Below are 128476 nucleotides of genomic sequence, written 5' to 3'. Positions count from 1 at the left end.
TTTGTAGTGCCTACTAGGTACCAGGGACTTGCTAGTCATTGGAATCATACTCAACAAAAAGACTGTTTCAGAGTTCATTTACAGTCTAGTGTGGGGAAAAAGGCGATGAGGAAACCATCCAAATCCAAAAATAGAAGCAGGAAGTATAGGATGTATGAAACCTCAGGAATGACAGCAATGAGAAAGCTCACAAAAGATGTCCAAGGCATAGGGTATCTAAGCTGTCAGCTGAAAGTTCAGGAAGAGCAAGTAAATAGGTAACGAGGGTGGAGGGTGGAGAGAGTTGAGAACTTACTCAATCTGTTAGGCTGAGGTCAGCCTGAACTGAGAGAGTGGTTGAGAAGTTGACTTCTCATGCACTCACACCTCTACCGGTTTAACTAAACAAGCAAGCCAGTGATGCGCAAGTGAATGAAAAGCATTTCAAGGCATTCTCCAAAGTTCTACTAATTCTTGTATCATTGACAATGCAGAATAAAGAGCGAATTCAGCTCTGCTCATTTGCTGGATGTGGGAGGAGAAATCATAGCTTTCCTTTTCACAAGACTACTAGAAAAAACCAGATCGCCGGCTGACATCAATGAGTGTGCTTCTCTGTTGTTTTTTGTTTTTGATATTCAGCATCTATTCACCTTTTTTGTGTGTGTGTGTGTGTGACAGAATTTAATTTGAGGAGGTGTAAAACACCTTGAGAAGATAAACACCTTCCTAGGAAAACAGGTCCACCCCAAGTTTTTCAGTGATGCTCAGAGCCTCATGGTTGCCACAGACCCATGCTCAAGAACATGTTTCCTGAAGGCCCCACTCTAGATCACAAATCCTCTGCCAGCACAGGATCAGTGTGCCAACTCTGAGCCAGCACATAGTGGGTGCCCTTTATCTGTTGCCTAATGGCACAGGGGTAGTGTTAGCTGGACAGTCTTGAAATGAGATTGTCTGGGTTCACAACCCTTCTTGACTAACTTAACTTTGGCCAAAACTGCTTACCTTTCCAAGTCTCTGGTTCCTCATTTGTGATACGGAAACAATAAACTGTTTACATGACAGCAATTGCTGTAGGGCATTGTACACAAAGTATTTGACATGCGATGAGGTTAGCAATTATTGCTGAAGGAGGAAAAAGAAGCCTCTCCCATCTTTTCCCTTCAACACCGCACTTCACCACTCAGCAGATGAACAACAGACGTTGATGGATGGGTCATTGCTGGGGAATCTGTTGAAGACCCTGGACCTATTAGTTTCTCTATTCCTGGTGGATGATCAGTCTGTTGTCACCGGGTTTTCTGAAAGCATTGCTTGAATGCCACTTTCATACCAGGCATTGATCTGATGTTAGGGGCTCAGTGGTGGACAAAGATGGGCATTGGTCCTGTTCCCATGGAGCCAACCTTCTAATGGGAGGTGTAAGGAGAGGAAGAAGCCCCATTTCTAAGAGGTTGTACCAGGGCTGTTCTTTACAGGGTCTTACAGACAGCCCAAGACACAGGGAGATATACAGGATCAGATACTCAGCTCACAGCTACCAAGGGGTGCAGAACGGGGATCTGAACCTGACTCAGTGTTTTGGGAGAGGAGACAGAGGCTGGCAGGACCAGTGTTTTGGGAGAGGAGACAGAGGCTGGCAGGAACCACAGTGAAGTGGAAAGAGCAGAAATTAAAAAAAAAAAAATGTATATATGTATATATAAAATATCAAATAGTATATAGTATAGCTACTTTTAAAGCCATCAGAGATTAAAAGAAAGGCTAGAAGAAAAGATACCAAAATGTTAAAGGTAGTTGGGTTAGGGTTTTGGAACGGGGGTGGGGACATTTTTCTTCTTTTCTCTTTCCAATTTGTAAAATGTGATTGTATTCCTTGAATGATTTAAAAATCGCTAATGAAGGAAAGAAGAGAGCTCAAAACCCACGTGCTAGGACCCACACTTCCATATGCCAGCTATGTGGCTCAGAGGTAGTCATTCCTCTCGTGCCCTAGAGTTTTTCAAGATCCTGGCAGTCCAAGAGGATGTACCAAGTGGCACTCACACTAGCATTGCCCAAGAATGCAGGTTTTTCCACATTCACACAGTTACACTCTCGGACTTGGCTTTGTCTTCATTTCTGGTTTTGAATCAGCAGTGATTTGGGACCACTTCAGCTTTTAATTTCTCCTTCTGTTAAATGTAATGAACCTTGGAAAATGGAATCTAAAAGGACCCTGCAGCCTTTTACTCCTGCAAAGTCATTTCCTTTGTGAACCTTCTCATTTGGTATTTCTCTTTCTGCAAGTGAGGTGTTCAGCTACAAGTGTCAGACATTCTAGTATGCCCTTGGGGATAAAGATTACAAATGCAAAAGAAAGTGACCACCCTCCCAGTACACCATCTAACTGTGTTCTGATTTGGGGCAAGTTGCACTTTTGAATTTCATTTTTTTCCTTTGTAAAATGGACACAGTGTAATGCCTACTTGTCAGGTTAAAGTAGGGATTGGGGCGCCTGGGTGGCTCAGTCAGTTGAGTGTGCAACTTAGGCTCAGGTCACGATCTCATGGTTGGTGGGTTTGAACCCCACATTGGGCTCTCAGCCATCAGCACAGAGCCTGCTTTGGATCCTCTGTCTCCCTCTTGCTCTCTGCCCCTCCCCCCCTCAAAAATAAATAAGCGTTACAAAAAAATTTTTTTTTAATTTTTTATGTTTATTTATTTTTGAGAGAGAGACACAGACAGACAGAGAGACAGAGTATAAGTTGGGGAGGGGCAGAGAGAGAGGGAGACACAGAATCCAAAGCAGGCTCCAGGTTCCGAGCTGTCAGCAGCCTGACACGGGCCTTGAACCCACAAACTGTGAGATCATGACCTGAGCCAAAGTCAGTCGCTTAACCGACTGAGCCACCCAGGTGCCCCAAGAAAAACTTTTTTAAAAAAGTAGGGATTACCTGAGATAACAGACATACCTAAGACAGGCTGGGCACTTGACACATGGTAATGTTGTTATTGTGGACTTATTTGCACATAGTTACAATGCACTGAGGCTCGAAAAATGGTGTATTTTGACATTCATTCATTCAATCAATATTAGGGACCTTGTGCCAGGCACCATGATAGCTTGCTGAAGGGACAGAAATAGACTGGCCTTGAGGAATCCCTGTGTAGAGTAGTAAGAACACAGCCTTTCCCGTGAGGGAGACCTGAGTGGGCCCTTCCCCTTGGGCAAGTAATCAAAGCTTCTCTGGAGGACAAGTTCCTCTTCTGTAAAATGGGCTTAAAAATATCCATGGGTATCACTGAATTATTTTGAGAGTTGAATCAGGTGACATATACAGAGAACTTAGCTGAATGTCTGGCATCTAGCAAGAATCCAACAAATAAGTACAGTGGTCCCCCTTAACCACGGGGCATGTTCCAAGACCCCCAGGGGATGACGTTAGCACTGAACCCTATATTCATTCTATGTTTGTGCCTATACATACACACCTATGAAAACGTTCAATTTGCAAATTAGGCACAGTAAGAGATTAACAACAATAATTAATGATAAAATAGAACAATTATAACAATGTACTGTAATAAAAGGCATGTGAATGTGATCTCTCTCTCAAAATGTGTTATTGTATTGTACTCACCTTTCTTCTTAGGTTGATGCCTGCGAGATCAGAGATGCAGGGGGGTGAATGGTGCAGGCATGTGAATAGCGCCAGCCCGTTATTGACCTTCTGGCGATTTTTCAGAAGGAGCATCTGCCTCGGAACACGGTCACCACTGGTAATTGAACCTGGGGAAGGTGAAGCCGTGGAGAAGTTGGGGGGACGGCATGAATAGTGTTTAGATGGCTGCGTGCAGACAGGAGAGATCCCAATGAATCAGAGTAGATTCTAGGAGGGCTTTGGAAAGAAAGCGACACTAGATCAGGCTGTTGAAGGACAAACAGAAGGTGGGGGAAGGCATTCAAACAGATCTGTAGGGATCACTGCAGAGTGGATCCTGGGATGTCTGGGGGCACTAGGCCCTTTGACCCCGGAAACCTACTTTTTAAATTTGCTGACACAAGAATATTTATTCCAAAATTTTATGTCATAACAAAGGAGCAGAAAACCTAAGTGCCCACTGATATGGGTCTAGTTAAACAGACTTTAGTAAGCTATACAATGGAATCCTAGAAGTCACTTAATAGAATTAGGTACAGCAATGTGTGCTGATAGAGAATATCTTCAACATATATCACTACGTGAAGAAAGCCTGGTGCACAACAGGACATACGATAAGCTATGATTTTTACGAAACTGTGACAGTTTGCTTCTCTGTATCTACATATCTGTATGAATGCTGCTTGCTCCTTACTATAGTAAGAGGCAAGTCCAGGGAAGCAGAAAGAATGATTTTCTGCACATATCACTTTGTTCTATTTGACTTGCGCTTCATGTATATTTATTATCAAAAATAAACACCCTTTCGAAAGGGGCTGTTTTGCGGCAGCTCTTCAAGATTTTACAAGCCTGAATAATAGTGGACTGCTCGGTTCAGCAAGGAATGGGTGCCAAGCTTTGTTACACATGAAGTGATTTTTTTTTTTATGAGTAGATTTATTGAAGATTGAACTTACATTGTAGAACAGGAACTATTATCCCACCAATACTTTTTTTTTCAATATATGAAGTTTATTGTCAAATTGGTTTCTTTTTTTTTTTTTTTAATTTTTTTTTTTTCAACGTTTATTTATTTTTGGGACAGAGAGAGACAGAGCATGAACGGGCGAGGGGCAGAGAGAGAGGGAGACACAGAATCGGAAACAGGCTCCAGGCTCTGAGCCATCAGCCCAGAGCCCGACGCAGGGCTCGAACTCACGGACCGCAAGATCGTGACCTGGCTGAAGTCGGACGCTTAACCGACTGTGCCACCCAGGCGCCCCATGTCAAATTGGTTTCCATACAACACCCAGTGCTCATCACATGAAGTGATTTTGACCTTGCACCGTCTTTATATATATAAAAGGACATTTGTACTTAGGACAAGAGTGTCGAGGAAGCAAGATGATGAGCAGAGAAGAGGACGCTCAGCAAAACCAACACTTCTCATCCCATTTCCACATAATTTTGTTTAGATCTGGGATTGTGAGAACAGCTCTATGAATGCAGTTTAGAAAGGGTAGAATAATGGGTGCCACGAATAAAATTTTGGTTGGTCATTCATTTATTTATTCATTCAACAAGCCCTTGTGGATGCCACTTTGAGTCCTGGGACACTAAGGTAATAAGCTTCAATTCCTGCCAACCTAGCCCGGAGCAAACTCCGAGTCCCGTTGGGAGGGGACAGCTAGAAAAAATTTTCAGAGGATGTGTTCCAGGGCTGGGCTGTCCAGACCAGAGCTTTGGAGAACAGTACTGGCCCGGGAGATCTATGGGTATCTGTGTTATTCTGTTAGGAAAGTGTTCCATTTGGAGATAGAACCCAGTTTGGCAGCTACATGGGATTTGGATAGGCTACCTGAGGACGTCACATGAAGGAGATCAGTAGGAGTTAGGACGGGAGGCAATGGCAACTTTGAAGGCTCCGGGGAAGAGCTTGGGCTGGTTGGGGACAGAGAGAAGGCCGGCAGTTCTGGAGTGCCTTGGGGTTGGGGACAGACGTGCCCGTGAAGGCTGGGGGAGTAGCCACGGGCTTATGCACTTCTTGCTAGGTCGAGAACGAGTGGAGAGGTGAGGTCATCAGGATGATGCTTCAAAAGTTACTTCTTTACAAAGGTTGGCTAAAAGGAAGCCACCCCCCTGTCTGGTGGAAAGGATAGTAGAGGAGGTGGGGAGGGCAGATTTGGGGAGATCGGCTGGGCGCTCTTCCTAGGTGAGAAAGAAGGTAGACTTTCTCTTAGACTAAGCCAGTGGTAGTGGAAATAACAAAGTGGATACTTAACGAATAATGTGTAGGCAGAAGGAACCAACTTCTAGGTGGGTATGTGGGATGAGGGGAAGGAGCGCAGAAGATTTGAGCCATGGAGTGGGGATGTGGATTCTTTTTGCCAGATTTCAAAAGACCAGAAAAGGAAGGGCACCGGGCTGGCTCGGTCAGTAGAGCATGCAACTTTTGATCTCAGGATCATGAGTTCAAGACCCACATTGGACATGGAGCTTATCTAAACAACAACAACAACTAGAAAAGGAGACGGGAACTGGTTTGAAGGAGGAAGGTGAACAGCTCAGTTTTGGAAGGAGCGACTTGTGAGTGGAGATGTTCCCTCCTCTAGCAACATTTTGGCCTCCTAAGGACCTCCCCAGACCTGGGCTCTCCTCTTCAGTGTTTCAAACCCTCCTTCTGCCCTGACTTCAGTTTCTGCGGGCCTTTGGAGAGATGGCCCATTATTAAAATCCCATCTTTGCTTCCCTCCTTGCTTTTCTCTTACTCCATTGTACTTACCTGGGGTGATCGGCTGATGGGTGTCCCCCTTGCCCCACATTTCAATGCTGAAGGTGACTGGATTTGGAGATGGGGCCTTGAAAGAGGTAATTTTAGTCAAAATGAGGTCATTAAGGTGGGCCCTAATCTGATAAAACCGGTGCCCTAAGAAGAAGAAGAAATTGGAATGGAGATACGGGGACACACAGAGGGAAGACCGTGTGAGCACACAGCAAGAGGGCAGCCGTGTACAAGCCAGGGAGAGAGGACTCAGAGGAAATCAGCCCCATGGATACCTTGATGTGAGGCTCCACAACCGTGAGACAATAAGTGTCTGCTGTTTAAGCCACAACAGGCTTTGTGGCTTGTGTGTTTGCGCCGGCAAACCCACAAACCCCAGCCTCATCACACCTCCCTCTCTGCCTACCTTCTGCCCTTTCTACTAGGCAGCGGGGAGCAGCTAGACAAAAAGAACACCCCCTCACTGACTGGCCTTTCTTTAAATTCCTGACCGCCTAACGACACCCCGAGACCGTCTCTCATTTCCTTATTCCATCCACCCACTCTGCTCGTCTCCTGCGTTCTGCCAGCTCTCACCCACTCATTTCACTGAGAAGCGCCCACGAGGGTGTCCACGTGTCCCTGCCGGCCAGTCCACTAAGTCGTGTTCTCTACCTTCCTTCTGTGAGGCAGGTGGACTCCCGTGCCTCAGTTTCCTACCACCTCCGCATGAGCTTTGCAAATTTTACGCTTTTTCCAGCAATTCTCCCCTCTTCTGCATTATCAGCTGTTGCCTGTCTCTTGGGTCACCCAGTCATCCCACAGACATAAGGTTGTAGGTCTCTCCTCAGAGACAACATTTTGTCCTCCTGCTACGGCCTCATTTCTCTATCCGTTTGACAGAAAGTCTTCAGGACGAGCCATCGAGCTCACTGACACGTCTTCCTCTCACACACTCCCATGAACCTACTCTCATCGGGCTCTGTCCCTCCACCTTCCTCTGCAACGGCTCTTGTCGAGCGCACCAGTAGCTCTCCGTCTGGTCTCAGGCTGTTGTCTCAGGGGTCGCCCTCGCCAGCATCCTTTGCCTGAGCCCTCCTCATCTTCCTGACCTTCACTACTCATTGAGTCTCTGAAACTTCTGTTTATCCCTTTGGCTTTAAAAACTGTCTGTAGGGGGGTACCTGGGTGGCTCAGTCGGTTGAGTGTCCGACTTCGGCTCAGGTCATGATCTCGCGGTCCATGAGTTCGAGCCCCGGTCATGATCTCGAGGTCCATGAGTTCGAGCCCCGCGTCGGGCTCTGTGCTGACAGCTCAGAGCCTGGAGCCTGCTTTGAATTCTGTGTCTCCCTCTCTCTCTGAACCTTCCCCGTTCATGCTCTGTCTCTCTCTGTCTCAAAAATAAGTAAACGTTAAGCAAACTTAAATAAATAAATAAATAAATAAATAAATAAATAAATAAAAACTGTCTGTAGGGGGCGCTTCCTGGGTGGCTCAGTCGGTTGAGCCTCCGACTCTTGATTTCCGGCCAGTCATGATCTCACAGCTTTGTGAGATCCAGCCCCGAGTGGGGCTCTGTGCTGACAACGTGGAGCCTGCTTCGGATTCTCTCTCTTCCCCTCTCTATACCCCTCCCCTGCTCGTGCTCTCTCTCTCTCTCTCTCTCTCTCTCTCAAAATAAATAAATAAACTTAAAAAAATAAAAATAAATAAAAACTATCTGTATGGTAAAGCCTCCCATATTTATGTTTCCAGTACTGACCCCTTGAATTCCAGATATTTTTACCCAAATAGCTACCTGATGTCCCCTACTCGGGGTCTACTGAACATCTCAAACTTACCTCCCAAACCAAATTTTTGGTTGGAACCTTTTTTCCCCAAACCAAATCTACCTCACCCCCAGTTTTTCCATCACTATAAATGGCAGTGCTGTCCTTCCTTTGGTGAGTTACTCAGACCCAAATTCCTGGAGTGCTCTTTGACTCCTTTTTCTTGCAACCCCCCTCCCCCATCTGACTCCACAGCAAATCCTTTGTTGCTGCTACTTTCAAAACGTATCCAGGATCCGACTGATTATTTTCTTGACTCTTTTGTTACTACTGTCCTGGTCAAAGTCATCATAACCGGTCTCCACCTTTCCATCCTTCCTTACTTTCCTACAATTTATTCTCAGCGCAGAAGCCAGATTGAGCATTTAAATTTTTTTTTTTTTTTTTTCAACGTTTATTTATTTTTGGGACAGAGAGAGACAGAGCATGAACGGGGGAGGGGCAGAGAGAGAGGGAGACACAGAATCGGAAACAGGCTCCAGGCTCTGAGCCATCAGCCCAGAGCCCGACGCGGGGCTCTAACTCACGGACCGCGAGATCGTGACCTGGCTGAAGTCGGACGCTTAACCGACTGCGCCACCCAGGCGCCCCCAGATTGAGCATTTAAAACGTCAAGCCAGGGGCGCCTGGGGGGCTCAGTCGGTTAAGCTTCAGACTTTGACTCAGGTCACAATCTCATGGTTTGTGAGTTCAAGCCCACGTCGGGCTCTGTGCTGACAGCTCAGAGCCTGGAGCCTGCTTCGGATTCTGTCTCTCTCTCTCTCTCTCTCTCTCTCTGCCCTTCCCTGCTTGTGCTCTGTCTCTCTCAGAAATAAATGAACATTAAAACAAAATTTTAAATGTCATGGCTGATCAAGTCACCCAATGACCTTGAATGTGTTCAAAATAAAATTCACAGTCCAAAAAGTCCTTATCCTGTCCCACAGGGCTATTAGTGATCTGGTACCCTGCTACCCTCTGAACTTGTCTCCTGTTCTGTCTCCCTTAACCCTGCATTCCAGCTCCAATGGCCTCCTTGCTGCTGCTGCAACAGGTCAAGGGCTTTTTTTTTTCCCTCAGAGTTTTTGCACCTCACCCTCTGGAGAACTTTTGCCCCAGGAAGTCCTGTGGCTTGATTTTTCACTTTCCTTAGGTCTCTGCTGAATGTCACAGATGGTCTTACTAGTAAGGAACCTTGAGAGAGGACAGGCAGGGCATATCCGAGACTAGTCACTCGATTATTTATTGAACCACCACTTGGAGTGCTTACGGCATGCCAGATACTTTTCCAAGCACATCCCATGGGTTATAGAAGCAGGTTGTAATAGCTAACATTTATTGAACACTCAGCCTGTGCCAGGCATGGTGCTAAGCACATTGTAAATGTGAACTCTCTTAACCCTCACCGTACCCTATGAAGTAGACGCTGCCATGATCCCAGTCTTAAATCTGAAGCACAGAGAGATCAAATAATGTGCCCAGTATCACTCCAGTAGTGGGTAGAGGTGCTGAGTTTGAACCCAGGTTTCATTACTGATGCCACTTGAGTTAAGGGATGAGGCTTGAGTGGAGCTTTTGAAGAGGGCTGAGCAGGCATTTGTCAAACTTGTCAAGTAGAGGTAGGGCACCCTCCCTCTCCTTCTCCCCCCAGCCCACAGAGAGCATTGCTTATGGGCAGGTGCAGAGGTAGGCAGCCGGCCTTCACACTTTCCAGGAGAGGGTGTGGCTAAATTGTAAAGTGCAAGGTTGAACAAGGCAGCTGGTGGAGAAGCATAAGGATATATTGTGTTTTTCCGGGGCCTGCAGAGAAAGCTTAAGGAGGCCGCTTCTTCCTGCAACTGCAAAGCGTGGTCCTTGTCTGCTCAGGAGTCTGGAAGTGAGCGGCGGCGGTAGTCGTAGAGGCCTTTCAAGTCCTTGAAATCCTTATTGGTCCTGCCGGCCAAGGGACTTTGGAGGAGGGGGTGGGGGTGGGAAAGGAAGCCGTGCGAGATAAAGGGGAGGTGCATTTTCAGAACCGGGCTAGCTCCGTCCTCGCTTTCGGACCGGCCGCGGGTGGTCTCTCCTGCAACTTCGCGAGCGGACCCCACGGCGGACCCCATGGCCGACCACAGGTTCAGGCCCGTGTCCGGGGAGAAACCCTGCTGCGACATTTCCAAGAAAGCCCAGATCTGTCTCTGCGTGGTTTTCGGTCTCCTGGTGGTGGTGATCATCGCGGTGGTGGTGGGGATCGTGATGTGGCGCCAGCCGCCCCAGCACCGGGAGTGGAAGGGGGCGGGCACCACCGCCCATTTTTACGAGATAATCCTCGGACGGTGCTACACCTACACCCAAATCGTGCGACCCGAGCTGGGGTGAGTCGGTGTCCGGTGGCGCGCGGCGGGGCACCGCGCGCGAAAACAAAGCATCTTCTATTCCGGGTCAGCGGAGAGCCCGCCGGCCAGTGCCGGCTGGGGAGCGCTGGCCTTGACGTTCCGCGCCGCTCGCGGGAGCGCCTGGCGTTGGCACCTGCGCGCGCGGGCGGGCGGGGAGCGCGCGGTTCGGCGGCCGAACCCTGGGCGCAGACGCCCGCCTTCTGGGCTAGGTGCGCGGCGCCGGCGGGGCCCAGCTCCGCGCTCGCCGCCGCGCTGCAGGCGCGCAACTGGTGGGCGCGGAGGATCGCGGGCACTCTCTGCTTTGCAGGGGACTTCTGTGCGCGGGCTCTGGCCCCGGACAGTTACCGGTGACACCTGCCTGGTTAGGAGGCTTCTGGAGCCTGCAGGGGTGTGTGTGTGTGTGTGTGTGTGTGTGTGTGTGGCGGGGGGAGCGGGAGGGGAGGGGGGAGGATGGCATCAGAGGGGCCAGACCACTACAGTGAGTTTTATTCACGAATATAAAACAGCACTTATTGCGCCCCCAGGGATAAATGGGACAGAGAGCTCAGTGACAAAATTAAACCAAAACACTAACTTTGGAACGTGAGATAAAACTTACACTGTCAGGTGCATCGGTTCGACGCATCGGTACCCACCCTGAAAACACCACCCACTTCAGTCTGCGGAACCTTTCCAGAGGGTTCCTCTTTCCTCCTCCCACCTAATCACTCCCAGAGGGAACCGCTTTCTTGACTTTCATTCCCAGGGTTTGGTTTCACCCACAGAACTGATTTTTGAAGTTGTGCATGAAGTAGAACCAGCCGGAAGTAAAAAGCTACTTCTCAGGCTGCCGAAGGCGGGCACCGGGAGCCACAATTTCTGTTGGGAGTGTGGGATCGCGCAATGAATTCCGCCTGCGAACCACCGGCAGCCCCGGGAGCCGAGCGGTAAAATCCGCACCCCAACCCCCACCCCGCCAGCCTCCCCGCGCGCTTTCCGCCCCTCGATTCTTGCACATTTTTTCCAGGCCAACGATTGCCGATTGCCGGGGTCGGTCCCGTGAGTGTTTTGCTTCCCAGTAATTAAATAGTTAATTGAGAAATCAGAAGTTGAAGCGTTTCCCTTAGGCTACACTTAAAGTGTTGATAAAATCAAGCGCTATCTATTCTGACTTGGTAATGATCGACGCGGACGTTTAAGTTTCATCTTCATGTAACAGTTTTAAGATTTCTGTTGTTGTTCAATGTAAATTCACGCTATTGGTTAGATTATCACCACCGGGTAGCAAGCCCGAGGCTCCGTAGGGACCACGTGACTTTTTTAATGTTTGTCAGGGCGCCGGGTCAATATTAAACACACACACGCAGACACTATGTAAATGGGTTAATAATTCATACGGTACCACGTGCTTGTCACTTAAGAAATATGAAATCACCGAGTCCCGTAACAACTAACTGTGTGAGGCACTTGACTGCGCCCCCATTTTAGAAACGAAAAAATTGAAATAGAGAGTTTGAGTCAATTGCCCAAAATTTGGATCCAGAAACTGAGCTCACCCCCTGTGCTGTGTTGCCTATGTATGTCCTGTACGTAGAGTGACCACAGAATTTACTATGTCTGGGACATTTTGAAGACAAAGGGGATGCTGTTACTAATTATGCTGAGTCCATAGACTTATACCAGAACGTATGGTCCCTTTATCCTCGGAGAGTTTAAGGACACAACTTCGGGAATCACACTGGCTGGGGTTTAAATCTCGGCTCTGTCAGTCACAGTGTAGTTTTGCACAAGATACTTTCTCTGGGCTGCAATGATCTCAGAATGGAGAATGGAATGATGTGGAAATTCTTCCACATGTGGAAATTCTGAGGATTAGGAGGAATAATCCTGATACATACAAAGTGTTAATGCTATTGTTTTTGGAAAGGCAGTATCACAGTCACCTTTTAACAATAATAAATAGAGATCAAGGCCAACATGAAAATGGATACCTAGTATTAAAGCTATTTAAATTACAATTCAGTGTATCTGTACCTCCATGTTGTTTCCTTTTTTTTTTTAAGTTCATTTATTTTGACAGAAAGAGAGTACAAGCAGGGAAGGGGCAGAGAGAGAAGGAGAGACAGAATCCCAAGCAGATTTCGCACTGTCAGCACAGAGCCGGGTGGCAGGCTTGAACTCCCAAACCCCAAACCCTGGGATGAGATCAAGAGTTGGAAGCTTAACCACTGAACCACCAGGTGCCCCAAATTTATGTTGTTTCTAATTTTTTGTTTTACTGTTATTTTTTAAAAAATTAAACACATGGCCCTGGAGATCTTTCCGTGTTAGCACAGGTAGATTTACCTCATTATTAAAAAAAACAAAATTTTTTTTTTAGTGTTTATTTTGTTTTTGAGAGAGAGAGAGAGCATGCATAGGGGAAGGGCAGAGAGAGAGGGAGACACAGAATCTGAAGTAGGCTCTGAGCCATCAGCAGAGAGATCATTACCTAAGCTGAAGTAGGACACTTAACCCACTGAGCCACCCAGGTGCCCCTGATTTATCTCATTCTATGGGTAGAGGTAACTATTTCGGTCCACAAAAATTCGTTTCCAATTTTCTTTTTTTAATCTTAAAAATATTTTTATTTATTTTTGAGAGAGAGAGAGACAGAGAGAGAACGAGAACGAGTGGGGGAGGGGCAGAGAGAGAGGGAGACACAGAATCTGAAGCAGGCTCCGGGCTCTGAGCTGTCAGCACAGAGCCCGATGCAGGGCTCGACCCCAAGAACCGTGAGATCATGATCTAAGCCAAAGTCAGACACTTAACCAACTGAGCCTTCCAGGCACCCCAAAGAAATTGAATTTTTAATTTAAAAACTACCAAGAAAGAAATCTCCAAGCCCAAGTGGTTTTAGTGTAGAATTCTTCCAGATATTTAAAGAAGAATGAAAACCTATCCTACACAATTTCTTTCAGACATAGAAGAGGAAGAAATAATTCCCAATTTTTTTTATAAAGCTAGTATTGCCCAAACCAGACAAAAACATAAAAATAAAAAATGAGAAAAGAAAGAAAAGAAAACCTCAGATCAATATTCTTCATAAATACAGACACAAAAATTCTGTTTTTTAAAAAAATTTTTTGACATTTATTTATTTTTGAGAGACAGAGAGAGTCAGAGTGCAAGCAGGGGAGGGGCAGACAGGGAGGGAGACACAGAATCCAAAGCAGGTTCTAGGCTCTGAGCTGTCAGCACAGAGCCCGATGCAGGGCTTGAACTCACAAACTGTGAGATCATGACTTGAGCTGAAGTCTGATGCTTAACCAGTTGCCCCTATTTATTTCTTCTTACGGGCATTCTTTATATATTGTAGATCATGTATGTAGTATTTTCTTTCTCTCTGCTTGTTGTCCTTGGAACACTTATAACTTCTGTTGCTCCCCTGACTCTTGAGACTTTAACTTCAAGGTTATGACTCTGGTCACTAATCTTCTTTCTATGTTGTTGAAAGTCTGGCATGCTATTTCCCGTGTAGTCATACTTCTCAGCATCAGAAATCTTTACCCTGATGAATTCTGAGATCATTCCTGAGATCCTCTTTTCCTATCCACTCCTTGCTGGGTCACTGTTTCCTGCTTTGGTCTTTTATACTGGGCCAGAACTTCACTTTATGTCAATTATTCAACCTTGTAATTCCATTTTGACCTGGTATTTCTAGTTCTTCTTACCTCTGTAGGTCTTTATTATAACTACGTGTTAATATACACAAATTTGACATGTTACGTGATCCCAGGCAAAACAAAACCAGTATCAAAAACAATGTATATGACAATCGTAACTATATAAAACTGAATGTAAATGGAAGAAAGGCAGTGAAATACGGTACTGCTGGGCTAAGGGAATTGTTAACGGCTGATTCTTATTATTCCGCCACTGATTTTAGGCCTTTAGTAAGTTTCTTGTAGATTTCTTTCCTTATTATTCTTCAGTTTCAAATGGTCTGCAATTGGCATCTTGCTTATCTGTGACTACATAATAAACGACTCCAAAACTTAGTGATCTAAAGCATAAAGCATTTCATTATTTTACATGACTCTTGGATCAACTGGGCTTAACTACGTGTTTCTTCTGCTCCTTGTGATGTTGGCTGGGACTGGAGTAATTTGGGGGCTCAACTAAGTTGACATATCCAAGATACAGGGGACATCACTCACATGAGGGACACCATGGAGGGGTCTGCTGAAAGGCTGGCATTACCGGGGATGCTGGAAAGGTGGACCATCACAATGTCTCTCTGCTGTCTCAGAGTCTGGGAGTCCCAGCCCTGATGTTTTGACCCTGTGAACATGTTTTACTGGCAGCCCCTGGAAGTGATTACTGCCTCATCACCATTTCTTGGTTTGATATTCTTTTACCGGGAAAGACTAGGAATGAAAAGCAGCTTTATTTTCCAACCCAGCAAATCCTGACTTGGAAATGTTTGCCCTTGATTCTGTCTAAAAATGAATCTGTACCTTATCGTGTGCGGTGAGAAGAAATGAGGCGCACCTCTGACATTCTGCCTGGAAATCTCCTTAGGCAAATTCCTAAGTTCCTCAAGTATTTCTATTACTGCGGACGACAGTGTTACCACAACCATCTAACATGGGTCAACTTTTTCTTAGGCTCCGGTGACAGTTTCCTTCCTGTGTGTCCAGCCTTTAGGAACAGTCCCCTTAAGGTCTTTCTGTCTTTCTTTTTTCTTTTTAAAGTTTTATTTACTTAAGCAATCTCCACACCCAAGGTGAGGCTTAAACTCAGAACCCTGAGATCAACAGCCCTACACTCCTCTGAGCCAGCCGGGTGCCCCTCCCTGAGGTCTGTCTTACCCCAGCCTGCCACTCACTCCCAATGCTGGTGCCACGCTGCCTCTCCAGGGAGAGGAAGAGAGTGAGAGAGAGGTGAGGAGGGGCAGGGATGGGGGGAGAGGAGATGTTTATTTTAAGGCATTAGCTCCCACGATTGTGGCAACTGACAAGTCCAAAATCTGAAGGGGGTGCAGACAGGCTAGAGACCTAGGGAAGAGTTGATGTTGCAGCTTGGGTCCGAAGGTTTATTTGCTGGCAGAATTCTCTTTTTCTTGGGGGAGGTCAGTCTTTTTCTTAAGGCTTCAGCTAATTGAATGGGGCCCATCCACATTATGGAGGGCAATCAGCTTTACTTAGAGTCCATCCATTTAAGTGTGACATCCACATGTGTGTGACCAAATATCTCGGTCAAGTGTACACAGAGAATGAGCCATCATGCTCATGTGTCAGGGTTCTGTTACAAAGCACCTCACTTCCGGGTTCCACTTTCTGTTTTGGTTACCTATTGCCGATAAACTACCCTAAACTGTAATGACATAAAATGACAATCACTTACTATCTTTCATGATGCTGCGTGTTGGCTAGCATCAGTTGGATGATCTGCTTCAATGAAGTCATCTGGGGGGTTGAGTCGACTGGAATGCCCCAGACATTGTACTTGTGTGGTGGTGCTGTGGTGCATGGGCAGAGCGGGGATGGCCAGGGCTCTTTTTCTCTGTGTCATTTCAGGGCGTCTCCTCCTCACAGCCCCCCGCACATGACCTCACCATGGTGCAGCTACGTGTCTTCAGAGTTCCTCAGCTCTTTCCAGGGGAGCCTGGGTCTAGACCCCTAACTAGCACAGCGTCTCTTCCACTACATTCTTCGGGTTAAAACGGTCACCAGGGCAATGAGAAAGAATAAAATACGGCCCTTTGTAGCAACGTGGGTGGAACTGGAGGGTGTTATGCTAAGTGAAATAAGTCATACAGAGAAAGACAGATACCATATGGTTTCACTCTTATGTGGATCCTGAGAAACTTGGCAGAAACCCATGGGGGGGAGGGGAAGGAAAAAAAAAAAGAGGTTAGAGTGGGAGAGAGCCAAAGCATGAGACTCTTGAAAACTGAGAACAAACTGAGGGTTGATGGGGGGTGGGAGGGAGGGGAGGGTGGGTGATAGGTATTGAAGAGGGCATCTTTTGGGATGAGCACTGGGTGTTGTATGGAAACCAATTTGACAATAAATTTCATATATTAAAAAAAAAATAAAAAAATAAAATGGTCACCAGGCCTGTCCAGGTTCAAGAGGAGAGAAAACAAGCTCTACTCTGTGATGAGAAGAGTAACAAAAATTTTGTGGACAGCTTTAGTCCTTCCTGTATCTTTATGTTAGCTTTTAAATTTTTTAAAACACTTTAAAAATTTATTTATTTATTTATGTATTTATTTATGTATTTATTTATTCATTTATTTATTTTTGAGAGAGAGCAAGAGGGAGAGAGAGAGAAAGACCTCAAGTGTGGGAGGGGCAAAGGGAGAGGGAGGGACAGAATCCCAAGCATGGAGCCCAACGTAGCCTGGTCCCAGGACCATGAGATCATGACCCGAGCAGAAATCAAGAGTCAGATGCTTAACCAATGGAGCTACCCAGGGATCCCTTTATGTTAGTTTTAAAATTTTTATTTCTTTCTTGTCTTTTTTGTTCTTCTGTGACATCGATTGCTCTTTATACATTATTACCTTTTATTAACTAGATTTAACAATGATAAAAAATGATACATGCCTCCTGGAATATAAGCTCATTGAATCTAGGGGCTTTTTGTTGAGTGGTATATATTTATGACCTAAAATAGTGCCTGCAATACAGTAAGCAAAAATAGTTAGTTGAATTAAATGAACAGTATACAAGCCAGTATATTATGAATAATAAAAACAAACAGAGCTATCATAAATATACCTCCTCAACAAACTTCCATACCATTGCTCCCAAATCCCCATCAATCTCTATTTTGGGCTAATAGAGCATTGATGTTTCTTTTATATAATAGCTTCTCAGTATTTCTTTGTAGGTCTTTGGACTTTATCTTCTTTATATGTTCCTTTTCCTTCATTTTCCTTTTCCAAAATCTCTTACCCCCATACAAGTCACTTTCTGTCAGTCTTTTAGTGTGGGTAGGCAAGTATTGAAACTTGTCCCTGCTTGTCAAGATGGAACTTCCTTAAGTTAAACCAGGGGCAGAACATTCCTGAACAGGTGACCCCTGGTTCTGCTGTCTCAAGGTCACACCCAGGAGCTGCATTATGACCTAAGATGGCCCTGGGCACGAGACCTAAGAGACGTGTGGCCAAGACTCACCAGAGTGTTATCAGGTGCTTAGTGTTGACAATTTGGAAATATTGGTACTGTGGGAGACTGTCACCTGTCCGGGCAATAGTCAGGAGCCAGGGAATGTGGGTGGAGGGTGGAGCAGAGTCTGCAGGTGGAAATGGAGAGCCAGCACCCAGGGAGAGATGGGCCTCCAGGGAGGTAGCCAGAGGTGTAGTTCAGTTCCAGGAATCTTACTGCCTTGGAGAAAACCAGCCCTCCCCATGAATTTAAGGCATTGATGATAGCTGCTGGCTGTTCAGGAACAGGAGAGGGCCTTCTTCTGATAGTTCCCTTCTTCCCTGCCCCATACAAGCTGGGGTTCCTGAGGGAAGATACTGTTTTACTCACCCCTGCATCCTCTTTTGTCCAGCACATTGCTTGTCACATTATAGTCCCTTGGTAGATGCCTGCTAAGGTGAACTCAGTGAAGTCCTCATCATGCTTGTTGAAACATAGACATACACAGTATTTAGAGACTTAATCAGAGAACATTCTTCACCCATCTTAACTTGCTTTCTGATGATCACAGAAAGATCATCTGCCCTGTGCCTGCATTGACTATTATTTCTGATTCCTTTTTCTTCATTTCACAATTTCTTTTTGTTTCTCCTTCCTCTTCAAAATTTCTAGCAAGATTTCTCAGGGACCAATTCTTCATTTTCACTTCCCCATGACTCCCATTTGAATGACTACAGCATTTTATTAACTTCTACTCAGTGAAATTTATGAGTCCACAATGTACAGAATACAAATTCCTACAAACACATAATAAAGACGCACGGTGCGCCTGATGCTGGGGCTCCTGCGGGGGGAAGTGGGGTTCAGAGAGGAAGAAAACACCAGTCCTGCTGTCCAGGGTCCTGAGGGGAGGTCTGGGAGGACTGAGGGGAGGTCTGGGAGGACTGGCCTGGAGACAGTGCTGCAGGGCAGTGTGATCTGTAATGGCACATGGGTGTGTACGTGGATGAGAGCGGCTCCTTGGAGGGAGGGGTGGTTTCTGTGCTCTAAGCCCTTTGCTAGATTCTGTAGGGGTAAGAGGTACTCAAGTACCTGTCAAACAAGAAAATATGTGAATTGCTCTGAGCCAAGTGCCTGCACCATGCCACAGAGTTTCAGAAATGAGCACCATCCACCTGGTGGACCAGAGTTGGGAAAGACTTCATGAAAAAAGTCACGTATGAGGTCTTACTTTTACCATAGAATTTCAGCAAAGGGTGTTCTGAAGAGTGTGTGTTAACCTGTTGACTGAACCTGGGAGACAGATAAGATGGTACTCTTGGAGGAAGACTGGCCAATGGATGGACCAAAACTCTTTAAAGGCTGTAGGACCTTGGCAGGACCCCACTGGTGAGAGGGTGTGAACCCCATGTTGGCCCACCCACAACCTGGACCCTCTCAGTGTGTGAGAGAATGAGCGTGAGTGTATTTGCACAGGACAGAATTCTAGCATGTTTTCCCTGTGGGTGATGGGATGACCACCAGCTCAGCGTCTGTATTCCCAGCTAGACCCTGAACATCATTAGAGCAGAATGAAGTTCATGGCCTCACATTCACCTGTGTGTCCTCAATGCTTAGTTCTATCATGATTATCAGGCTTCCTTTAACTCCATTTTTCATTCTGGGGCTCTGAAACAGAGACCAGTAGCCAGAGTCTTAGATGCACCTGACTGAACATGGAGGGCAAAATAGGGAAAGTGAAATTGGTTTCCAAAGTGTAGGCCTGGGTGCTGCCGTGATTACAAATGTGGAAGTTGGGCCACAGAGCTGAGTTATCTCTGGAAGGAAGGGTGGAGTACACATGCAAACAAAGTGTGTTTAGAACTTTCAGACTTGAGCTGCTACCAGGACACCTGAGAAAATGTAGCTCTGGGGTAGAATCTTCCAGAAGGGGAGCCTGCTTGAAAGTCTTGGGAACACATCAGATGGCTGAGTAAGGAAGGATAGAGGTAAGGGAAGAGGGAAAAGGAGAGACATTACTTCTGTGATTTGCTTCAGAAGTTCCTAGAAAGGTCACGAGTGCTCACTGCTGACATCCAGTCCGTGCTTCTTGTTCTGGTGTTATTATTAACAGCTGAGGGAAGTGGCAGTATTCCTGCTGGAGAAAACTTGTTCTGTATCGCAGTGGACACTCATGACTTGTCTGCGTCCTCCTTTTGTCTTTGGAAAGAAAGCCCTTGAAAAACAGTTGCAGAAGTCCATTTAGAAATTTTGAACAGAGAAAGATTGGGAGTCAATGTTTATGGGCTGTCTACAATGTACTCAGAAATTTATATATATATTTTAATTTATCTTATTTTTTTTATTTTTATGTATTTATTTTATTATTTTTTGCTTCTATTTTTTAATTTAAATTTTCTTGAAATTTAAATTAAAAAATTTTTTATTTATTTTTGAGAGGGAGAGAGCAAGCGTGGGAGAGGGGCCAGAAACAGGGAGAGGAAGACACAGAATCTGAAGCAGGCTCCAGGCTCTGAGCTGTCAGCACAGAGCCTGATGCAGGGCTCGAACTCATGAACTGTGAGATCATGACCTGAGCCAAAGTTGTATGCTTAACCAACTGAGCCATCTGAGAGCCCCTAGAATATTATTTTTTAAGTTATTTATTTATTTATTTATTTATTTATTTATTTATTTATTTTTGAGAGAAAGCATGAGTGAGGGAGGAGCAGAGAGAGAGAGAGAATCCTAAGCAGGCTCCACACTGTCATTATGGAGCCCAATTTGGGGATTGAACCCACGAACTGTGAGATCATGACTTGAGTTGAAGTTAGACACTTAACCGACTGAGTCACCCACATGCCTCTATTTAAATTTTAGTTAATTAACATACAGTGCAATATTGGTTTCAGGACTAGACTTCAGTGATGAATCACTTACATACAACATCCAGTGCTCATCACAACAAATGCCTTCCTTAGAGCTTATCACCCATCTAGCCCATCTGCCACCCATCTCCCTCTGTCACCCATAGTTTGTTCTCTACCATTAAGGATCTCTTGTGCTTTGTTTCCCGCTCTTCTCTTCCACCCACTTCTCATATATTTGTCTGTTTTATTTCTTAAATTCCAAGTATGAGTGAAATCATATGGTACTTGTCTTTCTCCAATTGACTTATTGTGCTTAGCATAATACATTCTAGCTCCCTCCACATCATTGCAAATGGCAAGATTTCATTCTTTTTGATGGCTGAGTAATATTCCGTTATGTATATATTCATATATATATGTATAAAACATATTCTTTTTTAAAAAAATAATTCATTGTCAAGTTAGCTAACTTACAGTGTATACAGTATAGTCTTGGCATTAGGAGTAGATTCCCATGATTCATCCCTTACATACAACACCTAGTGCTCATCCAAACAAGTGCCCTCCTCAATGCCCATCTCCCATTTTCCCTGCCTTCCCAACCCCCACCCCCATCAACCCTCAGTTTGTTCTCTGTATTTAAGAGTTATGGTTTGCTTCCCTCTCTGTAACTTATTTTTCCTTCCCTTCCCCTATGGTCTTCTGTTAAGTTTCTCAAATTTCACATATGAGTGAAAACATATGATATCTGTCTTTCTCTGACTGACTTATTTCACTTAGCATAATACCCTCCAGTTTCATCCACGTTGTTGCAAATGGCGAGATTTCATTCTTTTTCATCACTGAGTAGTATTCCATTGTATATATATACCACTTCTTTATCCGTGCATCAGTTGATGAACATCTGGGCTCTTTCCATAATTTGGCTATTGTTGATAGTGCTGTTATAAACATTTGGGTACAAATGGGGTACAGCACTCCTGTATCCTTTGGATAAATTCCTAGTGGTGGTATTGCTAGCTTGTAGGGTAATTCTATTTTTAATTTTTTGAGGAACCTCCACATTGTTTTCCAGAGTGGCTGCACCAGATTGCATTCCCACCAACAGTGCAAGAGGGTTCCCCTTTCTCCACATCCTCGCCAGCATCTGTTGTTTCCTGAATTGTTAATTTTAGCCATTCTGACAGGTGTGAGTTGGTATTTCAGTGTGGTTTTGATTTGTATTTCCCTGATGCTGAGTGATGTTGAGCATCTTTTCATGTGCCTGTTGACTATCTGCATGTCTTCTTTGGAAAAGTGTCTGCTCATGTCTTCTGCCCATTTCTTCACTGGTTTGTTTGTTTTTCAGGTGTTGAGTTTAGTAAATTCCTTATAGATTTTGGATACTAATCCTTTATCTGATATGTCATTGTAAATATCTTTTCCCATTCCGTTGGTTGTCTTTTAGTTTTGTTCATTGTTTCCTTTGCTGTACAGAAGCTTTTTATTTTGATGAGGTCCCAGTAGTTCATTTTTGCTTTTGTTTCCCTTGCCTTCAGAGACATGTTAAATGAGAAGTTGCTTCGGCCAAGGTCAAACAAATTGTTGCCTGTTTTCTGCTCTAGGATTTTGATGGTTTCCTCTCTCACATTTAGGTCTTTTCATCCACTTTGAATTTCTTTTTGTGTATGGTGTAAGAATGTGGTCCAGTTTCATTCTTCTGCATGTCGCTGTCCAGTTCTCCCAGCACCATTTGCTAAAGAGACTGTCTTTTTTCCATTGGCTACTCTTTCCTGCTTTGTCGAAGATTAGTTGACTATACATTTGTGGGTCCAATTCTGGGTTCTGTATTCTATTCCGTTGGTCTATGTATCTGTTTTTGTGCCAATACCATACTGTCTTGATGATTACAGCTTTGTAATACAGCTTGAAGTCTGGGATTGTGATGCCTCCAGCTTTCTTTTTCAGCATTACTTTGGCTATTCAGGGTTTTTTTTGTGGTTCCATACAAATTTTAGGATTGTTTGTTCTAGCTCTGTGAAGAATGCTGGTGCTATTTTCATTGGGATTGCATTAAATGTGTAGATTGCTTTCAGTAGTATCGACATTTTAACAATATTTGTTCTTCCTATCCAGGAGTGTGGAATGTTTTTCCATTTTTTTGTGTCTTCTTCAATTTCTTTCATAAGCTTCCTATAGTTTTCAGCATACAGGTCTTCTACTTCTTTGGTTAGGTTTATTTCTAGGTATTTTATGGTTCTTGGTACAATTGTAAATAGGATCAATTCCTTGGTATCTCTTTCTGTTACTCCATTATTGGTGTATAGAAATGCAACTGATTTCTGGACATTGATTTTATATCCTGCGACTTTGCTGAATTCATGTATCATTCTAGAAGCGTTTTGGTGAAGTCTTTTGGGTTTTTCATGTAGAGTATCATGTCATCTGTGAAAAGTGAAAGTTTGACTTCTTTGCCAATTTCAATGCCTTTTATTTCATTTTGTTGTCTGATTGCTGAGGCTAGAGCTTCCAACACTATGTTAACAACAGTGGTGAGAGTGGACATCCCCGTCTTGTTCCTTATCTCAGGGGGAAAGCTCTCAGTTTTTCCACATTGAGGGTAATATTAGCTGTGGGCTGTTCATATATGGCTTTTATGATGTTAAGATATAGTGCTTCTCTCCTGGCTTTCTTGAGGGTTTTTATTAAGAAAGGATGCTGTACTTTGTCAAGTGATTTTTCTGTGTCTATTGATAGCATCATATGGTTCTTACTCTTTATTCTATTAATGTGATGTATCGCATTGATTGATTTGTGAATATTGAACCAGCCTTGCATCTCAGGAGTGGATCCCACTTGATCATGGTGAATAATTTTTTTTATATACTGTTGAACTCGATTTGCTGGTATCTTGTTGAGAATTCGTTAGGGATATTGGTCTGTAATTCTCCTTTTTAGTGAGGTCTTTGGTTTGGGAATGAAGGTAATGCTGGCTTCATAAAATGAGTCTGGAAGCCTTCCTTCAGTTTCTATTTTTTGGAATAGCTTGAGAAGAATAGGTATTAACTGTGCTTTAAATGTCTGGTAAATTCCCCTGAGAAACCATCTGGCTTAGGACTCTTATTTGTTGGGAGATTTTTGATAACTCATTCAATTTCTTTGCTGGTTATGGGTCAGCTCAAATTTTCTATTTCTTCCTGTTTGAGTTTTGGTAGTGTGTGTGTGTGTCTAGGAATTTGTCCATTTCTTCCAGATTGTCCAGTTTGTTGACATATAATTTTTCACAGTATTCTTTAATAATTGTTCATATTTCTGTGGTGCTGGTTTTGATCTCTCCTCTTTCATTCATGATTTTATCTATTTGGGTCCTCCCTTCTTTTTGAGAAGTCTGGCTAGGAGTTTATCAATTTTGTTTATTCTTTCAAAAAATCAGCTCTTAGATTCATTGATTTGTTCTACTGTTTTTTTTTTTTTTTGTATTCTATATTGTTTATTTCTGTTCTAATCTTTACTATTTCTCTTCTTCTGCTGGCTTTGGGCTTTCTTTGCTGCTGTGTTTCTAGTTCTTTTAGGTATGTGGTAGGGTTCTGTATTTGGGATCTTTCTTGTGTCATGAGATAGGCCTGGATTGCAATGTATTTTCCTCTTAGAACTGCCTTTGATGCATCCCGAAAGGTTTGGACTGTTGTGTTTTCATTTTCATTTGATTCCACATATTATTGAATTTCTTCTTTAATTTCTTGGTTGACTCATTCATTCTTTAGTAAGATGTTCTTTAACCTCCATGTATATGGAGGCTTTGTAAATTTTTTCTTGTGGTTGATTTCAAGTTTCATAACGTTGTGATCTGAAAATATTAATGGTATTTGTTGAGGGCTGTTTTGTGACCAAGTATGTGGTCTATTTTGGAGAATGTTCCATGTGCACTTGAGAAGAATGTGTATTCTGCTACTTTTGGATGAAAAATTCTGAATATATCTGTTAAGTCTATCTGGTCCAGTATGTCATTCAAGGCCACTGTTTCCTTATTGATTTTCTGCCTATGTGATCTGTCCATTGCTATAAGTGGAGTATTAAAGTCACCTACAATTACCGTATTTTTATCAGCGAGATTGTTTATGTTTATGATTAATTGATTTATGTATTTGGGTGATTTCATGTTGGGGGTGTAAACATTTACAATTGTTAGCTCTTCTTGATGGATAGACACTATAATTATTATATAATGCCCTTCTTCATCTCTTGTTACAGTCTTTGGTTTAAAATCTAGTTTGTCTGATATAAATATGGCTACTCCAGCTTCTTTTGACATCCAGTAGCATGATAGATGGTCTCCATCCCCTCACTTTCAATCTGCAGGTGTCCTCATGTCTAAAATGAGTCTCTTGTAGGCAGCATATAGATGGATCTTGTTTTCTTTTCTTTTCTTTCTTTCTTTCTTTTTTTTTTTTTTTTTTATCATTCTGATACCCTAGTCTTTTGATTGGAGCATTTAGTCCATTTACATTCAGAATGATTATTGAAAGATATGGATTTAGTATCATTGTGTTCTCTGTAGGTTTCATGCTTGTGGTGATGCTTCTGGTCCTTTGTAGTCTTTTCTGCTTCCCACTCACAGAGTTCCCCTTAGGATCTCCTACGGGGCTGATTTAGTGGTCATAACCTCCTTTAGTTTTTGTTTGTCTGGGAAAGACTTTATCTTTCCTTTTATTCTGAATGACAGCCTTGCTGGATAAAGGATTCTTGGCTGCATATTTTTCCTATTAAGCACATTGGATATTTCCTGCCACTCCCTTCTGGCCCACCAAATTTCAGTGGATGATAGGTCTGCTGTAAATCTTGTGTGTCTATGCTTGTAGGTTAAAGCCCGTTTGTCCCTAGCTGCTTTCAGCATTCTTTCTTTATCTTATGTTTTGACAGTTTCACTACAATATGTCCTTGTGTTGACCTGTTTTTGTTGATTTTGTAGGGTGTTTTCTGTGCCTCCTGGACTTGGATGTCTGCTTTCTTCCCCAGATTAGGGAAATTGTCAGCTATAATTTGTTCAAATAAGCCTTCTGCCCCTTTCTTTCCCTTTTCTTCTTCTGGAACTCCTATGATATGGATATTATTTCACTTCATTGAGTCACTTAGGTTTCTAATTCTCCCCTAGTGGTCTAGTAATTTCCAATCCATCTTTTTTTTCAGCTTCATAATTTTTCATAATTTTATCTTCTCTTTCACCTATTCTCTCTTCTGCTTCTTCCATCCTTGCTGTCACTGCATCTAGTTTATTTTGCATCTCATTTACAGCATTTCTTAATTCATCGTGACTATTTCTTAGGTCCTTAATCTCTACAGCGATAGAGTCTCTGCTGTCTTCTATGCTTTTTTCAAGCCCAGCTATTAGTCTTGTGACTATTATTCTAAATCCTTGATCAGATAAATTGTTCATATCTGTGTTGAGCAATTCTCTGGCTGTTATTTCTTCCTGGAATTTCTTTTGGGAATTCTTCCACTTCATCACTTTGGCTAGTTTTCTGTCTTCTATGTGTTTTAATAGCTTGTTATATGTCCTGCACCTGCAAATACTACTATATTAAAAAGGGGTCATACACTGTCCAGAGCCTGGCACTTTAGGAAATGTTTTTAGAGTGTGTTGTGTGCACTCTGTTGCATTTTTTGTTGGTTTATCTCACTGCTCGTAGTGGTGGATTGGTCCAGGTGTGTTTTGACTTGTTCATTAAAGTAACCCTGGAAAAAAGGAAAAAAGGAGGGGAAGGAAGAAGCCTTATCTTATACAAAGAGAGAAATGACAGGGGCAGAAAAAAAAAAAAAGATCAGGCAGAGAATCAAAGAAACTATAGGGCTTAATCCAGAGAGAGAGAAAGAGAGGAAAATAAAGAAGAAGGAGATACAGAAAAGGTGTAAAGAGGATAGAATAAAAGTGCCTGATTAAACAAAGAAACACCGGAACAGAGAAAGAAAGACAGAAGACGAAACAATAACAACAAAAAAACAGACAGACCTACAAAACCACAGGACAGTTGTCTGTTGGTGCCTTGGAACTGGTGGCTGTGCTGGTCTGGAGGAGGGGCCCTCTGGTTCCGTCAGTGTCAATCTCACTCTGGTCGATAAGCAGTTAGCAGACCTGCAGGGGCAGGGTTTGGTGTAAGTGGTCCCACCTCCACTGGAGGCTGTTGTCCTGCTCCCTGAAGTCCCACCTTGTTGGTGATGGGAAGAAAAATGGTGACAGTCTCTCCTCCCTGGACTGAGTGTCTCAAACCATGCTGCTCAGGCAGCCTTCACAGAGTAGCCCAGGCAGGCTGGCTCACCCTGCTCCACAGTCTCCTGCAGCTCCTAGGTGCTTTGCTTGGATTCAGACCCCTATGTCTTAAGGTATCCTCCCCAGCCCGTGTCTAGGGTAGTGCCACTCTGCCCAGCTGACAAAGGGCCTCTGGCTGGTGCCTGCGGGGTCTTTTGTCCATGTGTGGGCAATAAACCCTCTTCCCACAATACTCAAGGGAGGGACTGCTCTCTCCCAGTGTGTCCTTGAGATCACTGCAGAGCCTGTGGCCGGCTCCCCTCCCACTCAGGTGCACACACACAGCCAGCTCTGGTCTGGAACAAGTTGTGCACCCCTGAAAACCCTGACCTTTAGCTCCTAAGCCTGTTTGCAAGGTAGAAACTGGCTCTGTCCGTATTTTTCGTCCCCCCATCCGTGGTCCAGAGAGGTTTTCTCTTGTCCAAATACAATCCCACACTTACACAGCCTCTCTTTCTCTTCCATTTTTCTCTCCACTAAAGGGGATACTCCCCTCCATGCCTATGCTGCTCCTTTTATCTCTCCCGATACACAAACACACAACTCTGTCCTGCCAACCTGTGTCTGTACGTCTGTGGGGATGTTTCTGTCACTCTGGAGCCTGGATTCCTGGTGTTCCAACTGTTCTGGCCTCAATACTGCTGTGTTTGAGGGATGAGGGAAATTGCAATCTTCCTACTTCTCCGCCAGCTTGACTCACTGCTTATACCACATCTTTATCCATTCATCAGTCGATGAACATTTGGGCTCTCTCCCTAGTTTGGCTCTTGTTGATAAAGCCGCTATAAACATCGAGGTGCATGTGCTCCTTCGAATCTGTATTTTTGTATCCTTTGGGTAAATACCTAATAGTGCAATTGCTGGGTCATATTGTAGTTCTATTTTTAGTTTCTTGAGGAATTTCCATACTGTTCTCCAGAATAGCTGCACCAGTTCACATTCCCTGGGTCTTTTGTCCTTGTGGGGGCAATACACCCTCTTCCCACGATACTCAAGGAAGGGACTGCTCTCTCCCAGGGTGCCCCTGAGATCACTGCAGAGCCTGTGGCGGCCCCCCTCCCGCTCAGGTGCGAAAGTTGGTTCTTTTTAAACTTTATCAGAATCGTGTCAGAAAAGTCTCGGGATGCACATCCTGTGGTTGGGGAAATGGAGCCTGAGAAAGGTTAAATAATTTGGCTTACTCTACAGTCAGAACAGGCTGGGTAGTTTGTGGGTCCCAGTGCAAAATGAAAACGCAAGGCTCATTGTTCAAAAAGCCAGAGAAAGCTCTTACTTTCTTCTGAGGTCTTGTCACATGGGTCATATGGTTTTTACTTGCTATTTAATGTTGAGATCCTTGGACACTGGGATTCTTGCAGGGACAAAGCTGACCCTCCTAGGTACCTGGGGCCACACTCTACAATTCACCTGATCCTTAGCCTCCTGCACTCATGCTCCTGCGGGGGGTGGAGGGTGGCAGCTGGAGAACCTTCCCTCCCTTGGGAGGTGAGAAAACAGTAAGAGGTCTGAACAAAGCTTCAAGCCCCTGGTTCAGGCTTCAGTTGCCCATTGGCCTTCTCCTACAAGACACAAAGCAATGACAAAATTATGGAGAATTTCTAGACAGCAACTGCAGAGCATTAAACTCCAAGTGTGGGAACTTTCTGAATCCAGGGCCCCATGTGATTGCTTTGGTCAGATGCCCACGAAGTCGGTTTTGTAGTTAGTACATGGCAGGGTGGGGATTGAAAGTTGTCTTCTTTCCATACTTGGGATCATCAGACCCACCAGACTGATGGAAAAACTGAGACATGGAATGATTCTTCTAAGGACCAGGGCTGGTAAGTGGGAGAGCTGGTTTTTGAACTAACTGCACAGCCTGCAGCCATTGTATCCTACAACTTGCAAAAGACTGTGTTCTCAGCACATCTCAGGGCCTGAGGCAGCCCATTCCTAACATAGGAGCATTTGTGTAGTCTCCCGATGGAGGCATCTGTTATTTTGTCTGTCTCAAAGGTGAGTCATGAGGCCGCAGTGTGAGGTCCTTGGACTCCCCCTTTTAGGGAAGCAAGGTCCCAGAGCCCAGAGCATTGTCGTACTGTACTTACGGATATCTGCAGGTAAAGCAGCAGAATGCCGTGTCCTGCCTGGTGGCCAGAACATTTTCTTTGTGGCTTATCTCTCCTCTTGAACCACCACCTCTTAGAGCTGGGTCAGGAAAGATGGTAGTGTATGCTCTGCTCTCCTAATCCTGTGCCTGTGGAAGACACTGCTGAGTGATCCCGGCACACCGGGTGAGCCTGGCCCAGCGTCAAAACTGTCTACACAGCGTGCCACATAGATGCCTACAGTTGGCTGGAGTTGGCCGGAAAGATACATTCCAAGAGATCTATTCATCATTCTGTGTCAGAATTGTGTTGCTTGTCAGCCTAAGTAGGTCAGTGTAAAGTCTTATTTATCCCACCTGGAAAAAGCCACCATCATCCCATCTGTTTTCAGTCCTAGGTGCTTAAGTTCAAGAGTGACTAACAAGTTAGTTGATCCTGAAGTGGGGGCAGCAGGAGAAGAAGCTGGATAAAGAAGTTTGAGGGCCTGGGGCTGCTTGGCTTGAAGAAATCTGATGTGACAGAGTATGGGTGACCTGGGGATCTCTTTTGGTTGAAGAATAGTCTCAATGCCAAGGGATCAGGCGTGTGTTGTGTTGCTCTCTCTGTAAGGCAGAATCAGAGCCTCAAATAGCAAAAAGTCAAGAATAACAGCCAACATTTGCACAGCTCCTCACGACTGGAATTCATGTGTCAGGGTAGAAGTTTCAGCAAGTTAAGAGCACGCCTTTCATTAATAGAAGCAATGCATGCCAAAGATTTATTTACTCATTTATGAAGAAATCAGTAAAATGATAACGTCAGTTCAAAGAACACCTTGGGGGCACTAAATATTTATACATATTTGAAGTAGAATATTAGATAGGTTAGGCACAAAACTGGTTAATGCTCTACAAGTTAATTAAAAGCCATAACCTTTGGGATGTATCTTTTCTATCAGACAAAAATTATTTGCATCTTTAACCAACAGGATGTATATTGTTACCATCTAACTTCATAAGCTTTGATAGTGAATAAAAATAACAAAGATACATTCTGCTAGATAATTAAATAACTGTCGGGGAAAACCTATCAAACAATGCCCTGTTGACATTGAAAGGACATCCTGCCCACTCCAAATTGTAAATATTTTCATAACACATTTATCCCAAAAGTATTTCTCAAGCTCCTGTTATGTTCCAGAAACTCTTCTCAATCCTGGGGAGACAGTAGTGAATAAAACAGACTACGCCCTTGCTCACACGGGTCTTTTATTCTAGTGGGATTGGGGTCCAGACAGTGAATAAAGCAGGAAAATATACCGTGTGGCAGATGATGGAAAATGCTATAATGTGGGCTCGGGGGTGGTGTTAGGTACAATAATAAAATAAGAAAAGCTTCACTAAAAGCTGACATTTTAGCAAAGACATGAATAAAGAGGGAGAGCAAACCCAGAAATGTCTGGGGGAGAGCCTTCTAGGCAAAAGGAAGAGGTGCAGAGGCAAGGCGAAACAGCACAAGCCCCAGTAGGATTGGAAGTTTTTGTTATAGAAATGTTCAAAAAAAAGGTAAAACTAGAAAGAACAGTAGTTAACCCCATTTACCTCATACCCATCCTTAATGATTATCAACATTTTGCTGTCTTATTTCTTCAATCTCCTCACTTTTCTTTCCCTCTAAAGTACTTGAAAGCAAATTCCAGACTTCATGTCATTTTGTGTATAAATACTTCAGTCTATATCGCTAACAAAAAAATAACATTTAAAAAACATAGCTGAAATGCTATTGTCATACTTGACAAAACTTGATTTTCATAGTTAAAAAAAGGTTTTTCTTTTTCCACGTACCCAATTTATGTATGGTGCAATTAAATTATATAATCAAAACAAGTAAAAACATATTTACAAGTTTGTGGGTTTATTTTTATTTTTATTTTTATTTTTTAAGTAGGCTTCATGCCCAAGGTGGGGCTCAAACCTACAACCCTGAGGTCAAGAGTTGCACGCTCTACTGACTGAGCCAGGCAGGTGCTGTAAGGCCAAGTTTTCTTTAGCACGAAGATGTTAAGAACAAAACGGGAAGCTGGATGAGATAAAATCAAGAATTGATTTCATGCGTGCACACGCGTGTGTGTGTGTATGTGTGTTTTGCGTGTGTATGTGTGTGTGTTTCAAAGACTCAGGGGTTTGGTAGGGGAAGAATAATTTTTTTCATGGATTTTTGTAATTGACCTCAGTGGGGAATAAGGCATCATCTTTTTCAACAAAATATCACCAGTAAATATCTACTCTGAAAGGATGGGATGATGAGAATCTTGTTTTGAAGACAAAAAAGAAAGTGAAAACTGACATCAGAAATTTCAAGAATAAATGGACTTTCTTTGTCCTTGCAATGACTTATTTTTTCCTAATTACAAAAATAAAACAAGCCTATTAGAGCATATTCAGAAAAATACATAAATACAGAGAAGAATACAAAATCACTTGACCCCCAAAATGGAATTCTAAATAGTGATGAATGCCACAGTTACCAAAAAAATAAAAAATAAATAAATAAAAAATAAATAAAAAGGAAAGTGTCGAGCTGCTTAAATGGATGGTTTCAGAATAAGCAGTTTTACAGAGCTAATTTAAATACCTTCTATAATATGACATTTACAAAAATTGCTAAGGTCCAGTTTTCCACTTCCTAGTAGGATGTATTAAACATGATGCATCCACGTGGTAGAAAGTTATCTACATCTTTGGTCTTTGGATGCTTTGAATCAGTAAAGTCTGACTTGAAGGGACATTAGAAATTCCCCAAGGCATATATTTCTTTGGTCTCCATCCATGTTTGCCTTGATTCTGTTCAAATGTTACTTTTATTATGACTATCAAGCAAATATTATAGTTATTGTGGTGTTGGGACCTCACAGTTTATTTTTGTTTATTCTTTTTTAAAGTTTATTGATTTATTTTGAGAGAGCGAGTGTATGAGCGGTGGAGAGGCAGAGAGAGAAGGAGAGAGAGAGAATCCCAAACAGGCTCCATACTGTCAGCACAGAGCCCAACACCGGGCTGGATCTCATGACCGTGAGATCATGACCTGAGCCGAGATCAAGAATCTGACGCTTAAGGAACTGAGTCACCCAGGAGCCCCTCATAATTTAAATATTATAAAATTCATAATAAAATTTCCCTCCTCATTATTGCATCTCCTGGGAGTAAGAACTTATTGATGAATGAACTTATCCAGAGCAGTGTCAAAGTTGGCAGTAACCAAATCTCCTTGGGAATTCTTCAAGAGCAAAGAAAGACTAAAAACATACAGAAACTGAGAGATGTAAAATTTCAAAGAAGGTGTGAGACTTAGATCAAAGATGGTCGATTACATTTCATGTTTTAGCACTTCTAGATGCAATTTTTTCAAAAGGACTGTTGAACTGCCGGATAGGAACACATCCATTTACCACGACCAATAGCCTCCTTTGTATTTACCTGGCTAGTTGACGTCATCTTCCCTCTCAAGGGACATCTTTTGCTTTCTTCAATATTCCTTATTCTCACGTCAGTATCTCCTCTCGATTTGTCTTTTTTTTTAGGCTTAAAGAAATAATGTGTGACCGGGAAAATCAAAATACACCTCCCTTCAATTTCCCTTCTTTCTCAGAGGCAAATACTGCTGTGTGTCTCTCTTGCATCTTTTTAGAAATGCTCTCTGGATATATAAGCATTTTTCCCATATTCTCTCCCCCGCCCCACACATTGTCCCCTCTGTGCCTCACTCTTCTGTTTTCATTTTACAGTTGTATCTTGATTATTAGTGTAGTTCTGTCTCATTCTAATGGTTACATCATATTCCAGTGTATGGATTTACCATATTTTAGATTTGTACTGATGGGCAATTGAGGTTTTTAAAAAAAAACTTTTGTAATATCTTACAAACAGTGCTGCAGTAAATTCTTGTGTGAGATAGAATCTTGAAAGAGGAATCACTAAATTCAAGGCTACACCATTTTTAATTTTGAAAATAGCCAAATTTCTATGAGGCAAATCACCTCCTGAGGCAATAAAAGTTTCTGTTTTGCCATACCTGTACAATATAGGGTGTTTTCAAACTTTCTGATTTTTTTTTTTTATCAATTTGATAAGGGAATATGTTACTGCATTCTGATTTTAATTATTATTTATTTTGTGTTTTGCCCTGCAGAGTAAGCTTTACTTTTTCCCGTTACCAATGTATTTTGGTAATCGTAATCATGTTGTTTTAGAGATTTATCCTTGTGGATATATGAGCTTCAGTTCATTTATTTCAACTCGTGTATGAGATCCTACTGAATGACCATATCTTACATTAATTAATCTATTCTCTTATCCTCAGTTTCTGCTGGCATAAACAATGCCAGAACACAAGTCTGCTCCTGCATATGATTTCCTCCTAAGGCATTTAGCTACAGATAGAAATACTAAGCCGGGGGCGCCTGGGTGGCTCAGTCGGTTAAGCGTCCAACTTCGGCTCAGGTCACGATCTCGCGGTCCGTGAGTTCGAGCCCCCGCGTAGGGCTGTGTGCTGCCGGCTCAGAGCCTGGAGCCTCTTTCGGATTTTGTGTCTCCCTCTCTCTCTGACCCTCGCGCGTTCATGCTCTGTCTCTCTCTGTCTCAAAAATAAATAAACGTTAAAAAAAAAAAAAAAAGAAATACGAAGCCATGGCGTATGCCATTTTCCCCTTTATCGAGTGTATTAGTTTGCTAGGACTGCAGTAAGGAAGCACCGCTAGCTGAGTGGCTTAACAAATGTATTGTCTCACATTTCTGGAGCCAGAAATCTGAAGTCAAGGTGTCAGAAGGGATTGTTCTTTCTGAAGGCTGTGAGGAAGAATCTGTTCCATAGCTCTATCCTAGTTTCTAGAAGCCTCGGCTGTTCCTTGTCTAGTATAGGCCATTCTCCCTGTGTCTTCACATTGTCTTTCTTCTGTGCGTGTCTCTCCCTGTGTCCAACTTGCTCCCTTTTATGAGGATCCTGGTCATATTGGACTAGGGTTCACCCCTATCATCAGCTTAACTTGAACATCTTCTAGGACCTTATTTCCAAATAAGGTCACAGTCTGAGGTTGTGGGGGGACATCTTTTGGGTGGACACAATTCATCCCATAACAGTGAGTGTACCAATTAAGATGCTTTTGGCTACAAGTAAAAGAATACTCAGATGAATGTAGTTTACTTATTTACTTATTTAAAATATTTTTTAACGTTTACTCATTTTTGAGACAGAGAGAGAGAGAGAGAGAGAGAGCACGTGCGCACACAAGCGGGGGAGGGGCAGTGAGAGAGGGAGACACAGAATCTGAAACAGGCTCCAGGCTCCGAGCTGTCAGCACAGAGCCCGACATGGGGCTCGAACTCACGAACCGTGAGATCATGACCTGAGCCGAAGTCGACGCTTAACCCACTGAGCCCCCCAGGCGCCCCTGAAAGTAGTTTAAAACAAGAGGTTTTTACAGACACACATAACCAGCCAACCAGAAGTGATGTGGTCCTAGAGTCCAGTTCAGCTGCTCAGTGATGGACCAAGTCTTCTTATTTGCTCTCCCATCTCCCTGGGTGGCTTCTGGTCCCAAGATGGCTGCTGCAGTTCCAGCTATTATGTCTTTCCTTATAGAACGATGCCCAGGGACAGAGAACAGGAGGATGGCAAGAATGCCCCCATTTCAAGTCTCTTTTTATCAGAGAATAGCATCTTTCTCGGGAGACCTCTCTCAATTGCCTCTGTGCTGCATTTCATTAGCCAGAATAGAGCCACATGGCTTCCCAAACTGGAAAGGAGGCTTGTGAGCTCTTTGATATTTTGAATCAACGTGAGAGGAGGCATGCTTTGCCAAGAGGGAAGAAGAGTGAGGAAAATCTGTTTGGGCTGGGAACCAGCAGTGTCTGCCATATTACATACGGCCAGACTGGTCTCCACATTTGTGGTGTCACCTGACTTTCGGAAAAGTCCTTGTTGCTCCGTCCTCACCATCGCTCGGAACAATTTTGCGCATCTTTTTGTGGCTTTAGTTTTCATTTTCCTGATGACTAACACAACTGATCATCTTTTTATGCGCTTATATTGGCCGCTCTGGTTTGTGTGTGTGTGTGTGTGTGTGTGTGTGTGTGTGTGTGTAAAGTACCTATTTTTGTATTTTGCCTGTTTGTATGTTGAATTGTCTGTCTCCTCTACACATTCAAGATCCTAATTTTTTGTTAGTCATGCAGATTGCAAATATGTTCTCCCAATCTGTGTCTTGACTCTTGACTTTATTAGATTCCTTGTATTGCTGATGATTTTAATGTAATCATATTTATCTTTTGTGGTTGTGCCTTTTGTACCTTATTTAAGAATTTATTTTCTCAGAGGTCACAATAAAGGTCACATGTATTCCAAAAATGTTAAACATTTGCTTTTTGCAATGAACTCTTTTATCCACTTTGAATTTGTCTTCGTGTGTGGTGTAAGGTAGGGACTTAATTTCATTTTTTCCCCACAGATGGATAGTCAGTTGTGTGAGTACTATTTATCAAACAATTCATCCTTTCCTCAGGGCTTTATAATGCCACTTCTATTTGCATTTCAGACCTGTTAGCTTGTTTCTGGGTTCTTTAATCTGTTCTATAATCTATCCCTAAACAACTACCACATTGTTTAAATCACTAATGTCTTGATATCCAGCAGGCACTGTCTGATTTCTGTTACTAGATATTAGTTTACGTTTTTTGGAAGTACTTATATAAATAGAATCATATCCTGTGTACTCCTTTGTGTCTGGCTTTTTCATGGCCTCCATGTGATGCTTTCGAAATTCATCCCTGTTGTATGTATTAATAGTCTGTTCCCTTTTATTTCTGAATAGTAGTCCACTGTGTGTTTATATACCTGAACTTGTTTATTCATTCCTCTTTTGATGAACATTTGGCTTGTATTTCACTTTGGATATTGTGAGTAAAGCTCCTATGAACAAAGTTTCTGTGTGGATATATAGTTTCGTTCTCTTGGGCAACTACCCAGAATTGAAATAGCAGAGCCACATGCTTTAGCTATTTAAGGAACTACTAAACTGTCCTACAAGGTAATTGTATAGTTTTACATGTTCACCATCAGTGTACAATTATTCTAGCTGCTACACATTCTTTTTTTTAATCTTTATTTATTTTTGAGAGACAGAGACACAGCATGAGCAGGGGAGGGGTAGAGAGAGGGTGAGACACAGAATCCGAAGCAGCTCCAGGCTCTGAGCTGTCAGCACAGAGCCTGACGTGGGGCTCGAACTCATGAACCGTGAGATCATGACCTGAGCCGAAGCTGGCTGCTTAACCGACTGAGCCACCCAGGTGCCCCTAGTTGCTACACATTCTTACTAACACTTGATATTATCAGACTTTTACACTTTAGCCATTCTGATGCATTTGTAGTGGTATTTTTATGGTGCTTTTTAAAAAAAGTTTATTTTGAGAAAGAGAGAGAGAGAGAGAGAGAGATGGTGAGCACACAACCGGGGGAGGGGCAGAGAGAGAGGGTGAGAGAGAATCCAAAGCAGGCTCTGAGCTGTTAGCACAAAGCTCAACGTGGGGCTCAATCTCATAAACTGTGAGATCACGGCCTGAGCCAAAATCAAGAGTTGGACATCTAACCAACTGAGCTACCCAGGCACCCCTTATGGCACTTTGAATTTGCATTTCCCTCATGACTAATGGTGTTGAACATTGTCTCGTGGGCTTATTGAAGTATGCTTTCAAATCTCTTGCCAATCGTAAAAAAAAAGTTGGTTTTTGTTCTTACTATTGAGTTGTCAGTTTAGGTATTCTGGATGCAAGTCTTTTGTCAGATGTGTACTGAAAGTTTTTCTTTCATTTTGTGACATGCCTTTTATTCTTCTTTAATGGAGGCTTTTAAGGAATCAAGTTGGGTTTTTTTTTTTTTAATCTTGATAAGATCCAACTTGTTCACTTTTTCTTATATATACCTTGCCTGACTTATGATGGGGTTACATCCCAATAAACTCATCATATATTGAAAATATCATAAGTCAAACATGCATTTACTACACCTCACCTACTGAACAGCATAGCTTAGCCTAGCCTACCTAAAGTATGCTCGGAATTCTTACATGAGCTTACAGTGGTCACAACAGAGTATCAGACTGCATACCTCCGGCCTGGGAGGAAATCAAAATGCAAAATTTGAAGTACAGTTTCTACTGAATGCATATCACTTTTGCATCAAATCATAAGTGGAACCATCGTAAGTTGGGGACTGTATAGCTTGTGTTTTAGGTTTGTCCTCAACTCCTAGTTAATTTTGTGTAGGGTATGAAGTAAGGTAGATTTCAGTTTTCTTTCACATATGAAAATCTATTTGCTGTCGCATCATTTATCGAAAGAGCTTTCCTTTCCCCATTGAATTGCTTTGACACTTTTGCTGAAAATCAATTGATCATGCCTTAGTCTGTGTGGACAGCTATACCAGAACAGTATAAATCAGATGACTAATGAACAACAGAAATTTCTTTCTTCTTCTTCTTCTTCTTCTTCTTTTTTTACTTTTTTTTTTTTAAGTGTATTTATTTTGAGAGAGACACAGGCAGTGTGAGTTGGGGAGGAGCAGAGAGAGAGAGAGAATCTGTCAGTGCAGAGCCTGATGTGGGGCTTGCACTCCCAAAACTGTTAGTTCATGACCTGAGCTGAAATCAAGAGTTGGACAACTTCACTGGCTGAGCCACCCAGGTGCCCCCAGAAATTGATTTCTTACAATTCTGGAGGCTGGAAAGTCTAAGTTAAAAGGCCAGCAGTCTCAGTGTCATTGCATTTGGAATTAAAGCAGCCCTTCCTTGATGATAATTCAGACAATCAGTTCTCGGTCTTCGTATTCCTTGGCTAATCAGGAGCATATGATGCAGTTCATCACTTCCACCACCTTAATACACTTTCTTCACTTGGCTCCCAGAATCACCCGTTCTCCTGCCTATTGTCCCTCTCCTGAACTTCAGGATCAGACACCCGTCTGTTTAGTCCACAGCCTCACTTGCACATCTAATAGAAACTTCAAGCTCAGCGTGTTTGAAACAGAACTGATCAATGCCATCTCCACCTAAACCTCTCCATCCCAGTTCATGGCAACTCCATCCTTCCAGCGTCCCAGGCTACGAACTTTGGAATTATTATCGACTCCTCATTTCTTTAACACCACACGTCTAATCCATTAGGAAATTTAAGGCTAAAGGGAATCTATCACTTCCTACCATCTCTCCTTCTACTGCCCTGGTCCACATCACCACAGCTACTTGCTCACATTACTGGTCTATCTTCCTCTTTCAGACTATACTCACTGAAGCTGTCAGAGAAATCCTTTGAAACTTAAGTAATATCATGTGCTTCCTGCGCTGTGGATCCTCTATGGCTCCACAGTTCTCCATGTGTAGAAGCTCCATTCCTGACAACGGCTCTGGGAACCCCACCCAGTATGCCTTCCTTTCTGTCTACTGCCCACCTGGCTTTCTCTGCTCCAGCCACCAGCCGTACTGGCTTCTTTGCTGTTTCTTGAACGTATCAGGCATTTCAGGCCAGATTAATGGAATTAGTGACTTCTAAGCTTTCCTGAAGATTTTTTTTTAAATATAATTTATTGTCAAGTTGGCTAATATACAGCGTATACAGTGTGCTCTTGGTTTTGGGGGTAGATTCCTATGATTCATTGCTTACATACAACACCCAGTGCTCATCTCAACAAGTGCTCTCCTCAATGCCCATCACCCATTTTCTCCATCCCCTCCTCCATCAACCTTCAGTTTGTTCTCTGTATTTAAGAGTCTCTTATGGTTTGCCTCCCTCCCTCTCTGTTTGTAACTATTTTTTCCCCTTCCCTTCCCCCAGGGTCTTCTGTTAAGTTTCTCAAGTTTCACATATGAGTGAAAACATATGATATCTGTCTTTCTCTGACTGACTTATTTCACTTAGCATAATACCCTTCAGTACCACCCATGTTGCTACAAATGGCAGGTTTTATTCTTTCTCATTGCTGAGTAGGATTCCATTGTATATATAAACCACATCTTCTTTATCCATTCATCAGTTGATAGACATTTAGGCTTTTTCCATAATTTGGCTATTGAAAGTGCTGCTATAAACATTGGGGTACATATGCCCCTATGAAACAGCACTCCTGTATCCTTTAAATAAATTTCTAGTAGTGTTATCGCTGGGTCATAGGGTAGTTCTATTTTTAATTTTTTGAGGCACCTCTACACTGTTTTCCAGAGTGGTTGCACCAGTTTGCATTCCCACCAAAAGCGCAAGAGGGTTCCCGTTTCTCCACATCTCGCTAGCATCTGTTGTTTCTTGAATTGTTAATTTTATGACTAACTATGACTGGTGTGAGGTGGTATCTCAGTGTGGTTTTGATTTGTATTTCCCTGATGATAAGTGATGTTGAGCATCTTTTCATGTGTCTGTTGGCCATCTGGATGTCTTCTTGGGAAAAGTGTCTATTCATGTCTTCTGCCCATTTCTTCACTGGATTATTTATTTTTCAGGTGTTGAATTTGGTAAGTTCTTCATAGATTTTGGCTACTAACCCTTTATCTGATATGTCATTTGCACATATCTTCTCCCATTCCGTCAGTTGCCTTTTAGTTTTGTTGATTGTTTCCTTTGCAGTGTAGAAGGTTTTTACCTTGATGAGGTCTCAATAGTTCATTTTTGCTTTTATTTCCCTTGCCTTTGGCGATGTGTTGAGCAAGAAATTGCTGCAGCTGAGGTCAAAGAGTTCTCCTCTGGGGTTTTGATGGTTTCCTGTCTCACATTTAGGTCTTTCATCCATTTTGAGTTTATTTTTGTGTCTGGTGTAAGAAAGTGGTCCAACTTCATTCTGCATGCTGCTGCCCGGTTCTCCCAGCACCATTTGCTAAAGAGACTGTCTTTTTTCCATTGGATACTCTTTCCTGAAGAGTTTTTTAAGTAAGCTCTATGCCCAATGTGGGACCTGATCTCCTGACTCCAAGATCAAGAATCCACATACTGAGCCAGCGGGGAGCCCCAAGAGTCTTCTTCTGTCTTAACACCCTACTTGCAAAATTCTGACTTCCTCAGGGAATCTTGCTGGTTGCTCTCTTTGCCCACAAGGTGGCAATCTTGGCCTTCAATTCAGGCTCCCTCAGTCTCAAATTAAAGAATTAACCACTGAGTTAACGGGCTCTCATGTTTCCTTTGGGCCAAGACAATGTTCCCTACAGGACTTCACGGCAGGAAGAGTTACAGAATGAGTGTAACTACCCCTTGAGATCTAAGTGTTTTTAGGGATGAGGATTTTAGGCTGTGAGAGCTTTCTTGGGGGAGCAACATATTAAGTGGTTGATGTTGCTTTATTGGCGGGGACTTTGAAATAGAACCATTATTTGTGGGAAGGGTGACAGCATATCCTGAGAGGTGACAGCACCAAGTTAGGACGTGTGAAGTAGGCTGACAACATACAGATTTAACCATGAAATGTACTTGGTTTTCACCTTGTGTAAGACTTTAACTCTCTGCCCACCCCCCGTACCCTATTGGCTTTATCCCATCACTTGGGAAACAAGTGTCTATTCTGGTCTGTACCTTCGCATGAGATCTAGGGAAAGGACAGCCCCTCTGGGGTCTTCGGTCCTCATTTCTGTTAGGAACAACTTCACCTCCTATGGGGGGCAGCATTGTTCAGAGAAAGAGTGGAGTTTGGAATGTCAGATAGGTCTGCCCCTTGCTAATTGTTCGGCTTTGGTCTTGTTGCTAAACTCTGAGCTTCAGTAGCTCTAATGATAGGAACTTCCCCACAGGGCTAGTGTGAGATTTAAATAGTATGAGTTAAGGAGTAAGCACAGTGCCTGGCACATGGGGAGCACTCTGTGGTGGTCATACACTTTTCCTTCTTCCTTCGAGTGCTCCCTCCTGCCTCTGGGCTCCTGGAGACAACTGCCAGGGTAGGTCAGAAGTAGGGAGAAAGGGGGAGAAGCCAACAAGAAGGGTCGACTCATGGGGGATAGGGCAACTGAGGAACCATCTGGGGTCTGCTGGAAGGAATAGAGTAGTAGGAAGGGGGAGGACGTGCCACTGACCTTGAATCCTAAGGAGGCAGGCAGAGAAATACTGTCATGGCTAAGACATCAGCTCAGCCTGCAGACTTTCTTACTAACAAATCGAGTCTTCCAGAAGCTGCTTTTGGAGCTTCTGCCAAGCATAAACACTGATTAAGGCATGCTGGTATTCACAGGCCCTCTGATTCTTGAATATCCTTCTCAAGATTAGAGGTTACTGTCATTGTCCCTCAGCCCAAGACCACCAGGAACACAGGGCAGTTGAACAAGATGGGCTTCATCTCTCTTTCCAAGAGTGAGCCCTAGTACGAGGGCCCCTGGGGCAGGGGAGGGTTCAGTGTGAGCATGTTAGAAAGGATTGATAGGATTGGGGCTTCTTTTATGAACTTTTGGGGGAAAGAGGCTGGCTTTGCCTGGATGCTGCCAGGGAGCACAGGGCAAGGGGGTCGTTCTGTGATAGGGTCTGCCAGGCTGCAAGCATGAAGCAAAGCCAAAGCTGTCACTGGTAAAGAGGGAGCAGTCACTGATATTTACTACGATACAAGGGTATTTGGTCTGTGTGTGTGTGTGTGTGTGTGTGTGCATATGTGTGTGTGTGTTGTGGATATTGTCTGTTGACATCACAGTCTCAGGGTCACAGAGATGTTTGATGTCAGGTGCCCTTGAATTATGTTCAACAGGAGAACACCAGGCCAACGCAATTCTCTTTTTCATCGCCAACATCTCCATATATAACCTTGTTCTCTCTGGGTCCCCAGGAGGAAGGAACTACAGCAGCTGGGCTGTGATGGCTTGACTTAATTTTGGAAGAAGGGATGATCTTGAGGGGAAGAAAGAAGGCAAGCGAGTGGGCTAATGGTCTGGTCAACTGGACCTCCAGGTAGATAGACTAACGCCATTTGCTAGAACGAAGTGGCCTATGTCGTGAATCCCCTTAACAGGACGTCCTTGGTTAAAGATGACTTAGAGAAAATTGATTCATCATCTGTGAGGCGTGATTCCCTGGAAAGTCATGTAAGCAGTGGAACTCTCTGGGTAATAAAATGGAGATATTGCATCCTTTTAATCCTTCTCGTTGTGTAACGAACCCTACAGAACCCAAAAGGTCACTTCATGGTGTTATCCATGATTCTGGGCCAGAAAGCATGTGTCTCATGCAGGAAGGCAGGCAGGACGCCAGGGGCGATGTAGGAAGTGGCATCCCTCCCTCCCTTCCTTTGACTGAGCCTCTCAATGACTTGTCTCCTTGATATGATTCATCAAGTCTGACTCTGAGTATGATCTGCGATGAGGAGGGATTTGACAACCCAGTCTTGCTTGAGGATGCAAGAAAGTCTTTGAAGGGGAGACAGTTCCACTGGAGAAAGTCTGTGGCCCTCACCCCTACCCCTCCTCATATATCACATCACTGGGCCTTGAGTGGTGGGGCCAGGGCATCTTGCCTGATTACATGCTATTGTTTTTAACAGGATGAGGGATAGAAAAGACACTTTGTAGCTAGCAGACGTGAGGGAGGGCACAGAAATGATGGGTGGTGACGGAGTAGAGATCCCCTTCTGTCTCTGCTGGATACAGGAATTCCTAAGGTGGTATGTTTTCTTTAAACCCAAGTCCTAAGCTTCCCAAGATTCTCAAGTGTTTGGTCTAATTGCTCAGGCTACTCTAAAAGAAAATAAAAGTTTTGTTATGATCGCTATTGTAATATATGTTTATTGTAGGAAAAGTCAAAGTATAAGATGGGATGATTACAAGGCAACCTTATACTCCTCACCAGGTATAACTATTTTATTTTTTTATTTATTTATTTTTTTCAACGTTTTTATTTATTTTTGGGACAGAGAGAGACAGAGCATGAACGGGGGAGGGGCAGAGAGAGAGGGAGACACACAGAATCGGAAACAGGCTCCAGGCTCTGAGCCATCAGCCCAGAGCCTGACGCGGGGCTCGAACTCACGGACCGCGAGATCGTGACCTGGCTGAAGTCGGACGCTTAACCGACTGCGCCACCCAGGCGCCCCTTGATCGCTATTGTAATATATGTTTATTGTAGGAAAAGTCAAAGTATAAGATGGGATGATTACAAGGCAACCTTATACTCCTCACCAGGTATAACTATTTTAAAACATGGTTTGAGGGGCACCTGGGTGGCTCAGTTGATTGAGCGTCTGACTCTTGACTTCTGCTCATGTCATGATCTCACGGTGTGTGGGTTTGAGCCCTTCATCCGGCTCTGTGCTGACAGCGCAGAGCCTGCTTGGGATGTCTGTCTCCCTCTCTCTCTGCCCCTTCCCCGCTTGCTCTCTATTTCTCTCTCTCAAAAAACAAACAAGCAAACAAACAAACATGGTTTGATTGCCGTGGTTTCTTTTCTTTCAGTTTTAAAAAATTGGTTGTGATTTTGCTATATCTTCATTTAAAAAAATTGAACTCCCCTTCCCCCCTTTTTGGCTGGCTTGGATAATCCATTGTTAAATTTTTTTCTTTTAATGTTTATTTATTTCTGAGACAGAGAGGGACAGAGCCTGAGAGGGGGAGTGGCAGAGAGAGAGGGAGACACAGAATCCGAAGCAGGCTTCAGGCTCTGAGCTGTCAGCACAGAGCCCGACGCAGGGCCCGACCTCGCAAACTGCGAGATCACGACCTGAGCCGAAGTCGGTCGCTCAACCGACTGAGCCACCCAGGCACCCCTTGGATAATCCATTTTTATTGTAAACCAACAATACAGAAAAATATGAGGTGAAAGTGGAAATTTGCCTTTATTTTTCTTCCAAGAGGCAACCCCAATTACCAGTTTGGTGTGCATCTTTTTCCTGTTTTCTAGAAGGTGAGGTCTCCTTTCATCACTTACCATAAAATAAACATCCCCCAAGTGATTCCAAGCTCTGCAGAAATACGTTGTTCAAAGGCTGCTTTGTTTTCCACTGAGCAGAGACACCTTTTGACGCCATTCCCTTCTGTTGGCTACACATCTCTAATCTCTGGAACCCATCAAAGGCAGCGAAGCCAGAAAGGGGGCTCATAGAAACCCCGGGCGGTTACAAATATAGATAGATTTTGCAAGCCACAACAACAGGGGAACCCACAAAGAAACATCATTTTCAAAAAAGAAGACTGCTTAACATCTAATCAAGGAGTTTTTGTTTTTGTTGTGTGGTTTTAAATCCCGTGCCTATCCTCTGTAGTAGAGAATTAGAAAATGTTCCACTATTTATTGTGTTTTCAAGTTTTGGTGCCTTGGGCAAAAGTCACCGGTGCTTTGATTGTAATTAGTTCTGGTCTTTCTCTGCCCTCAACCATCATCTGAGTGCCTTGAGGATAGCTCCGTGCCTGGTGGGAGGCTCTCGGTAGGACCCCGGGAAGTATTTGTGGAAGGAAAGAGTGGGTGATGAAGCAGCCCAAGTGTCCACGGTGGGTAAACGGATACCCAGAATGAGGTGTAAGCCTACAGTGGAATGTTGTTGAGCCTTTGAAAGGGCAGGGGATTCTGACACCTGCTACAACACGGGTAAGCTGTGAGGACATTGCGCTAAGTGAAATCAGCCAGTGATGGAAAGATAGGTACCCACAGTAGTCAAATTCACTGAGGGGGCCATTCTGACTTGGTTGGCCTGGAGTCGGTCTTTTCCGAAGCTCTCGGGTGATGGTCAAGTGTGGCCAGAGCTGAGAGCCACAGGACCCGATGACTTCCCACAGTCTGATCCGGGCACAGACAGCTCTTGGGAATAGCCCTGGGGCTCACAGTCTCTACCCAGGCAGCAGGTCTGTCTGGAAGTAGCACCATTTTGGAATGGAGAGCCATTTTTAATGCAAAAAAAAAAAAAAAAAAGCAATTTCCAGAAATGGCTCTTATTCCTTCCATGCTGCTTCTTCAATTTTTTTATGTTGTTTTTATCTTATATTTGAGAGAGATAGATGGACAGAATGTCAGCAGGGGAGGGGCAGAGAGACGGAGACAGAACCTGAAGCCGCCTCCAGTCTTCAATCTGTGAGCGCGGAGCCCGACGTGGGGCTCGAACCCATGAGCAGTGAGATCGTGACCTGAGGTGAAGTCAGCCGCTCAACGGACTGAGCCACCCAGGGGCCCCCCATGCCGCCTCTTCAGTCAGATGCGCACCTCCATCTCTGTTGGACACAGACGTTCCTGAGGCCATCTGTTTCTTATAACCGGCCAATTTACTCGGAGCAGCTTGGCTTGGCTATCATTTGATCTGATGGAACGGTGCTCTACCCAGGGGAACAAACATGAACACGGGGGATTCTTGCAAAGAAGCCACACTAATGAACTTGAGGCTCCTTTCTGCATTGACATCTATAAATGAGTACTGCAGACACCTCCCTACAGTGCCATCCCAATGCCTTTTTAATTCTATATATGTATTTATGCCGATCAAAATGGTGACTGGCACATCCAGGGTGCAATGTTTACTTTTGAGTTTAAGGATAAAAAGAAACTTCAGGGGCTCCTGGGGGGCTCAGTCACTTAAGCATCTGACTCTTGATTTCAGCTCAGGTCATGATCTCAAGGTCGTGAGATCGAGCCCCACATTGGGATCCGTGCTGAGAGTCGGACCCTGCTTGGGATTTTCTCCCTCCCTCTCTCTGCGCCTCCCTGCGCTTGTGTTCTCTCTATCTCTCAAAATAAAGAAATAACACATTAAAGAAAAAAGTAGCTTCATAAAGCTTGACCCCAGTCTTCTGATTGCTCCTCCTCATTTTCTCTCAGTTGTGGACACAAGGAGGCTGTGATCTCTGAGACAGAGAAAGGGAAGGCAGTTAAATCATAAACTCTTCTCATGTCTGTTTCAGTTTATGTTCTAGAACTCTGCTCCTTCTAGACAAGGAGCTCCGTTAAATTATTATCAACATGGGGATCCTTGAGCCCAGAAGGTAGTGTCTCCTGAGCTGGGGGTCTACATACCTAAGAAACATAAAAATAATTTTAGAGGTTCGTGAGTTCTCCCGGAGGCTCCATCAAGTCTTTGGTGATTACATAACATGTTCATAAAAACATCTGGTAAACAGTGGGTTCTCGGTGCACGTTCATTTCTCTTTCCTGCCAGATTTTTTTTTTTTTTTTGTAGTGGAAAATTCTCTTGCTCTTCATCTCAGGGAGACATCTCTCCCCCTCCAGCCTTTGTCTGCCTCAAGTTCTGCAGATGTTGGTAGAAGAATTGTATGAGGGAGTTGGAATCCGGAACAGGACATTTTTGAGAAGGCCGCTGAATTAAATTAATGGAAGTAAAACATGATCCCCCAAAGTGACATAGCCACCAAACACTTTTTCTCTAAACTTGCCATGATGGTGCCCCATACATTTTGATTGACATCGAAGTACATAATGCAATAACCTGTTTTCTTTGAAATGTGCAGTGTATGGAGGAAGCCAGATGGATAATGGTCTCCTGGCCCAGCTTTGGAAGGCAAGCCATGAGGCAGTTGAAATGTCCTGCGCAGACTGGGGAGTAGAGGGATCTCGGCTCCAAAGAGCCCTCCATGAAGCCTGCAGGTGTTGTGTGTGAGCTCATCGAATTCTCTCGAAGCTCCCATGAGTGAAGTGATATTACCTCCCTTTCACAGATGGGGAAACTGAGGCTGGAGCGCTTTTCTAGCCGGCCTTCCAAGGCAATGCTGTCGTAGGGTGGTGGGAGCCTGACCTTCAGGGTCACACAGACTTGGGACGTGTCCCGGCTTTCCCACTCACTCATCCGGTGACCTCTGACCGGTTCTATAACTTTGCAGCCTTCAAGTTTCCTCATCAGTAAAATGGGACAACGGTAGGATCTCCCTGTGACCAAGGCCCTTTCTTCTCTAGAACCGAAGTAGTGATTTTTGATCTGCAATGGCCGTCAAGGTGAAAGATTGCGCTTCTCACCTTCCTTTGCAGCTAGGTGTGGCCTGTGATAACATCTTAGCAAATGAGATGACAGCAAATAGAACATCTTCTAAGAGCCTGTCCTTAAGAAGCAGCCCACGTGCCCACTGCTGCTGCTGCTTTCCCCTCCTCTTCCTTCTTTCTCTTCCTCTTTCTTTTCCTTAATCTTTCCTGTTGGCTGGAATGTAGTCATGATGGCTGGAACTGAAGTAGTCATTTTGGACTGAGCAGATGGGTCTCTGATATGTGCAATGTCATAGAAATCCCAGATACTGGCCTTGAGCTTGAGATATGAGCAAGAAATAAAATTCTCTGTTGCGTCCCTGCAATTTTAGGTCTTACTAAGTTGAATCAAATACTGATACATTTGCTCAGAGAAATGATAGGAGAATAGATGAGATATGTATGTGCAATATATATTAAGCCCCCAATAAATGCTACCTTTTGTTGTTATTGTTTATTACTACTACTACTACGAAATTATTATTATTATTATTGCCTCAGCCCACCCAGCTACCGGATGACTGATCTGGAATTCTGTCCTGTGGCTTTTGCATATCAAAGCCATTACATTTTACAGGCTGATTCTTACTACGAGTGGAAGATCAAGGAGACAATCATATTGCCTGCGGACAAGGGGATGGGCAGTACTGTTACCCTCTGGGTTGGGTTTGCACCCTAATCTGACCCCAAGGGGCCGGGTGTTCTCACCATCCCAGGTGCAGGACCTACTAACTCTGTGTGCCCTTCCGGGCCCTGTGAGGATGAGCCCCATTCCTAAGTTGGCCCAGGAGTTATATGGGCCACGCCTGCCTCTATGGGCTGCAGATGACTGCTCACAGCCAGCAAGGTCTGAGCAAGGGGCCCGAAAAGAAAGACAGGAAATATTATTGCTGATGTTGAGTGAACCTTTATTCTGTACTGGGCAGTGTTCCGAAAGGATTTACCATGTGTTTTATTTAAGCCCTCAAAGGTTAGGGTTTATCCCGATCGTGATACCTGAGCGCTCCCAGGGGAAACCCACCTCTTTGTCCCGAGGAAATGATGGGTTTCTGTGCACCTGCTAACAGGAACACAAGGGATTCCAGCCGCTGTCTTCTTAGCCCCTCTCTGCCCCCATCCCTCCTCCCTCCGCTCTTCCCCACCCACCTGCCTCCTCATGGTTGGGGGCTGTCTGGAGGGGACGAGGAGTCTGAATTCTATTTCAGAGACTTCTATCTTTAGGGCCAGCTCAGAATTTTCTAGTGGTGGCTCAAAAAAAAAAAGTCAGATGAGACCACTCTCATGCTTAAAACGATCCAATGGCTTGCCAGTAATTAGAGTAAAATTTGAAATCCTTTCTTTGGTCCAAAAGACCTAAGTGATCTACCGCCTGATTATTTTTCTGACCTGATTTCTTACCACTCTTTTCCTTATTCCTTTCCGTGGCAGCTATGCTGTGTGCTTCAGGGCCTTTGTCCTTGTAGTAGCCTCTGTCTGGAATGTTCTCCTTCTCATCATTCAGTCTTAGCTTAAATGATCTCTCAGGGACACCTGTCCTGACCAGCCTCCCTAACCTGGTCACTGTATTCTGCTGTCGCCCCCCCGCCCCCTTGATTTTCTGAATACTTGGAATAGTCCGTACTGATTTTGTTAACTTATTTGCTCGTTTGATTACTGTCTGTGTCTCTAACCGGAGAAGCAGCTCTGGGAGAGGCAGGGACGTTGCAGGGTGGGGAGGATAACAGTCATCTCTTAAAAAATGCTGTCCAGATGTGCGTGAAGTTCTAGGCATGCAGCCCGTGCTTCGTAGATGACACGCGCCCAGGTAATTATGTTCAAAACCTAACCTTTCATGTTTTGTTTTGTTTTCCGTGTTTTATCTCACAGACATAAAGATTGCCAAAAGATAGGGAAGGCATTCACAAATGCGTTTCTTTCTAAGGATCCTTGCAGCAGCACGGAACAGGACTATCAGCCATTGATGGAACTGACGAATCAAACTGTACCTTGTGACAAGGTAACGGGATAGAGTTAATGATTTTTTTCAAAGTTTATTTATTTATTTATTTATTTAGAGAACCAGCAGGGGAGGGCCGGGGGGGGGGGGGGACAGAGGATCTGAGGTGGGCTCTGTGCTGACAGCCCCTGATGTGGGGCCCAGACTCATGAACTGTGAGATGATGAGTCAAAGTCAGATGCTTAACTGACTGAGCCACCCAGTCAGCCAACTGACTGAGGCACCCCGAGTTATTGATTTTTAAAACTGAGGATAAAAAAGGGTGCCTGGGTGGCTCAGTCAGTTAAACATCCAACTCTCGATCTCAGCTCAGGTCGTGATCTCAGGGTTCATGAGCTTGAGCCCCGCATCAGGCTCTGTGCTGTCAGCTTGGGATTCTCTCACTTCCTCTCTCTCTCTCTGCTCCTTACTTGTGCGTGCACTCTTTATCTCAAAATAAATAAACTGAAAAAAACAAAACAAAACAAAAAACAAAACAAAAAACAGGGGGTGCCTGGGTGGCTCAGTTGGTTAAGCGTCCAACTTCGGCTCAGGTCATGATCTCGCGGTTTGTGAGTTCGAGCCCTGCGTCGGGCTCTGTGCTGACAGCTTGCTCAGAGCCTGGAGCCTGCTCCGGATTCTGTCTCCCTTTCTCTCTGCCTCTGCCCTGCTCACATTCTGTCTCTGTCTCTCTCAAAAATAAATAAACATTAAAAAAAAACCCAACAAAACAAAACAGGATAAAAGCCAAAGGAAGAGACTACAGGACCAAATTTTGGCCAGGATGAGGGAGGAGAAAAATCTGGAGGTTAGGGTGTATGTGTGGTTGGCCGAGATGGCGTCTGTGGAGATTTTGCGGCACCTGGATATCATCTGGATTTGGGACATCTGAGGAAGAAAATTAAGAGAGAACCAGGGACAGGGAAGGAGGAAGGAGACGTGACCAAAAATCAGGCAAAGCAAACCTATGGGAAACCCAACCAACCCAAACAAAAAGGACCCAACTTTATATAACTGCGAAACTCTCCCTTGACCTCTGACGATGATGATGATAATTCATAGCCACCCTGCAGAATAAACAAGTCAAGAGTCAACACCTCCCATTTTACCGGTGAGAACACTGAGACTTGGTGAGGTTAGGCGGTCAGTGACTGCTCACGTTTGGTGGCCTTGAAAGTGACCAGTTGAAATGTTGGTAGCCTGGGGTTTGGAGCCAGAGGGGCCTGGGGTTTATACGTAGACTGAACTGGAACAAGTGTGGAATGGCGTACATCTTTCCTCAAGTCAGCATTTAAGGTGAAAATTCAGTGCACCCCAAATCATCTTTGTGTAGCCTCCGAGCCAGGCACCTATCATAGCCTCTCATCTGCTCGGTGGAGAGCTAGGGTTATTCCAGAGAACCGGCCAGGTGCACCGACACGGGGCCCCGTACAGAAGAGCTGCTTGGCAAATAACCCCAAGGATCCCTAACTCGGCAACAGACCCGGGACTAAGCACTTTTTATTTGCAATTGTCTCATTTCATCTCACATCTCGGGTTCCTTACAGTCACTATCGATACCATTTTACAGATGCGGAAAGTGAGGCTTAGTGATGCTCTGGCTGCCCAGGGTCAGGCAGCTGTAAGTAGTGACGCTGGTTTCACAGGGCACGTGCCTCTGGGGCCCACGCTTCAAACCACGCCCTCCTATCCGGAAGGAGTAGAGGGGCACCTGGGTGGCTCAGTAGGTTGAGCCTCGGACTCTGGATTTTGGCTCAGGTCATGATCGCATGATCCATGAGATAGAGCCCGAGTTGGGTTCTGTGCTGACAGTGTGGAGTCTGCTTGTGATTCTCTCTCTCTCTCTCTCTCTCTCTCTCTCTCTCTCTCCCTCTCTCTCTCTCTCTCTCTGCCTCTCTCTCTCTCTCTCCCTCTCTCTCTCTCTCTCTCTCTCTCTGCCTCTCTCTCTCTCTCTCTCTCTGCCTCTCACCCCCTCACAAAATAAAGAGATAAACTTAAAAATAAAAAAGAAGGTGCCATTTGCAACTATGTGGATGGAACTGGAGGGTGTGATGCTAAGTGAAATTAGTCAGAGAAAGACAAATATCATAGCACTTCACTCATATGAGGACTTTAAGATACGAAACAGATGAACATAAGGGAAGGGAAACAAAAAGAATAGAGAAACAAGGAAGGAGACAAAAGCATTAAGAGATTCTTAAATATGGAGAACAAATAGAGTGTTACTGGAGGGGTTGTGGGAGGGGGGAGGGGCTAAATGTGTTAAGGGCATTAAGGAATCTACTCCTGAAATCATTGTTGCACTGTATGCTAACTAACTCGGATGTAAATTAAAAAAAAAAAAAGTAAAAATTAAAAAAAATTAATTTAAAACTAAAAAAAAAAAAGGAATAGATCCATGGGCTGAAGATTGTTCTGGTATTTGACCTTTACAAGGGACCCTAAAAAAATTTACCGTATTTGTTCTTTCCTTTCTCTCCTTTTCCTTTGTGGGAATAGGAAAGATTTGGGGAAGGAAACAGGGTCCTGGAGCCCTTTAAGAACCCAAGAGCACTTCTCCCAGAAAATAGCACGTAGACATGATTGTTTTGCAGATGACTTTAGGAATTTCCTAATGTCTCCTCCAGATGTGCTCTAGTTCTGTGTTTATTGTAAGATTCTCATCCGTGGCTTTCAGACTTTTTTTCACTGCCACCAAAAATAATAATGTGACCTAGAAAACGCACACACACACACACACACACACACGCACACAGCCTCCATCCATGGACACAGAACACAGTGATGCACTCAGCAACACTCACTTTTACTCTAGGGGTTTTACTCTGGTCTTTTCTATTTTTCTCTCATTTAAGAAGATGTGGGTTTTGTTTTTGTTGTTGTTTTTTGACTCACTGAATTGCTCTCCATAACAGGTTGTGTTTTTCTTTCCTAGACCCTCCTTTGGAGCAAAACAAATGAGCTGGTGCACGAATACGCATGGGTCCAGCGGGAGTTCTTCACCCTGGAGAACACACTGCTGGGCTACATGGCGGACGGCCTCAGGTGGTGTGGAGACCCAGGCTCTCCTGGTGAGGGTCTGGGCTGTTTGGCATTACAGGGAGTGCAGGGCGAAGGAGCCCTGGGCTCTGCCAGGGGCATCGGTGTGGTGGGAGGAGCCACAGGTACCTGCCCTGATGCCATCTACACACTTAGCGATCATTCAGGTTCCCGTAAAACAGCGTTCCTTAGATCAACTCAGCGTTCTAGAAAAGAACTGATTTGCGAGGTTGGGCCCGTCTGTGCTCCCTGATCTGCCCACTCTGAGAGCAGGGGTAGCCTGCTTCTGAACTGGAGGTGTTTGCTCTCTGTGAGGGCATTATTCAGGACTAGAGAATGGCAGAGCAGGCTGAGGCCCGAGAGGGAGCCAGGCCACAGCCCTTGTTCCACGGAATGGCCACGGCAGCAGGTGGATGGGCTCCTCTGCGTCTCAGGCCAGTGCATGGCTCTGCTGTCATTGTTCAGAGGTCGCCTTATCTTGCCCAGAAAGACCCAGAATGCCTCACTGTGGGGAGGTGCTTTGTACCCAGAAAACTCTATCGAGCCCGTTTTCACTTCTTTGTGTTTTTCTTTCTCTTTTTATTTATACGGTGGATATTTTTACTTTATGTTGTTTTATTCTTTTTTTTTTTAATGTTTATTTATTTTTGGGAGAGAGAGGGAAGGAGAGAGAGAGACAGAGGGCGAGCAGGGGAGGGGCAGAGAGAGAGAGGGAGACACAGGATCCGAAGCAGGCTCCGGGCTCCGAGCTGACGGCACAGAGCCCGACATGAACTCACAGACCAGAGCACAAGATCATGACCTGAGCCAAGTTCGACCCTTACCTGACTGAGCCACCCAGATGCCCCATTTATATTATTTTGTTCTTATTTTTATTGCTTTTGACTGTTTTAAAAAAACTTATTATGGTAGCTTCTTCTTCCCAGGTTTACATTATTTCCAATTATAAAAAGGCTGCATGCTTATTTGCCAAGTACAGAAGTGTTTAAAAAGAGTGAAGGTCACCTTGCACCTTCTCCAGTCCTCCATTTCCATGTTATTTCCCGAAGGGGACTGTCGTCAACAGTTCGGTAAGAATCCTTCCACACGTGGCCCCGTGCTCACATAAACACATGTGTTAAAACGTATGCATACACAATCTGCAACTTTGCTTTATTCGTTTAGAATTAGTAGATAGAAATTACAGCCATATTTTTTCAAAAGCCCTCATGTATCTCCTCTGGGGATGGTACCATAATTTATTTAACCCAATCTCCAGTTGATGGACATTTAGGTTGTTTTTAGATGTTGTTGCTTAGCAACTGTTGCTTCTGTGCACAACAGACACTCACATGCTTACACACACCCACACTGGCACACACCCAGGGCTCACGTACAGCTGCGTGCTTGTGGAAGCACTTTGGAAAGATATGTTTCTACAAATGAGATTTCGGTGCTGAATACACTGTGGTAGAAACAGATACATTTGTCATTCAAAAGGAGGTCACCATTTATACTCTCATCAGAATCTGTGACATTACTTATTCACCCATACCCTTGCCAACACTGGATGTTCGCACTTATGAAAATGCTCTTGCCAATTTGATAAAGAAATAATACCTCGGCTTATTTTTCACTTCTTTGGTTGCGAGGCCAACCGTGTTTATATATTTCATGGTAGATATTTCTATTTCTTTTATAAACTGGCTGTTCATATATCTTGATGATTTTTATTGGATGCCTGTTCATATATCTTGACTATTTTTGTTAGTTCTATATAAATTGATAGTAGTAGCTAGTACTTATTGGGTACTTACAAAATCCCAGCCTTTGTGCTACATGCTATGTGAGTATCCACTCAGTGAGTCCTTCCTTACAGCCCCAGGAGGTCCCGTGATGATCCTATTTTACAGATGAGAAGCTTGAGGCTGAGGGCTGTTACAGGATTTTCCCGTTAGTAAGTGCTCCCTCAGCACTAATTCCCTGAGTTAGTAAGTGGCAGGGTTGGGAGCGAACCCAGGTTTCCTGGCTGGAGCCCTTGTGTCTTAACTGTGTGTCATCTCACCTCTTCTCTGGCATACTGGTGGAAAGCCTATTTTTGCCAGTTTGTATTTTTCTTTTAATGCTGTTTGTATTCTGTCTTCTGCTGTGCAGAAAGGCAGTGAATCTGCCGACCCTTTCCTATTTGGCGGCTGGGCTTCAAGTCGAGGTTAGATTTTCTTCTGTCTAGATTGGGGAATCTTCCATATTTTTTATGTAGTATCTTTATTTTTGTAATTTTAAAATCAGTCTTTAATCCAGAGTCTTTCCACCCAGAAATATGGCAAATTCTGCTTTTTTAATGTACTTAATTTAATTTCTCTTACTTTGTTGTGAAACTTCCTTCCTTTCTTTTAACTCTTGACTTTAAAACTTTATTTAATGGTATGTTTGCATCATGGAAGGTAGCAAGGGGGAGACATCCGTGTGTGGAAAGAGGAAGTGAAAACCCAGGGCACTTCTCAGATGTCATTGTGAAGACGAAAAAGTTTGAGCTCTTGAAAACCTATGAACAGTAGCACCTTTGGAGAGCCGTACAAAATGTGTGTTCGTTCCATTATCATCAACATTTTTGCCCCTGTTGGGAGATGATTCAAATTTAATTTTGAATGATAATTTAGTAATTATTTACATCCATGCATGGAAATGTTTCCTTTTTTATTTGTGTGATTTTGTTTTTAAAGCATACTCCCCCCCCCCCCCTTATTGCTTATTCTTGAGAGAGAGAGAGAGAGAGAGAGGGAGAGTGTGCGCGCACGAGCTCGGCTAGGGGTGGGGCAGAGAGAGAGGGAGACACAGAATCCGAAGCAGGCTCCAGGCTCCGAGCTGGCAGCACAGAGCCTAATGCAGGGCTTCAACTCAGGAACCATGAGATCATGACATAAGCCAAAGTCAGATGCTTAACCAAGTGAGCCACACAGGCACCCCCACGCATGTACTGCCCCTTCTAAAAAGGATACCACTCGGGGCGCCAGAGTGACTCAATCAGTTCAGCATGCCGACTTTGGCTCAGGTCATGATCTCATGGTTCACGAGCCTGAGCCCTGCATTGGCCTCTGTGCTGATTGCTCGGAGCCTGGAGCCTGCTTCGGATACTGTGTCTCCCTCTCTCTCTGCTTCTGCCCCCCACCCCCACCCCCGTACTCTGTCTCTATCTCAAAAACAAATAAACATTAAAAAAAAAAAAAAAAAGAGATACCACTCCTATTGGACTAGGACCCACCCACACTAATGACCTCATCTTAACCGATTATATCAGCAAAGACCCTTTTTCCAAACAAGGTCACGTTCCCAGGTACTGAGGGGTTAAGTCTTTAACATATCTTTCGAGGGGACAAAATTTAACTCATCACAGGAGGAGGTAGAAAGACGGCTGCTTCTCTAGGGTCAGCTGTACACATATCCACAGAGGAAACTGCTGCCCCGTGCCTGACTTTTGGGACAGAAGAAAGTTCCAGGGCCTCTCGTCATGCACCTGCCCTGCCTGCTTGATAATTCAGAATTGAAGTCAGACGGCTGCAGATTCTGCTCTCATTCTCACTCTGCCCTCCTGTCCCGTATCCAGTCAGTCACCAACGTGTTTGCCTTTTCTATTGCCGTTTCTGCTGCCTGAGTCCAGCACTCGAACGCACCCTGCTTTCTTGGTGGGACTGTTGTAAGATTCTTACTGCTCACTCCTTACCTCTCTGGGCTGGCCTCCAGGTGGCCACCGCAGTGGGATGGTTTCTGTCTTTGACCTGAAACCTCAATTTCACCTCTAGGATAAAGTCTAAGTTCCTTAGCATGGTCTGGGCTCTGTCTTTCTTATGCCTTATCATCCATCATTCCCTCCTCACCCGTCTGTTCTGGTGGTGCTAATCTAAACCTGTTGGGCCTTTGCATGTGTCTTCTCTGCCTAGAGCACCTTTCTGTCTAGTCTGGCCGAAGACTCCTATTCTTCCTGCAAAACCTAGTGCAGCACCAGCCTTCCCAAATGGTGCTGCATACCCCCTCCAACCCAGGTTGATGTTTCTCCCATTGATTTGGTTGTATTAGATCATGTGGTCTCTGAAAGGAGGGCTTCTATCAGATTCGTCTCTTTATCCTCGGGACCTAAGTCTCAATTACTGTGCATGTCGTCAAGTGCAATGGATAAAACAGAGGAAGTATGTACACATACACACGTACAGACACAAGGGAATATTATTCATTCTCTTTTTTAAAAAAGGAAATCTCATTTGCAACAACACGGAGAAATCTCAGGGCATTGTGCAAAGTGAAATAAGCCAGACACATGACAAGTACTGCATGATATCAATTATATGTGGAATCAAAAAAAAAAAAAAAAAAGTTGAACTCCTAGAAACAGAGAGAAAAGTGGTTTCCAGGGGCTGGGAGGAGGTGTGGGATGAGGGAGAGGTCGGTAAGAGGGTACAGACTTACAGTTATGAGGTGAATAAGGTCAGAGGTTCTAATGTACTAGAGTTGCTAACACTGTATTATCTAATTGAAATTTGCTAAGACAGTAGAAGTTAAATGTTCTCCAACACACAGCTCACACACACAAAGGTAAACGCGGGAGGTGATGAATGTGTTACATTAACTCCACATGGAGGAATCTTTACACAATGTCTCTATGTATATGTCTCTATGTACGATCCTCACATTGTACACTTTCAATGCCTTATAATTTTAGGGGGCGCCTGGGTGGCTCAGTTGGTCAAGCGTCCCACTTCAGCTTGGCTCATGATCTCACGGTTTGTGAGTCTGAGCCCTGGTCAGGCTCTGTGCTGACAGCTCAGAGCCTAGAGCCTGCTTCGGATTTTGTCTCTCTCTCTCTCTCTCTCTCTCTCTCCCCCCCACCCCGCCACTCACGCTCTGTCTCTGTCTCTCAAAAATGAATAAACGTTAAAAAATTTATAAATATCTTACAATTTTATGTGTCAATTATACCTCAAAAAATTTTTTTAAACGCTGGTGCATTAAGGGAGATACGTTTGGGGGAGGTACCACAGAAACAATGTGCTCGTGCGCTGTATCTGCTGTATTTCACCAACTTCTGAGCCTGTCTCCATGGGGGAGAGTGAGTGTAGACGGACTCGGGGGCTCTCTGAGCCTGGGGATGTGGAGACTGCATCAGGAGGGGGAGGAAAGCTGTCAACAAGGGAGCTGGCAAGAGGCAGAGGGATATTTGGCAAGAGTGGCTCCTGCGGGCCCAGTGTGAGCTCTAGTTTGTCCTGGACGAGGGGATAATGCCGAGGGCTTGTCTCTGTCAGATGAACTTCAGCTGCAGTTTCCCAGAATGATGACTCAAACCTTGTCATTGTGTTCCTGTCTGGGATTTGGAGGATAAGGTAAGGACTTGGAAGGGATTCAGGGGCATTTAGTCAAAGTGGGGGGAGAGGAGTCCATTGTCCGTCTTCCATCTTGGCAGCCATGCCATTGGAAAATGGCTCCACGGTGATCAAACAGCCTGGGAGGAATGGACTTTAATTATACCCTTTCTTTCCTACTTTAATTATTCTCTATAAACTATGTCTTTTAGAAATGAACTATCAATCTTGTCCAGACCGGAGGACAGACTGTAGCAACAACTCTGTTTCTGTATTCTGGAATACTGTGTCCAAAAGGGTAAGTACCAAAAGGGAAATTTTAGCATTTTGGCGACCGAAGAACTGAAGAGGTCATCAAGTCAGTGGTTGGTGTTCATTCTCTTTGGATCACAGACTCATTTAGGAACAAAAGTTTAGGATTCTTCCTTGAGAAAAAATGTACCAACGCACATATCAGAATACTTTCACATATAATTTTAGGGCATTCATAGAGGTCCCATAGGCTCTAGATGACGAGTCCTTACTCTGTTCCATCTTTGGGCTTTGGCTGCCAGGAACCTCCAGCTTGGTTTAATCCTCTGATCTAGGCATTGGCCAATCTTAGATTCCTGGGAGAGTCTGAATAATCGACATTTACAGACCACTTTCTGTGCACCAGATACAGGCATCTTCACGTGGGTTAAAAGCTTTCACCCCCAGAAGAGTCCTATGAAGTGGGTGGCGTGAGTATCATACGCATTTTCTAGATAACGAAACAGAGCTGCAGGTAAATAAACTGTCTACTAAACGTACGTAGTAAGTGGCAGATCTGGGAGTTTATCCCAAATTGTCTGACTGCAAAGCCAGAATTCAGGCGAGGAAGCACTCATCCCTTCCCCACTGCTATCTATTTCTGACTTCACTGTAAGCTGCCTTGGCACATAGTCATTTTTCTTATAAGTTGCTTCTTTGCAAGCGAACTAAGGAAAATGGGAAAGAAAGGAGGAAAGAAAGAACCGAAGGAGAGAAAACGGGAGAAAGTAAGTCTATACTATTTATAATTCTCTGGAACTGAGTGTAGACATCTGAGGAGCTGGGGCAAGTGAAACTCACATTTGTTGAGTGCCTATTTATGCCAAGTCCTGGACCAGGTGCTCTGCCTGTGCCTCCTCATTTGATCCTCACAGTAGGTGCTGTGGGAAGGTGCAAATCCCCATGTTACAGGTGAAGACACTAAGACTCAGAGGTTAGGTGACCCATCCAAGGTCACGGGCTAGTAAGTAGTGGAGTCGAAAGCCTCACACCCTTAAGGAGATTCCGGTAAACTCTGGCATGGTGGAGACGAGGGGCTAGTCTGGGATTTGAAGTAAGGAGACCATTTAAACTTGGACAGATTCTTTAAACCGTTCTGACCCTCAGATTCCTCACTTGCCAAATGGGGATGAGAATAATACCTGTCCCATGGGGTTGCTGCTATGTCGAAATACCACTATCTTCGCTAACTCAGAATGCATTCCTTTAACAAATATTTGCTGAGTACCTACTAAGTGCTGTATAATTATACACAGGCACTGTAGAGTTTGTTGTTATTGTATGTTCGCTTGCTTGCTGTTTCTGAGAAAAGTTCCTATTTATTTTCTCCTTCGCTGATATGTTTTGGGACAGTGCTGTTGTGAACAACTTTTATTTTTATTTTTATTTTTTATTATTTTTTTATTAAAAAAAATTTTTTTTTAACGTTTATTTATTTTTGAGACAGAGAGAGAAAGAGCATGAACGGGGGAGCGTCAGAGAGAGAGGGAGACACAGAATCTGAAACAGGCTCCAGGCTCTGAGCGGTCAGCACAGAGCCCAATGCGGGGCTCGAACTCACGGAGTGTGAGATCGTGACCCGAGCCGAAGTCGGATGCTTAACCGACTGAGCCACCCAAGCGCCCCAACTTTTATTTTTTTTAATTTTATTTTAGAGGGAGAGTGTGAGTGGGAGAGGGGCCGAGGGAGAGAGAGAATCCTTTTTTTTTTTTAAGTTTATTTTTGAGAAAGAAAGAGAGAGTCAGAGAGAGAGAGAGAGAGAGAGAGAGAGAGAGAGAGAAAGGAAGACAAAGATTGCCAAGCAGGCTCTGTGCCTACAATGCAGATCCTGATGCAGGGCTCAAACTCAGAAACCGTGAGATGGTGACCTGAGCTCAAATCAAGAACGGATTGCTTAACCGAACAAGGCACCAGGCACCTTGAGAGAGACAGAATCCTAAGCAGGCTCCACACTCAGTGCAGAGCCCAACAGGGGGCTGGATCCATGACCCTGGGATCATGACCTGAGCCGAAATCAAGAGTCAGACGCTCAACCAATTGAGCCACCCAGGCACCCCTGTCACATTTCATATGTGTCAAGCACCTACTTGGAGCTAGGAGCGAGCACAGTGGTGAAGGTGACCAAAGATGCCCTGCCATCCCCTGGGGCCGCAGCTTTCTGTTGGCCAAATGCTCATAGATGTGCATAGACAACCTTGTTTTATCAGACAAGATCCTTTCTTTTTTAAAAATTTTAATGTTTCTTTATTTTTGAGAGACTGAGAGAGACAGAGCACAATCAGGGGAGGGACAGAGAGAGAGGAAGACACAGAATCCGAAGCAGGCTCCAGGCTCCGAGCTGTCAGCACAGAGCCGGATGCGGAGCTTGAACCCACGAACTGCCAGATCATGACCTGAGCTCAAGTCAGATGCTTAACCAACTGAGCCACCCAGGTGCCCCAAGATCGTTTCTTTTTCTGACAAAAGAGAGCTGCTTGGGGTTTGAATCCCCACTCTGCTTCCTTGCTTCCAAGTGATGTGACCTTGGGGCAAATTAACCCAATGCTTATTTCATGGGGACTCGAGTTTTTGGCACCCCGGAAGGACTCTGTTGACTTAGCACTTTGATTGGTACTAATGGGCCTCTTTCTACTTTGTCCGAGTAGAAAAACAGAAGCTGCACTGGATTCTACTAATTTGGCTTCAGATTGTTCAGTGGTGTTTTCTCACCTGCAGAATAAAGGCCAGATTCCTTGGCCAAGCATTCGTGGTGCCCTGAACTCACTTTTCTACCCAAATTGCACATCCACTGAGGGTTTCACCAAACTACTGTTTTCTCAGACCCCTTGGCCTTTCTGTTTGCAGCTGCCTCAGCCTTTACCAGGTGAGATCCTATCTGTCCTGCTGGACTTAGCTTTTGTTGGCCTCTGGGATGCTTTTTCTGTTCCTTTCCCAATCTCCATCGCTGAGTATTTGGACTTCCTGCTTCCATTTCCCTCCCTTCCTCCTTCCCTCTTTTCCCTCCACAGATTTTCTCTGGGCGCCCATTCCGTGCCATGCACTAGCTCTAAGACTCCAGGGCTGTGGTGACAGGCGGGACAGCCAAGGTCACAGCTCTCAAAGAGTGCTCATTACTGGCGACTGAACCCGCAATGAGCTCATTGGCACAGTATCATACAGGCGTGGACCTGAGCTGGTCCCAGGGGCGTGGGGGGTGCTTCTGGGAGAGAACACGTAGATTGTTTTGCTTCATTCGTTTTGTTTTTTCAGCACCTGGCAAAGATTCCAGCTGAATGTTTATTGCATGAAGAAATAACTCCCTGCTCAATGATATATTCGTTCATTCAGTCTCTCTTTCCCTTTGCACCTGTGCAGGCCTGTGACACCTTCTCTCCTCAGTTTCCCCTTTTTTTGTGTCCCCTTTTCCTTTGCCCCTGAATTGTCCACCCTGCTCTCCCTAAGGGAAATGTGCAGCATCTACAGTGCATGGCACCAAGAAAGCACTTTTGTCTTCCTCCTCCAGCAATATTTCTCTTACTCCCTGGACTTCCAACTTCTGAGACATCAATTTAACGACACTGTCGACAATGATGTTGACCTTCATTGTTCAAACACAGATGGGAGCATCTGCTTCCAGAATTCTCATCTGAAGCAGAATCCTGCCCATGGCTTGGGATGAAAATTACATCCACCTGGCATTACTGAGCTAGACACACACAGCCCACTCCCTCCTTCACCAGCTAAAGCCGAGAGTTCTTTTGGAAGGAGCTGCTGGAGTGTGGCAATGAAATTTGCGTGCTGAGGAATGGCCAGCTTCTTGTCTTTTTCCTTTTAAGTTCGCAGAAGATGCCTGTGGTGTGGTCCATGTGTTGCTCAATGGGTCCGTCCATAACAGCTTTGATGAAAGAAGGTACTCGTTTCTTTGCATCCTATTTGCAAGTGTTAGCACAGCCTCCTGGTAAATATTTCATCCCTAGAAGAATATGCTTTTCATGGTTAAGTCAGTACTGAAGATTTGGGCTGAAAAGGTAAAATGTTTGTTTTCTACGGAGAGATTTGTCTAAGTCAGTGTTTTTGTCTGGTGTCTCCTTTTTGTAAAATCCTCTAAATGTCCTAACGGCCCTTGCACTGGGTCCAGTCCCTCCTCTTGGCTTTTTGAGGCCTGCTGCAGTGTTCTGAGCTCTCCCATTTCCCACCTTTGTTCATGGGGTTCCCCCGTGCCTGGCTCCCCTCCCCGCACCCACCTGTTTAATCCTCTCCATCCACGAAGACCTGCCTGGTTTGACTCCTCTGTCCGCTGTGAAGAGTGGGCATCATAGTTGAGCAGTCAAACCACTACTGGGCTGGGTTCTTGGCCCTTAACTATCTCTATAGGCATTGCCCCTAACTTATGATAGTGTTAAAAGTAGGGGCTTTTAACTTCCGTATTATGATAGTGTTAAAAGTAGGGGCTCTGGTCTTCCTGTGTGACCCCTGGGAGCCCCTGTGGCATGCACCTGCAGAGGTGTTGATGATTTGAAGATGAACTGAGATAATGTATGGAAAGTGCTGAGCTCTGTGTCTCAGAACACAGAGACGGCTCAGTTAGTCGCAGCTATTACTCTCTCATTTAATCTGCAGCGCTGAACTGGGCCACGCCAATGCCTTCCCTCTCTGACCTCTTTCTATACAGTTGTTACCACATGGTTACTTTCCCAGACTTTGTTCATCACTCTTCCTCTGGATAAGGCTGGATCGAGAGGAGGGGCGGCTATTGACGTGCTCCTGGAACCCTGGGTACCCCAAATTAATTTTCCTTCTCTCCGGTTTTTGATATTGACTTCTGCAAAGAGGCATCTGTCTTTTGTCTTCTTCTTTTTTTTTTTGAGTTTTTTTTTTTTTTTTTTTTTTTTTTTTTAGTTCATTTATTTTGAAAGAGGGAGAGCACGTGCACGTGCACGAGCCGGGGAGGGGCAGAGAGAGAGGGAGACAGAGGGAATCCCAAGGATGCCCAGTACTGTCAATGGAGCCCGACACAGGGCTTGAACTCACGAACCGTGAGATCATGACCTGAGCCGAAATCAAGAGTTGAACACTTAACCGACTGAGCCAACCCAGACGCCCCATCGTCTTCCTCTGACCCCAAGCTTGTAGGCTTTTGGGTGAGAGCGTCAACATTCTGGGATTTCGTAATCTGATATTCGGGGTCCAAGTTCTTGCCGCAAGAGTGGCAGCTGTCCGAGACCAGTGGAGAAGAGTTTAGGACTGGGGTCAGAGCAGGGCATCCGGGGCTCTCAGAGGAGTGCATCTGGAGCCTCACTGAGTGTGGGTCGTCTGGGGACTGTTCGGCTGCAGATTCTGATTCAGCAGGTGCTGGTGGGCTGAGATTCTCTAGGTCTAACTAGGTCCCAGACGATGCTCAGGATGTTGGTGGGAGGCTCCTCTTTGAAGAGCAAGTACTTGAAGAATCATCATCAATGTCCCCATGAAGAATCTTATTTTGAGAATCCTGTTCAGCGAGGGTCACGATGAATGAGAATGGCCGTTTCTAGTGCAAATCATGGGTCAATCCCACAACGCAGGCTCGGTCCAGTGGTTCCTGCCTGGTTTTTGACAAGGCCTGTGGTTGGCTGAACGATTCCGTTTGGGGTTAACAATGTTCTCTGCCTCTTCTTACCTTAGCACTTTTGCACGTGTGGAAGTCTTTAATTTGCATCCAGAGAAGGTTCATACGCTACAGGCCTGGGTGATGCAGGACATCAGAAATATTTCCAGGTATATGTTACTACGTTGTGCGTGTATATTCTCAGGGGTATCTTAGGAATCAGTCCGGGGAAAAAGCCACAGTCACAAGAATGCATTGAGAACAGGTTGGCTCAGGAAATGATGGGCTCAGCATTCGGCCCATCGCAACAACCTCTCAATTTCATCCCCACAATAAGTATGTGGTTCACACCTTCGGCTCCCCTGCTGGCCTGTGAGCTCTTAAAAGCAACTTCTGCTTCCACTTTTCCCAGGGGCTTGCCCAGGGCTTGCTACCTAGAAGAAACCGAGAGACTCAGGAAATGGTTGCAAGACCTTGTCATTTAACTCTTTTTTTCTTTCTTTCCCAGTGACTCGTGTTCGGATGCCTCCATTAAAAATCTGAAACTGATTCTAAGCAAAAGGAATATTACATTTACCTGCGAGAATAATTACAGGTAATTGACTTCTGGAAGAAAGAAATGGCTGTCTTGCCATCTATAGGCATTTTTTCCCCCTTTCCTCAGCCTCTTCTGAGCCAGGAGGGCAGTGGGAGCCCCTCTCGGGCCTTGATGGTGATCTGGGATGATGACCTTTTCCTGGCTTCCCACATGAGAGGCCTGACACAGGGGTGCAAACCTGCTGACTTGCAGGGGAACAAAAGCATGTTTTGTCAAATGCAAAGATTTTGTGCAACCTTTGTGACATGGCAGTATTTTGCATGTGAAGTTTCTTTAGTTGGATCTCAGCATAGATGCCTGACTCTTGGTAAGTGGCCACATGGAAGTCTACCAAACTTTATCTTTCATAGATTAGAAAATGCAAAATCTTAATTTTTTTTTTTTTTACCAGTAATATGTGTTTATTAGGGAAAAGTTTAAAATTACAGATAGGTATATATTTTTAAAGTCATCAGCAACTCTGCTATCTAAACTGGGACCCTCACTCATTTTTAAGCAGGGACTCCTTCCAGAAGCATCTTTGGAGATTTTCCCATAAGTGACGGCTTACAATAAGACTGATGCAGAGAGTAAAAAATTCTCAGAGAACACAGAGGTTGGAATCCGAGAACCCTTTTCCTGTCTCCTTCTGTCACCACCTTCTCCCACCAACCCTAGCAGAAAGGCAGAAGGACAGATTCCAAGAACATTTACTGAGGGCTTTTGTCTCAAAATGACCTGAATTCCCCCTCAGTCAGCTGGCTGCTCTCTGGAAACTGCTCTCTGGGAAGAACACACACTTTCCACCACAGTCAGATGGGAAAACAATCAGAACAAAGGGACAAGAACAACTGTAAAAGAAACATTGCAGACATCTGACCCGTCTAAGTTACTCAAAGATGTGTTGTGTCGGGAAAATGGGACGCTAAAGACCTAGGAGAAGATTGGGGGATGTACCTGGGTCTCATCCTCAACTGTCCTCAACATCCTTCTCCCCCCCCCCCTCATTGTAATTATTTCCCTTTCTTTCATTAATGGCCATCAGTCAGCCTCATTCATGCCTACTGCAGGCTCCAGTTGAGCTCACTCGTTCTCTACCTGGGAAGATGCAAAAGCCTACCTTCCATCTGGACTTGGCCAACATCAAAGGAAGTGATTTGTAAGCCAACACCTGTCATGCTGAGCATCAGCTCATGTGACCTTAAACTTGGGGGTCATATTTGAAGTCACTGGTCCTTTTCTCCAACCATGAGGCTGTAATATATTCAGCATGATTCTTTAAATTACCTGCTCCTCGGGGCCCCTTGTATGGTAAGAGTTCTGTGGCTTTTCAAGAAAGCTGCTTGTCCCCACAGGAGCCTACAGTGAATATCATGCATATCGACATATCCTGAAGTTGAAATCACTCCATCTCAGACATACCTTCCAATTTGGAAGCCAACTTTTGTCCAGCTGTTTTGGTGTGATTGTTTTAATAGGCAAACAGAAGTGTGAATACATGTATATAGATCAGACTTCCTGTGGATTCTGCTGTTACCCCTTTATAAATCCCACCTGGGGACGAATACTATTAACCTTTGGCTGCATGCCCTTCACGTCCTTTTCCTTTTTTCTGCATGCACACACGCACAGTCCTGATGAAATATGTACAGGATTTCTTCACATTTTCTTCAGGATTCTACAGGATTTCTTCATGTTTTAACCAGTGGAATCAACAGAAGGTTAACAGTACTTTTTTGGATTACTGGAAAAATGTCAGCGTGTTTTTCTGGTTAGTGCCCCCTTGTGGCATATTTTTTAAGAACCTAAAGGGTGCACTACTCCCTGTAAGTTACTTCAAAATATACTCTGTCTCTATCCATCAGCATGTTGTCCAACATATCCAAAGTGTGTCCATTTTATTGGAACACTGGATATGAATATTTTCATATTTATGGAGAGAGACCATCTTAACAGCGTAATTGCTACTTCTTTTCCAAAACTGAGTTTCCCCAAATTAAAAACTAGTTAAGGAACGTATTCCTGTTCTCCTCATTTAGTATAAAGCAAAGGTGGCTTCAGAATCTTAGCCACCTTCTCAGGTCTTAGAAGGATTTCTTTTCCATAGCAGTATCTCCTTAAGGAAAAGGACACTTTTCCCCCCCCCAGAATGTATTCACGTGGAGGATTCCAGGTTACCATATTGGCGAGGATTGGAGCCACTGTGTCCAGCTGGTGATGATAGTTGGCTAGAGACAAGCCTGAGATGGCCCATCCCAGAAGCCCAGGGGTGCTGGTTGCTGCCTCTAAAGATTTCTCTCTTTCTTGACTCACATTTAACAAAATCAGGTTCAGCTACACTTTAATGAACCACAATCCTCACTCTCCACTCTTCTCCATAGACCAGCCACTCCCACTGGACCCTATTGATTTGTTATCTCATTTTCATGAAACTGAGAGACCCTCACTGGCTAGATTCTTATCTAGGATTTGTTCTGTGCAAAGGGTGTGCGGTCTTCCTGCTGATGGCCACCAGCCTTCCTCCAGAGAGTCTTTACCCTCTCTCTATCTCTGACCCTGTGGCTCAATCCTCTCAGGAAGCTTCTGGAGAGAAGAAAGCAAATCAACAGAAAATATTGGAGAGCCCTCATCTCAGGCTGCTGCCTCTGTTGTTTCTGGTCATCAGCCGACATTCATAGCACGTACTTGCGACATGTTAGAGCCAGACATTTGTTTTCATCTCCACACATTGTCATCAAACATACCTTCTCAGTATTTATTTCTCTGGCTTTACAAGTGACATGAAACCAGATTGGGCCACGCTTTAAGTTGTTCACTCCTGGACTTGACCTTTCTCTGTGTTGTCACCGCAGGAGAGGAAATTGTTTGGATGCCGAGTGGTTCATGTATTCTTTTGTTGCTAATGAAGAGGCTATTTGCACTGGGGAATTGAACCATAGATATATTGTACTGCCTCTTGATCTCCTGTTTTTGTTTTTGTTTTTGTTTTTTTCCCCTCTCTCTTGTCATAGGCCTATCAGGTTTCTTCAATGTGTGAAATATCCTGAGCATTCATCTTGCAGATCTAAGATATGAGCCGATCAGCATGGTGGTTTCAGATCTTTGAGTCTTGTGGTCTGCATCAGCATGGGTAACTCAGGAGACACGCTACTGCTGGGAAGCTGAGGACTTGGGGGGGATCTTCTGTCATGATGCCAACACTAGAGCTGGGAGCCTTTCCCCCAAAGTTTAAAAATAACTTATGTCATTGGAATAGTTTTTACGTTGACTTTCTAATACTCATGAAAAAATTATGGTATGAAATTAAAACGAAAATTTTATGTTAAATTATTTCATTTTAATTTTCATATGTGCTTTTATGTTGTTTATATGTTGGTAGCGGCCTTTTTTTAAATGTTTATTTATTTTTGAGAGAGAGAGAGAGAGGACAGAGCATGAGTGGGGGAGGGACAGAGAGAGAGAGGGAGACACAGAATCCGAAGCGGGCTCCAGGCTCTGAGCGTCAGCACAGAGCCCAACGTGGGGCTTGAACTCACGAACTGTGAGATCATGACCTTAGCCGAAGTTGGCTGCTTAACTGACTGAGCCACCCAGGTGCCCTGGTAATGGCCTTTGTTTTGAAGATGACCACCCTAAAGCTTTCTTATTGATACAGGTAATTAAGGGAAGGTAAATACCGACACTTCTCAGAAATGATACATTTCTGAATGAATGACCTTGTCTCAGGATCTTATTTTGTATCCTTTCTACACATAAAGTGTAAATGCCATGGTTATGGGTCATGTTGGGGAAAGAATTCTGTAGGATAGAAGCCACCCATGTGTTTTACCTCCCACTCTTCCAACAGCCTTATGAGGTTGGTATTATCAACTTCCATTTGGTAGACTGGAAGTGGAAGTTCAGAGAGGTTATATAATATGCCTAAAGTCATACATTTAGTTCAAGGCGGAGGCTGGATTTCAGCTCAGCTCTGACTCCAAAATATGTGCTTTCTTTCTAGGCCTATAAAGACATGCCTTATGTTCTTCTCTAATAAATGCATGTGAGTTTAAATTGAATATAATAGAACCTGAATTACGATTTTTATGGATGGCTTCAAAACAAATACATTTTTCTCCTCTTTCTCCTCCTCCTCCTCAGTGTCTTACCTATATAATAGGCAATTAAAACATATATTTGTTTCCGATACTGGTAATTTGTTGTCCCTTTCTTTCCTGATTAGTTGTGCTTGAGGATTTATCACTTTTATTACTCTTCCAAAGAACTGACCTTTAGCTTTGTTTTCTCTTTCTATTTAATTGTTTTTCACTCTTCTCTTTATTATTAGGGATATAAAAGTTCTTTCTAATTTCCTTGGGCTTCTTTATTCAGCTTCTTTCTTTTTAATGTTTACGTATTTATTTTTGAAAGGGAGAAAGTGAGAGAGAGAGCAGGGGAGAGGCAGAGAGAGAGAGGGAGTGAGTGAATAACAAGCAGGCTCCATACTGACAGCACAGAGCTTGACACAAACTCATGAACCATGAGATCATGACCTGAGCCAAAGTTGGATGCTTAACCAACTGAGCCACCAAGGCGCCCCACTTTATTCAGCTTCTTAAGATAGAAGCTTAAGACAAATCACTGATTTTCAGTACACTTTGTTTTCTTATTCATCAGTTAGTACTATAAATCTTCTTCTCAGTGCTGCTTTTGCAGATCTTAAGTTTTCATGTGTCTCTTTTTATTATCATTCAATTAAAAAATATTTTCTACTTTAATTGTTATTTAGAAATGTGTTGCCTAATTTTCAAACATCCGGAGATTTTCTAGGTTTTCCTTTCTTTCTTTCTTTCTTTCTTTCTTTCTTTCTTTCTTTCTTTCTTTCTTTCTTCTTTCTTTCTTTCTCTTTTTTTCTTTCTTCTTTCTTTCTTTCTTTCTTTCTTTCTTTCTTTCTTTCTTTCTTCTTTTCTTCCTTCTTTCCTATCTTTCTTTGTTCCTTTCTTTTTTTTTTATGTAGAATTGTTGAATGAAAATAAACTAATTTGAGGGTCTTTCAGGGAACCCATTAGATTTATTGAAAACTGCATGAATTTTGGAGGCAGGAGTTTCTGGGTTCATATTTTGGTGTCGCTCTGTTATCTTGAATAAAATACCTAACTTTGAACTTTGGCTTCCTTGCCACTCAAACAAGGATTATAATTTACCCCCATGAAGGTGTGGTGAGGACTAAAAGATGACAACAGTCGACAGTCTTTCACGGTGCCTTGTATGTAAGCAAGCACTCCACCAAGTTTGACCACTTTCTGCCAGCCCCTGGGTGGCAGTCCAGTGTCTTTCAGGAGCCATGGTAGTTACAGCCACTGTGGGCAGTCCACGGATCTTTGCTGGCCCCCGTGTCCACATAGGCACATCCTATGGGCTTTCGTTTGGGCTGGACATGAAAATGGGTGCTCAGGACCAGTTCCGATTAAGACTCAGGCTTGCCCCAGGATTCAATGAACTCCACCCTGCTAAACCCCTGGGTGACCTGGCTGTTTTCCTCTCAGGACTCTCTTTGCCTTACTGATGGGTATGCTTGCTGATTTCTGGGCTCTCGAATGTACTTTCCTTCTTCACCAGGATATCCCCTGAAGTGTCAGAAAAATTTTGCTATGTCCCCTTCTAGATGAAACAGATAGAGTAGCAGTCAGTTCGTGAGAGGCTTCCTCTAAGAAGACTCATTTGAGTGTTCAAGTTCAAAGCTGGGGGAGACTAAGGAGAGGCAGCTGGGGAATTTTTTCCTTGTATACCATCTCTGTAGCTTCATTCCCATGATGCCCATTCCTGCTTCCTGTCTGTCTGCAGTTCCAACTTTGGGTATCTTTGCCACTGACCATAGAGCCGTCTCTAGCCCTAGGGACTTTCTGGTCCACATACATAAATAGATCCTCCTTATCCCTCTTCTTATAAGTGACATCTTCAACTGAGTTTCTTACTGCTCATAGTCTCATTCTTTACTCATCTCCCCCTTCTATTCGTGTCTGCCCTAGAATATGCTCTTACCATCCCAACTTGTACCCACTATCATACTTAATCTGAAGGCTGGGATCCAGGACCCAAGTTCCCTTTTCTCACACCAGAGGGCTCACTACTTTCCTTCTGTAGTAGTTCTTGACCCTATAATATTTGAGACACACTTTCAAATACAGTTCTGAAAGTTGAGGTTAAATACTTGAAAGAATATACAGACACATAAACCCACACTCGACCCATGTCTGCACATTCCCTGATATAAATGACCCAGTGGGAACACCGTTGATTTACTTCCTGGCATCCCACTTCTCCTTAAAACAATTCCTAAGACTGTGATTTGAATTTTTCAGGTAGAATCCATACCACACAGAAGGGTTTTTGTTTGTTTCTCTGTCTGTTTGTTTGTTTTTTTTAAAGGCACGGATGAATGTTATGCATGGCAAATTAAAACTGTGTATGCAGTAAAATGTTAAAGTAAGCCTAGAGTATGTCATAACTTTAAAAGGCATTATGTGAATGCATTGTTAACTCTGGCATTTTCCCACAGTTTTTTAAAAAATCATGAAGCAGTTAATTTGGGGCGCCTGGGTGGCGCAGTCGGTTAAGCGTCCGATTTCAGCCAGGTCATGATCTCGCGGTCCGTGAGTTCGAGCCCCGCGTCGGGCTCTGGGCTGATGGCTCGGAGCCTGGAGCCTGTTTCCGATTCTGTGTCTCCCTCTCTCTCTGCCCCTCCCCCGTTCATGCTCTGTCTCTCTCTGTTCCCAAAATAAATAAACGTTGAAAAAAAAAATTAAAAAAAAAATTATGAAGCAGTTAATTTATTTATACCACTCAGAGTTGTCATTTTAACATATGTATATTTTTTAAAGCAATTTACCAGGAACTCAGTAGCTGGGTGTGCTGCCCTGAGAGGCAGTGATTAGCTGGCCCTCAGGAATCACTCACAAGGCACAGAAGGCTTTGAACTGGTCCCTGACAGAGCATTTATCCTTGAACTTGATTCATATATGTGCACAGAGCCATTCATCCTCTGATCGAAGTGCAAACAGAACAAGGTAGTGAAAACCATGGAATTAACAGTGACCCATTGGGCGAGTTCGTGACTTCTGTAAATGTCAGGCTCAAAATATACTTATAACAGACATGAATAAATTACACCAACAATAAAAGAATAATACAAGGCTTTGTGGAATTATTCTTTTAAAAACAGTTATTTCCGCAAATACCAGAAGATCTGATATATATGTGGAATCTAAAAATGTCAGACTCCTGGGGTGCCTGGGTGACTCAGTTGGTTTGAGCATCTGACTTCGGCTCAGGTCATGATCTCACAGTTCGTGAGTTTGAGCCCTGCATCTGGCTTGCTGCTGTCCACACAGAGCCTGCTTTGAATCTTCTGTTCCCCTCTCTCTCTGCCCCTCCCCTGCTCGTTCTCTCTCTCAAAAATAAATAAAACATTAAAAAATTAAATTAAATTACAGTGGTGGTTGCCAGGGGCTGGGGGTGGGGAAAGCAGGCAGACAAACCTGGTCTTTTAGGTACAGGAAGAATATGTTTTGGAGACCTAATGTATGGCATGGTGACTATATAAATAATACAGTATTCTGTACTTGCAATTTGCTAAGAGAGTAGATCTCACGTGTTCACACACACACACACTATGTGAGGTGATGGATATGTTAATTAGCTTAATTGTGGTAATTGTTTCACAGTGTAAACATATATACATATACATATGTATATGTATATGTGATAAACATCACATGTATACCTCAAATACATACAATTTTTGTCAATCATACCTCAATAAAACTGGAAAAAAACCACAGTCAACCCTGGGCTTGAAAAGAGAATTAAGGGGGTGCCTGGGTGGCTCAGTCAGATAGGCTCGGGTCATGACCTTAAGATTCGTGATTCGAGCCCTGCCTTGCGCTCTCTGCTGTGAGTGCAGAGCCCGCTTCAGATCCTCTGCCCCCCTCTCTGTCTGCCCCTCCCCCACTCTCACTCTCTTGCTTTCAAAAATAAATAAACATTAACAAAAATAAAAATAAAGTGAAAACTTAATTTAAAAAAAAGAGAGTTAAGAAAACTGGGGATACACTCACTGCCAAAGGCATTAGTTTCTCTCATGAGCCCCATCCCAAGGTGGGGGAGTTGGGCAGTTGGAAACAGGGTTTCATCATCCTGAGTTTGTCTCATGAGTAAAGTAAACAAGGTGGGAATCGATACCCAGAAGAGTCTGAACTTATAGTCTGTTGAAAAGCCAAAAGTCTTCATTCACCCCTCTTTATCCTTGAGACATCAAGGAAGGAATAGCGCTGTTTGCTTTCCAGCAACAATCTCCGCTTTAAGAATCACATGATGATGCACTTTTGTTCTCTGTGAAGAAAACTCACCTTAAGACCTCCCAGTAGTTTAATGTGATGGCATAGCACAATGTGTGATTCTTTTTTTTTTTTTTAATGTTGAATTTTTTTGTCAACTTCTTTTTTTTTTTTGTTTTTATTTATTTATTTGAGAGAGCATGAGTGAGGGAGGGGCAGAGGGAGAGAGAGTGAGGGAGAAAGGATCCCAAGCAGACTCCACACTGTGGAGTCCGGATCCTGACATGGGGCTTGAACTCATGAACCGTGAGAAGGTGACCTGAGCCAAAACCAAGAGTCGGATGCTTAACTGACCGAGCCACCCTGGCGCCCCTTGTGATTCTTAATAAGGTACATAAACATTTAAAGGCTGAATGCACAGTGCAGATCTGCAGAGAAAACTGACGTGTGGCACACCAAGCACTTCACATTTTACATCAGCCAGTGATCTCAGCCACAACAGAATACAACTGTAGCTGGAAATAGATTGCTAGACAATATCAACAGCTTATGGATTCTCCAAGAGGGCAAGAAAGCAGTCTGGAAGCTTCTTGGCTAAGGACCACACCCAAAATTACTCCACAGACTGATCAGGTAGAGAAGTTGTTCTTGCCCTGAGGACCCATGGCTGTCATCTTACCACTGCCAGATGTGGCCCCTGCTGTTTCTGGAACTAGAAGTCCGGTGGCGTCCCCACCCTTATCTGTGCGGGGTACATTCCAGGACCCCCAGTGGGTGCCTGAAACCATGGATAATACCAAGTTCCATATATACTAGGTTTTTTCCTGTACATAAATATGGTAAAGTTTATAAATTAAGCACAGTGAGAGATTAACAACAATAACTATTATTAAAACAGAATAATTATAACAATATGCTGTCAATAAAGTTAAGTGAATGCGGTCTCTCTCTCAAAATACCTTGTTGTACTGTACTCAGCCTCTCTTCTTGTGATGATGTGAGATGACAGAATGCCTGCATGATGAGATGAAGTGAGGGGGATATACAAGCATGTGACATAATGTTAGTCTACTGCCGACCTTCTGACAACAGGTCGGAAAGAGGGTCATCTGCTTCTGGACTGTGGTCAACCATGGGTGACTGAAACCACGGATGAGGGGGGACTACTGTAACCAGAGTGAGTGGTGGATGGCACGTGATGCATGGCACCTGCCTCCTTGGCTCACTAGCCTCAAGTTCATGGTTGTGCAGATCCGTCTGGGCTTGATACATGTAAAATGCTTAGAACAGAGCTCAGTTTCTCTACCTATAAAATGGGGTGATAATAGTGCCTGCCTCTTTGGGTTATTTTGAGCATCAAGCAAGACGATAGATGTACAACTCTCAGAATAGTGTTTAACACATAGTAAGGGCTCTATTAAGGTTAGTTTTTTTAAAAAAATGTTTATTTATTTTTGAGAGAGAGACAGAGCATGAGCAGAAGAGGGGCAGAGAGAGAGGGAGACACAGAATCCAAAGCAGGCTCCGGGCTCCGAGCTGTCAGCACAGAGCCTGACATGGGACTCGAACTCACGAAACTGCGAGATCATGACTTGAGCCGAAGTCGGCCCCTTAACCGACTGAGCCACCTAGGTGCCCCAAGGTTAAAAAAAAAAGTTTGAACTGTTTTTATTCTGGAGGCAATTCCTTGACAAACCTGTTGTTTTAGAAGCTGAGACCCTGGGGGCAATGGAGAAGAGGGTAGGGTATGGCCATATTGCCATCCAGCATGGTCATTCCATCCCAAGTTGGATGCTGACAAACAATATCAACAGAGCCTCCCTGCTCCAACCTCCCCACTGCCCCAAGTCTAAGAATTTGACATTTGTAATGTTTATGCTTCAAGCCAACCAGGAGTTCAACAGCCTCCCCTGACATGGCCAACCCAAGTGGCTGCTCTCTGGTGACAGTAAAGGTATGCAGCTCTCCTTTACTGATGAAATCAGGAGGAAAAAGGTGCTGGATGTAGACATCGTTTCTCAGTGTAATGAGCAAACTGAAAGAACATTGAAAAAGGGTAAGACCGAGAAAAAATGGGGTAGCCAACACAAGCCTTCACTTAGAAAGGAATAAATCTCCCTTTGTGAATGACACAATAATTAGTTCAGTTTCCTCAGAGCTGCCTTCCAGGAATTTCCCTGAATGGGTAGAATAATAAGACCCATGTTGACTGTTGGACAGAGAAAAGCTCCTTTGGGAGCCACTAAGTCTCAGATTACTCTTTGTTGCTCAGAGTCTTATGACTTTGGCTCATGGCCAAAGAAGTCGGGAGCTTCTCCAGGCACAGCTTGGTTGGGCTGGTGAGGTGGGAGGAAGGAAGCTCTGTGTGGTGGTGTTAGGTGTCCTCTCTGCTGTCAGCTTTCTAGAACATGGGGATGAGTCATGAGTCTGTGCTGTGAGATGGGTAATTGTGAAGATGGGTTATTTTTTCAGGGTCACCCATGACCATTACCGTGTCAAATACTTTCACAGTGAAAGTAACAAAGTAGACGTTTCTGTAGTAATTTATTACAGAATCATGAAAGAATTCTGGAACATTATGGCTACAGAGCAATGATTCCACTCCTTCCCTTGACAAGTGAAGAAAAATCCTTCTTTTTCTGGGTGTTGAGTTGTAGGCAGTAGCCTAGGAGTCAAGGTCGTCCCCATGGATGTCTCCCTTCTTTTTTTTTTTTTTAATTAAAAAAAAATATTTATTTTTGAGGGAGAGACAGAGTGCAAGCAGAGGAGGGGCAGAGACAGGGAGACACAGAATCCAACAGGTTCCAGGCTCTGAGCTGTCAGCACAGAGCCTGACATGGGGCTTTTATTCACAGACTGTGAGATCATGACCTGAGCTGAAGTGAGATGCTTAACCAACAGAGCCACTCAGGCACCTGTGGATATCTCTCATTCTTATCACAAAGCCTGAGAAGTCACAAACAGGAATGGTAGAGATTGCTGACTGTTGCTTAATATCCATTATTTCCTCCTTTCTAAAAATAAATGGTATTTCCTCACCTCCATTATTAACTGGGAGCATGGTTTCCAACCACAGAATACACTCCCAGCTCAGTGGCTGGGTCTGACCAGTGGGATGTAAACGGACATGATTAATGCAATTGACTGGTGGCCTTAGAGACAAAGCCACTTGCCCCAGATTTTCCATGTCCTCCCTTCCCTTTGCTGGAAAACAATAAAACTCCAGTAATAGCCTTAGAACTAGAGATGGAAGCCACAGGCAGAGGGCAGCAAGCCCCTTCCCCCAGCCCCATCCATTTTCATCCTGAATCTCATCCCGAATCTCATTCCAGGATGCAAGACTTGATCTGCTTTATCCTCAACCCTGGACATGTCATAAAACTCAGAAAGTATTTGCTCCCATCTCCATGATACCCTGTTTGATTCTTGCCTTGCCTCTGCAACTCAGTTCCCTCTTCCACGTTTGGCTTTGCTGGCTGGTTCAGCCTCACTATTAAATACTTGATTTATTGTTTATTCATTCAGTCACTGCTATTAGTGCATCCTTTTCTGACTGCCAGGTGCTAGGGACAGAATATTGATAGAAACAGACAAGGGCCATCTTCATGGAGCTTATGGCCGAGTCTCTGTCGATAAAGAGGGGAGGCTCTTTGCTGCAGCTTTGGCCTGGAACTCATTACCATGCCTCACTTCACAGTTGCTCACTGTGTTGACTGGGAAACTGGTTTTTCAAGAGAGCTGAAGACGACATGGTTAGCACCGTCAAGGATCCAGATATGCTCCATGGGCCAAAAGCACACTGCTGGATGGCAGGAAGCAGAGGCTGAAAACTTCCCAAAGAGAGGGGATGGATTAGTTTTCCTTTAAAATGGTTTTATTAGCCAAGTTCCCATTTCTTCAAAGTAAAGCCATACAGATAATAAAAAGCAAAAATGAAATCATTGATAATCTTACCACCCAGGGGTCATCTTATGTATATATTGTACATTTTCATGTAAATCACATTTTTCATATAAATCACATGTTTCCCCACATTTTGGAATTTCTGAAATCAAGATATGCCTTAGAATCGATGTTTAAAAAGCAGCATGTCATGATTTAATTGGCAGTATCTTTCTTCTTAATGATGAGTATATTAATGGCCTATCTTGCATCTGATAACATCCAAGATCTAACGAAATAGGTAACATGTTTAGAGAAACATGTTGCGCAGTGTTAACGCAGAGTGCAACATGGGGCTTGAACTCACGAACCATGAGATCATGACTTCAGCCAAAGTCAAGGGTTAGATGCTTAACTGAGCTACCTAGGTGCCCCTGCATTGTCATTTTTAATTGGCACGATATCCCACGATGTAATTGTACCATAATTTGCTTATTCATCCCTTATTTTGCTACATTTATTTATTTCCATTAAAAAAATAACCTTGGGGCGCCTGGGTGGCTCAGTCGGTTGAGCGTCCGACTTCAGCTCAGGTCATGAGCTCCTGGTCTGTGGGTTGGAGCCCTGCGTCGGGCTCTGTGCTGACAGCTCAGAGCCTGGAGCCTGCTTCTGATCCTGGGTCTCCCTCTCTCTCTGCCCCTCCCCTGCTCTCACTTTGTCTCACTCTGTCTCTCAAAAATAAATAAATGTAAAAAAAAAAAATTTTTTAAAATAACCTTAGTGGAAGAGGTTATATGTAGTGGGGGGCTGTGCATATTTGGAGATAGAGGTTATATAAAAACTTTCTTTACTTTTATTTCAATTTTGCTGTAAAATTAAAACTTCCCTAAAAAATAAAGTCTACTAAAGAGAAATTAAAAAAAACAACAAACATATTATGAGCAATGCAAGTCAAAGCAAGTCACATGGCCAAGCCCAGATTCAAAGTATAGAGAAATGAATTCAACCTCTTGATCAGGGAAAGTGGAAATTCATGTTGTAAAAGAATGTGTGTACAGAAATGGGAGGGATTTGTGGGTATTGTTTTTACCACTGAGCACACATGGGAAGGTTTTTTAAAAAATTGATTTATTTATTGTTTAATTTACATCCAAGTTAATTAGCATATAGTGCAACAATGATTTCAGGAGTAGATTCCTTAATGTCCCTTACCCTTTTATCCCACCCCCCCCCACAATCCCTCCAGCAACCCTCTGTTTGTTCTCTATATTTAAGACTCTCATATGTGTTGTCCCCCTCCCTGTTTTTATATTATTTTTGTTTCCCTTGCCTTATGTTCATTTGTTTAGTATCTTAAATTCCTCATATGAGTGAAGTCATATGATATCTGTCTTTCTCTGACTGGCTAATTTCGCTTAGCATGATACCCTCTAGTTCTATCCATGTAGTTGCAAATGGCAGGATTTCATTCATTTTTGGGTGCTGAGTAATACTCCATTGTATATATATGCCACATCTTCTTTATCTATTCATCTGATGATGGACATTTGGGCTCTTTCCATACTTTGGCTATTGTTGATAGCACTGCTATAAACATAGGGGTGCATGTGCCCCTTGGAAAGAGCACATCCGTATCACTTGTGTAAATACCTAGTAGTGTAATTGCTGGGTCATAGGATAGTTTTATTTTTAATTTTTTGAGGAGCCTCCATACACATTTCTAGAGTGGCTGCACCAGTTTGCATTCCCACCATCAGTGTAAAAGAGATCCTCTCTCTCCACATCCTCTCCAACACCTGTTGTTGCCTGAGTTGTGAATGTTAGCCATTCTGACAGGTGTGAGGTGGTATCTCATTGTGGTTTTGATATGTGGGAAGGTTTTCAACAGGGCAGAGACATGATCAGGTTTACAGTGTGGAAAGATCATCCTGGTGACTTTATGGAGAATAATTTGGAAAGCGGTTCCACTGGAGGTAGAAAAACTGTCAAGAAGGTATGGGCACACTCCTACCCAGCAGTGAGGGTGTAAAGGATGCACAAATAGGATCGGAGAGGGGACTGCCAGCATGGTAGACAGTAAGCCATTTATAAAAGACTAGAGGAGAAAGGCTCAGAGGATGGAATTGTCAGAAATGCTAGAGATGAAGATTAAGACAACCTTAGGAAAGGAGCTCTTATCTTTGGCAATGTGGTGGTTGATGTGTCCTTTCTGGAACATTCCTTTGGGAGTGGTTGAAGAATTTATGAATTATGGGGTCTCCAAGTCTACCCAGAACTACTGGGAGATGCAAGACAGCTGGCGACTCCCCTCAACTTTGGAGGGACAGGCTGCACGTCCCTCTCAGTGGCTGGTGCCCTTCAGGGTGCTGGTGGAGGCCGGGCTGGGCAGATGGAGCCTGCCAGAGAGATGGAACCTGAAGGGAGGCTGTGTCTCAACTAGGGAGCCATTTTTAAAATAACAATCCCCGCCCCACCCCCCTTTATAATTGAGCAGTAAGAAGAAAGGTAACCAAGATCAGTGGTAACAACTGGGGAGGCTTGTGACCCTGCTTGTCTGCAGGCCTCTCACCTGACAACATTCTTCCTCCATGTTCCTCAGCCCCAGCCTTGTAGCTTCCTTGGTGCTTGCTCTTGCCATCACCCCTCAGCACGCACTGTCTGTGGCCAGGCATATTCTGTCTGGCAGTAAAATTCAGTCGTTGAATAAGGCTCTGGGGCCCACTCTGGGCTTAAATCCCACTGCACCTCTTATGAGTTGTGTGACCTTGGCCAAAGTTCTCTGGGCCTTGGCTTCCTTAAGTGTAAAATGAAGAGTGCCTGGCTAGTCACATGGGTTCAGTAAATAGCTCTTTTGTTATTGTTGTTGTTATTTTATTTTTTCAGAGCTTATTCTCACATGGAGCCCCCGTTTGAAAGAGGGTGAGAGTGAGAACAGAAGTGGTCCCAGGGGATAGCATGGAGTCTTCACCAATCCCAGGCTCCAGGACTGTGAAGATTCCAGCTCTTTCTCCCACTGTATTAAGCTTATTGAGCTTTAGTTTCCTGGTTTGTAAAATAATAATAACTTAGCTTGATGGATTTTAGTAAGGTTGAAAATTGGTAAAAATTAGATTTATCTTCAAGTGACAGAAACCCCATAATAACAGTGGGTTAAATCTGATAGGTGTTTATTTGTCTCTCATGTAAGAGCCCAAAGGAGAAGGTCTGCAGCTGTTAATATGGCTCTGCTCAGATGGTCCTCGGAGACCTGACCTCCTCCCTCGTCACTATGATGCATCCTCTTGGTTTCATGGTCCAAGATGGATCCCAGTCATCAAAATCTTGCTCTGTGCAGTAGGAGGGAGGAAAAAGGACGACAAAGAGTCAAAGAGTAAATTCACACTGTCTCTTTTTTTGAACAAGATAGTCAGCTTCTCCTTTGAAGCTTTGAAGCCAGTATTTTTTTTATTTTTTTAAATATGAAATTTATTGTCAAATTGGTTTCCATACAACACCCAGTGCTCATCCCAAAAGGTGCCCTCCTCAATACCCATCACCCACCCTCCCTTGCCTCCCATCCCCCATCAACCCGCAGTTTGTTCTCAGTTTTTTACTTATGTATTTATTTATTATTATTTTTTTAATGAAATTGTCAAATTGGTTTCCATACAACACCCAGTGCTCATCCCCAAAAATACCCTCTTCCATACACATCACCCACCCTCCCCTCCCTCCCACCCCCCATCAACCCTCAGTTTGTTCTCAGTTTTTAAGAGTCTCTTATGCTTTGGCTCTCTCCCACTCTAACCTCTTTTATTTTTTTTCCTTCCCCTCCCCCATGGGTTTCTGTTAAGTTTCTCAGGATCCACATAAGAGTGAAAACATATGGTATCTGTCTTTCTCTGTATCACACTGTCTCTTGAGTAAGTTTTCAGAAAACTGCCATAAGGCACTTCTGATAACACCCCATTGGCTAGAACTTACTCATGTGACTTCACCCAGCAGGAGAGAAGGCCAGAAAATGAAGGCTTTATTCTGTCCAGCCATAAAAATGCTATTCCTTTAGAGGACGGTTAAAAGTGGGTTTTGGAGAGACAGCTGGTTGGCTCTGGCCCATTGCACCATTTACTCCTTAGCACATAGTAAATGTGCAACAGATGCCTGTTATCATGACTCTTATTGTCCATTTATGTACACTTTGCTCATCTGAGAACTCAGGAGAAAGACTCTCAGCTCAGTTCTAAGGTTTCTGGCACTCCACTGTTCTGATCCCTGAAAGCCAGGCGCAGTCCTTGGGACTGTGAAGCCAGAAGTATTCTTCTGTGTGTCCCTCCAAAGGCTTCACCCACGGGTTTGAAATTATCAGCAGGAAATCAATATAACTGTGTTTTTTCTAGAAATTGGGAGATACATTCTTCAAACATATTGAGGTAGACAGGCCTTCGGTCTTCATGGTTTAAAATAGAGTCTAATCTTCGAATTGTATTGAAATGTCAATATGTTTTAAAAAATAGCTGATAGAGAGGAGCCTGGGTGGCTCACTTGCTTGAGCGGCTGAGTTCAGCTCAGGTCATGATCTCGCAGTCTGTGGGTTCGAGGCCCGCGTCGGGCTCTGTGCTGTCAGCTCAGAGCCTGGAGCCTGTTTTGGATTCCGTGTCTCCCTCTCTCTCTGCCCCTCCCCCACTCATGCTCTATTTCTCTTGTTATCAAAAATAAATAAACATAAAAATATATTAAAAATAGCTGATAGAAATAGATTTTATCCAAGTCAATTATGTATGGAAGAAGACAAGTTGGTAGAATTAGATGGAAATGATAAAGTGTTTGAAAATGTAGGTATCAAGATGGGGTGTTCCTCTTGAGTTGACACAAGTAAGACATTGAATTCATGCAATGTTACCAAATTGGGCATGCATACGTATGTTTTCAGTCAGAAACTTAAAAATGAATAGGACACTTCAGAGCCAGGTCAAGCGTGTTATCCATGTCTGTTCTATTTGGCAGAGTCGGGATGAGGGTGAATTAAAATTAAAGTTAAAAAGAGTTACTCAGGGCACAAATTTTAGGGAGGTGTCACTCTTAGGGCCTTATAATTCCCTGGGTGTCATATTTATCTCACCTAGTTTTGTCCTTGCCATTCAACGTGTAGTTTTTCAATGGACAATGTTAAAAAAAAAAAAAAAAAAAAAAGAGGCAGTCTTTAAAGATTCTGCACTGAAAATTTCAAAATATGTGAAGGTTTTTGGAATATACTAATTAATATGTAAAGGAACCATAGAAGAAGACTCACCAGAAATAATCTGAGCAAATGAGAAAATTTCAGTTAATATCACTGAAATGCTACTAAAATATTTTCGGGAAACATGCTTTAGTTTCTAATAATACCTCTCAGACACTGTCAGATAAGAACACTGAGGGCATCTTACTTTTTTTTTTTTTTTTTAAATTTTTTTTTTTTCAACGTTTATTTATTTTTGGGACAGAGAGAGACAGAGCATGAACAGGGGAGGGGCAGAGAGAGAGAGGGAGACACAGAATCGGAAGCAGGCTCCAGGCTCTGAGCCATCAGCCCAGAGCCCGACGCGGGGCTCGAACTCACGGACCGCGAGATCGTGACCTGGCTGAAGTCGGACGCTTAACCGACTGCGCCACCCAGGCGCCCCAAGGGCATCTTACTTTTTAAAGTATATAGTAATTAACAGTGTTCAGTCGCTTCATGAATTCATGACTATAAAATGAACAGGGCAGTTAATAAAATAATATATCTTCTCTTTAAATGTCTCTTACAGAAGTATTTTGTTTGGTTGGTAAAGGTTTTCATTCATAAGTGAAACAACAATCCATCCAAAGGGAACTGATAATGGCCTATCCGCTCAGAGCAAAAGAGTGAGTTCAGGATGGCAGCCGCTTGTATTTCTGCCACACAAAACAGATAAAATTCTCAGAAGGTACATGCAAAAAGCTCTACTATGCAGATGGCCACAGAATACGACCATTTAACCATATTACTGGTGATGACAATGTGACTCCAGACGTTCCCAAACTCTACCACTCAACTTGAGCTCTCATTTTAGGCTTGATATTTTCCTTTCCCAGTTTTGCTAAGGACACAAACATGATTTAAATCCTTGATGTATTAATTATAGTCAAAGACACATCCTACAACACATGAATCCGGAATTTCATATCCATCCAACACAGTCTGATTTAAGGGAGCACGTTCACCAGCAAACTTGCAATGCTGACCATCTTTGGATTAAGCTGCTTGACTAAGGAAAGCAAGATTTGTATTGTTTTGCCAATGCCAATTCTATCTATAGCGACCAAGACATTCTTTCCAGTTAAAGTTGCAAAATCATCTCCATAAATTTATTTTACGGCTCCAATTGAATGGTCATTACAATAGCTCTTCAGTCTCATAAAATCTGGAGTCAGGGGAAGGATCTATTACAATTTCTGTTCAGTGCTTTGTTATAATCCAGGAAGTCAGTAGAGAATTTACAGTCCCCGCCCCTCCCCTCCCCGCCCCCGGGGCCTGCAGCTACCCCAGCTGGGTGATAGCCTCTTATCTTCACAGATTTTTTTTTTTAAGGTTTCTTTCTTTCTTTCTTTCTTTCTTTCTTTCTTTCTTTCTTTCTTTCTTCTTTCTTCCTCTTTCTTTCTTTCTTTCTTTCTTCTTTCTTTCTTTCCTTTACTTATTTATTTTTGAGAGAAAGAGAGAGAGAGAAAACAGGGGAAGGGCAGAGAGAGAGGGAGACACAGAATCCAAAGCAGCCTCCAGGCTCTGAGCTGTCAGCACAGAGTTGGATGTGGGGCTTGAACCCACGAACTATGAGATCATGACCTGAGCCGAAGTTGGAGGCTTACCCGACTGAGCCACCCCAAGTGCCCTCACAGATTTTCAAGCGTAAGCCGTTTTGTTCTGTACATGATTAGTTCTTTAGGAATAGGTACCTTTTCTAAATCCTCAGTGTAATGATTAGATATACAAAATAAATCTAGGTCATCACCTGGTTTAGGATCACCAATCGTGATACAGGGCTGTGGGCCACCATAACGGAACTAGCTGAGCACGGGGAGCACCCAAGACTGTTTTTAACTAGCCTTTTGAAATTGTTAACACAGGTTGGATGACCAGGCCACCTCAACAGCAGCCTCTTTTAGTAGAAAGAACACTGGACTTGGATAGAGGGTGAGCAATTTGTCTTGGTTTGCCCAGGACTGTCCCAATGCTGACGCTGAAAGCCCCTCATCTCGGGAACCTCCTCGGTCCCAGGCAAATGGGACCCTTGGTCATCCTCACTTGGAGTCAGAGTCCAAACTCTGCTATTAACTAGTCATATGACTTCGAGCTCGCTGCTTCATTCCCTGAGTTTGTTTCCTCATGGATACGACAGAGGGAGAGGCACCTCTCCTTCAGGTCTATTGTGCAGTTCTTGGGTGAAAACAGTGCCTGAGCCTCGGATTCCAGTATCCAGGCACTTCTCATTCCCAGGGACTCAGCTGATGGTCTGCCACTCAGTGAGAAGGGGTCCTCTGAACCCATATAGACCTGGCTGACTTGTATATATAAGGTGTTTTTGACTCAGGTATTTGTAACCCAAGGACTCCTTTTCTGTATTTACTAGAAGAAAATTCTAAGCCTTGGTAGTTTGAGATATTACCCTACTGGAGGCCCAACATCTCATTATGCTGATAAATGTGTCTCGTGTTTGGTTATGGGGCTGTAGTTTATCTTTGGGTTTTTAATGTATTCGGTGTCACATCAGGGGGATTTATAAGAAACACTATTGATGTTTAAATGCATTTGTAGAAAACCATTTTGAGTTTTTGAATTACAACAAGGATGTCACCTGATTTTCAAGAAAGTCAGGAAAAGCAAGGCTGAGTTTCAAACTGGAGAAAGGGATCTGGGCTTTTCCATTTTCCTGAGTCCTTAAAGGCACCATCCTGGGGCTGGATACTGCATCTACCGCAACTATTGGGGCTGATTTGAAAGGCAGTGGTCAGGTTTTCTGAGTACGTTGTTTCTTAAATGTCTTTTCTTTGCTAAAGACTAACATATTTTTCAGCAAAGGCAGGAAAAGAAGAGGATAAGTGTTGGCTGAGTGTGTGACCCAAGTGGATTGAAGTTGGCTATAACAATATTCTGGAGGGGTGCCTGGTTGGCTCAGTTGGTTGAGTGTCTGACTCTTGATTTCAGCTCAGGTCAGGATTGAGTTCAATCCCAGGGTCATGGGATTGAGCCCCACATTGGACTCTGTGCTGAACGTGGAGCCTGCTTAAGATTCTCTCTCTCTGTCTCTCTGTCTCTCTTTGTCTCTCTCTCTCTCTCTTTCTCTCTTTCTCCCTTTACCCCTCTTCCTTGCATGCTCTTTCTCTCTTTCTAAAATTAAATTAGATTAAATTAAATTAAATTAAATTTAAAAAAGAATATTCTGGAAAGTTAAAAATGCCAAACAAAGGCAAGCTCTTACCGATTTCTTCAAATTCAAGAAGCTTATTCATTTCACATTTCAAAAGTTCAGAGTATCTTAAATTTGGTATCTTTTCTGAAAAGCTGTTATTTATTGATGATACATTTCACAATTATTGGCTACTTATAGTAGAGAAAATATGTTATTCCAAATTCTGATATCCTACTATTTCCCACTGTTATCCAAATCCAGAAAAGTTCGGTGGTGGTTAAAGTCCATCATTTCCATAAAAAAGAAAAAACAGAACTGAACAAAACAACTTAATGTAGCTTAGTAAACAACAATAACAACAAATACATATGTTTGTTGTTGTTGATATATATTATATGTATATATACACATGCGTATGCCGTTATATATAATATTATATGTATATATATATGTTAGATATAATATTATATGTATGTATATGTGTATACATCAGGTAGTAGACAGATTTAGGAAAGACGAATATTGAAGCCAGAAATTGGTACCAGGCTTAGAGCTCACAAGAACAATTTTTCACTGGTCCTGCTCTGTCTCCTGGGCCCTTCTGTGTGGCACAGATCAAATCTGCTCACTTATCTGGAGCATAAATTCCCCCATTCAAAGGTGACTCTCCCAGATCTGGCAGCTTTTTGAGCAAGACTCTTGCTGGCAACACACTCCCCCAAAAGGCTTCTCCGGATGACTTAGAAACCTCCTTAATGGCAAATGAAAATGTTAACTTTGAAAACTTAGCAGTTAACATAAGATTGCCTGTTCCTATATCCTGACGAATAATGCAGTTAAGAGCATGGAGTAAAGAAATGACAGTGTATTCTCAGGAATCAGCTCCCTTCTCTTCTCCGTCCCTGTCCAGCCGCCCCTCGAGGGATTGTGTCTTTTCATATTGTCCAACACAGTGCCTTGAACAATAACCAAATCATGATGATTACAACCACAGCAGCAAGAACAGCCCAGTGCTGACTGCTCTCGATAGTCTTATCACCTCTCTTCATATTTGCCACGATTCTGTGCAGTGGCTGCTATTATGATTCCTTCTAAAAAGGAAACAAGGGAGGAACAAGGCTTAGAAAGATTTAATAAAGTGTTCAAGGACACCAGTATGAACGGTGGAGCTTGCATGTGAATCCAGAAAGCAAGACTCCGGAGCCTAATAATCATATTTGAGTCGATAAGGAAGGTATCAATAAATGCTCATGGAAAAGGTCACCCATGTAGTGTCTTACAATTGTCAATAGGTTTTCCATGCATTTGGTCCTCAGAAGCACTCTGTGACTCGAATGAGTATTCCCGTTTTATGGATGAGAAACTAGAGGCCCAGAGAGGTAGAAAGACCTGTCCAAGGTCACACAGAGAGTCTAGATCTTAAACCTGAGTCTTCTAATGCTTAGTCAAGGGAGATTTCCCAGCCAGAAATTCTTTGAGCTTCAGATTCCTTACCTGTAAAGTGAGGACAGAACCTACCCACATACCTGCTTACCTGACCGCTATGACACGTCTCAGAACACAAGGTAGGCACCAAAATTAAATCGTCCTATGAGTCAGCTCAAGGTCACATTTAATTAACATTTGAAGTTTTCTGAATTGAAGGCGAAATGGAAGGAGAAAGTGCCACACTCTCCTGAGAGGGGAAAAGACAGAGAAATGCCCTGAGTCATGCTCTACATAGGACAAGATGGCTGTAGGCTTGGATGTCCAGACAGGAAGAGAAAGCCAGGGCAAGGGTGGGTTGTGGGAAGAAAACAGTGTGGACTCTGGAACTGGGTTCAAATCCCAGCTCTGGAATTTCGTGAATCACTCAGGCACCGTGGGCAAGTCAATTCCTGTCTACTCTTCAGAAAGTGGACATGCAAAATGGGGTTAGTAATGGAAGCTACTTCACAGAGAGGTGGAGGGTATTAAATGGCCTGGTGTACTTCTTACAGTTGATGCTATGCCCGGTGTGGCTTTAGAAGGCGATAAATAGTCCCTATCACAAGGGAGATTAGGAAAACATTACATAAGACTGAAAGCAGTGTTATGGTGGGTGTCTGTCTATGGTTTCCAAATTATCCAAGGTTTCCTGTCATATGAGGCACATTTTCCAGTGACAAGAAGACCGGATTCATGGCAAAACATTCTACCTCAATCCCAGAGAAGAAAGTCCCACTTTTTTGAGCCTCAGTTTTTTCTTGTGTAAAATGGGCACCTTACCTACCTCATGGAGAGGATATGAGATCTCGTGAGATAATGCAGGAGAAAATGTGGGGAAAAGCCAGAGACAAAAGCGGATTGCTGGTGTGGCGGTGATAACGACGATGGTGACATTATGGTTTTCCAATTATCTTGAAGTTTAAGGCAACAATAGAGTCTTTATAAACCCGACTCTATCTAAGATGCCCTTAGATGCAGGGGCACCCGACTCTTGATTTTGGCTCAGGTCATGATCGCACGTGGGTCATGAGTTAGAGCCCCTCATCCGTTTCCGTGCTGACAGTGCGGAGCCTGCCTGGGGCTCTCTCTCTCTCTCAAAATAAATAAAGAAAGAAAGCTTAAAAAAAAACCCAAATATGTAAATGAAAGCTATGGCAACTGTTCAAGGTAAATGTGTATCAAAATAATCCACCTAAGAGCCAGTGTGTAAACAGAAATACAAGGATGGCCAGCAGAGGGAGGCAGACATTCACGCTGGGGTAAGCAGCCCATCTTCCCAGTACTCAGAGCGGACTTGACAGTGGCAGACTGAACCGGACCGTAGGGCATCCGCATGCTTGCTCTGGCTCCTGTTCCAAATGCTCTGGGGATTCAAGGGATTAAACGTTTGAACAAGAACTATGACTCGAGGGGGCTGATGTTTAAATGGGACGGTCCTCTCCGAGGCCCCATTTCCACGGCTCTTCTTTACTAATTCCTGCCCTGGGGCCTCCCTCACCGTCTGCTTCTCCAGTCCTCTCCCAGAACTCCCTCATGCTTTCGTAGTGCCCGGTACTCCCCCTGTATTACCCTCCCTCACTCTTCTCTCGGCCCCACATCCAGCCTACAGAGGATCCCATTAGCTCGGCCTCCAAAATATACCCGGAACCTGACCACATCTCACCATCCTGCTCAAGCTCCTAGTTTCCTGAGGTTCTTGCAAAGGCCTCTTTGGTTTCCTGAGTCTGCTCCTTGGCAGTTATTCTCCCCAGAGCAGCCAGAATGATGCTTTTGAAACACAAAACAGCATCACTCCCCAGGCTAACACTCCCCAAAGGCTCCTCAGTGCACTAGAGCAAAAGCCAAGATGGACGGAGTCTCAGGGGCTTCTCCACTTCCCCCATCCCTGCCTCTCTGTCCTCATCTTCTCCTTTCTCTCCCTTGTTCGTCTGCTCTTGCCACACTGGCCTCCTTGCCGCTTGCCATTCCCCATTTGGGGCCTTGTGCTGGGTACTTCCTCAGCCTGCAACACTTGCTAGCTGTCTGCACGGTGAGTTCCCTTTGCTCTCCGTGTCTTGGCTTAAATGTCCTCCTGTGAAGTCTTCCTTGATCACACTGTACTCCTTCAGGCAGCTTATAGCCCTCTGCCCCTTCTCTGTGCGCTGTTTTCAAAAAAGTTTATTTTGAGAGAGAGAGAGAGAGAGAGAAAGAATCCCAAGCAAACTCCTCACTGTCAGCACAGGGTGTGATGTGGGGCTTGAACCCACGACCCGTGAGATCATGACCTGAGCTGAAATCAAGAGTTGGATACTTAACTGGCTGAGCCACCCAGGCGCCCCTGCACACTTATTTAAAATTTAAGGGGGCGCCTGGGTGGCGCAGTCGGTTAAGCGTCCGACTTCAGCCAGGTCACGATCTCGCGGTCCGTGAGTTCGAGCCCCGCGTCGGCTCTGGGCTGATGGCTCGGAGCCTGGAGCCTGTTTCCGATTCTGTGTCTCCCTCTCTCTCTGCCCCTCCCCCGTTCATGCTTTGTCTCTCTCTGTCCCAAAAATAAATAAAAAACGTTGGAAAAAAAATTTTAAAAAAATAAAATTTCATAGTTCTTCCAGTGTGCTGGAGACTATCTTTAGCGCTTCCAAAATATCTTGCTTTCTTCTCACAACATCCCCTACGATGTGAGCCTTATTACTACTCTCACTTTATAGATGAGGAAAGTGAGGTACAAAGAAATTATGTAGCTTGACCAAAGTCCCAGAGCTAGCGTAGGGTGGATCCAGGCTATACACTGTGCCCGGGCTCCCTTCCAGATCACTTAGCACCATGTGACCTGGTATTTACATATGTACTCATTTATTTTCTCTCTCCCTTCACCAGGCTGTAAGTTCTAAAAGGACAGGGACTTTTGTCAGTTTTATTCATTGCTGTATTCCTAGGAAAGGGCTAGCACATAGTAGGTGCTCAGTAGGCATTTGTTGAATGAATCACTAAACTTGTCATAAGTAAAATACATAAAGAATAGTGCCCAAAGTCTTGTTTGCTTCTAACCCTCAGCGCCTGGAGAGTACTTGGCCTGGAGGAGGCACTCAATAGGTATTCTCAGATGGAACAGTGAAGAGGTTCCCGCTTCCTTATCAGTAAATGAGGTAGATGACCTTTAGGGTCCCTCCAGCTGGCAAACTGGCCTTGCCTTTCATTCAAGTTTTCTTTCCTTTAACATTGAGGAAGAGAATCACTGATGATTTACTATAGAGAAGTCACGTGATCTCCAAAGGACAGTGCCTGGCACGGCCGTTCTCCATAAACCATTACTGACTCAGTCAATGATCAAGGGAATGTTTTTGGAAGGGCTTCCTGTGTGGTTGTGTGGATTGTGCTGTGCATTGAAAGGAACACAAGCAGGGCAGGGAGGGGACCGATGACGGTGTTGCCACAAGATCTAAGTGACAGGCGGTAAGGGCAGAAGGATGTGAGGCACAGGGCAGAAGCCACCAGCCAGCTGTGGGCACAGCTAGTGGGAGGTGCCACGTTCTATCCTGGGGTGGCCGAGGGAAGAGGGCTACCCCCTGGGAGGAGAGAAAGGAGAGAGTGGTTTGGGGCGTGATGGGTGTGGACAACGTGAAACATGCATTCGGAGAGGTCCACTCAGGACCAGAGCTGGGGTGAGGAGTTTTACAGAAACCAGCAGAGATGAGATCATCAGAGAACAGAGAGAAGAGAGAAAAGGGCCAGAAACGGATTCTGGAGGGACTGCCCAGGTCCAGGAAATGGGGGTGAAGAAGGGCAGGAGAGGGTCGGGGAGATAGGAGAACCAGAGAGCACAGTGCAGTGCAAATCAATGTGGAGATAGGTCCACAAAAAGAAGGGGAGCGGCCCCAATACCTGCCCAGAGATCAGAACAAGCTGGGAAATTGCAAACCACTGAGCCTCTCAGCTGGGGAGGGCACTGGGGGTGCCCAGTGGTGAGGGGGTGGAGGGTGCATGCAGTGGCCAGCCCTGTCCTTTGCTGTCTGCTGGCTGTGGCTTTGGGCAGGTTACACATGTACCCTGGGCTTCAGCTTTTTCATCTATGAAACACCTCTAGCATCATGTACCTCCATCAGAGGGCTGTGAAAGTTAGACAAGACAAAGCAAATAAGGTTCTTAACGCCCAGTAAGTTTTCATCACACGTAAACTGCAATTAGTGGGAAGTACAATAAAAATCAATGGGGATAAGTTTGGAACTGAAGGGAATGGTTATCTTGGACTCTGAAGCATAGGTGGGTCAAGGAAAGTCTTCTGTGAAAGGTCATTGGGCTTTGCCCTTGGTCACTCCTGGCAGAGATTCTGCATAAGAAAGAATCAAAGAGGCCGGAGGTGGGTGGTTAGCCCAAAGTGTCCGAAGGGAGGCTGGGAGGCTGGGAGGCTGGGAGGGTGCGTCCCAGGGAGGAGGAGGGATGCCCTAGACTGGAGCAAAGGGCAAGAACAGAATGCAGGGAAGCAAGTCATGAGTTTGAAAAATGCAGAAAAGGACAGCTACTCCAGCAATTGAAAAGTTTAGCATTCTTGGAGTTAATTTAGACCCAGCGTTCCACGCAGTATCCTTGGATGTTTGCTTTCCATTCTAAAAACCATAGATGGGGTGCAGCTCTGGCCAAACCTGGGATACAAAGACGAATCAGGCTGAGTCTTCACCTTAAAGAGCTTACAATCTAGAGGGGACAAACACAATGACAAATTCATTCATTCATTCATTCATTCACTTATTCATTCACTCATTCAGCAAGTTTTATTAAGCCCATTTTCTATGGCTCATGGCACTAAGACCCACCTCAACTCTCCATGCACACCTCCAAAACATGGCTTATAATAATGGTCTATTTACATGTCTGTTTCTCTGCGCTGGCTAAGCTTTTAGAAGGCACCTGTCTTTTTCATTACTCTATTTCTAATAACACAGTGCTATACAATAACATAGCTCAACATATTGATTGAAACTGAAGTATAACATATTAAAAACCAAAATGAAATCATCAAGGGTGAAATAAAGCAGACCCTAAAATCAATACAGACAAGCAGCAAATTAACTCAACTGTATATCACATTGATAACTCAACCATCCAGACAATAAGAATTAATTCAAGACTTGTTTTATTTATTTATTTATTTATTTATTTATTTATTTATTTTGAGAGCTAGAGAGTGAGAGAGGGAGGGGCAGAGAGAGAGGGAGAGACAGAATCCCAAGCAGGCTCCTCACTGTCAGTGCAGAGCCCAGTGTGGGGTTTGATCCCATGAAATGTGAGATCATGACCTGAGCTGAAATTAAGAGTTGGACACTTAACTGACCGAGCCTCCCAGGCTCCCAGATTCAACACTTGTTTTGTTGGAACATAATACCTTGGTTGTGCATTATTAGTGCGGTCTATTCTAAGGGCAAAAATAACCACAAACAAATCTTGAACTTTAATTAATAGGTTTGTATTGACATACTTCATGTTTTGCAGGTTAGATCAAAAGAGTACTTGAATGGATATGTAAAATGGGGGAAGTTGAGGATTTGAATTTGTGGGGTCACTGTGAATGCCTACATATTTGCAGATGCAAAATCATTTGGCTACATTGCTAATTTTGCCATATTTATTTTAATTCCTCTGAGGTCTTAATTCAACAACATTTGTAGAACATTTACTATATTCTGGACACCATACTGAGCACTTTACATGAAATATTCCATTTAATCCTCACCCACTACTCTGTGTGATACATATAACTCTTATTAGAAAGGTGAGAAACTTGCCCAAGTTGATGGCAAAGCTAAGTTTGGTCTGACCCCAGAACTGTGCTTATAATCCAGAGATAAATAAGACTATTTGTATTTTAGCCGCATTTTAAAGCACTGCATTCATTTGTGACACTCAACTTGATGTTACTGCTGAAATAAGCAAGCCTTATGGGGGAATAAGGGACTCTTTGGAATCACCTAATTTGTCAATGAAAGCATTTGTGCTCATTTTAAGGGGCCTGGGAGGCAAGAATGTGGGGTTTTAGACCTGGCTCTGCCAATCTGGAGCACAGCCTTGAGCAAGTACATTAGACCTCCTGAGTCTCTGCTTTCTCTTTTCTGAACTGAAGGAGCTGGAAGACACAAGGAGTCGCTGACTCAAATGTCCACAAGGTTTGACGCAAATGAATAAGATGGCCTGACGACCTGTGTCCTGTCTATGGTGTCAGTGACCTCTCAGCTCCAGACGTGCACACCTGAGGTCACCAGATCTTCCTCCTCACTAAGAGGAGCCAGGAATGCAGACTTTTATGTGACATCTTTCAAATCTTAAATTAAAAAAAAAATGCTTGCGTGGGTAAAAAATAGACGCAAAAAAACACAACAACCCCAAAACAAAACCAACACTACCAGTATGTGGTCCTTAGGCCAATGCCATGTGGTTTCTAGATCAGATGATCTCTGAAGTCCTTTCAAGGACTCTTTGTAGAAAATGAAATGGTCCCTTCAGGCATGGAGCAGATGTTTTGGGCCTTAACTTGTGATGCTCAGAGCTGATTATCTCGTTCATCTTCTCAAACTCTTCAAGGTTACATTGGGAGAGTGGACATGTCTATGTACCTCTTTGGACTGCCATCTGCTTACCTGTGGAATGAAGACACTGAAGGTCTCTGGGAAAGGGGAATAAAACTAGTATCCATTGAGAACATGCTGTATGTCAGCGACTTTTCAGGAATCATACCATTTGTATCAGTTGGGATTCTTCAGAGTCACAGAATCAAAATGATGTGTGTGTGTATACGTATGTATATACACACACATATCTGTATGTGCATGTGCACACACACACACACACACACACACACACACAGATTTGTTTTAATCTTTTTTTTTTTAAATAGGCTCCATACCCAACATGGGCTCAAACTCATGACCTTGAGATCAAGAGCCACTATTCCGCCAACTAAGCAAACAGAGTGCCCCAAGAGATTTATTTTAAGTAATTGGCTTTTGTGATTGTGAAGTCTGCACAGTGGGTTAGCAAGGTGGAGACTCAGGAGAGCTAATGGTGCAGTTCAAGATTGAGGGTTGTCTGCTGGCAGAATTTCTTCTTGTTCAGGGGAGGTCAGTTTTTGTTTTATGGCCTTCAACTGACTGGATGAGGCCCACCCATTGAAAAAATTATATCCTTTACTTAAAGTCCCCTGATTTAAATGTTAATCTCATCTACAAAAAAACACAAGCTTGGAAACATCCAGGGTAACATTTGACCAAATATCTGGGAACTGTAGCCCAGCCAGATTGACACATAAAATTAACCGTCATACTGTTTGATCATCACAATGATCCAACCAAGTAGATTACTGTTCCCATTTTACAGATGAGGAAAGTGAAGATCTGAGAAATGAAATGACTTATCAAAAAGACAATTAGGGGTGGAGCTGGAATTCAAACTTAAGTCTGTCTGACTCCAAAATTCATTTATTTACCCACTTTTAACATGATTCTAGATATTAATACTACTATTTGATAACATTTGATTTGGTTAGTTCCACGTTAGCGATAGATTCCAGGAGAGAACTGCAGGACCCAGATCTCCAATCTAGACATCCAGAGAGACCTCCACAAGAGGATATTGTCAGCCAAGTTGCCTTACATGGACTTTATCATGGATGCTCCTTCCTTGGATCAGGCAATGAACCAGGGAATCATTTTCTTACACCTGGGCCTTTTTCAAGATCTGCTTTCTGACAAATATTTGCTGGGCATTTCCTGCATGCCAGGCATGCTTCTTGGAGGCTGTTGATACAGAGGTGCGTGAGACACATCCTTGGCATCAAGTTGTTGTGGGTGAAGTTAGGGAGCAAGGCAAATACAGGCTTGTAAATGGAGCCCTGAAGGGAACCAGAGAAAGGAGATCTAGTCCTTTGTCCCTATGACTCTGGAGTCCAGGTCTGCCTGGATTTTGTATCCTTGGAGCCTAATACTCTGTCTAGCACATAGTAGGTGTTCAATAAATGCCTACTGAACGTCTGCATGAGTAAAGGAGTCAATGAAAATTATTTATTCACATGTCTATACCCTTTACTACATGGTTATCTCCTTGAGGGCAGGGGAAGGAGCTAAAATTGTGGGCTTATGACTTGGATCATCTGACTCTAAAGTCCAGCCACCCCTTACTGGCTGTGGAATATGATCACTCCATGGCTCAGTGTCTTTGTGAAATAGTGCTAATAATAACACTTGCCATAGAGCCATTCGTGAGGATCACAGGAGTCAATGAAGTAAAGGTGCTCAGTGGAGCACCCAGCACAGAGCAAATGCTCTGTGACAAGAACTGTTTCATTGGCATGGTCACCATTAATTTCTGTCTTTGGGCTATATCCAAACTCAGTAAATAATTGAGGGTCATCAATGGGTGACTGAACTAATTCATCTCGGGCTACTGGGGAAGGCAGGCAGGCAGACGCTTCCTTTCTTTTCCTCTCTGGTTTCTTCACTTCATCTCACTGCTCCATCTCCCTCAAAGCCCCACTAGCCCTATGACCTTGGGGATTGGGGCAGTCTAGTCCCTAAATTATTCACATCTCAAGTTGAGTTGCCTGTTCTCAAGTGGATGAAGAATTTGGGCCTTATTCAAAGCGTGAAGGAAAGAAGAGCAGGGCGGCCTTCCTCTCTCCTACATACACCTCACTAGATGTTCATTGGAAGCACATTCCATTTGGACATCAGCCACGTTAGCCCTCTTTGGGAAAGAGTGACTCTCTGTAACTGTTTCCTAGCCCTCCCGGTGAAGCCATGAGGACTTTTCTGGGTCTCTGGCTTCCCTGACTTTTCCACATACTATCTCTTCAGTGGTAGGAATATTTTCAACCCTTAAAGAGCATGTGTCTGATGCTCTGGGCATCTCTGCATAGAGGCAGATAAGTGGAGATAGGCTTGAGGATTGAGTTAGCATGGAAACAACTTGCTTTGTGGCCTTGGGTGAGTCACTTCACTTCTTCAGGGTTCAATTTTCTCATGCATATAGTGAGAGAACTGGACGAGGTGACTGATAACATCATTCTTGCTCTAAAATTCTATGATCCTCAAACCATGGAGTCAATAAATTGCCTTCAGCACACATATGTGAAAAAAAAATGCTGTCTTAGGGAGATACGTCTAACAGTAGCTTGTAGAATAGATTGGGGAACTAGTAGACCCTGCAAAAGAGGGGACCATGTAGATGCCCATTAGAATCCGGGAAGGTGACCACTCCTTGTGTTCACAATCAGAGCGACCAACGTACTCAGTGCCTCCCCTTTCCTACCACATGCCATCTGACACCCAACCAGCTTCCAGTGATTCATAGCAATGACTGCCACCCTCCCTAATGAGGGCAGCCTAACATACGCAATTCTTTTAATGAATACTCTGCGATTTCCTTGAAAATGATGAACATGACTAATTCCCAGAAATCCCTGCTATACTTTGGTTGTTCCAGACCAGAGTAGGGAACACTGTTTAAGGGGATCAACTCTCTTGGCTTCTCATTTCCCATCTCCTTAGTTACACCATGTTCAACTAGATCAGACAGTGCCACTATGGATGTGACTTGGCATGATGGCCAGAATTAAAATTTGGAGCATGTCAACTTATCTTTACATCTCACCCTTTATCTTGGCTTGGCAGAAATTATTAGCAATGGGAAAAGATTACATAAAAATGTCCGCATTTCAATTAACCTTCAGGTACCCTTGTTTGAATTCAGTCAAAAGTTTTTGCCACAGAGATGCAATAAAATATACTTATTTGAGCCAAGACAGGGGATGTGGGGTAGCAAAACAAATATATTTTGGAAGACGGAATAATATTCAAAAATATTTGCCTATGTTTTGTCCTTTTAGCTTTAGAGTGACAATATGTTCAATTCTCTCTCTGAATTGAAGACCAGTTGTAGTCAGTTAAGAATATATTCTTGTTGTAAAAAGTTTATTTATTTTGAGAAAGAGAGAGAGAGAGGGAGAGGGAGAGGGGCAGATAGAGAAGGAGAGAGAGTGTATCACAAGCAGGCTCTGTGCTGTCAGCCCAAAGCCCAGTGTGGGGTTCCATCCCATGAATCATGAGATCATGAACTAAGTCAAAATGAAGAGTCAGACACTTAACCAACTGAACCACCCAGGTGTCCAAAAATATATTCTAGGGGCGCTTGGCTGACTCAGTTGGTTGAGTGTCCGACTTTGGCTCAGGTCATGATCTCATGGTTCATGGGTTCAAGCCCTGTATCTGCCTCTGTGCTGACAGCTCAGAGCCTGGAGGCTGCTTCAGATTCTGTGTCTCCCTCTCTCTCTGCCCCTCCCCTGCTTGCGCTCTGTCTCTCTCTGTCTCTCAAAAATAAAGTAAGTTAAAAATAAATAAATAAATAAATAATAGGAAAAGAATATATTCCAAATAGCAATGTGAGAAAGAAAAATTAATGGATATAATCTTCGGATGACAGATTCCAGATTGAACTGATAAATAGCAGAGCATTTAGGGTTTGGCCCCAAACTTTCAAGTGTGGGCTCTGCCTTCCTTGTTGCCTATGATGTCTTTGTCAAAGGCTCAATGCTGGGAAAACTTTATGATCCCTTTGTCATATAATATGTCTGAGGTCAATGGTAGTCTCTCTCTTTCTCTCTTTTTTCAACTTCAAAATACAAATGATTCAGAAAACACTCAGGCTATTTATTTCCGGACTAGAGAATTAATGACAACTCTACATATCCTAAATATTGATATTCAAAACTTGATCTTCAACTTCTGTTGAGTTGACACATCTTATTTTTTCTTATTTAAAAAATTTTTTTAATGTTTATTTATTTTTATGTGTGAGAGAGAGACAGAACACGAGTTGGGGGAGAGGCAGAGACAGAGAAGGAGACACAGAATCTGAAACAGGCTTGACTTCACGAACCCCTCTTTCCTCCTCTCCAGAAGTAAACTTGTTCAGCTTTTTTTTTGATGTATATTACAATGGGTGGTATCTTAGATATGATGAATTGAGGTATATATCAAGAAAGACTTAGAGTCAATACTCTTTACTCAGATGTTTACTGTAATGTTATTTCTACCCCAAATTTGGAAACATAGCTATAGATCAAATACATAAACAGGGTATGATTCCCTCCAGTTGGAAAATTCATTGTGTGGCCATAAAAATAAGCTTCAGGAAGACTTCCAATGACTTAGAAAATTCCTATGTGGCCATGTTAAGAGGTATAAAGTGGGCTAGAGATATCTCATGAGAGATGATGGATGAAACACAAGCATTTACTTTTTCTGACTTCCAAAATCACACCAAATGAGAATAAGTGAGACATATAAAGAAAAACAAATCTTTGAGGATAAAGACTTTAAAAGAGAAGTTAATGATAACTAAAATTTGGAAAGTAGACAGCAGCTGCAGTTGAGTGGACTTAACAAATCCAAAAGAGCTAAATCTAGATGGCACGGGGGAAGCCAAAGTTATTCAATTTTATACTGCTTGTTATGGGTTGACTTATGTACCCCCCCATCATACTTTGAACCCCTAATGTCTGGTACCTCCAAATGTGATTGTATTTGAGATAGGACCCTAAAGAGGTGATTAAGTTAAAATAAGGTCATTAGGGTGCGCCTTAATCCAATTTGATTGGTGTCCTTATAAGAAAAAGAAATTAGGACACACAGCTGCAGGAATGCAAACTGGTGCAGCCACTCTGGAAAACAGTGTGGAGGTTCCTCAAAAAATTAAAAATAGACCTACCCTATGACCCAGCAGTAGCACTGCTAGGAATTTACCCAAGGGATACAGGAGTACTGATGCACAGGGGCACTTGTACCCCAATGTTTATAGCAACACTCTCAACAATAGCCAAATTGTGGAAAGAGCCTAAATGTCCATCAACTGATGAATGGATAAAGAAATTGTGGTTTATATACACAATGGAATACTACGTGGCAATGAGAAAGAATGAAATATGGCCATTTGTAGCAACGTGGATGGAACTGGAGAGTGTGATGCTAAGTGAAATAAGCCATACAGAGAAAGACAGATACCATATGTTTTCACTTTTATGTGGATCCTGAGAAACCCATGGGGGAGGGGAAGGAAAAAAAAAAAAGAGGTTAGAGTGGGAGAGAGCCAAAGCATAAGAGACTCTTCAAAACTGAGAACAAACTGAGGGTTGATTGGGGGTGGGAGGGAGGGGAGGGAAGGTGATGGGTATTGAAGAGGGCATCTTTTGGGATGAGCACTGGGTGTTGTATGGAAACCAGTTTGACAATAAATTTCATATATTAAAAAAAAAGAGAAATACACAAAATTTTGTAAAAAAAAAAAAAAAAAAAAAGGACACACACCTGCACAGGGAGACAACCTTGTGAAGATACAGGGAGAAGACACCATCTATAAGGCAAGGAAAGAGGCTTTAGAAGACACCAACCCTACTGACACCTTGATCTCAGCTTCTTATTCTCCAGAATTGTGAGAAGATGAATTTCTGTTGTTTAAGCCACTCAGACTGTGGTACTTTGTTGTGGGGGCCCGAGAAAACTATATACTGCTGATCCCTAAAAAGGCATTAGTAAAAACAGATACCTCTGGAAGGGAAGGGAGAGTGGTATGTCTGACCGGAGTATTCCTTAATGGTCTGTATGAGAAGTATTTGAAATCCCTATATCACCCCCCCACCCCCGAATTTATTCGTCTCCACCCTGGCTGATGATTGGAGGTTTATTTTCCAAAAAGGATAAAATAGATAGGATCTTAGACAGCTGGCCATGGTCACATGTGAGAGCAGTGGTAAATACAAAAGCAAAATGAAGTATCAGGTAAAATTCTCAATGCAGAGACATTGCTCCTACTCTTCTTTTCCCACTCAGTCTTTACAAAATTGAAGGGTAGCTTTCCATTCAGAAGAGATTTGAAGAATCTCCTCTAGTAAATTTGACCAGCCTATGACATTAGAGGTTTCCTTGATGAAACAGCCCAGTCAGAACACCCTATAGTAAAACCCACACTCTAAAAGCATCCCTGCTCCTGTCCCTTGTGCTCAGGACTTCCAGTGACCTAAGTCATTATCTTCCCTGGGCACCCATGATGCCCTTCCTCCTGAATTCCCAATTCAGTTCTCTCAAAGGGAGTCCCCTTCACACATCCTCTCTTTAATCTCAACTCCTGATCTTTCTGTGCCCTGTACAAATCACCTTGTTGGCAGAAAACAGCTGGCACACTCATAGGGCAATGAAAGAGAGTTGGAAGAGGGGTCATCTTCCAAAGGTCTGGGCAGCGTTAATGGAACCGACAAAGAATGGGAAGCAGCCAGTGGGTAGTAACAGGGCGGAGTTGTTATCACTCCTAGGTATGAGTGTTACACGGAACCTGGGAAAAGCTGTAATCATTGGAGAGGGACCACCTGCCAAGAAGAGTAGCCATACCTGAGGAAAGAAGCTACTGCTACAATCTCAGACCAGAAAAGAGGAGTGGGAGTGACAGTCATCTGATTCTGGCTGGTGTGGGCCCTAGACTGGAGCCATTACCTGACTCCACCATGTTGGCACCATGAATATGCCTCAGGAAACTTGTCTAAGCAATCTCTCTTTTTTCCTATTGCACCCCCATCTCCAACCAGTGTCTTCCATTGTCTGAACCTAACCAGAAGCCAGAGGGCATGGGAGCCTGGGGCGAGCACACCATAGAGATCAATCCTCAATGTCTGTGAGGGGTTTACGACACTTCTTAGTCTCCTGCCCTTTTGCAGATGCTCAGGACTGTGACATCTGACTCACAACTCCTTTGGTATCTGAGATCTATTTTATCTGTATATCTCAGTTGAAAGGTCCAATTTACCCTTTTGTGACCATTGCCAAATCGGTTATATCATCAAGTTCTAATCAGAAAAAAAGAAAGAATTCTAGGTATTTACAACAAAAGAGACTTAATGCAAGGAATTTATTACATTGGTAATGAAAGAGGCCAAGAGCCAGATTGGGACTAGAGATGAGTAACACCAAGAAGCCATCACCACCCCCTGGCTGGAAAACCAAATGGAGGAAAATGTGTCATCAGAACCTAGGGGCCAGGTGACTTGACTGGAGATGGGACCGTGACGGGTCTGAAGGGCAGAAGTGGTGGTGACAGACTTGCTGCTGGAAAGGCTGACTTAGGCAGAAAGAGTTCGAGAGTAGCACCCACTTATCCCTTCCCCTTGTCTTCCGGGCTCCCATGAACTCTACCACTGACTGAACTCAGCAAGAAGCCAGAGGGCACAGGAGCCCCGAGTCAGCCTCCCTGGATTCAGAGTAGTGCAGGGCAGAATGATAAACCTGAGGGTGATAAGGCCCAATGTAGTCCCTCAAGAGCAGGAAGAAGGACTCTTATGGTGTCGACCTTCTCCTCTTCAATCCTCTGAGAACCTCAGCTGTCTTATCAGTGCAAGGGAAACAGTTTAGCTTTCAAATGTCCTAAGCACAGAGTCTGTTTCCCGGTCACGCTGTGCCACTGCAGAACACGAGTCTGACATCATCAGTAAAGATGGAGTAACTCTTCAAGGAGGTCTGACTCTTTGTCACACTTGGACAATGGGGCCCATGCTTGGGGCTCCCATGGTAGGAAACTTTGTTGAAATTCAAATGCTTAACAAGTCCCCAGAAGCATGATCATCAAGCCAGCATGGTGGGGTCAGGTGGGGATTCCGTACAAGCCAGAATCACCCTTTCTATCATGGAAACTTGGTCTGGAGCCTGACTTTCCACTTCCTCATATGGAAATGCGCCCTGGAGGCATAACCTCAGTCAAGATCACTCCAACCACCAAAAACATTCTACTAGCACTGAGCTGCAAACAGAAAGTTTTCAAGTTTTTATCCTTGTTTTCTCAGGAAGCTCTCTGACCCCTAAGAAAATTTCCACCTCTAATCCAGTAACCAACTGTTTATCAAAGGAGGATTGGGAGAATCAATTTTGTCAAGCCAGAGGCATTCTACCAGCATTCCCCCAGGACAATACATGTCCATCCAAGTTAGCTGAAGACCTTGTTAAAAAACAGAGTGTTGGGTTTCTGCTTCAGGAGGTCTGGGATGGGGCCTGGGAACCTGCATTACTAACAAATTCCCAGGTGATGCTGATGCAGCTGGTTTGGGACCACACTTTCAAGAGCACTCTTTTAGAATGTGTATGGTTAATATTAAAGAAACAATATCAAGCTGATGAACCCTTCTCCGTAAGACACAGCATCACAAGCATGTTCCCCTGAAAAACTGCAAACTCAGGATGTGGAACTCTTGCAAATTCTCTCTAAACTTTGGAGCTTAAGCTTGGGGGTTGATGCACTCGGCTGACCTGAGTAGAGACTCTCATGTTCGGGTAGAAAGTGCCAAGGAGCTTTAATGGTTGAAGACAGTTGTACGTTTGTATTGTTTGTACATTTGTATGTCGGGAGAGTAAGTTGCGTTGCTTTCTGCCACCATCTGGTGTTCAATTATTTGTGTTGCTTACAAGGCTAGCATGGGCTGTTCAAAACCACTTGCTGCAGCAGAGACAGGGAGCTATATATAAATGCTTACAGAAGAAGAAATCCATCCAGAACCCCGTCTTAAAATCTCATAGTTATACCAGGCTTTTTTTCTTCCCCATCCTCACTTGATTCCCAAGTTCTAACTTAATGTCTATGTTGATAGTATTTTTCTTCTCTCTTGTTTCCATCCCTCTCTGATTTTCTTACCCTTACATATTACCTCTGGCCTGAACTACGGCAATTGCTTCTTCCATCAGTTAAGAATGTGATCAGTTGTAACAGAAAATCCAACCTGTCATGGCTTAAATAAATGTGGGTTAATTTTTCTCATGTAACTCAAGTCCAGAGATTGATGTTGGTTGGAGTTGATTCGGTGGCTCTGCATTGTCAGTGGTTTTGCACTATGATTTTCTTGGTCTTTCTCTCATGCTTGCTACCTATTTGTTGCAAAATGACTGCTCTACTCCAGGATACCACATACGAATTGAAGGGGAAATAACAAGTAAGACTGGCCTCCCATGTCTTTATCTTTTGTCAAACAAAACAATGCATATTTTATTGGCTGGAAGTGTTTCATTGGCACATAAGTAGTTCTAGCTGTAGTAGAGCTTCAGATAGTAATTTTCTGAGCTTCAGAAAGTAAAGCTGAGCTTTAGAAAGTAAATTTTTTTCTAGCCTCTAGAGTAAAAGTGGCACGGGAGACAGAGGTTGGGAATATCTATCGATTTGGTTAAAAAATAGTTTTCTTTTTGGTTTCCTCATATATCTTCCTCCCTCTAATATTTCCTTCGGAATCAGAGAAAATTATGTACATGGGGGCACCTGGGTGGCTCAGTCGGTTGAGTGTCTGACTTCGGCTCAGGTCATGATCTTGCAGTTCGTGAGTTTGAGTCCCACATTGGACTCCGTGCTGACAGCGCAGAGCCTGGAGCCTGCTTTGGATTCTGTGTCTCCTTTCTCCGCCCCTCCCAGCTCATGCTCTGTCTCTCTATCAAAAATAAGTAAACATTAAAAAAAAAATTTTTAAAAAGAAAAAAATGAGGTACATGGCATTAGGTCTCTTAAAGCCACCATGAAAAATTGCCATAAAACAATGAAAACAACAGAAATCTGTTCTCTTACAATTCTGGAGGCTAGAAGTCCAAAACAAAGGTATCACTGAGCATGGCCATGCTTCCTCTGAGACTCTGGGTAGAAACTTTCCTGGTCTCTTCCTAGCTTCTGGTGACAGCTGGTGATAGCTGGTGACAGCTGTTAATTATTGGCGTTCCCTGGTTACAGCTTCAGCTTTCCAATCTCTGCCTCTGTCATCACATGGCATTTCCCTCTTCCTATAAGGCCATTAGTCCTATTGGCTTGGGGCTCACACTAATAATCTCATCTTAATTTGATTATATCTGCAAAGACTCTATTTCTAAATAAGGTCACATTCATAGGTTCTGAGGGTTATGACTTTAACATTTTGGGGGAGACACAACTCAACCAGAACATGCATCTAAGTGTTACCAGTTTTTCCTAGTACTTACTATCCTTATGCACTGCAAAGATCTCAGCTTTTAAAGCTATATCTCAATTTAAGAAAATGTAACCAGCTTCTAGGACAGAGAATGACCCTAAGTGATTCATTATCTTAAAAATGTTTCAAAATCTATTTTAAAAAGTCCACTGCTGATTTTCTTTAAATGGAAACTTCTATTTCATTAAAATGTAATTTAACTTACAGCAGTTCTATTTACATAAAACTTTTTTTTTTTTACTTACATAAAACTTTTAAAAGATTGGTTTTATTATGAAAAGTAAGGCCTACCTATAATAAATCTAATGAATATTCTTCAAAATGCTGTCAAGTAGCACATTCCTTTTGCTGACTTCTGAGAAATTATAAATTAAAATATGTCTGATTGAGTAATTAGAGAGTAGAGTAAGTCAGTATGTAATTCAGAGCTGAATTGTGTGGTACCAACTAAACATGCTTGTTCTCTGAAGCCTATCATTCTGTAATTAAAATCTTGAAATTCAAGCTCTTTATGCAACTAGAATGGAATGTGAAGAGGAAGAATAAGAATTTCATCATCAATCTGGGAAAGCCTGGACTAGTGTTCTAATCTCAGTTCTGCTGTTTATTCTTTTTGTGACTTTGGGTAAGGTAATTACTCATCTGAGCCTCAGCTTTCTCAAAATTTAGTGGCTCAGAAAAAAAACCACCTTACTATGCACAAATCTATGGGCTGGGAATCTATCCGAGTCGGGGTCCAGCTGGAACAACTCAAATGTCCCCTCATGTGGTCTCAGCTGGCATGACGTCTCAGCTGGCATGTGGGGGACTGGAGGATTCAAGATGGCCTCACTCACGCATCTGCTGCCTTAGCTGGAATGGTTTGAATGGCTGGGGACTGACTAGGATGACTGGGTGTCACTTTTTTGGTGTTGGCTGGAATCACTCATATGTCTGGAATCTAGATTTGCCTCCATGTGTTCTTCTCTATCCACATGGATACCCTGGACTTCTTTCTATGGTTGGCTAGATTCTGTGTAAAGGAATCTATGAGGGCTTCTTAGGGTCTGGGCCTGGAAATCCCAAAGTATCACATGGGCTGCATTCTATTGGTCACAGCAAACCACAAAGCCAGCCCTGATTTTGAGGCTGGGGACACTGACACCTCTCCTGATGTGAGGAGGGGCATAGTGATCATCTTTGCAGACAATCTATCACAAAGACCAATGAGGAAAGTCAGCCTTTGCCACACTTCTCCATGAACTTGACTTCTCTCAGTGTTACTCAAAGTTGAAAACTGAAGAGTACTCAAAGCCTATCTGTGGCAAGGACACAGTCTTGAAGGGAGAGGAAGGAATAAAAAAAATCATTCTGACAAACTTGTACACACATAAACCTAGGGTTGCAAATGCAGAGCAACAGCTACGTCTCAGCAATCCTGTGTCCACTGCAGACAGCATGCATCGACAACAAAATCCATTTGTGTCCTTACCATCCTTTACAAGACAAGACTCTAAGCCACCGTTACAAATCTAGCAGCTTGAAAAAGAGAAAGTGCCTATCTACCACACTGGCTCAAACTTCTGAAGGGCAGGGGAGATGTGACTATTTTGAATATGCTCCACAGGTTGATCCTGGCATACACTGCCCTCTCCAGGCTGAGGCCACCGCTTTAGCCCCTTAGTTTAGAATGGCAGAGTGCCCTTAATAAAGTGGTATTTGAACAGGATTGTATTTGGTTCTCACACCTCAGATGAAAGAGGAGAAAACTAAGACTTGGAGAAATTGAACAATCTGCCCAAACTCCACCATGGGATACTGGTGGCTCCAGGCAATCTCTTCTACTGTCCATAAAGCCTCACATAATCTCAAACTCTCAGAATCCTAGACCATGGGAGCTGAAGTAATGGCATCAGGACTAAGCCCTTTGTTTTACTGGTTAGGAAACAGAGGCATAGAAAGTTAAAGATCTTTCCAGTGTTCAAATCCAACAGGGCAACTTAACCTCAAGGTTAGAGCCCAGGGTTTCCTGATTCCTAGGGAATTGCCCTTAACCTCAATTTCAGCAGTTAATCAGTGCAACTTAGCTGACTTCAAACTTTTGGCTCATCCATTTGGCTGATCCGTGCTATGAAATCAAGTAGGGAGGGAGGTAGTTTCTCACAGAGTCTGACCTACAGCCTGAAGCAGCTCTCATAGCTTAATTTTGTCATAAAGGCTATAGAACATTTAAATAAATCTTTGGGTTTAAAATCAGCCTATGTAAACAGGATACCAAAGATATGAAATATGCTGCTCTTCCAATGTTGTTTTTGCCTTTGATTCAATATTTTAATAGGGAGACATTTTATTAAGAATGAAATGTTTAAAAAATTTGATGAGTTATTTATGGATAAACTTAATCTCATTAGCTTCTTGTATTTATTTACTAGACATACAACCTCTCAGTACAGAGATTCCCAGACCTGAAAATTATGATTTAGGGACAATAAGACAAGTCAGTGTCATTGTCATTTTTTGAGTACTATTGGGAATGAGGCACTCACCTATATTAAGTCATTTTGCCTTTATAAAATCTAGGTGAGATAAGCATTATACATGCCAGTTATGGATAAGGCAACTGAGAATATTTCCCTCCAAATTTCCCACTGGTTTCTATTAATTGTTAGCTTTTTGCTAAACATTATTAAAAAATTGTTTTTAATGTTTTTATTTATTTTTGAGACAGAAAGAGACAGAGCATGGGCAGGGGAGGGGCAGAGATGGAAGGAGACACAGAATCCAAAGCAGGCTCCAGGCTCCAAGCTGTCTGCACAGAGCCCGACGCGGGGGTTGGAACTCACAAACCAAAAGATCATGACCCAAGCCGAAGTCGGATGCTTAACCAACTGAGCCACCCAAGCACCCCTGCTAAACATTCTTATCCACACACAAACATGCAGCTAATTTTCCCATTTAACAAAATGCAGACACACAAACAGAAAGATGCTTTTCTGGACCCCTGGATTGGTGATCTTACTTCTTAGCTCCCTTTTGCAGCAAAATTCAATGAAAGAGTTAACTAAACTCATTGATTCCTATTCTTTTCCTCCTAGGCTCTCTTGAAGTCACCATCAAGAGACGGTGGTGCCTTTTGGCCCAACACACTACCAAATGAGCTCTGGCCATGGTCAGAACGACCTCCATGTTGCTAAATGCGCTGGCCATTCATCAGTGTTCACTCTCCTTGACACCTGACCCAGTTGACCACTGAATCCTCAGAAACATACCTACTTCCTTTGCCTCCCAGGATATCATACTCTCTTGGTTATGTCCTACCTTATTGACAGTTCCTCTTTTGTCTCCTTTGCTGCTTCCTATTTTCCACCCAGACCTCTTCATGTTGGAGGCCCAGGTCTCAGTCCTAGGACTCCACATATTCCCTTGCTTGCCTCTAATCTCATGGGTTGAAATACCACCATCCACTGATGGTTCCCTCAAATTATGTCCTTTTCAGACCTCTTTCCTGAACTCCAGACTCAACTATTCAAATATCTCTTGAAACCTGCACTTGGCTTTTTAAGAGCTATTTCAGGGGTTCCTGGGGGGGGGGGCTCATTTGATTAAGTGTCCAACTCTTGATTTCAGCTGAGGTCATGGTCTCACAGTTCACGAGTTTGAGCCCTGCATTGGGCTCTGTGCTGACTGCAAGGAGACTGCTTGGGATTCTCTCTTCCTCTCTCTCTGTCCCTCCTCTGTGCGTGCTCTCTCCTTCTCTTTCTTAAAATAAATAAATAAACTTAAAAAAAAAAAACTATCTCAAATTTAACATATCCCAAATAGACTACTCCCCATCCATGATGTCCCTTAAACTCCTACTTAATTCTCAGGCTGCCCCTGTCTCAGTTGTTGACAACTTTCTCATTCCAGCTGGTCAGGCCAAAACTTTTAGAGTTGTCCTTGGCTTTCTCTTTATCTACTACACCCCATGCAAGGCAGTCCAATCAATTACGCTTTCAGAATATATCTAGAATTTGCACATGTACTGGCATTTTTCCTGTTACCTCGGTGATCTAAGATACTCTCACCCCTTATCTGGATTCTGGCAACAGCCTCATACCTGGTCCCCAGTTTTGCTTTTGCTGTTCCTAGTATCTTTTCCACAAAACAGCTGAAGATTTTCTTTTAAAATGTAAATCAGAGCATGTGCCCTATATTGTTCTTAGATCTTTATTGTTTTTTAGAAAAGCAAACAGTGAAGGGCATTTAGGTTTTTATGTGAAATTTTCAGAATTTTAGAGACTGTAGTTGATCCTTGAACAACCTGGGATTTAGCAACAGTAACCTCCTCGCACAGTTGAAAATCCATGTATAACTTTGACTCCCCTAAAACTCAACTACTGGGGCTCCTGGGGAGCTCGCTTGGTTGAGCGTCTGACTTCAGCTCAGGCCATGATCTCATGGTTTGTGAGTTTCAGCCCTTCATCTGGCTTGCTGGCTGCTGTCAATGAAGAGCCCACTTCAGATCCTCTCTCCTCCTCTCTCTGCCCCTTCCCTGCTAGTTTTTTTCTCTTTCTCTCTCTCTCTCAAAAATAAATAAATGTCAAGAAAACCCACTCAACTACTAATGACCTACTATTGACCAGACTTACCAATAACATCAACAGTTGATCAACACATATTTTGTATATAATATGTATTATATACTCTACTTTTACAATAAAGTAACCTAGAAACAAGGAAATGATTTAAAAAATCATAAGAAAGAGAACATACATTTATAGTGCTGTGCTGTATTTATACATAAAAAAAGATATCTACATGTGAGTGGATCCACACAGTTCAAACCCCTGTTGTTCAAGGGTGAACTATAATTACAAATGTTAAAAATACTGTCTAGGGGGCGCCTGGGTGGCGCAGTCGGTTAAGCGTCCGACTTCAGCCAGGTCACGATCTCGCGGTCCGTGAGTTCGAGCCCCGCATCAGGCTCTGGGCTGATGGCTCGGAGCCTGGAGCCTGTTTCCGATTCTGTGTCTCCCTCTCTCTCTGCTCCTCCCCCGTTCATGCTCTGTCTCTCTCTGTCCCAAAAATAAATAAACGTTGAAAAAAAAAAATACTGTCTAGGACACCAAAACCCACATGTCAGCAAGCCACCTTTTCTTCCTTTTGTGCTAAGATCAGCTCCCTGCTGAAAATTCTGTTCTGGTCCCTCACTAGACTCAAGTCCCACTGCAGTGTGTTAGTAGCTTTGGTATTCTTTTTGTCTTCCTATTGGTGTGTGTGTGTGTGTGTGTGTGTGTGTGTGTGTGTGTGTTGTGTGTTTTGGGGAGGGTAGAGCATTTTTACTTTTACTGTGTTTAACATATACACATAAAGGTACACAAATTGTAAAAAAGCTCATGAGTTTTTCACAAGATGAACACCCATATAACAAGCCCTCAGGTCAAGAAACCACATTTTTGCCACCCCAGAATCTTCTCTCATGCCCATTCCAATAACTACTTGTCATGGATAACCACATCTTATCATCCTACAACAGGGAGTATTTTTGCCTCTTTTAAACTTTATATAAATGGAACCATAGAATATATACTCTTCTGTGTTTGGTGTTTTCAGCTAAGCATTGTGCTTGTGAAATTCATTCCTGCCATGTTGTTATAATTTTCTCATTCTTATCACCATACAGTATTTTATTGTGGGAATATATAATAATTCATTTACCCATTCTCTCGTGATGAGCATTTGGAGAATTTCCAGTTCTGGGGTATTAGAAACAACACTGCAACCATCTCATACATGCCTCTTGGCAGACCTACGTACACATTTCTAGTGGGGACATATTTGAGGAGTGGATTGCTGAGTCATAGGTTATGCATCAGTGGTTGCTACCAACAAAGTTTTCCAAAGCGATTGTCACAATATACACTATCCCAGTGAATGAAGGTTCAGATCCTTGCCAACACTTGGCATTGTTTATCGTTTCCATTTTAGACATTGTGGTAGGTGTCAGGAGAGACTGAATTGTGGTTTTAGATCTGCTTTTTTCTTTCTTTCTTTCTTTCTTTCTTTCTTTCTTTCTTTCTTTCTTTCTTTCTTTCTTTCCTCTTTTTTTTAAAATATGAAATGTATTGTCCAATTGGTTTCCATACAACACCCAGTGCTCCTCGCACCAGGTGTCCACCTCAATGCCCATCATCCACTTTCCCTTCCCTCCTACTCCCCATCTACCCTCAGTTTATTCTCAGTTTTTAAGAGTCTCTTATGATTTGTCTCCCTCCCTCTTTTTTTTCCTTCCCCTCCCCCATGGTCTTCTGTTAAGTTTCTCAGGATCCACATAAGAGTGAAAACATATGGTATCTGTCTTTCTCTGTATGACTTATTTCACTTAGCATAACACTCTCCAGTTCCATCCATGTTGCTACAAAAGGCCATATTTCATTCTTTCTCATTGCCACATAGTATTCTATTGTGTATATAAACCACAATTTCTTTATCCATTTATCAGTTGATGGACATTTAGGCTCTTTCCATAATTTGGCTATTGTTGAAAGTGCTGCTATAAACATTGGGGGTATAAGTGCCCCTATGCATCCACACTCCTGTATCCCTTGGGTAACTTCCTAGCAGTGCTATTGCTGGGTCATAGGGTAGATCTATTTTTAATTTTTTGAGGAACTTCCACACTGTTTTCTAGAGTAGCCGCACCAGTTTGCATTGCTACCAACAGTGTAAGAGGGTTCCCATTTCTCCACATCCCCTCCGGCATCTATAGTCTCCTGATTTGTTTATTTTAGCCACTCTGACTGGCATGAGGTGGTATCCCAGTGTGGTTTTGATTTGTATTTCCCTGATGAGGAGTGATGTTGAACATCTTTTCATGTGCCTGTTGGCCATCTGGACGTCTTCTTTAAAGAAGTGTCTATTCATGTTTTCTGCCCATTTCTTCACTGGGTTATTTGTTTTTTGGGTGCGGATTTTGGTGAGTTCTTTATAGATTTTGGATACTAGCTCTTTATCCAATATGTCATTTGCAAATTATCTTTTCCCATTCCTTCGGTTGCCTTTTAGTTTTGTTGATTGTTTCCTTTGTAGTGCAGAAGATTTTTATCTTCATGAGGTCCCAATAGTTCATTTTTGCTTTTAATTTCCTTGCCTTTGGAGATGTGTCGAGTAAGAAATTGCTGCGGCTGAGGTCAGAGAGGTTTTTTCCTTCTTTCTCCTCTAGGGTTTTGATGGTTTCCTGTCTCACATTCAGGTCCTTTATCCATTTTGAGTTTATTTTTGTGAATGGTGTAAGAAAGTGGTCTAGTTTCATCCTTCTGCATGTTTCTGTCCAGTTCTCCCAGCACCATTTGTTAAAGAGACTGTCTTTTTTCCATTGGATATTCTTTCCTGCATTGTCAAAGGTTACTTGACCATACTTTTGTGGGTCCAATTCTGGAGTCTCTATTCTATTCCATTGGTCTATGTGTCTGTTTTTGTGCCAATACCATGCTGTCTTGATGATTACAGCTTTGTAGTAATCAGCTAACGTCTGGGATTGTGATGCCTCCTGCTTTGGTCTTCTTCTTCAATATTACTTTGGCTATTTGGGGTCTTTTGTGGTTCCATACAGATTTTAGGATTGCTTGTTCTAACTTTGAGAAAATGCTGGTGCAATTTTGATTGGGATTGCATTGAATGTGTAGATAGCTTTGGGTAGTATTGACATTTTAACCATATTTACTCTTCCAATCCATGAGCACGGAATGTTTTTCCATTTCTTTATATCTTCTTCAATTTCCTTCATAAGCTTTCTATAGTTTTCAGAATACAGATCTTTTACATCTTTGGTTAGGTTTATTCCTAGGTATTTTATGCTTCTTGGTGCAGTTGTGAATGGGATCAGTTTCTTTGTCTTTCTGTTGCTTTATTATTAGTGTATAAGAATGCAGCTGATTTCTGTACATTGGTTTTGTATCCTGCGACTTTGCTGAATTCATGTATCAGTTGTAGTAGACTTTTTGTGGAGTCTATCGGTTTTTCCATGTATAATATCGTGTCATCTGCAAAAAGCGAAAGCTTGACTTCATCTTTGCCAATCTTGATGCATTTGATTTCCTTTTGTTGTCTGATTGCTGATGCTAGAACTTCCAAAGCTATGTTAAACAACAGCGGTGAGTGGACCTCCCTGTCATGTTCCTGATCTCAGGGGGAAAGCTCTCAGTTTTTCCCCATTGAGGATGATATTAGCTGGGGGCTTTTCATAAATGGCTTTTATGATGTTTAAGTATGTTCATTCTATCCTGCCTTTCTTGAGGGTTTTTATTAAGCAAGGATGCTGAATTTTGTGAAATGCTTTTTCTGCATCCATTGACAGGATCTTATGGTTCTTTTCTTTTCTTTTGTTAATGTGATGTATCACATGGATTGATTTGCAAATGTTGAACCAGCCCTGCAGCCCAGGGATGAAGCGCACTTGATCATGGTGAATAATTCTTTTATCAAAAATCTCGGAACAAATAAGAGTCCAGCACCAGATGGCTTCCCAGGGGAATTCTACCAGACATTTAAAGCAGAGATAATACCTATCCTTCTCAAGCTGTTCCAAAAATTAGAAAGGGAAGGAAAACTTCCAGACTCATTCTATGAAGCCAGCATTACTTGGATTCCTAAACCAGATAGAGACCCAGCAAAAAAAGAGAACTACAGGCCAATATCCCTTATGAATATAGATGCAAAAATTCTCAATAAGATACTAGCAAATCGAATTCAACAGCACATAAAAAGAATTATTCATCTGCTTTTCGTTTAAATTTGTGTGAGATGGCTCTTCCTGATGGCAGCACTACTATTTAACCTATACAATGCTTGAGGAGCTAATTTAATTTAAATTCCTTAAATGGCCCCCCACTGCTTTTGGGAGGGAGCTAAAACTCTAAGAACGGTCCCCCCCCCCCCCCCCCCCCGCTATTTCCCCCAAGTGCCCTCACTCAAGTCACATGGAGCATTTGCTCTTCATGCTTCCCCCCCCCCTTTTTTTCCTCTTTCATGCTGTTTCCCAGATTTCATCTATGTGTATAGTTTTCTCTGCCTGGAACCCATTCTCTGACATCAGTACCTGACTGGCACATATTCAGTCCTTATGACCAAGCCAAAACATTGTTTCTTCCAGGAAGCCTGTGCCGATCACCATGACTTAGCTGCTTATACTGGGCCAAAATGCACACTTTGCTTGCTCACGTCCATCATTCTTCAAGGGCAAAGGCAACTTATGCTTATCACAGTGTATAAGCGGCAAATGTTTGCTGAGTGAGTGAATGAACAAACAAATGAATGCATTAATATGGGGGATTTGGAAATGGGAGCAGAGATTTGACTGTGTTATTTATCTAAGAGGATTAACAATAATGTTTGTAATAATAATAATAATAATAATACCCTGTGCTTCCTTTTGCTCAACTGGCTTCAGCAGAGGGTTGGTTCTGGAAAGCACAACAACACATTCTTCATTCAGTTCAATTCCAGTGTTGAAAGGACATTGAGAGACGCTCCAAGTTCATGCGAAAATGAATTCCTTTAATAGCAGTTAGTCAATAGGCCACAGGAAAAGTGATTGAAATAGATGATTCACTGCTGGGTTCAGTGAGAAGTAGTTTCAACCCTCCCCCGAGTACCTGGCAGGTAGGGAAGCTTGATGTCCTTTCGGCTGTCTTCAGACTCCAACATAGTCAACACAAGTTTGATCACTTAATATTTCTTTCCAGATTTCTGAAATAGGGAAGCTCTTATGATCCAAGAATTATGTATGGAACAGTGGGCCACCAGTGGGTCACTGGATTTAGCTTTAAATATCAAAGTGCTACGATTCTTAATGAACAATAACCTATTGATTGGTTCCAGACTTAAAAGTGATGATGGATAAATCTAGCAGTCTAGCTTAAGAAACACTGCTCTAAAGCAGTTGCCAATGTATGCCAGTGATACTGGGCTAAAATAGAAAGAAAAGGGGTGTCTAGCTGGCTGAGTCAGTGGAGTGTGTGACTCTTGATCTCAGGTTTGTAGGTTTGAGACCCACACTGGGTGTAGAGATTACTTAAAAATCTTTTTTAATTTTATTTTTAATTTTTTAAAATTTACATCCAAATTAGTTAGCATCTAGTGCAACAATGATTTCAGGATTATATCCCTTAGTGCCCCTTACCCACTGAGCCCATCCCCCCTCCCACACCCCCCTCCAGTAACCCTCTGTTTGTTCTCCATATTTATGAGTCTCTCCTGTTTTTATATTATTTTTGTTTCCCTTCCCTTATGTTCATCTGTTTTGTCTCTTAAAGTCCTCATATGAGTGAAGTCATCTGATATTTGTCTTTCTCTGACTAATTTTGCTTAGCATAATACCCTCCAGTTCCATCCATGTAGTTGCAAATGGCAAGATTTCATTATTTTTGATTACCGAGTAATACTCCATTGTATATATATACCACATCTTCTTTATCCATTCATCCATCAATGGATATTTGGGCACTTTCCATACTTTGGCTCTTGTCGATAGCACTGCTATAAACATTGGAGTGTATGTGTCCCTTGAAAACATACACCTGTATCCCTTGGATAAATGCTTAGTAGTGCAATTGCTGGGTCGTAGGGTAGTTCTATTTTTAGTTTTTTGAGGAACCTCCATACTGTTTTCCAGAGTGGCTGCACCAGCTTGCATTCCCACCAACAATGCAAAAGAGATCCTCTTTCTCCGCATCCTCGCCAACATCTCTTTTTGCCAGAGTTGTTAATGTTAGCCATTCTGACAGGTGTAAGGTGGTATCTCATTGTGGTTTTGATTTGTATTTGCCTGATGATAAGCGATGTTGAGCATTTTTTCATGTGTCGGTTGCCCATCTGGATGTCTCCTTTGGAGAAGTGTCTATTCATGTCTTTTTCCCATTTCTTCACTGGATTATTTGTTTTTTGGGTGTTGAGTTCTTTATAGATTTTGGATACTAACCCTTTATCTGATATGTCGTTGCAACATATATGTGCAAATATATGTTGCAAATATCTTCTCCCATTCTGTCAGTTGCCTTTTAGTTTTGCTGATTGTTTCCTTCATTGTGCAGAAGCTTTTTATTTTGATGAGTTCCCAGTAGCTCATTTTTGCTTTTGTTTCCCCTGCCTCTGGAGACGTGTTGAGTAAGAAGTTGCTGCAGCCAGGATCAAAGAGGTTTTTGCCTGCTTTCTCCTCAAGGATTTTGATGGCTTCCTGTCTTCCATTGAGGTCTTTCATCCATTTTGAGTTTATTTTTGTGTATGGTGTAAGACAGTGGTCCAGGTTCATTCTTCTGCATGTCGCTTGCTTAAAAATCTTTAAAAAATAAAATAGAAGAAAACATTAAATCCATAACCCAGATGGAACTGCCAGCTTTATTTTTTCAAATTCAAATAATCAGGATTTGTTGAAAGAAAATTACCTGCTAGTGAAAGTCATTCATTAGAGTTGCTTTAAGGATACAATGTTATTTTAAAATTGTTTTCTTTCTGTAAAAAGTAACAGAATGGGATCAAAACTACAATGAGATATCACCTCACACCCGTCAGAATGGCTAAAGTCAAAACCAAAAGAAACAACAAATGTTGGTGAGGATGTGGAGAAAAAGGATCCCTCGTGCACCGTTTGTGGGACTGCAAACTGGTGCAGGCACTATGGAAGACAGTGGTGTATAAGAGGCAAATGTTTGTTGAGGAGTTGAGTGGATGTCCCTCAAAAAGTAGAAATAGATCTATCATACAATCGAGTAATCGGACTACTGGGTATTCACCCCCAAAATACAAAAACACTAATTCAAAGGGATGCACGCACCCCATGTTTATTGCAGCATTATTCGCAGTAGCCAAATTATGGAAGCAGCCCAAGTGTCCACTGGCAGATGAATAGATAAAGGAGAGGTGGTGTATATACACAATGGAATATTATTCAGCCATAAAAAAGAGTGAAATCTTGCCACCTGCAGCAACATGGGTGGAGTTAGGAGTATATTACGAAGTGACATAAGTGTCAGAGAAAGGAAAATACCATATGATTTCACTCATAGATGAAATTTAAGAAAGAGAACAAATGAACAAAGAGGAAAAAGAGAGAGAGAGAGAGAGAGAGAGAGAGAGAGACAAACCAAGAAACATATTCTTAGCTATAGACAATAAATTGATGGCTATCAGAAGTGAGGGGGCTGGGGGGTGGGGGGAATAGGTGGTGGGGAGTAAGGAGCGTACTTGTGATGAGTACTAATTCTGAGTATAGAATTGTTAAATCACTCTATTGTACACCGGAAACAAATGCAACACTGTAGGTTGACTATACTGGGATTAAAATTAAAAACTTAATAAAAGAGAAGAAAAAAAAAAACCCACCCCAAAACGCCAAAACCAAAGCAAAGCAAAACAAAACAAGACAAACAACCAGTTCCTCACCGTGCATGTCTAGGATGTGGCCTTCATCCCCAAGCTCCAAGATGCCAGCTAGTGTTGCAGGATGCTCCGAGCAGCAGGATGGAGGAAGGGACCAAAAAAGGGGAGCAGAGTACCTTTTTTTAAAACCAGATTTCTGGGGCGCCTGGGTGGCGCAGTCGGTTAGGCGTCCGACTTCAGCCAGGTCACGATCTCGCGGTCCGTGAGTTCGAGCCCCGCGTCGGGCTCTGGGCTGATGGCTCGGAGCCTGGAGCCTGTTTCCGATTCTGTGTCTCCCTCTCTCTCTGCCCCTCCCCCATTCATGCTCTGTCTCTCTCTCTGTCCCAAAAATAAATAAATGTTGAAAAAAAAAAAATTTAAAACCAGATTTCTACGGGTGCCCAGGTGGCTCAGTCGGTTGAGCATCCGACTTCAGCTCAGGTCACGATCTCACAACTCGTGGGTTCGAGCCTCTTGTCGGGCTCTGTGCTGACAGCTCAGAGCCTGGAGCCCGCTTCAGATTCTGTGTCTCCCTCTCTCTCTGCCCCATCCCCACTCATGCTCTGTCTCTCTCTGTCTTAAAAATAAATAAAACATTTAACAAAATAAATAAATAAAACCAGATTTCTGTTTACATTCCATTGGCCAGAGAGTAATCCCATAGCCACAGTTATGGGAGTACAGGGAGGGCAGGGGCATATACTTTTTATGTACTTTTACATAAAAGTAAAGTTCAATAATAAATCTTTTGTCCGTAAGACAGACATAGTATTAAGCCTTTGTCCTAAGAAAATTTGAAGCAGAGGAAGGTTACCCAGGTACTGGATGGCCAACTTAAAATTTAGGAATTCTAGTCTGTGTCATTATACCATGTCGTCTCTCAATCTCTTATTTAACAAAGTAAATACATGATTTCTATACCAGTACATTTAAAATTATAAATTTGTAATGTACTAGTGGAACTGGAAACATGCTATTGACCCAAGGGAGAAGGAAACTAGTATGTTCCAAGAGGGGGGGAAAAAAGGAGTAGCGGAATGGGGAATTCTATGTATCACCCTTGGAAAATGCTTGTGTTCTTTGGGGGACCACCCAGTACACCACACCCCTCCCACAAGCACGAGCTCCACAGAGGTAGAGACCATGTTCTTCGTCTCTACCTTCCCAAGGCTTGGTGCAGAGCCTGGGTCTGATAGATGCTCAATAATCCTTTGAATGAGATGGCATTTATCACCCACACATCCGCCGTCTCTGTGGATTTTGTTTTTGCTGTGCAGCCACTTTTGAAGCGCAGCTCAGCACTTTCTTACATCTATAGCGAATGAATTGCATTAGCTTCCAACGTCGATTTGACTGAGAGGTTTTTAGGGAAACTAGAGAAAACAGCTTACCTTAACAGAGCGTGACACACTTTGTCCCCCCTCAAACATGCACTTCTCGTCTCTTACTGTGTCTTAGGTTTGAGCACTGATTCCTTCTCCCTTAGAAGTCTATGTTTCCCAAGGAGTAAGATACATAGCCATAAGAGACGCTTTTTGTTGTACATGGAACGATTTTACATCATTCCTAGAAATGATGTAATATCAAATCTTGTGGGCCGAAAAAACTATTCTTAACAAATGTTTTTCTTAATCCTTCTGAATATGCCAACGAGAATGATTTCAGTTTGCTATTGTGTCTCCTTTATTTTTGCATTTGTTCTATGCCTATCGTTTTGTTGTTGTTTTTTTCCCTTTCTTTTCTTTTTCCTCTTAACAAAAACTAAGTAGTACTCAGGCCAGAACCTCGATGAGATGGTGGTTTCTTTTCCTTTCTAAAAAAATATTTATTTATTTATTTTGAGAGAGAGAAAGAGAGGGAGAGTGTGAGTGCAGAAGGGGCAGAGAGAGAGGAGAGAGAGTCACAAGCAGGCTCCACACTATCAGTGTGGAGTCTGATGTGGGGCTTGAACCCGTGAACCGTGAGCTCACGACCTGAGCCCAAAATCAAGAGTTGGACACACAACTGAACAAGTCACCCAGGCACCCCGAGATAGTGATTTCTAGCTAGACTTTAGTACCTTAAATTTCTTCAAATTGTATTCATTTTTATAATTACTTCTGTATATATAAAATTATACTAGCTTTTATTTCTTTTATTTTTAAGTTTATTTATTTATTTTGAGACTGAGAGAGGCAGAGAGACAAGAGAGACAGAGATTACCAAGCAGGATCTGTGTTGTTAGTGCAGAATCTGATGCAGGGCTTGAACTCATTAACTGCAAGATCATGACCTGAGCTGAAATCAAGAGTTGGAGACTTAACTGACTGAGCCACCCAGGTGCCCCTAGCTTTTATTTCAATGTAGTGCAATAGATCTTTCTTCTAGAATAAATTTAAATTTAAAATTCAGTCAATTCAAAGAAAAATAGTAATTGATGATTGATAACTTTAGAAAAGTAGAAAATGGTAATGTTTGGGGTTTGGAGAAATGGCATTAGACTGAGTTGGATTTTTTGTTATTATTGTTGTTAAGAACAGAGACTCTGGGATGGCATAATGGCTAAATTTATGTGTCAACGTGGCTAGGCCACTGTACCTAGATAGTTGGTCAAACATTATTGTAGTTTTTAAAGATATGACTAACATTTAAATCAGTAGACTTTGAGTAAGACAGACTATCCTCCATAATGTGAGTGGGCCTCATCCAATTGGTTGAAGGCCTTGAAAGAAAAAAAAACTGACCTCCCTCATGTAACAGGGAATTCTGTCAGCAGACTGTCTTTGGACTCAAACTGCTACTCCTCCCTGGGTCTCCAGCCTGCTGGTCTACCCTGAAGATTCTGGACCTACCAAGCCTCCACAATCATGTGAGTCAATTTCTTAAAATAAATCTTGCTCACTCTGTCTCCGTGTCTTTCTTCCTCTTTCTGTCTTCATAAACACACCCACATACACACACCCACACGCACACACCCTATTGATTTTGGTTCTCTCTGGAGAACTTTGACTAATACATAGTGTTACCTGCATTTTAAATGAGGCTCAAAAGTTAACTGACATCCCTTAAACGTGGCAGGGCCAGGACTCAGCCATGGTTCCGAGTCTGTCCATGATCCCATGTGGCCTTTGCAATTACAGAACCTGTTATAGAATAAAAAGAAGACAAAAGTGTTTTCAAACTTTAGTCATGGCCCAAGAGATCCATAGGGTTCACAGGTCAGGAGAAGCAGGTAAAATGGATGTGAAATCCCTGTGGCCAAAGAAAGATTCCTCTTGGATGTCATCCTTCAGAAAGTCCCTAACAGCGCCCGTGCACGCCTGTGCGCGCACACACACCCACACACACCCCAAATTAATACTCACAGAGCTCAGGTCTAGGATCAGTTACTTGTATTTATTCTTCAATGCTTCTTTATGAAAATATTGCTGGGACAATCATCAGCCAATATGAGTTTATTGCCACCTTGACGGTATAACAATATCAGAATTGGGTGGGGGGCAAAATCAGGATATTTGGATATTTTGAGGTGTGAGGGGCTGGTTTAAGACAGGTCTTTCAATGCAGGGGCTTGATTAGGATCCGTGGACACAACGAGGCAGGGGCTACCAGGGGGAAGGTTTAGAAGCGTCTTAAGGTATAAACAGTCATTTGATATTCTCTATTGAAATATTGAGCAGTCTGATGTTCACTTACATCTGTTTGATTTCAGAAAGTTCCTAACAGGAACAATAAAGTCATTTGCAACTTTTTATCTTCCTGGGCAAGAGTTTCCCGGAATAATAAAGTCATGTTGTCAAAGACAGTAATGGTGTAATTTGTTTTTGCCATTTAACAACTTTGCAGCACGACTTACTTGTTTTTTTTAATTTTTAATTTAATTTATTTTTAAATTTAAATCCAAATTAGTTAGCATATAGTGCAACAATGATTTCAGGAGTAGATTCCTTAGTGCCCCTTACCCACTCAGCCCATCCCCCCTCCCACAACCCTTCCAGTAACTGTTCTCCTTATTTAAGAGTCTCTTATGTTTTGTCCCCCTCCCTGTTTTTATATTATTTTTGTGTCCCTTCCCTTATGATCATCTGTTTTGTATCTTAAAGTCCTTATATGGGTGAAGTCATATGATATTTGTCTTTCTCTGACTAATTTCACTTAGCATAACACCCTCTAGTTCCATCCACATAGTTGCAAATGGCAGCTTCTTTTTTTTCTCATTTTTAAAAATTTTATTTTATTTTTTTAGTTTACATCCAAGTTAGTTAGCATATAGTGCAACAATGATTTCAGGAGTGGATTCATTAATGCCCCTCACCCATTTAGCCCTTCCCCCCTCCCACAGCCCCTCCAGTAACCCTCAGTTTGTTCTCCATATTTATGAGTCTCTTCTGTTTTGTCTCCCTCCTTGTTTTTATATTATTTTTATTTCCCTTCCCTTATGTTCATCTGTTTTGTCTCTTAAAGTCCTCATATGAGTGAAGTCATATGATTTTTGTCTTTCTCTGACTGACTGATTTCACTTAGCATAATAACCTCCAGTGCCATCCACGTAGTTGCAAATAGCAAGATTTCATTCTTTTTGATTGCCAAGTAACACTCCATCGTATATATATACCACATCTTCTTTATCCATTCATCTATTGATGGACATTTGGGCTCTTTCCATACTTTGGCTATTGTTGATAGTGCTGCTATAAACATTGGGGACAGCACAACTTAATTTTTGCACTCACAAAAAAACTTGTATTGCTGTACAATGTTGATTTTACTAAGAGATTTTTTAAGGGGCAGTAGAAAAAATAGGTTTGCCTTGCAGAGTAAAGTCATGTTGATAGAGACAGTAGAATACTAATGTCATGTCAAGGTAGACAGCACGTGGGTGTTCATGGGTTTGGTCCTTAGGATCAAGATTTTTGGTTACAAGTGGCAGAAAACACAACCCAAACAGGAATTTCAGACAAAGAGATTCTGTTGGCTCATGATCCTGCAAAGAATCCAAGTGCAGGCATGCCTAGAACCAGGGACTCTCACTGTTACATCATCTGTTATGCATATATGATTATTGAAAGATATATCACTACTGTGTTCCTCTCCATGTCCCAACTCTGCTGTCTTCTATATCAGCCATATTCTCAACCTAACCCCCTCTACTTGTGGGGAGGGGAGTAGCACCATGGAAAATGATGGAGGGGTGCTATTTTAGAGAGACAGACCAAGACTGTCTCTAGGAAGAAGGAATTTAAATCAGCCATGTGAATGCCTAGGGCAGGCCTTCTGGGCAGAGGAAAAGGCAAGGGGCAAAGACCTCAAGTCAGGAATAAGTTTGATGTGTATGAAACTGGGAGCAGGCCAGTGTGATTGGAAAGGGTAAGCAAAGCAGAGAAACGAGTTGGCGATGCTGCAGATTAGAAATGAGACCAGAGAGAGAAGCAAGGGTCGGATTATATAGAGATTTACAAGCAGTCAGACTTTATTCCATATGTGACAGGAAGACTTTGGAGGGTTTGGGCAGGGAAGTGACAGGTCTGTCTTATGTTTTAAACCATTCTAGGTGGAGAATTCACTATAGGGGAATGGAAGCAGGAAGACGGATTAGGATACAAGGTGAGAGATGAGGGGGGTTTGATGATAGATCAGCGGGACTTGCTCATGGACCAGACGTAAGGCATAAAGGAAACAAGGGAGTCAAGGATGGGTACTAGGTTTACAGCCTGGATGCAGGGATAATTGTGCATTTATAGAGGTGGGGGCACCTGGGGAAGGAGCAGGCGGGAGTCAGAGTTCTGGACATGCTTCCTTTGAAATGCCTGCTGGACGTCCACGCAGTGTGTCAAGCACTTGGACAAAAGGGTCTGAACCCAGAGGACAGATTGGTCTTGGGACACTTTGGGAGGCAGAAACGTAAATGACAAAAGCATGGTTCCGAGAACCCATCCTTGGGGCCCTCCAACATATAGAGGTTGGGAAGACACGAAACTGCCAAAGGCAACTGAGAAGTGATGACCCGTAAGGTGAGGCAAACCAGGAGTATGATGTCTGGCATCCAGGTAAAGTGAGTATTCCCGGAAAGACTGAGTGATCGATATGTCAGAGGTCCTCAGACTTTGAGTAAGGCAAGCTCTCAGAGCCCACAAGCAGAACTGAGCGCATTACAATTCAGATCTACAAAACACACATTTTCTGTGGATCACTGGTTCTGTGCTTTGAAATCTTCATTCCTGCTAATGATGGTGGAAGAGGGGGTTGGGTGATTCAAGATTTCTTCCCTTTTTTTTGGATTTTAATTATTCTCTCTGGGAGTAACTCAATGTCTTTGGGGTCATTATTAAGTTCAAAGGTAGAACTGCTCATCAACGTTATTTTTCCCTCTCTCAAGGGATTTCTCCTCCACCACCTTATTGTCAAAAAAGCTCTGGTGGCAGGAGGGAATATATGGGGCAGGGGTGGGGCCACTGGGTTCTGGTATTTTCTGGTGTGTGTGGCTCCTGACGGATGGTTCTTTAGTCTTGGCACTGTTCCTACTGTTGGCCTTTGTCAGCCTCCCAGGCCTCTTTTGCTGCATGTTTGAGGCCTCCCTTCTCAGGATGGGGAGCACAGCGCTCTGGGGGTCTTTCACTGCCCTTTCAAAATCCCTCAGCCATGGCCACCTTAATGTGGGTGCCATGCTAAATGAAGGCATTCTCTCAGGGTCTTGCCATTTACCTTAGTGATGAGAGGAGAGCAAGAATGAAGTTCCTCCCTTATATTGACTCCAGCTTCATGTAGATATTTCTATTGTCCTTCACCCCCTTCTACATTTAGGGGCTTTTATCTTGAGTGGGCATAGCCAGGACACTTCCTTCTGACCCCTTTGCCCTATTCTTCTTGAATTTCCTTTTCCTGCAGAGGCACATCACTTACGTCATATCCAGGGGTCTTCCCTCTGGCCTGTGGTGTGATTCTGTGATCCTTGGCAGCCAGATTTGGTTCTAGATAAGTAAAGGAGAACTTTTCCAATATAGAGAAGACTTTCCTGAAAAACAAACAAACAAACAAACAAACAAACATCTTGGTATTTAACCCTACTATGTCCCTAGGAAGTCAACTTTGAGAGTCAAGGCTAAGAAAAAAAAAATTTTTTTAAAGGAATGAGTGTTGAAATTTGTCAGAAGTTATTCAGCACTTATGGAAATAGTAACATATTTTTTCTTCTTGAATCCATTGATGTGATGCATTCTATTCATGAATGTTCTTATATTGATATATCATATATTCTCTTTTTCAACTGAAGTATACATGACACACAACATTGTATCAGTTTCAAGGGTAGAACACAATGATTCACTATTTGTATATATGGTGAAATGATCAGCACAATAAGTCTAGTTAACTTCTTTCACCACACAGTTACAAAGTTGTTTTTTTTTTAATGAGAACTTTTACGATCTATTCTCTTAGCAATTTTTAAATATGCAATATAATACTATTAATGCTAATCACCCTGCTGTACATTACATCCCCATGACTTATTTATTTCATAACTGGAAATTTGTTCTTCTTGTGTATGAAGATAATCAGAAATACCTTCTAATTAGCTCTTCTTCCAAAGCAGAGACATCCATCCATTCATCCATCCATCCATTCATCCATCAACCCATCCATCATCCATCCATCCATCCATCCATTCAGTGTGATATGGAGCCACAGGGCAATATTCTCTAAAAGGAATGAAAAATACAACTATTTAATCAGGCATCAGGCACACTATTTTAATAACATTATCTCCTTTTTGTCTGGCCTCTTACAACACTGCCTGGGGTAGTATCATGAAATAATTGCTCTTACTTCTCGTGGGCTTTCCGGCCATATCGGAGCAGTTGTCTCTCATTCCATACACTCAAACCACTCAAACAGTCCATGTGCAGCGGGGAGGGGGTGGGGGGAGGGCACTGCTTCAGTCTGCTCCTGCCTTTGCCAGACAGACATTGTCAGCCGGTCCTGAATTCAAATTGTGTTTCTTGCAACCCCATATGTGTGACCATGTGTAAGTTGCCTCTGCTTTCCGAGCCTAACTTTTAACTTAATTATAAAATGTGCATAATAATACTGATCTCAAAGGATCATTGCGAATATTGAAGGGAATTCATAAATGTAAGAAGCTGGCTATGGAGTTGGTATTCCAAAAAAATACAATATAAGAGTACTTAAAAGGGAATTCAAATTTCTGATCATAGCCTCCAGGTCTGGTGGCTGGGCACTCTCTACGTCTAATGACTTAAGAAAAAAATTTAATGTTTTTATTTTTGAGACAGAGAGCGCGAGCATGAGCAGGGGAGGGGGAGGGGCAGAGAGAGGGGGAGACATAGAATCTGAAGTGGCCTCCAGTCTCCAAGAGGTCAGCACAGAGCCTGACACGGGGCTCAAACTCTTGGAGTGTGAGATCATGACCTGAGCTGAAGTCGGACGCTCAGCCGACTGAGCCACCCAGGTGCCCCTCTACATCTAATGATTTTTCTGTCTAACCAGTCACTCCTGCAACTCCAATGGGGTGTCAGACAATTCAGTTTGGTTCTGTTATGCCCAGAATTCGTGATCCCCAAAGACCACCAGGGAGCCAAATCCGATGCAAAAGCAAAGAGCCTTTATTCGAGCTAGCTGGAGCTCAATCCCCTACCTGCACAGACGCAGCGGTGAGATGCTGGAGAGAGAGCGGGTTTCAAAAGCACAAAGGTTTTATAGGCCTTAGCCGATTGGCTGGGGAAGGGTCAGAGTCCCGTTGCGCAGGTTGCTGGGTGTGGTTTGAACAGGAAGTTCGAAAGGGAATTTCTTTCTGCGGTTTCCCCCGGAAAGGGGGCCATGTCGGGGACTTAGTCACTCAAGATGGAGGACAAAAAACAAAATGGAGTCGGCCGGTCTAGGTCCGCTCTTTCAGTTCTGACACTAACTGCCAGGAGTCCATCTCAGACTCACCAGGACGTGTTCCCACAAGACTGCCTACCCTCACTTCAGACGCCAGTAGCGAGTATCAGGTCCCCAAGCTTCCTACACTTTGGTCAAAGTTTGGCTACAAAGTCAAGGGTTCCTACCCCTCTCCCTCCCTCCATAATTTGCTTCTATGATTCACAGAGCTCAGGGAAATGCTCTGCTTACTATCACATTGTGTTGTAAGGGATGAAAATGAACAGCCACATGAAGCAGCTTATAAGGCCAAGGCCAAAGGCACCTGAGCACAGGAGCTTCTGTTCCGTGGAGTTGGACTGCATCACCCTGCCAGCACACGTGACTGCCAATGTGTAAGCTCTCTGAGCCCATTGTTTAAAGCGTTTTACGTAGGTTTCATTATGTAGGCGTGATTGATTAGATCTTTGGCCATTAGTGATTGAACTCGGCCTCCGTCTTCTCTCCCCTCCCTAGAGTTTGGGGCATTGGGCTGAAGGTTGTAACCCTCAAATCCTGGGGCTGTTTCCTCTGACAGCTAGCCCTTACCCTGAGGCTATCAAGAGTTACCTCATTAGCGTAAACTCAGGTAAGGTTCACAAGGGCTCCTTATGAATAACAAAAGTTGCCCCAATCATCCCTGTCTCTCAGGGAATTCCAAAGGTTTTAGGAGCTCTGTGCCAGGAACTGGGGACGATGACCAAATTTATTTTTATTATTATTATTTCACCAGCTTACCCCCTAGTCTTTGGCGACAGATCCCTCACAGCAAAATGATCATACCTGTCAGAGCATTCACATCTGATTTAGTATTTTAAAAACAGATACAGCAATAGTACCAATATGAATACACCTAACAGATTTGGAGAAGCCAATGTAAGCTAGAGATAGGTTTAAAGAAATAACTAATTTGTCTCATAAAGCCATTACATACACTTTCATATTCTTGACAATTACATGCATTTTCTCCACTCTGCTTAAAAGTTTTCCACGTACAAAAACAAGGGTGATATGTATTTCTGCATAGCACACTGTGCCACATGGGGCTGCCGTTTTGTTATTTTAAGATTTGATTGCTAATTGCATTGTTCTTTTCCCCTATGATCTACTGCCTTTTGTGCTTCTCAGGAGCTTGGGCAGAACTACTTAGCATAGAAATCAGCTGATGGTTAGCTAGATCCAGTTCCTCCGCAGGCCAGTCAATTTCGGTAGGTGTTCTGTCCTGAAGAGCTTTTGACTCAATCCCCCAATACATTTGATAACCAATATCAGTGTTATCACAAAACTACATGAAGTACCTTACCGACAACATCAGTATTACGCCATATGGCAGTAGGGTCATGGTACAACTTGGTACGATGAAAAATCTGAAAAATAGAAACCCAAAGATACAGTTGTGTTACCAGAGCTCCTTTTGTTGGAGAAGTGGATAAAGGGCACCAAAGATGGCTGATTGGACTAAAACAAACTCTGGTCTCTAGCTTCGAGACCCCTCCTCCGGTTTCTTCTTCCTTTGTTTGCCGTGCGCGCAAAAACCCCCACAGATATGGAGGCTGTCGGCTATAAATTACCCTCCTCACTTGCATTCCAGGCTCAGACCTTTGGAAAAACAGCCTCCTCTGAGTTTGCTGGTGTAAAATAAATCTCCAATCCACCAAGATGTCTGAGTGCCGCTTGGTTTTTCTGCCAGCGTTCCAGCCTGGTTCCGTAACACATTTAGTCATAAGGGATGGTCCAGTTCATTATCATATCACATCATATGGCCAGAATGTCTTCCAGGGTGATCTCACTCAGATTTGCAGACTGCCATTTGACCTTGTCAGATTCCAGAAGCAGGAGTGGTCTTGGCAAACACTAGCTTCACACTTCTGGGTCTCCAGTATAACTGTGCTAAGAGATAATGCTATTCCTTTGCTCTGAGTCTCTTTAGAGGTATTAATATAATATTGGATTTCACTTGTTGCATAGCTCACTTATCATTTCTTTACTCTCAGCTATTATTTCTCCTTCTCTCCATTTTTTTAAGTTTATTTATTTATTTGGGGGGGGGAGGGGCAGAAAGGGAGGGAGACAGAGAATCCCAAGCAGACTCCATGATGTCAGTGCAGAGCCCGACATGGGGCTCGGTCCCACAACCATAAGATCATGGCCTGAGCCCAGATTAAAAGTTGAATGCTTAACCAACTAAGCCACCCAGGCAACCTTGTTTTTTTGTTTGTTTGTTTGTTTTTTTACACAAACTTTTTCGCCTTTGGAAGGGACATTGGTCCAGATATCTGGCAGTAATAGTAACCTAGCAACTGCCTACCCTTCAGTCCACTCCCATTCATGTAGGGTAGGGTGACACATGGACAGAACTAGTGGGCCATCTCAACCACAGGCAGCACAATAGCATTTACTGTCAACCCCAACTTTCCCAGAAGGGGTGCAGACACAATCTACCCATTGGGCCTTGAGGAGTTCTGACATAAAGGTTTAAAAGGGTTGTTATGGTTTCCTACTGAGGAATCATCTCTGCTTCCAGTAACTGCCATGGGACCCCTGGCTCTGGAAGCACTGCATCATGTAGGAAAAAAAGAAAGTCGTGGGAGAGAACTGTACGATTGGGCCAGCATTCCCCCTCACCCCTGTTCCCAGATATCCCAGAAAATTAGAGGGATCCATCAGTGGGGACCCTTAGCCCCACTCGTGTTGAGTGTGAACACACGGTCATGAGGTTGTGTAAGCCAGCCACTCACACATTTATCTCTCCCCTCCCCATTTTATTAACAAGTTTCTTTAAGATTTTCTTTTTAAGGAATCTTCACACCCAATGTGGGGCTTGAATTCACAATCCTGAGAGTCGCGTGCTCTACCAACTGAACCGACCAGGCGCCCCTCTCCACTCCCCATTTAGACAGCAAATGTTCAACTGTCCATTTGAATTCGCTATTAAACCTCTCCTCGGAGAAATGATGTGCAGCTCATATGCCCATTTGATGTGATACCTCTTGCCCGCTGTTGGACACTATGGGCTGTAAAGTGCATCCTTCGGTCTGAAGACATGTAACTCAGCCACCTCAATTGATCCAGTATATTCTGTTCCAATCCTTTAATAGTGGTGTCAGCATTTGCACACACTTGGGCACACACGGCCCAGTCTGGAGTAAGAGTGTTCTGCTCAGGGCCCACGTATAGCCTCCTGGGGCCACCAGCATTTTTCCGATGCATCCACTCACCACCTGTGGGTGAGACTTTTCCCCCGGGGAATTTTCCCCATTACCACTTGCAGCCTCTCTTGTTGGCAGACAGAGCAGTTCTTGGCATTTTGGGACTCGAGAGGGTGCACGAGGAATGAGTTTAGCCTCAGCTCATCTCCATGTTGCTGCAGCCCTGCCCTGCCCTCTCATTTCATGGACTCAGGCAGTCGCTTCCCGGGAGAACACCAGAAAGGCCCCTTGGTGGTTCCAATCACCTTCTGAACCTGGAAAAGAGTTCTTCTGATGGGCATCAACATGTCTCACTTTAATACACTTCTTAGATTCCCAGAGTGATTTCCATAGGGCTGCACACTATATAGGCACCCTTGAACAGGCCAGTTTTCTGCTGCTCGTTTACCTGACCACGTGGCCAGGCCATTGGCTCCTGCCCACGAGTTGGTGAAAACTCAAACACAGAGACCTTTATCATTGTTCAAGTCTGCCATCGCCATTACAAAAAGGGCATGCAGTTCAGCCAATTGAGTTTATTTATTCTTCCCTCCTTCAGAGTTTTTCCATCCGCTGGTCTTAAACTTGCAGCCTTGCAAACAGGATACTCTCCATTCGCCTTGGAACTGCCCCATAAACCAAGTGGCTTGGTTGGTCAGTTGAGTGCTGTTCATGCGATAGGTTTCAGCAATTTCTGAGGTGATCCCAGTCAGTCGTAGGAGAAAAGCGGCTACTTGCCTAGGTGTAGAGGCAGGTGCCTCCTCAGTTCCCCTGGTAGCATGCTCCTGTAGGAACTGTTTCCATTTTCTTCTGGAACTCCTCTGGACCCTGCCTTCCTTATTAGAGTGCTTCTCTGATGTTACCCAAGGCATTATGGGTATCTCAGGAATCGTGGTTATTTCACATCTTTCAGTCATACAGGCAGTCTCAAATGCCCAAGAGCAAGCTAGTAATTGTCTCCCAAATGCCGAGTACTGGGCAGTGGCATGTGGAATTTTCTGGTCCAAAATTCAATGCTTGTCCCTGGGAGACACACACAGGTTTTTGCTGTAGGCTTCAGTCTGCATGTACAATAGCAGATACTTCTAAAATTATATCTGAGCAGGGATCACAGGGCTTAAAAGCACTGAGAGAGTTATCCTTTTATATAATTGAGACGTGGCCTACTTTTGGTCAGCTCCCAGCTCAAACATGGCCTTCTCTAGGGAAGTCTTGTGAAACTAGCAATATTTCCAGATGTGAAATCTGTGTTCTCCAAAATCCAGATAAACCAACCAAATGCAGGGCTCTTTGTTTGGTCCTAGGGGTGGGTAATAAATAACAGCGGTTTGTTTTCAGTCACTTGTGGAATGTGCTGGATGGTTCCTGCCCAGATTAGTTTTCGAATAG

The 128476-nt window shown here is 43.3% G+C and overlaps 1 protein-coding gene and 3 long non-coding RNA genes across 5 annotated transcripts in view; 2 read left to right on the top strand and 2 right to left on the bottom strand.

Moving 5' to 3' along the window:
• Positions 1-10136: 10136 nt before the first annotated feature.
• On the top strand, positions 10137-66912 carry CD38 (CD38 molecule). Of its 2 annotated transcripts, XM_025922327.2 has the most exons (8): positions 10148-10525; positions 48677-48806; positions 51721-51856; positions 57367-57452; positions 61261-61334; positions 63086-63178; positions 63517-63603; positions 66597-66912. In XM_025922327.2, exons 1-8 carry the CDS (start codon positions 10272-10274, stop codon positions 66658-66660), a joined length of 924 nt encoding a protein of 307 aa, XP_025778112.1. In that variant the 5' UTR covers positions 10148-10271; the 3' UTR covers positions 66661-66912. The 2 variants fall into 2 exon arrangements, with proteins under 2 accessions (XP_086561527.1, XP_025778112.1); XM_086705401.1 differs by lacking the exons at positions 61261-61334; positions 63086-63178; positions 63517-63603; positions 66597-66912 and adding an exon at positions 60948-61246 and having other exon boundaries at positions 10137-10525.
• Positions 66913-69075: 2163 nt separating this feature from the next.
• Positions 69076-71404, top strand: LOC147582094 (uncharacterized). The gene is made up of 2 exons (XR_015250572.1): positions 69076-70145; positions 70387-71404. It is a non-coding gene; the product is annotated as an uncharacterized LOC147582094 (long non-coding RNA).
• Positions 71405-113671: 42267 nt separating this feature from the next.
• Positions 113672-115157, bottom strand: LOC147582093 (uncharacterized). Its single transcript, XR_015250570.1, has 3 exons — positions 115029-115157; positions 114032-114098; positions 113672-113925 (listed from the first exon to the last, which is right to left on the bottom strand). It is a non-coding gene; the product is annotated as an uncharacterized LOC147582093 (long non-coding RNA).
• A 229-nt stretch (positions 115158-115386) lies between these two features.
• Positions 115387-128476, bottom strand: part of LOC147582092 (uncharacterized) — a 14719-nt gene continuing 1629 nt past the window's right edge. The window contains exons 2-3 of the long non-coding RNA XR_015250571.1: positions 121884-121995; positions 115387-118126 (exon numbers count right to left, since the gene is read on the bottom strand). This is a non-coding gene — a long non-coding RNA (uncharacterized LOC147582092). The remainder of the gene's footprint in view (positions 118127-121883; positions 121996-128476) is intronic.

The sequence above is a fragment of the Puma concolor genome, chromosome B1 (genome assembly GCF_028749965.1).
Source record: "Puma concolor isolate L17-30 chromosome B1, mPumCon1.1.hap2, whole genome shotgun sequence".
In the NCBI taxonomy this organism is placed as follows: domain Eukaryota; kingdom Metazoa; phylum Chordata; class Mammalia; order Carnivora; family Felidae; genus Puma; species Puma concolor.
Note: the sequence above shows the minus strand (reverse complement) of the source record. Positions and strands in the feature narration are given on the sequence as shown.

What these genes read in the sequence shown, in the direction of transcription:
- CD38 (XM_025922327.2), top strand. Translation starts at nt 10,272, where the DNA reads ATGGCCGACCACAGGTTCAGGCCCGTGTCCGGGGAGAAACCCTGCTGC. An exon ending in GGAATACTGTGTCCAAAAGG is followed by an intron (nt 57,453 to 61,260) that starts GTAAGTACCAAA and finishes TTTCCTTTTAAG; the next exon opens with TTCGCAGAAGATGCCTGTGG. An exon ending in AACAGCTTTGATGAAAGAAG is followed by an intron (nt 61,335 to 63,085) that starts GTACTCGTTTCT and finishes TTCTTACCTTAG; the next exon opens with CACTTTTGCACGTGTGGAAG.